This window comes from Rutilus rutilus (genome assembly GCF_951802725.1).
Source record: "Rutilus rutilus genome assembly, chromosome: 25".
In the NCBI taxonomy this organism is placed as follows: Eukaryota; Metazoa; Chordata; class Actinopteri; order Cypriniformes; family Leuciscidae; genus Rutilus; species Rutilus rutilus.
Window position 1 is genome coordinate 10,418,076 of NC_140229.1, and position 142,903 is coordinate 10,560,978.

A 142,903-nucleotide genomic window follows, 5' to 3' on the forward strand; every position below is an offset into this window, starting at 1 on the left:
CTGCATAAGGTTCTGCAAATTCACGTTTGTCTCTTCTTCCAAAAACACAATTTTTGGCACTGTGAGGCAAGTCTAAAAAAAGAACAACACACAGCTGCATAAAATGTGATTAAGACAACCTTGTGAACAAACACTCAAGAGGTGGAGTACATTTGTGTTTATTTTTGCGTTTTACCGTGGCAGTGCTGGAAGAATGCTCCAGTTTCCATCATAATCTGACAGCTGGTGCAGGAGCACAGCATATGGTGAACTCTGCAATACAGCAAACATTTTATGCACAATATTAGTCATTAACTCAATGCATTCTGACTGACAGCTGATATTAATTTAAACCACATAATTAAAACTTACCCTTGTGTGGTTCAAAACCCGTACAACCTTTGTTCATCTTCGGAACATAAATTCAGACATGTTTGATGGAATTCGAGAGCTGTCTGAGCTCTCTGAGCTTTCTGAGTCTCCTAAGCTGATCATGTCGTAAACACAGTGCAGTGCGTCCGGTTTGTACGTCAGAATGCCGGCTCAGTATTGACCCGCTTCTGCTCATGTGAACAGCGCCGGCCAATAATTAGCCGGCGTGCTGACGTAGAAACCAGACGCACCGCACCTACATGATCAGCGTAGGAGACTGACACGGAAGAGAAGAAATTGTTGAATAAAGTCGTTATTTTATACACACAAAAAGTATTCTCATCACTTCGACGCTTCATTACATTAAGGTTGAACCATTGTAGTCACATGGACTATTTTAACAATGTCTTTACTACCTTTCTGGGCCTTGAAAGTTGCAATGTTCAGAAACCTCGGATTTCATAAAAAAATATCTTAATTTGTGTTCCGAAGATGAACGAAGGTCTTACGGATTTGGAACGACATGAGGGTGAGTAATTAATGACAGAAATGTCATTTTTGGGTGAACTAACCCTTTAAGGAACAAGGCATGTCCTCATGCAGGTACTCAGTGACAGAATTACCATTGAAAGCTGCCAGGTAACTGAAATAGATCCATGTAAAATTGATATGCATGAATTCACAGTCAATCCAATTTTAAAGGAATACATCATGCAAAAATTAACATTCTGTAGAAATGGAAAAACAAATGGTTTGGAATTACATTGAGATGATAAATCGTGATTTTTATTTTTAAAATCCTTCCTTTAAATGTAAACCTCATGTAAACCAGATTGCTGCAGTTCTACAATTGCAATTTTAAAATATTAAAATATTAAATTTAAATATGTAATATTTAAATATTTAACATTTTAAATATTATGTTTAAATAAAAAAATCGTATGAACCAGATGTGCTTAGAAAACTGAAACAGTAGCTTGTTTAGATGAAGCATGCATGCGATAGCAGAGAGTTTGTGGTTATTCTGAATGTGCTGGAAAATTCAGCAGATGGAAGATCAAGAAGACAACATTTGTGAGAGTGTGGACAAAGGACGTTTAGATTTATTGACAGAAGAAAATGAAACACTCCACATGACTCACAGTTTTAAAATCATCCATTTTGTTCTGTTATAGGAAAGCTTCCAAACTTGTATCTTTAATGTTCCATTTTCAGACTAGGCTGTTAACTCCCTCTGACAAATCAGTTAGCATGCACAAAAACAATAACAACCTGTTTTTTAAAGCACATTGTAATTCTTGACAATTTTCTAATTACATGGTATGAAAAGTTAAGTGTGTCATTTCCGCAGTCCTAGCGTAACCAAAGGAATAATGCAAACATAATGGCTTTCATTCACTAATAATGCCAAATTATTCCAGGGCGTTTTTTATGACCTCACTCTTTTCTTGCTCTTGTCTGAGAGCATGCACAGCAAGATCTTCACATAAAGCAAATTGTGCCATTATCAAAACCAGTTAAAACCTAAATAAAGAATTTTTGAATGATGCATTATTTAAAAACAGGTTTCCTGAGCAATTTTTAGCGGCTCAAGTTTTTTTTAAAGGGAAATCAACCAACAGATCGGTCACTTATAGCTGTCTGTCAAAATGAAGGTGCGATAGGAGAAAGTATTTTAACATCAAATTACACACACAACCATAAGCATATAAGAACTTTGTTAAAGTTTAAATCTACTTCCTTGGGGTCTGAGTTAATGAAAAACACCCAAATGTCATTGTAAATATATTTATTTTGTGTATGGGAACATACACTGTAGATGATGCCTTACATTTTTAAGTACAATCAACTTGGATGTTTCATTTCAACTTAAATTATATTAAACTGACTTAAACAATGAGTTGAATCTTGTATAACTTTTAAAGAAAAGTTTACATATAATTTTATAAAATATATTTGTTTACAGTGTAGTGAACCTTTGAAGGCTTCCTGACTGCTGCACTTTTGAAGGAGGGACAAAAGTAGCAAACTGCCCAAACTTGAGTGCCAGTTATACAGGCAATAGTGAGGAACTGGATGATGATTATGACAAAGAAATCCGGCCATCTGAATTCAGGCAGTAAAAATGCTTCTAATGCCAGGTCACAGCCAGTCAGCGGGTCTATCCCTGCCCCAGCACAGCACAGAGTGGTTAATAAGCAAGTGTGCCAGGCAGAGCGATGCTCGGAAAACCTTTTCCAAATGCAGCAGCCTAAGGAGTCCTGCTGATTAGGTCAAGATAACAACTGGAGCGTTCTTTCCTTCCCGCCAGCCCCACTGTGAAAGTGGTCTTCTAATAAGACTGAAAACCATAAGTTTCTCAACTTTCAAAATCAGCCAAAACTCATAAGGAAGATGGGCTCTAGTAAAAGTAAAAAAGAGAAGAGACCTTATTATTTGGAATGACTCACGGAAGGTGAGATTCGATTCAGAAACTTCTGCTTAAGAATTGGGATGCAGAGAATTCAGATAGCTAATTAGCAATGAGAAATTGAATCTTCCAAATATAAAATATGCATCAGCGAGAAACTGAAGATAAAAGTAAGAGGCTGGGAAACAGATGGCATGATGAAATAAAGAAAAAAAACCTCACCTGAGAAAATGAAATGCATCATCAAAATTCTAGGCTCTCCACAACATGCTCATGTTCAACATGCACTTTTTGCCAAACTTGTAGCAACAATATATAATGTTCTTTCTAGGAAAAAGACATCTGTCATGAGTCATTTTCAAATGGTAGTTGTTGTGGTAAAACACTAGTCACAAAACTGAAAGAACTTCATCTGTTCTTGGCAACACATGCAAATTTACCTCAATGTTTGGAGCAGCCATATTAGGCTATATTTATTATTATAATGGTACAAGTATAAAGCATCTATCTACTGTATCTATCATCGCCTATTAATTCTAATTCAAAATGCATTACAACCCTATACTGAATATTATAGTCATACGGACATAGACAAACCCTTTTTCATTTTAAGCAAGGCTTTGTTAAGCCAACATTCAATCTTTGTCTTGTTTTAGTAATAATTCATTACATTTACATAGTACTTTTCTCTGCACTCAAAGTGCTTTACTTAGTAGGGGGGAATGTCCTCAACCACCACCAATGTGCAGCACCCACCTGGATGATGTGACGGCAGCCATATTGCGCCAGAACGCCCACCACACACCAGCTTACTGGTGGAGAGGAGACAGAGTGATGAAGCCAATCAGTATATGAGGATGATTAGGAGGCCATGATGGACAGAGGCCAATGGGCAAATTTGGCCAGGATGCCGGGGTTACTCCCCTACTCTTTCGAAGGAAGATTTTTTATGACCACAGAGAGTCAGGACCTCGGTTTAACATCTCATCCGGAGGACAGAGCTTTTTGACAGTATAGTGTCCCCGACACTATACAGGGGCGTCAGGTCCCACACAGACCCTGCTGGCCTCACTAACACCTCTTCCAACAGCAACCTAGTTTTGCCAAACTCAGCGCTGCTTAGCTTCAGTGGGCAACCAGTCTTGGGCTACAGGATGATACACTGTAAAAAAAAATTACATCCCCACGTCAAAAATTTCAAGTGACCGATAACATCTACATTTTTCAATTAGTCTGACGTATTATTTCTCATTGAGCCAATGTTAACAGACTATTGCAACAAGAATTTCACTTGGGCCAATTGAAAAATGTAGATGTTATCGGTCACTTGAAATTTTTGATTTGGGAGGGTTAGAAATGTTTTACAGTGTATGGCTGCATGCAAATAGAAAAAACACCAGCAAATATATCAGTTTGGTTGCCCACTGAAGCTAAGCAGGGCTGAGCCTGGTTAGTACCTGGATGGGAAACCTCCTGGGAAAACTAGGTTGCTGCTGGAAGAGGTGTTAGTGAGGCCAATAGGGGGTGCTCACCCTATGGTCTGTGTGGGTCCTGACGCCCCAGTAAAGTGATGGGGATACTATGCTGTAATAAGCACTGTCCTTCGGATGAGACGTTAAACCGAGGCTCTGACTCTCTGTGGTCATTAAAATTCCCAGGATGTCCTTTGAAAGAGTAGGGGTGTAAAACCGGCATCCTGGTCAAATTTGCCCATTGGCCTTTGTCCATCATGGCCTCCCTATCATCCCCATATATACTCATTGGCTTCATCACTCTGTCTCCTCTCCACCAATAAGCTGGTGTGTGATGGGTGTTCTGGCGCAATATGGCTGCTGTCGTATCATCCAGGTGGGTGCTGCACATTGGTGGCGGTTAAGGAGATTCCCCCTTCTATGTAAAGTGCTTTGAGTGCAGAGAAAAGCACTATATAAATGTAATGAATTATAATTATTATTATTATTATGCATGTGTTTTCTTCAGTTGCAGCGCATGCTGCTCTAAACCATACAATCTGACTTTTCCTAAGACAACAGTGCCATCATGTGGGTGAAATTCAGCATCAGGACATACACATTTATTTGTGCATACAGTCTTCCTTAAAACTACCTGGTTTAGGGTCTGAGCCTGATGCAGAAGTTCTGTTCTTCCTTGATCGGCCCTGTAGGTATAATACAAGTTCCTCTGGCTCTGTATCACAAATACCACATCCTGCAGTTCTTCCATATAAAGAGAAAAAGCAATAGGGAGAGAAATACATGAGCCATAATCTCAAATAATCTGCTTGATATTGCAAGACTCAAGACATAGACAAATATTAATTCCATTATTTATCAGTGGACAGAAAATTAAACAGTTAATGTGAATTTGCTTTCAGCAAGTTCAACATGAATTATTGTCAGCTGTATACCAATATGACTTGTGTATTAAATGGGGATGTGTAAAAAAAAATGGGCTGTAGATCAGCTGTCTGCAAGGCCTGCTGTTATGAGATATGAATGTGCTCTGCTGGACATGGTGGCCCTGAGTTTGAGACAAGAAGTGAATAAACCCTATGATAAATATTTGAAATGTGCACAGTTTATTTTACCATTTTAACTATAATTCCTGCCAAAACTACATAGTTATTTACATGGTAACCTTACCAAAACATTGCTAGTGGATTTGCTGGAAGACAAGAACAGCAATGCATACCTTGTAAATTAAAGTATGCTACGCTATTGATATTATTATTATTATTATTTTTACTGTTTATCTTGAGAGTCAACTTTGGGCACTTCTCAAGATGTAGGGGGAGACCGGGATAGTTGTAACACAGGTTAATTGTAACACTTTCTCCAATCGGGAACAAGTTACAAATCACCTGATCCATACATGCTCGACACAGCAGATTTTAGAGCAGAAAAACTAGTTTTTTTTACTTCATTTATTTATTTTCATTATATTTATTCATTTTATCACTCAATTTATTGTGTTTATTGTGTCTGTGTAGATAATTTACATGCAAGTTGTTAGTGCAAAAAATGTTTTTGTTTGTTAGCTGTAAAGTGAGCTAGTTCATGGCTACAAGACTCTGGGTAAGTTGTAACATCAATGAAGCATGTTACAACCTACCCCAGGTAAATATTTCAGTTTCCTTTGAATTTTAGTAAGCATAATAGCTAAAAGCGGACTCGCCATGCTTAGAGTGAACCCTTGGTATTTCTAGCTGATGTGATCCTAATGATCTGAGTGATCTGTTGGGTTTATATTCAGTGAGCATATCTGCAATGTATTGAGGTCCTAGGCCATTGAATGATTTATATACCGGTAATAATACTTTAAAATCAATCCTAAATCTAACTGGGAGCCAGTGTAAAGACCTGAGGACTGGTGTGATATGTTCATATTTTCTGGTTCTGCTCAGAATCCTGGCGGCATCGATCTGTATGAGCTGCAACTGTCTTATGATCTTTTTGGGAAGGCCAGTGAGTAGTCCATTAATAATCCACCCTGCTGGTGATGAAAGCATGCACAAGTTTCTCTAAGTCTCTAAGAAACAAAGCATCTAATTCTTGCAATATTTTTCAGATGATAGTATGCTGATTTAGTTATTGCTTTGACATGACTACTGAAACTAAGGTCTGACTTTCAGCATCCAGACTCCTCAGCTCCACGCACATCCCGCCTCTTTGCCCATTTTCTGTTATCGGGATTGACGAGCTGCCAAGATGGCGACGGCCGGCTCCGCCCACTTTAGGCTTTAGAAATGCTCTTCAGAAACCTACGGGTGATATCCAAGGGGGTAATCCAGCACCCGGAAAGCGTACTTTCCCTGGGGGCCGCCATTGGTTAGCAAGCCATCACCTGCTGTTAGCATTCCATTGACTCGCATTCATTTTGGCATCACTTTGACAGCGAATAACTTTACATCTGAGGTGTTTAAAGACTCTATTTATCCATTGTTTATTTCTAAAGAAACACGACAATGTATAAAAGGCTCCATTACCTTGTATCTTACGTTATGGCCCTGTAGAAGCAGTTTTTGTAAAAATAGGCTAACGATTGCGTCATAACCACGCGACTCTCTGTTGCACAGTAGAGAAATTACTGTATAGACAGGAGGAGAAGCTCGCAGGCAATCGGGGGGACGTAGAGGCATAAAGTCCGATAAAGTCAAGGGTCCTACACACGCTCTCCGTCTCTGCAAGATTCGGAAGGGAATGATTCAGATTTCTCTAGAGACAGCTACTAGAAGATTACAACTGTCAGACAGGTTGCTCACGTCACATCTACGTCGTCAAGCTCAGTTTGCTCAGTACGCTCAGCCATCAGGAAGCGAGTGCTTCTAATTGACTTCACTTTTCTCTGTTGAAGTCTATGGGGTCGCTGTGTCCATTTCTTATACTGTCTATGGTGATGTCACGGACACTATGTCCATATTTTTTTTTACAGTCTCTGGATTGAAGAGACTGCATTTGGGTCACTCTACCCCCACCCTCTTTTTTTGGTCTCCTGTACAGGGGCACAAGAGGGTGTATAATAGAGTGTTGGGTGGTTAATTTCACTTTTCTAACTTTAGTTAGTGTTTTATGTTGCTGTTTAAACAAACAACATCTGCAAAGTTGTGACTCTAGTTCAAAGCAAAGTGAGATATTTTCTTCTACAGAAATCGCTTTTTAAGGACTATAACAAACGGCTGGTAGGAACTACAAAAGCTTCCTCCCGGGTTAGTGACATCACAAACCCAAATATTTACATAAACCCCGCCCACAGTAATACAAGCAGTGTTGATAAGAGGAAGAGTTGTTGTAGTAGAGCACATTTGTGAGTCTGCTCAAGCTGTCGCATCCGTCTTTTCACATTTATTGCAATACTTAACGTAACACAAATGCAATAGCATGTCACTCTGTAGGCATCTTACAACAGTTCCCACACGAGCGATTTATAGATTATCATGAAAGAATATGCTAAATAATAATCGTTCAATATATATATATATATATATACACATATACATATACATACATAGTATACACACATATATATATATATATATATATATATATATTTATTGATTTATTTAATGATTTATTTATTGATTTAACACCATTAATATGTCCTTTGACTTGGCAAATCAATACAAAACTTACAAAAGTCCTTCAAATTTATCTCCACCATAACAAAAGTACAAAGACATGTCACCAAAAAACTGACATCGCTTTGGGAAAAAAAATGCCTGGTGTGCATGCGAGAGTGCAGTTGAGATGTGGAAATGTGTTCACAGCTCATAAGTTTTCTGTGCACATGAATGTGAAAGAGGTCTGCTTTGTAAATCTAATGTGAAAATGACAGCATTAATAATTTTTAAACCCATGGAATTAAAGACACTTCTAGTTCAATGTCAGGCATATCTGAATCTCTTGTTATAACCAGGTCAGCCATCAAGTATACACTATTGCACAATCTATTACTTTACATAATGCTCCGCTGGTTTACTTTCGTTTTGTGTGTTTGTTTGTTTGTTTGTTTAAATAAATTTTTTTGAGGAAGGAGGCTGGAACTGGTGAACGTTTAACATAAAAACTTAATTCAAAACTAAACAAACACAAAACGAAAGTAAAGCGGCAGCCCCTCATGGACGACTGCCGCATATAAACATAAAAAAACTAAAAAACAAAGTACAGACCTGGCCCTCTCTTATCTATCACTGTCATCACTCCTTTTATTTTTCCAGATCTCATTCCGTGAGACTCGAGGCTGGTGTGGCGTGCAGGTGACACTCTTTAGCAATCGTGCCACCAGCATCGCCCTGCTTGCCACAACTGAAAATCTTCAATTTCAACTCGAAGGCTAAATAACGAGGAATGTTGTCTTTCAATAAAATACTGACGTTTCACTACAGGTTTAAAAGTGAGGCTATTGGAAAAGTGAAGCATTGACCTGAGTGTAATTACAATTTGAGTTTGAATAAAGTAAGAGTTTAAAAATCACTAATATTGTTTGCTCAAATAAGTGCACTATCAAAAAACCCTCCAACCATTCATTAACAGTTTTTGTTGTTTAACTGTAAATGAACATATATCAGTAGTCAAGTCAAGTCAAGTCAAGTATATTTGTATAGCGCTTTTCACAATACAGATTGTATCAAAGCAGCTTCACAGTATTACACAGTACACACATTATTGTGGGCAGTGACAGCTTTGTTTCACAGAAGAATTGTGCATTAAAGGTTGTGGCACAGCTGCTACATGGCACTTGAACTAGAAGCCTGTTGAACGTGCTGCTGTATGTGAACTTGGCTTTCAGTGTCTACTGTCCTGGGGCTTTGTTACCTCAAGATCTATTTGTGTTCTATGTTCTCTGCAAGCTGTGTATGACATGCCAAATAACTCCCCGTGGGGTTAGCAATGTATCTGTTCTGCGTGTTACGGCAAGCATTGTTGATGAGATAATACGGTACTGCATACATATGATTTTATATAATCGAAAAGTTCTCATCCTCAGCGCAGGGTTTTGAGAGCCCCTGAGGCACAGAGCAGAGTTTGCATATGGTAGGGAGTTGGAGACTCCACTTCCACCGCAGGCTCTGGCCTGAACGGGGGCAGCTGGAAGCTGAAGGGCGGCAGCTTTTTCTTTAAAATCTGCCCGATACCCATGGAAGGGAACTTGCTGCGGTGCTGAGGGCTCTCGGGTTCTTCGCTACCCCCGCTGCTGGGAGGGCTACCGCTGGAATCTGAGGAGCTAGACCAGTCTGAAGTGGAAGGACTTTTCTTGGGCTGAGGTTTGACGATGAGAACAGGTGGGCTGGGGATCGTGGCCTTCTTCAAGTATGAGCAATCGTGTTGAAAAGCAGATACATGTCGAGGCGGAGAAAGTGCTCCGTTGGTCAGTTTGTACCATGGTGATGGAGGAGCTTCTTTGCTTGGTTCCTTGCTTGCGAAAGCCGAGGAAGGAGCGCCGAGGGAGGAAGGTGGGCGAACAGGGATGTTGACAGCTTTTGAGGGTTCTTTGGAGCTGTCTTTCTGGGGCGGCTGGGTCTCGGGTGTAGGATGGGCTGGCTGTGGGTTGTTCGGGAACAGGGGGTGGATCTCCAGGTACTCCAGAGTGGAGGACGTGATGCAACCACCACGTCCTGAGTAAACATCTTTAAAACCTCCAGTCACAGCTTTCAGAAGACCTGAAATTGATAAGAGAAAGAGTTTGATTCAGGGCAGATCCAACTCGTGTCTTTATTTGTACAAGCAAATATATTTATAGTACTGTCATGCAGAAAGTCTGATGGCCTAGGGAAAGTCTTTTGTAATTTAGTGCAGGACATTTACATTTTTACATGTTGTTGAACGTTTCCACTGTTTTTGTTCATACAATGAAAGTCAGGCAAAACAGCCTTGGACCTTAACAAACAAGCAGATATTTTGAAAAATTATCTTTTGTGCTCCAGGTTTGGAGTGACGTGAGGGTGAGTGGCTGTATACATTTTCACTTTTGGGTGAACTATCGCCCTAAGTGAAAATTTCAACCAACTGTACGATTCACACATTATACTGAGTTTGTGGAGTTGAAGCATCTTTGAGGCTTGAAATACTTCAATATAGTCACATGACTTGGCAAACAAGCAAGAGAGAGTGTGTGAAATGAAGTCATCTTTAATCTTCAACTTGATCTTTCTGATGATCTTGAACAGCCCTGAAGGTTTTACATTTGTTTGATTTACTGTCAACCTATTTGCCAAGAAATTTTTTTTTAATGATCCCTCAGGCAACAGAGCTTATTCCAAAGCTGCCTTCAACAAAGAGCTATATTAAAAAACAGTTTCATTTGTACCATCGTATATGTTCCATTTGTTCTCATTCTGTCAATTATTGTCACATACATCTAAGTCAGCATCAATTGTGTGCCAGATCACATCTTAACCACATGGTTGGTTCATACATGTCTATAGCCGCTTTCCGACCAAGTATTACAGGAACTTAGTTATAGGAACTGTCCACTTCTAAACAGTTCTAAGAACTACTCTCCCCCAAACTCGGTTTTGCTGTTTGCGTTCGCACTGGCCAAGTGGCCATAGGAACTGGTAGGAGGGGTAAGGGAGTGACGCAAGCACGGCGACTTTTATTTTGACGGAGCGACGGACCTTTATTTTGACGGCGCTGAGAACGCCAGAGCAAACAATGCTCGCATTCTCTGTGTTCATTAGTTAGCGATCTGTGTAACAGTACTGTTTAACATGTTATTAGATAGAATTGTTATAGAAAGTACACAGTATATGAAAAAAAAGTTATTAAAGTCCAACTGAAATCAAAATTGACCCTATTTACTTTGTTAAGCGCATATTACTAGTCTTGTGGTGAACAATTAATCCGTGCAAGTTAATACACAGAAAAAAATTGTTTGCCGTCATAATCTTTAATCAAAGTTTGAAAAGTTACTTCCGGTCTGGAATGGCGTTCCTTCTCTGAGGACGTAGGTTTGACGGCTTGGTTTGGGAAACGCTTAACCACTCCCCTCAAATCGTTAGTCTGTAATGATTGAGAGATGGAGAGGAGGAGCGCTAGAGTAAAACCCTGCCCTCTGGTCAATATTCCTTTTCACTGGGAAATACGTCACAACACTGGAGAAAAGTCATTTGCAACTTCCGGTTCACGCAGACTTTAACCTATGCCGTGTGGTTGATGTCCAGTGTTGCTAGCTGAGCAGAAATACATAATCATGTTTGACTTGGTCCCCTCAAAGTTGCGTTGGATTTTCTCTTCAGCATAAAGGTTTAGAGGCCCATCTATCACTGTTTTCCATGATTAGCCGCTTTCCGACCAAGTAGTTACAGGAACTTAGTTATAGGAACTACTCTCCCCCAAACTCGGTTTTGCTGTTTGCATTCGCACTGGCCAAGTGGCCATAGGAACTGGTAGGAGGGGTAAGGGAGTGACGCAAGCACGGTGACTTTTATTTTGACGGAGCGATGGACCTTTATTTTGACGGCGCTGAGAACGCCAGAGCAAACAATACTCGCATTCTCTGTGTTTATTAGTTAGCGATCTGTCTAACAGTACTGTTTAATATGTTATTGGATAGAACTGTTATAGAAAGTAGACAGTATATGAAAAAAAGGATATTAGCCTATGCCGTGTGGTCGATGTCCAGTGTTGCTAGCTGGGCAGAAATACATAATCATGTTTGGCTTGGTCCCCTCAAAATTGCGTTGGATTTTCTCTTCAGCATAAAGGTTTAGAGACCCATCTATCACTGTTTTCCATGTTTGTATAGTTAGTTTCTGGAGTAAATATATAGGCTATAATCTGTGTGTTTACATTATAGCTGTTTTAAAAATGGCGGGTGCTGGTGTTTTGCGTGCGTTCGGTCATCAGCGTACACTAACGTCACGGGTAGTTCCTATGGTGCTGGTTTAGACCCTACTCTGAGGTAGGACCTAAATTAGTTCCTCCAAATGGAGTTCCTAGAACTAAAATCGTTCCTAGTTCCTGCGGTGCGAACACGCCGACATCCGGCTACTTTAGCCAATAGTTCTAGCAACTGTGAAAAGGTACCTCCGGTCGGAAAGTGGCTTTTGTATCTAGTTTCTGGAGTAAATATATAGGCTATAATCTGTGTGTTTACATAGCTGTTTTAAAAATGGCAGGTGCTGGTGTTTTGCATGCGTTCGGTCATCAGCGTACACTAACGTCACGGGTAGTTCCTATAGTGCTGGTTTAGACCCTACTCTGAAGTAGGAGCTAAATTAGTTCCTCCAAATGGAGTTCCTAGAACTAAAGTCATTCCTAGTCGGCGTGTTCGCACCACAGGAACATACGGGTACTTTAGCCAATAGTTCTAGGAACTGTGAAAAGGTTCCTCCGGTCGGAAAGCGGCTTATGTTTAACTGTGTATACAGTCTAGGCACTTACCAGTTCTTTGCTTCTTCTCCTTGGTGGGGCCTTTGCTCACAGCGAGATTTGGGTGGAACTGGGATCTTCTCAATGTGCTTCCTCCACTGGGTCTGAAACAGCTCGCTCTTTTTCTCTTTCTCCATGTTGTACTGTCTCTCCTGTGAGAAAGAAAGTATGTTAAACACTCAGGAAACACATCTGACAAGGTTCTATGAAGGATAATCGTGTAGATGTTGGTTCCTCAAACTTACCCTGTACTCTTTTGAGAGTCTCTTCATTTTGTTGTTGAGGAGGAAGTACACAGCCAGTGTGTGGCAAGCTTTGTTAGAGAGCACCGCACTCAGCACCTCACTGTGTTTGTAGCCCATTTTCTCAGTCATGTGGAGCAGAACCGTATGGTTGATCTCCTCAGTGTGGATTCTGAGAGTTAAAAGGAGATGTTTTAGGTCACAATGTCATAAAAGGTGTAATAAAGCAATTTAGCTTAAAGCATATTAGATGACTAACCTATTTAAGTAAGGAACTCCAGTGTGAGGGTTGCCCAACTGCAGCCACGAGTCGGTCATCACTTGGTGGATGTTGGGTCTCTTGTCGGGGTCAGGCTCTAACAGTCTCTTCAGCAGATTGACGGCAGCTGTGAACACAGACAGGAAGCAGTGAGGACTTTGTGCAATGCTACTTTAAGTAAACAAGAAAATTATAAGCACATCCTTGGTCAGTCTCTAGGTTTAATTTATTTATTAGGACAAATAAATCATTATTTATCAGGACAAGCATATAATGTTGTGGCATTTATGATTCTCATGATTATGAAATCTATGATTATTAGATTTGTCTTTCATCTCCTGAGATATTTAAAACACCAGTGGACACCAGACCATCCCAATTTTTTTTTCAATTATGCATTCAAAAGCACCATACTGGACTAAAAAATGGTGAATTCTCACAAAGACTACATTCATGCTCAACTTTTGGAGCATGATACCCATTAGAATGTAATTGGTAGGAGTACACAGGCTCATTTTCAGCATGTAATAGTTGCTTGTTCCTGTTTGGATGTGATCTTTGTGGTCATAAATATCTTTTTGAAAATCTGAGATATGCAGTTCTGTAAATACCTGAAGAGATAGATGGAGGTAGAGGGTTCATATCTTTTTCCACGATCCTCTGATGCAGAGCATTCAGGCTAAATGGCTCCACAGTGAATGGTAGGGTACCAGTCAGCATGGCGTACATGTTCACCCCTCTACAATCAAAAACATACATAAAGTCAAATCAAGAATAAAATATGTACTCAATGTGAACTTGAAACATGGTGCTTCACATTTAGCAAACTCACATTGACCAGACATCCACTTTGGGCCCATATTTCTTCCTTGAGAGAAGCTCTGGTGCGGCATATGCTGGGCTCCCACACTGTGTGCTGAAGGGATCAGAGTATCCCAGAATTCCCGCACAGTTACTGAGGCCAAAATCTGTATGGGGAAACAGAGAGAGCGTTGTGTATAAGACAATGTTTATGTGTACTGGCTCATAGAGGGATTGACTCTAAATACCTTCCCACTATGAGGGATGCAAAAGTGTATATGGCTTCCCAACACTAACCCCATCTGTCACACACAATTGGTAAATAAAGGCCATGTGTTTGCCAACAGTCTTCACAGAGAGGTGAGAGGTCGTTCGGTTTTAATGAGATTCTGATTACTCAATCAGTCCACATGCTACAGATGAACACTTTCATGTCACATCACTTTAGGTCAGGGGTCAGGGGTCAGGAACCTTTTTTGACCAAAGAGAAAATGCTTTGTTTTTGTTTTTGGTTAATGCATTTTTATAATTATAAATATATTATATATTATATAATGCATATATTATAATTGGTGTATAAAAGGACATTTAAGTATATTTAAGTATAAAAGGTGTCTGTGATGCGGCAAAAGCGAAAGTACCCGGTGGAATGCTTCAAGATGTCTCTTGGTGCAGCAGAGCACCAGTTTCAATAAAAGTATATGTTACTGTCCAGGCACTTTTTATATACTTTTATAAATTTTCGCTGTTGCTCTAAAATCTTTCTTTTCAGCATTAACACAAACAAGCTTCTGAGTGCAGGAGCTCTAGTTTACCATAGAAACATAAGTGGTTTGCGGTTGATTTCTATCATGATACAGCACTGAACATGCCCTTTTGCCGGTACAACTTGAAATATGTTATGATAAACTTTCCATTACCTTCTGTAGACTGTACAACAAAGGATTTGTAATTGGCTGCTTTTTATGCAGAAAGCTGATAAGGTGGGTCTAATTTTTTATCGATCATTTGTTGGTAAAAGGTGAGAGACCTGGCGGCATGATTTTTGTCAAAGAGCCAGATGTGCCTCACAAGCCATAGGTTCCCAACCGCTGCTTTAGGACTTATTAGTGTGACTTTGTGATGTTAAGTAAACCTATCAGGAGGAGCAAACCTTGCATAATGTAAATCTCAGGCAATGCTTACCGATCAGTTTTATGTTGTCCTGTTCGTCAAGCAGGAGGTTATCAATCTTCAAGTCTCTGTTGAAAATAACTATAAATAAACTATGCCACAATAGTTCTTAAAAAGATTTAACTGCCCATTGTGCTCTAATAAAGACTTACAGAGTTTATACAATTGGTTAGTTTTCAGAATGAATTCAGTTATTGTTGTTCCTTTGGAAAGTCTCATTTAAAGTTTCCTTATCGATGACCTCACACCCTGTGACTTTTTTGTTTTCTCACCTGTGAACAACTCCTGCCCTGTGCAGACGCTCCACTGCCATGACTAGCTGGCGTACGTATTTCTGGGCTTCTCTTTCATCCAGCCCTTTCTTCTCATAAATGTGGTCCATGAGGTTTCCACCAGGGCAGAGCTCCATGATGAGGTAGTAGCTGTTCTCCGTCTCCAGGATGTCCAGCAGTTGGGTGATGTGTGGGTGTCGGATCATCTGCTGAATCTGCCCTTCACGCCGCAAGTTCTTTGTGACATACGAATCCCTTTTGGCCTTTCTCTTGTCAATCACTTTCACCGCCACCTGTGAAGGTTAATAAAAAGGAGAGTTCGTCAAGATAGAAAACACAACAGGACTGTTTATTGGTCTCCTTATGTATGGAATTATTCTAACAGCCCTGAACCGGTGAGGTGAGCCAGACTAAGACAGATGGGACTCTTATTTCACGTTTGTCGGTCTCCTCACAGCCAACAAATAATCCAAATAGTCCTAATAGTCTCTGATTTTCTTTTTGTTTTTTTGTTGTTTGATTAACATTACACTCACTGCTCTTGAATGAATAACTTTTGTAGCTTTATTTGAAAGAATTATTCTGTATTTAATTTATTAATGGAAGACAATCCAGTATTATTTTACGTTTGATTCCTTATTCAATTTCTGTTATTTTCCTCAATAATACTGTTTGACAAAAAATTATTTGTATCTTTATTTTGTTGTATTTATTTGTGCTATTGCTTGTAAATTGTTTGTTTGTTCTTATTTTATTACAGATTTTTTTATTTGTCTTTTTGTGAATTCAATTCAACATTTCAAATCAGGCTTAGCTATCAACATTTCAAATCAATAAGCTACAGTGCAACTCAATAGCCCCATTGTAAAAAACAAATATGAACTGCATTTCTATAAATAATTCTACATGATAAAAAAGGCTCCGCTGGCAAAACCAGCAATGCAAGTTTGAGAGGTGACACCCTGACAAATCTCACGAGAATCACAACTTGCTTTATGGCACAACAACATATGAAGCAGCCTCAATGGAAGACACTAGCATGCATTTCATGGCAGAGTCGACGAAGAAAGCGCGGTCAGAAGAGTGCAGACACGGCTCTGCGTGAGTGGTATTTACAACACGTTAAATACAAGTACTCCACAGCGACTCTAGGGGTCGCTGTTTGAGAAAAACAGACACTGCATAGTGTGCCTTTAAAGACATTTATTTTGATGCTCCTTTGGCTGCGTTCACACTTGTCATTAACATGCGACCTGTATCCGGCTGTTGTCCACATACACATTGAAAAGTGTAAATGCGCTTCTGATCAGAATGTTATCTGATCAGTGAAGATATTTCATTTCACTCACACTGAAAGAGCAAACGACTTTTTTTCTAAGTATGCAAATAGAAGCTTCACCCAATAGAACATAATACAAAGGAAGACAGCAGCCAGTTAAAAAGAAAAACACACCCTACTCATAGAGGAAGTTACATATTCACAGTCAACAAACAATAGATAATAAACATTTACAACTTTGGTGAGAGTTTTATTAAATGGATTCATGTACTATATCAAAACCCTTGCAGTAAAATAATTAACAATGGGCATATTTCTGATAAAATTGTTCTATCTAAAAGAGTGAGGCAAGGCTGCCCCCTTTCAGCTTATTTATTTATTATTTCAATTGAAATGTTGGCCATTAGAATAAGGAATAATGCAAATATTAAGGGATTGGAAGTGAATGGGTTAGAATCCTTTTATGATGCCTCATTTTACATAAAACCGGATGTTGTGTCGTTAGACTCACTTATTACAGAATTGGATTCCTTTGCTTTACTTTCGGGTTTAAAACCAAATTACGATAAATGCTCTATTCTTAGAATTGGATCTTTAAAAAGATCAAATAAATTTTCCTCTATTGTGCCTATTCAATGCTCAGAAGGCCCTGTTAATCTTCTAGGTATACATATACCAGTAGATAAAGAATTCCTTGTAAAGATTCATTTTGAGAAAAAACTCCAAAAAATGAATAAAATTCTTCAGGCTTGGAGAGGCAAATATCTTTCTATATTTGGAAAAGTAACTGTAATTAACTCATTGATACTTTCACAATTTACATACTTACTGCAAGCCTTGCCTTCACCTGATACACTGTTTATGAAAACATATGAAAAGGTTATTTTTAATTTTATTTGGAATGGTAAAACTGACAAAATAAAACGTACATATGTGTATAATACACGTGAAAATGGAGGTTTAGGATTGAAGAGGCTTGCAACACTTGATATGGCCTTAAAAGGTGCTTGGATCCAACGATTATACAATAACCAACACTGGTTTTCATCTAAATTATTCATAGCTCAATGTGGTGCATCATCAATAGCCAAACTTTATCCTTTTTTTCAACTAGATCAAGAATCAGGAGTAACTTTGAATCATTTTTTCCCTGATCTCTCCCTTTTTTTTCAGAAATTGTTTGTCTGTGTGGTTTTGCTTTCAGTTTTCTACACCAGATAACATATTAGAGATTAAACAGCAGATATTGTGGCTAAACTCAAATATTTGCATAGATAAAAAACCTGAGTATTTTTAGATAATAATGTACTTTTTGTAAATGACTTACTGAATGATAAAAGAGATTTTTTTAGCTATGAATCCTTTACTTCAATATATGGAGACTTTTGTTCAAAATTACGGTATCTGCAGTTGATATCAGCAATTTCCCCAGCTTGGAAAACAATATTAATTGACTCAAATACACACCTAGGCGTTTGCCGTCCGGCAATAAAAAACTATAAATGGTTGGGACATAGAAAAGTTAATTTTGATATGTATACTTTCTTTGTATCATTTAAAAATACAGCAATTTCTCCATATTATTTTCATGATTACTGGAAGAGTATGTTTGATACTCCGCTTCCTTGGTTAAATATTTTTAAGAATTTGTACAAATCATCTTGTTCAACATATTTATGGGCCTTTCAAGTTAATTTTTTTTACAAGATTCTACCAACAAAGAAAATGTTACAAATCTGGAGAATAACTGAGGATAATAATTGCAGATATTGTGGAGAAGAAGAGGAAGACATTTTACATTTGTTCTGGTATTGTCCAGATGTAGCTCGTTTTTGGCACAAGGTGGCAGCTTGGTTATATGAGCAAGGACTTATCTTACTAATGTCACCAATATATATAATTTGGGGTGTGCTTGAAGAAGAAAACATGTTGTTAAATACCATTGTGCTTCTTGGTAAATATTTTATTTTCAAAAGAGAGAAACATATTAAATTAGAATTATTTGTTATGTTCCTAAAGCATTATTATTTATTGACTAAGAATATGATAAAAGATAAAAGCAGGCCACAATCAGATAGTTGGCAAAAATTTTTGATCTTTTCTGTTTTTGGTTGTCATAGAGTTAATTTTTAGTGTAAATGTGAAAAAAAAATTTGTCATTGTATTGTTTACTCAATAAAAACGAAATATTTTTCGTTTATCTACAGCTCAGATCTAGAAGTGAAATAAAGTAGACCAATATATATATTTTTAATGATTCCAAGTCCAACCCGATCACACTAAATGCGTCTCTATAGCACGCACTGTCTTTATAGCCTAAATAACAAGTACAATAGAGAATTCAACTCGTGGTGTATACCACTGACTACACTGAGGGGGGTTTGACCAAAACAATTTAGACAGATGTTATTTCTCTTTTTAACTTTACATTTTCACTGGAAATAACAAATAGCCTACAACAGCATTTAGCCTAAGTCATGGTTTTGGCTGGGTTTTGACCAATTTCTATTTTGTTATTTCTCTTTCAAACAAGTTTCGTGCTTAGAGAATTATATAAACAAATAAATAAACAAATTACTTATAAACTATTATTATGCCATTTTCAAAGTGTTCACAAATCTCACCTTCTCGCCGGTGGTCTCATGAAGCCCCTCTCGCACTTTGGCAAACGCCCCCTCTCCGAGCTTCCTCCCGATCAGATAATTCCCAACTTTTTTCGTGCAATAAAAGTTTCGGAGGATGTCAGCTGGAGGACCGTTGCTTAGAGACGAAGACTGGATGTTTTCTGTGGCTACGGGAGCCTTAGCTTTCATCCCAAAAATCCTCCCGCCGTCCGTACCCATGTCTGTTCCTGCATCGGGCATCCCTGCGCCTGATGAACCAAACCCGGTGTCCTCTGAATCTACTGCTACTGCTTACTAAGAGCTCTATGAGAATGAGACATCTGAATTCCTGTCCCTTATACTAACCCGACACACGCGCCACCCAGGGGCGGATCTAGAAATTTGCTTATAAGGTGGCAAAGTGTGGCAACACCAAAGCAAGTTCAAATGCGTAGTTTTTTGGGATTTATGGCCTGACGTACATAATTGTGTGTTCACAAATAGGCCTACAAAGTAGCCTAATCATCTTTATTGTTATATACTGTTATTGTTAAATAACAAAATTTCATTTTTGATTTCATCGAGGTAGCCTACTCTATGAAAAACATCAACAGATTCTAAATGTTTCTACACTTGTATCTCTAAAGAAGATGAGCCTTTTTTATTAATATTACATAGGCTGCTTGTTAAAGAGCAACAAAAACTTTTGAATTTTCTAACGTTAGAAAGAAATTAGATGGGAATGTCTGTGTGGTCACCCAGAACACCCTACCAACCACATACTCTAGCAACACCCCAGCAAGAGCCCAGCAACCACCCAGAATATCCTAGCAACCACCCCGGACATAGGCCGATCTATCCTGACCTAGATGGCCAATCTATGTTTTTTTAAAAAGAATTTAAGTTGACTTTAAGACAAGTCAGTATAAATTTGTCTTTAAAACTTTTCAATCTAATTATTACAGTTCTTCTTGATTGCTAACACAGTTCATGAAACTATTCACCATTTTCTCACAATTATCTCAAAACTTTACACCAACTTGCACAAACCTCAAAATATAAACCTCAAACTTCCAGGTCAAAATAAAATACTCATTCTCTTCTGTCAAAATCAAACTTTGACCTCATGACGCACAAAACGTAACAAATACACTGATTACTTTCCTGCCCAGTGAACATATATAGTAACCATCCACACGACTAATTACAGGTGTGTCAAGAGCACAAATAACAAAATCTTTTAGTGGTCATGAAAATGTATTTAGATTGAGCATGATGCATTCGTCTCATATGACACTGCTTTCCACAGAAGTGCAGAAACAAAACCTCCAATAGTGTAGCTCAAAACAGGATTTGCCAGTCCATTCTTGCTAATATGCAAATTGCATGCATAGGTTCTAAGGAAAAACAACTTTTTCATTCGTTTGCATGCCTCAACATTCCTTGCAGCTATGAGGAAAACAACTGTGACCTCTTTTGAAGTTACACCACAAGGAGTTTAGAAATTTAGATTGCTGTTGTTCGTTTAATGTGCATTTTCTCGTTGAAATAGCTTAAAATGATTCGTTTTTTCATTTAAAGTAAAAGTTTTATATTTATGGTTGAATCAATTTTTTTTACATGGATACAATATAAATTGGCAGCGGGATATTAAACTGAATTTATTTATTTGATCAAAGCATTTTTATTAGATTAAGCATGATTTGCACATGCGCATTGTTGAGTTGGAGATCCCGCTCTCTGACCTGACCTGACCTGTTTAAATAAAGGATAAAAAAAAAAAAAAAAAGTGCGTCACAGTTGAACTGTCTGTGAAGAACACGCACACAATCTGTTGAGCGGCGGCCGTGACTGTTCACTTCAACAGACCCCTCCAGCCAGGCTGCGACACAGAAGAACTACGAGCAACATTGATACTGGCAGAGGTGGGTAATCCAGGGGTCAAAGAGTAAAAGTCCTGCCATATGTTTATTCCACCCATAAACTCAGTCAGCAGATTTCACTAATTAATTCTCTCTCCTGTCTGAATTAGCAAATCCAGGTGATTGGAACAAAATACTGAGGAGGACTTTTACTTTCTGAATCTGGACTTTACACCTCTGCATAGCAATGCCACATGTCAGCCAAGAGCAAAGACATAAACCAGAACTGGACCTTATCGTAGCCCAAAAATCTGTGTATATTAAATATGGAGTTCAGCCACAATTTCAGCCACAGCCTCAGATGAAACAGAGGAGGATTAAACAACTCCAAAAACAGCATTACCAGCTTCACTTACTACTAACCAGACTGACTTTATTTCTGTCAGACGTCTACAAAAGTATTTATTGAGAATGAACAGGTTTTTAACTCTAATGTGTTTCATTTGAAGTCACCATAACAGTGATTAGTGTTTCCATTAGTTGGACTCTTAACTCTTATTATATCTTTTGTCTTTTTTGACTGCTGTGACTGTGTTTGTTAAACACATTTGCAGCAGCAAAGAAAGCTAAAGTGAATTGAGATCAGGTGATTATTGTTACCTGTTGATAATTATCATGAAATAGACTGATTCACTGAGGTATTTTAATCTAACAATTATGTTGTCACATTTGTGATTGTCACCATTGTTGAGATTCATACGCTGATTTTTTATATCTGTGTATGTCACCATAGGCCAATTTTTTTTAATTCATGTTTGTTAAAAGATTTAAACCAATTGTTATATTGCTGGATCTCATGCTGCAGTAACACAGGGTTTGTGATGTGAATATATTAGTGGAACAACATAATTGTTAGATTATAAAAAACCTCAGTGAATCAGTCTATTTCATGATGATTATAAAACCATCAACAGGTAACCATCATCACCTGATCTCATTTCACTTTAGCTTTTTGCAAATGTGTTTGACACACACACTGTCACAAAAGCCAAAAAAGACAAAATATATAATAAGAGTTAAGAGCCCAACTAATGGAAACACTGATCACTGTTATGGTGACACTAGTGATTCAATCAAGTGACTGATACTTGAAGCCACCAACTTTGTGGGCTCAGAATTTTGTTTGAGCTATTACATATAAATTAGTTGTATTTAAATGTAGAGCTTACAGCTCTGCAAACTCTGTCATGTCATAGGAGTTCCACTGTTCACTGTCTGAGGGGCAGTTACAGGATTTGTCTCTGGTGTTCAGCTGAAATAGACTTTTCATCATCATATACATTTGAAATAGGTATACAATACTGTCATAACATTTAATTGTAGGCTATTTTAGAATGTTTTATGGTGAAATGTGTTCTGTCAGGACAAACCTTCCTAATTTAATATTACTACTAATGTGATGTCATCAAGTGATGATTTGATTAATTTGTAACAAATTTGTGGGCTCAAAGTATTTTTGTGTGAAGCAGACTGTTAATCTTCATACATTTGAAACAGATGTTAAATATTGTCAGTTTATTGAACAATACATATAAATGTGTTGTGTTCTGAGTATAGTCATTGTGCCGCATGCATCAAAAGTGGTTGCATGGATTTAAACTTTTCAGGTTAAACTAAATTAAATGATTTACTTTGAGTCAATGTCAAATATTTTGTGTGATTGATTACTTCAATTTTTTTAAGTTGATCCAAGGTTTTTATTTTTTCAGTGTATATTGTAGGCCAATAAACATCTATTTCAAATATTTTGACACTATTTGCACCACTTCAGTTTTTAAGTTTATTTTGGTTTCTTGTGACTTTAAAGTTTCAGATTCACACACACATAAAAATATTGACTATAATGCCCTACTGGCTGGCTTGCCACTAACTGTACACTGTACTGTAACATTTACTATTTTTACCTTACCTTATCCACTTCTTACACCAGGTAATGAACCAGAAGCTTAGGTTTACTACAGAGGGCAAGTATTTATAAGGCACATATGGTGCCTTTGGTGTGAGAGACCCGGCTTTTGCTTTTGGCTTTGGTGTGAGAGACCCGGGTTCGAATCCACTGTGAGACACCAATGTGTCCCTGAGCAAGACACTTAACCCCTAGTTGCTCCAGAGGCGTGCGACCTCTGACATATATAGCAATTGTAAGTCGCTTTGGATAAAAGCGTCAGCTAAATGAATAAATGTACATATAAACACAGACAATGACTAGAAAATGTACCAATTTATATTTTGTTTGAAAGACTGATTGAATGTGGATTAAATAAAATTACAATAACAATGAAATAAAAATAAAAGCACAAATGAATGATTTGTTCTCAGTGTGTTATTTTCAGCTCTAATGTTATTTGAATTATCTATACTTACATTCTAATTGAATAGTTTATAGTTTGTAGATATTTCATTGTATTAACTTGCAGTTCAATCATTTAAATTAGAGCTTTTGCTAATCCTTTGGATTTTGGTTTGTTTTAGCATTATTATATTATTTAACTCTGAAATGGAAATACCAAACCAAATTAAAACATCAAAAATATGAAAGAGGGGAAAAAAGAAAAAGAAAATTCAATATCACAGTAACTCCTCAAACAATATAACAGCTCAATAAACATCTCAATCTGAACGTGTCACACTCTGTGTTTAGTTATTTTAATTATTTTCCCCTTTATTGTTATTTAAAATTACACAATGACTTCGATTACACATTTTGTTGCATCTTTTCAGCGTTTTTGGTGAAATTATATTCTTTTTTTTCCCAGTCAGTTCAATTCTGACCTGTGTTACATTTACTTGGTATCAGATCAATACCAAATGTGCAGTATTGCCCACCTCTAATAATCCAGCTGGTGAGGAACGCCCTCTGGTGGTCAGCAGCGGTATATCATGATTACGTCTTCTTTTGTAGCGTTGATCGTTTGGGGGGGAAAGTTTTTTTTTTCTTTTTCTCAATCGCTTTGTTGCATTTCTCAGATTACAACTGAACTTCTCAAAACCACTTGTTCAACCTCCATCTAGTCACTTGTGCACATCATAAAAGGAATTTCTCATTATTTTGAACACATTGCATACATTATCAATTGCTTATGTCATGTTGATCAAAATACATTATACTGGTTCCCTGTTGAATATCCTTACCCCTTGAAACATCTTGGTATTAGTTCTATGCATTAAATACAAAATGGTTGAGCTACTGTAGTTGTCATAAACTGGCAAGCATATTTTCTACACATTTCTATTAGACTTTTTTTTTCCTGAATTGATGAATTGCGGAGGTGAATTTTGAATTTCACTCATAAAGGGAAATGTAAAGGGCTACATCAACCAATGTTCTCTAAAATTGCTCAGATGTGCATGTCATGAACCTTCATTTGGCAAGCATATAGACAGAGCACAACACAATGTTACTACAACTACTGTACAAATCCATATTACGGCAAGAAACACTCAGTTAAGCAAAGAGTAAAGACAGTCATTATGAAGGTGAGAATGAGAAAGTAAAATTCCCTGTTATTGGGGAACATGACCTTTGAATGAATGAGAGAGAGAGAGAGAGAGAGTCATACTTGTCCTACGCATTATTACCAATAGAGAGCGCAATAGACCTACTCACCTTCATTTCTCTGTACATCGCTCGCCTCATGACCGCATGGTAATGTAAACAAGCTGCCGGCTAGCTGGGGTGTGGTGACGCAATATTATTAAAAAGCCAGCCTTCCATTGTTGTGAAGATCTATTAATCATGTCAGGGTAGTCATCGCTAAAAAGATTACACTTTAATGAACGAATGAACACCAAGGCATTCATTTACAAAACACAATGTGTGTAAGATACAATATGATTAATGGAATTTAGGGTTAATTGAAATAATTAAAACGACATTGGTGGTCTTTCGATTATCATTTTGTAGGATATACAGTTTTTTTGTTTCAACGATAGGCTAATATTAAAATGGAAACAAATGAAACAACGTAGGTAGGCTACACTTGTCATATTTGTTCATCATTTATAGAGCAAGACTGGCCTATGACTGTCCGCATTTACAATATTGCTACCATTTAAAATACTTGAAGTGTTGAAATAGACATTACAGAAAACAAATGAGGTGAGGTAATCTAGAAATACATACATTTAAGGGAAAGTGAAAGAAACTGGCATGGTAAAACTAAAGGTAAATGAATTTATGTAGCTAGCTATAACATGTGCTAAATATAAAGTAAAATGTTTATATAATAAAATAAGTGCAATTATATCTGATGAGGTGAATTGCATTAGCAAATTAGTTAAATAAAATAAAATCAATGCTCCACATCATATGCATGACATCACGGCATAAAACGTGTTTGTGTGCATAAGCATGTCCGTCTCATTTGAATGAATAATCAATAGATAATTTAGTCGCGACCAATAGGTCATCCAAAAGCGATCTACGTAAACCATCACTGGGGAAAGCTGATAGAAATCAGGAATCACTGCGAATCTGACCCCTCAGCAACATGCTCTTTGTTGTCTAGGTAAGCATGGGTGAGAGGCGGGGTTCATTTTACAACTCAGAAGAGGGCGGAGCCTCTGATCCCGACGCAGCAGCTGATTGGATTAGATTTTAACCCAGTGACTGAGAAGAGATTTGCTAGCAAATAAGAAACGCCCCCACCCCGAGCCGGGAAACTAACTTCAAATAACAAATATGAGAGACTCGGCAGCCAGACATTCACTTAATTCTCACTCAGATACAGAGAGGTGCTGGAATCTTTTTAGCTTTGTCATTCGGAACAGTCCGTAAGTAAATGAGACGTTTTGATAATTTGATTTAGATTAGGGTCGAGTGGCTGTAATCATTATTCCATGACGAATGCAATTGTTACGTAAACCTATTACAATCTTACAGTTTGCGTATTGACTGGCAGCTGAACCGAACAGGTGGCGCGTGTGTCAGGTTCCGCTAAGCGTTTAGTATTAGGGACAGGGATTCAGATGTCTCATTCTCATAGAGCTCTTAGTAAGCAGTAGCAGTAGATTCAGAGGACACCGGGTTTCGTTCCACAGGCGCAGGGATGCCCGATGCAGGAACAGACATGGGTACGGACAGCGGGAGGATTTTTGGGATGAAAGCTAAGGCTCCCGTAGCCACAGAAAACACCCATCCTTCGTCTCTAAGCAACGGTCCTCCAGCTGACATCCTCCGAAACTTTTACCACACGAAAAGAGTTGGGAATTATCTGATCGGGAGGAAGCTGGGAGAGGGGTCGTTCGCCAAAGTGCGAGAGGGGCTTCATGCGACCACCGGCGAGAAGGTGAGAAGATTTGAAGAATTGTTAGCTCACTTGCACCTAAAATGACACTGAAAAAATGTCATAATAAGAGAAACATAATAAACCATCAAGTCAATATAAATTGGTCAAAATCCAGCCAAATCATGACTTACATGCTGTTGTATTTGTTATTTTCTAGCGATTGTTCATTGTCTACATGAAAATTGCTCACTGAAAAACTGTTGAGAATCCAGCCAAGACCTGACTAGAATGATGTTGCATTTGTTATTAACTACATTTAGTTGATCCGTTTGTCTGAATATGAGAGAAATAACATGTCTAAATTGTTTTGGTCAAACCCCCCTCAGTGTCAATGGTAGTCAGTGGCAGTCTATGGACCACGAGTTGAATTCTCGTTGAATTAGTTATTTAGTGATTTATTTTAAAACAAATGTCTTCCATCAATGTGAATATAAAGCTTAAAGCTGAATTCTATTTCAAAAGTACCCAGAAATCAGTTTGTGTTGGCTCCTTGGGGAAGAACAGCAGAAACATCATCCCCTGATCATCAGGTTGAGTTGAGATGTTTCTCACTGGTCTCATGTTCCCCTTCATACAGATTAAATTGGGTAACAGAGGCAATCCTTGAGCCTGTTTGCATTCAGGTGTCTGTATTAATCTCAGATTACCCTAAAGAAAGTGTGCAGCCCTTCATAATGAATGGAGAAATATTTCTTATATATATATATAAATATTTATAACACATTCAGCAGAATGTATATTCAGTATTTTACTCAGTTAGACATGATATCTGGTTTCTAGGGCGTGTTTTATGACAGTATATATTAATTATTGTTTGTTGACTGTGAATGTCACTTCCTCTATAAGTAGGATGTGTTTTTTCTTTTTAACTGGCTGCTGTCTTCCTTTGTAAAATGTTCTGGGTGAAGCTTCTATTTGCATACTTAGAAAAAAAAAAAGAAGTAGTTTGCCCTTCCAGGGAGTGACCTGAAATACCTTCTTAGCATATCAGAGATTTGTTCAGTCCTCTTATGCTGTTGCTGTGGGAAGGAGAAGAGGTCTGTCCCGGGCGATGATGCAAACGCTAGCAATCACAAAGAGAAGCGAGGCTGCCTCGTGCTCCTCTTGTCTCCTGCTTTGCTCTCGTTCTCTGACATCACCTAGAAAAACAGACAGGGTGGGGCGGGGCTCACGGTTGGTGGGCAATAGCACATGCTTCCCCCATGTCTGTTGTGAGCATATCTAACCCACTTTCACCCTCGCCGCCTTTGTCTGCCTGAGAGAAAAACAACATGTTAGTCTAAGGCTCCGGGGGTCCCCCTGCCACCCCCCTTTAACCAATCGACCTTATCAACAATGCTGGCAAAACACGACGGTTAAGATCCAGTAATGTCGGATTAGCATTTTGGGGATTGTTTAGAAATGGAACTTTCCCCCTTTTTCCTCAGATCCTCCTTTAAAATGCTCCTCAGTTGGAGAAATTGGTCTAATTATCTGCTCAAATGGCCATGTTTGATCGGTTTGCTCAACAGTCTATTTTTGTACCTAATGATTTGTGGTGGCACAGCAAGTCACCCCTTCAACCCTCATCGGGTCACGCTCTGGGGCTCTTTCAAGGGTGGAACCAATAGCGCCAGGCTATTGTTACAGCACACAGAGGGACATTTTACCCAGGACAAAGAAATCTTGTTTGATAAAGAACAAAGACTCCCACCTCCCTCCCTCCCTCCCACCTTAATTGAGAAAAACCCCATCAAAATGAACAAATAAGCTAATTCACTTCCATGTATATATGCATGCTACATTACATTGTCCGTGAACGTGTTTTTGAGGGGGCAGAGATTTTTTTAACCCAATGTTTATAAAGCATTAGTGGTTCACAGCATGCTGGTGACAAATGGGTGGCATTAACAGGCCATTTGGACATTCTTCATTCAACTGGAGGTGCTTTAACGACTACAAATCGGTCATTTGTCCTTATCCCTCCCCCACCGAGTCCTTCACAGGAACTCGGGTCAAACATTCAACCCTGGAGACGTGAGGAGACCGACAAATGTGAAATAAGAGTCCCATCTGTCTTAGTCTGGCTCACCTCACCTGTTCAGGGCTGTTAGAATAATTCCATACATAAGGAGACCAATAAACAGTCCTGTTGTGTTTTCTATCTTGACGAAATCTCCTTTTTATTAACCTTCACAGGTGGCGGTGAAAGTGATTGACAAGAGAAAGGCCAAAAAGGATTCGTATGTCACAAAGAACTTGCGGCGTGAAGGGCAGATTCAGCAGATGATCCGACACCCGCACATCACCCAACTGCTGGACATCCTGGAGACGGAGAACAGCTACTACCTCGTCATGGAGCTCTGCCCTGGTGGAAACCTCATGAACCACATTTATGAGAAGAAAAGGCTGGATGAAAGAGAAGCCCAGAAATACGTACGCCAGCTAGTCATGGCAGTGGAACATCTGCACAGGGCAGGAGTTGTTCACAGGTGAGAAACAAAAAGTCACAGGGTGTGAGGTCATCGATAAGGAAACTTTAAATGAGACTTTCCAAAGTAATAAACATTAGTGAATTAATTCTGAAAACTAAGAAACCATGTGTAGACACTCTGTAATGTATATAAGTCTATTTTAGAGCACAATAAGCAGTAAAAATCAATTCAAAGACTATAGTGGCTTAGTTTGTTTATAGTTCAGACGGTTGATGAAAGTTGTTTGAATCACTTTTTTATTTTCAACAGAGACTTGAAGATTGAAAACCTCCTCCTTGATGAACAGGACAACATAAAACTGATCGGTAAGCATTGTCTGAGATTTACATTATGCAGTATTTTCTCCTGACAGGCCTACTCAAAGAACGTCACAAAGTCACATTAAGTCCTAATGACCTAAAGTGATGTGACATGAAAGTGTTCATCTTTAGCATGTGGTGAAGACTGATTGAGTAATCAGTATCTCATTAAAACCGAACGACCTCTCACCTCTCTGTGAAGACTGTTGGCAAACACATGGCCTTTATTTAGCAGTTGTGTGTGACAGATGGGGTTAGTGTTGGGAAACCATATACACTTTTGCATTCCTCCTAGTGGGAAGGTATTTAGAGTCAATCCCTCTATGAGCCAGTACACATAAACATTGTCTTATACACAACGCTCTCTCTGTTTCCCCATACAGATTTTGGCCTCAGTAACTGTGCGGGAATTCTGGGATACTCTGATCCCTTCAGCACACAGTGTGGCAGCCCAGCATATGCCGCACCAGAGCTTCTCTCAAGGAAGAAATATGGGCCCAAAGTGGATGTCTGGTCAATGTGAGTTTGCTAAATGTGAAGCACCATGTTTCAAGTTCACATTGAGTACATCTTTTTTTCTGGATTTGACTTTATGTATGTTTTTGATTTGTAGAGGGGTGAACATGTACGCCATGCTGACTGGTACCCTACCATTCACTGTGGAGCCATTTAGCCTGAAAGCTCTGCATCAGAGGATGGTGGACAAAGATATGAACCCTCTACCTCCATCTATCTCTTCAGGTATTTACAGAACTGCATATCTGAGATTTTCAAAAAGATATTTATGACCACAAAGATCACATCCAAACAAGAACAAGCAACTATTATAATTAGCCTGAAAATTAGCCTGTGTACTCCTACCAATTACGTTCTAATGGGTATCATGCTCCAAAAGTTGAGCATGAATGCAGTCTTTGTGAGACTTCACCGTTTTTTAGTCCAGTATGGTGCTTTTGAATGCTTAATTGAAAAAAAATAGGGATGGTCTGGTGTCCACTGGTGTTTTAAATATCTCAGGAGATGAAAGACAAATCTGAAACATCTAGTTTTCTGACTTATGTCAGATAGAAAAACATTCCTGAGTGTCAACACCATTGCATGTGTAATCTTTTTATTTTTATGAAATCATTATATAGGTCATCATTTAGATACTTATTAGTTTTTATGTCATCATATTGAGGTTTTACAAAAGTGGTTGCGCATTTACTTTTCCATTTACCATTGTGCAATTCTCCTTTAACTTTGTTTTTTATTTGACTATTACACATGGTTAATTTTAATGGCAACAAACACATACTCAAAAGAACACAGAGTCAAAATTCTCAGTGAAAAGCCGTCAGCTCGTAAACACTGTTTACTGCAAATATGCCAGACAAGTAGAGGCTTATTTTTCAACCACAGGAAAAAACGGTTTTATTCTCAAGAAGAAATGATAGGATCTGCTTTATTCAAAAAATGTTATACTATCTGTAAAGACGTAAGGTATTTCCATAGTATGTAGTTTAGCAGTCGTCTTATTATAGAAAAGAATACTGTAACAAGGTTTAATAGTTCAGGGAAGAAGGAGTTGGGAACCAGCGAATGTTCAACGTTCAACCACAGGAAAAAAATGTTTTATTCTCTAGAAGAAATGATAGAATCTTTTTTTTTATACGGCGAAAAAAAATGTATACTGTCTGTAAACCTTCTAAAGATGTACGATTTTTCCATAGTATGTAGTTAAGTAGTCATCTTACCATTGATTAGAATATAATAGAATACAATAATAGAATCTATAGAATCTAATAATAGAATCTAATAGAATCTCTTGAAAATGATGATACTGCCAACATTGCGGTTAATCACATTCTGTGGACTTTTCCATTGCATTACACTTACGTGAGCATTCTCAACAACAGGTGATTCATTCACTACTAAATCTGTAACAGGATATATTACAACAGGATGATGCAGTGTTGAAATGAGATTAGCCTCATTATGTAAGACCATAATTTAGCATCTCAAGGACGCAAGGCTGTGCAGTCATCCCTTGACTAATGCTAGATGTAGGAGAATCATAATGGCCACAACATTATATATTTGTCCAAATAAATAATTAATTAAATTAAACCTAGAGACTGACCAAGGATGTGCTTATAATTTTCTTGTTTACTTAAAGTAGCATTGCACAAAGTCCTCACTGCTTCCTGTCTGTGTTCACAGCTGCCGTCAATCTGCTGAAGAGACTGTTAGAGCCTGACCCCGACAAGAGACCCAACATCCACCAAGTGATGACCGACTCGTGGCTGCAGTTGGGCAACCCTCACACTGGAGTTCCTTACTTAAATAGGTTAGTCATCTAATATGCTTTAAGCTAAATTGCTTTATTACACCTTTTATGACATTGTGACCTAAAACATCTCCTTTTAACTCTCAGAATCCACATTGAGGAGATCAACCATACGGTTCTGCTCCACATGACTGAGAAAATGGGCTACAAACACAGTGAGGTGCTGAGTGCGGTGCTCACTAACAAAGCTTGCCACACACTGGCTGTGTACTTCCTCCTCAACAACAAAATGAAGAGACTCTCAAAAGAGTACAGGGTAAGTTTGAGGAACCAACATCTACACGATCATCCTTCATAGAACCTTGTCAGATGTGTTTCCTGAGTGTTTAACGTACTTTCTTTCTCACAGGAGAAACAGTACAACATGGAGAAAGAGAAAAAGAGCGAGCTGTTTCAGACCCAGTGGAGGAAGCACATTGAGAAGATCACGATTCCACCCAAACAGACACCTGTCTATCTCGCTGTGAGCAAAGGCCCCACCAAGGAGAAGAAACAAAGAACTGGTAAGTGCCTAGACTATATACACAGTTAAACATAGACATGTATGAACCAACCATGTGGTTAAGACGTGATCTGGCACACAATTGATGCTGACTTAGATGTATGTGACAATAATTGACAGAATGAGAACAAATGGTACATATACAATGGTACAAATGAAACAGTTTTTTAATATAGCTCTTTGTTGAAGAGGGATAATTCCATTTTTTTTACTTGGCAAATAGGTTGACAGTAAATCAAACAAATGTAAAACCTTCAGGGCTTTTCAAGATCACCAGAAAGATCAAGTTGAAGATTGAAGATGACTTCATTAGGCACATACAAATGTATAGAAAACCTGTTTCACACACTCTCTCTTGCTTGTTTGCCAAGTCATGTGACTATATTGAAGTATTTCAAGCCTCAAAGATGCTTCAACTCCACAAACTCAGTATAATGTGTGAATCGTACAGTTGGCTGAAATTTTCGCTCAGTTGAAATGGTTGAAACGTTCAACAACATCTTTTCTTAGTTTAAAATGTAAATGTCCAGCACTAAATTAAAAAAGACTTTCCCTAGGCCATCAGACTTTCTGCATGACAGTACTATAAAGATATTTGTTATAGTTAGATCTGCTCTGAATCAAACTCTTTCTCCTATCAATTTCAGGTCTTCTGAAAGCTGTGACTGGAGGTTTTAAAGATGTTTACTCAGGACGTGGTGGTTGCATCACGTCCTCCTCTCTGGAGTACCTGGAGATCCACCCCCTGTTCCCAAACAACCCGCAGCCGGCCCATCCTACACCCGAGACCCAGCCGCCCCAGAAAGACAGCTCCAAAGAACCCTCAAAAGCTGTCAACATCCCTGTTCGCCCACCTTCCTCCCTCGGCGCTCATTCCTGGGCTTCCGCAAGCAAGGAACCAAGCAAAGAAGCTCCTCCATCACCATGGTACAAACTGACCAACGGAGCACTTTCTCCGCCTCGACATGTATCTGCTTTTCAACCCGATAGCTCATACTTGAAGAAGGCCACGATCCCCAGCCCACCTGTTCTCATCGTCAAACCTCAGCCCAAGAAAAGTCCTCCCACTTCAGACTGGTCTAGCTCCTCAGATTCCAGCGGTAGCCCTCCCAGCAGCGGGGGTAGCGAAGAACCCGACAGCCCTCAGCACCGCAGCAAGTTTCCTTCCATGGGTATCGGGCAGATTTTAAAGAAAAAGCTGCCGCCCTTCAGCTTCCAGCTGCCCCCGTTCAGGCCAGAGCCTGCGGTGGAAGTGGAGTCTCCAACTCCCTACCATATGCAAACTCTGCTCTGTGCCTCAGGGGCTCTCAAAACCCTGTGCTGAGGATGAGAACTTTTCGATTATATAAAATCATATGTATGCAGTACCGTATTATCTCATCAACAATGCTTGCCGTAACACGCAGAACAGATACATTGCTAACCCCAACGGGGAGTTATTTGGCATGTCATACACAGCTTGCAGAGAACATATAGAACACAAATAGATCTTGAGGTAACAAAGCCCCAGGACAGTAGACACTGAAAGCCAAGTTCACATACAGCAGCACGTTCAACAGGCTTCTAGTTCAAGTGCCATGTAGCAGCTGTGCCACAACCTTTAACGCACAATTCTTCTTTGAAACAAAGCTGTCACTGCCCACAATAATGTGTGTACTGATATATGTTCATGTATAGTAAAACAACAAAGACTGTTAATGAATGGTTGAAGGGTTTTTTGATAGTGCGCTTATTTGAGCAAACAATATTAGTGATTTTTAAGCTCTTACTTTATTCAACCTCAAATTGTAATTGCACTCAGGTCAATGCTTCACTTTTTTAATAGCCTCACTTTTAAACCTGTAGTGAAATGTCAATAATTCATTGGAAGACAACATTCCTAGTTTTTCCAATGTTGGACAACATTCCAACATTCCATTCCTCCTGTAGGGGATTGCTGGCATTTTGTATAGCCTTAAATATCTTGCATTCAGCCATTGGGCTGTAATGGAAGATTTTCAGAATTATTTGAACTCTTCGTGTATAAGATTCATTTTATCTGCAGAGCATCATGTGAAGTAATAGATTGTGCAATAGTGTGTATATATTTAATAGCTGACCTGGTTATAACCAGGGGGTTGTTTTCTCTCCATTGAACGAAAGAGATTCAAATCTGCCTGTACATAGAACTCAAGTGTCTTTAATTCCATGCGTTTAAAAATGATTCATGCTGTCTTTTTCACATTAGATTTACAAAGCAGACCTCTTTCACAGTCTTCACGTGCACAGAAGACTTATGAGCTGTGAACACATTTTCTGATCTCAACTACACTTTTGCATGCTCACCAGGATTTAAAAAAAAAAGTGATGTCAGTTTTTTGGTGACACGTCTTTGTACTTTTGTTACGGTGAAGATAAATTTGAAGGTCTTTTGCAAGTTTTGTATTGATTTGCTTTTTTGCCAAGTTAAAGGAGATTTTTTTAACACTGTAAAAAAGATTTTAAATATTTATATTTAAAGATTATTATTTGTGTTCTGAATTTTCTATTTTAATGCAGCATGTATTGTTTTTTTTTGACACAAATAAATGCACAATACTTAAATTTCAGAGTTGTGTATTTTTTGTTCACATAAAATGGCTCTAAATAAAACTACAATGTTTGATGGTAGTTAAAAGAGTTTGTCACAGAAACTAAATTTTAACAGTCATTTACAGAGAAACAGGTGACCTGGTGTAACTCTATACGCTTTTCCCACGAGAACCCAGCAATAACCATTAAATGAGTGACAGCTGAAAGACCCTGTGTCAGATAATCCAGTCAGCTGTACCCTCACATGCACAAACACTCATATTATACACCCTCTTGTGTCGCTGTACAGGGGGGGGGTTGACACACAGACACAAACACTCTAGCCCAGATAAGTCTGTGCAGCTAAGCTGATAAAAGCTTAAGGACAAAAGAGGCTGCAAAGTATATTAAAGCAAAACTCTTTGTTTGCAAAGGACGACACTCACTGAAAATCCTTTAGCGAAAAGTGGTGAAAACAAGCTATGATTAAAAAACATCTGATTCAGAGTAATTCACAACAACAACATGAGCTGAGGATAAATTGGCTGCGAGATATAGTGATATAGAACAACATTAAAACCAAACGCCTGACTTTAAACGATCATCCGCTTTTACCTAATTGTTTTAGCTCTGTAACTTACTTAAAAGCATCCAACCAGACCTTACAAAGAAATGCTGAGATAATTCCATGGGACAGTGATGACATAAAATAGAATTACGAAGCTACATCAGGACATTCCATGGTAGTGAATGATTACCACATTCATCATGTAGCTTGGAATCAATGGTCACCGTTGTGTTTCCCAGTAAATGTCCAATAAAACATTATAGTAGCGTTAATGTAACTTTTGTAAGATTTGACCAGGTTACTACTTTTATGGCTTTGGTAGAGGAATATTTGTGTTTTATACAAATTAAGCTCAATTGACAGAATTTTAGCAAAATAATTTGACAAATGCCTCACTGTAACCCAGATTTTTGGTTCTTTTTTTTTCTTAAAGGATCATAATGTTTATGATTATCACCATTACGCCTTACATGCTGTTGATTGGGCTTAACATGTGTTGAACCCAGAATATACAGATACAGAAATACAGAATATTTGACTGTATTTACCTATTTTAACTAGTAAGTGCTGATTGACTGATTCAGCGATATAAATGTAAACAGGAATACCAGTCAGGAAGCACTTGATGTCAGCAGAACAGAAATGAGTCTTCCATTAAGAACATGGTGTCTGAGTTTAACACAAGAATAGAAGGGCTCCACAAATGTCGAATTAACCTGCTGACATCATAACCTGAGCTAAAGGAAGGATAAATAATAAATCCCGGATATCCTTTAGTGTCATCAATATTAACCTACCGGGGCATGTTAATACGGCATTGTCACAATTTAAAACTCTGTGTCCAGGGTGTGCAAATCCCTATTTACTGTTTGTTACATGGCAAAGGCCATCATTAGACTCGAAGTCAAATAAAGGACCTCTTGCTGTACTTAGACCTCTCAATCTCTCAATCTGTTCTGGCTTAGACTCTGATTGAGACTAATCCTGTTTTCAAATGTTTGTTTTTTTATCAGCTGAGGAGCATTTTCTTTGTGTCTGAAAAAACAGACAATTAATACCATCCTCACAGACCCAGTATAAAAAGTGGAGACAGGGGCTTTTCAGGGTAGGTTTATTTTTGAACATTAATATTTTGAGGGAAATGTTGTCACACTGCACGGAGTTGCAGTTTTTAGTTTTATTGTTAAGTCGTAACAATAAAACAATTACACTATCTTAAAATTTCCAGCTAAATTTATTTATAAGACATTTACAAAACTTTAAAACAGTGTAATGTAAAAAAAAAAAAAAAAAAATTAATAAGCCTGTATTCAATAAATAACCTTATAAAACTCATATGATAAATTGCACCAATCTGATATTCATGAAAATACCCTTGTCCAGAGAACAAGCTACCTTCAGTGTGGTTTTATGGTCTTTAGCTGTTTAATCAACAACTATTAAAAAAACAGTTATATTAGAATTTTGGTTTAGATGACAGAAATCACCAAATTATTTTAATTTAAAAGCGTTTTAAACTAGATGTACACATTTGGCCTATTAAATAAAATTTACAACAACATTTTTAACAACCTCATTCTGTTGTGTTACTTCAGGAAGTTTGAAAATATGTGACACAGCAAGATTCTTTTCATCATAATTGCAAGGAATTTTGAGGCGAATACACGCAAATGAAAGGGAAACTGTTTCATAGAACCTATTCATGCAATTTACATATTAGCAAGAATGGACTGGCAAATCCCGTTTTGAGCTATATTGGAGGGTTTGTCTCTGCACTCCTTGTGTCGATTGCTTCATGGGGTTATTTGCAATGAAGTAACCTTCGTTTAATCAGACTGTCTACATTATTGATTACCACCCCACCAGTCCTCCAGGACAAAGTAAGTGTGTGTGTGTGTGTGTGTGTGTGTGTGTGTGTGTGTGTGTGTGTGTGTGTGTGTGTGTGTGTGTGTGTGTGTGTGTGTGTGTGTGTGTGTGTGTGTGTGTGTGTTTATGTCTGGACACTTAGATGAAGGTGGATGGGGTGGGTAAGATCATACTGAAAGTGCAGCGCATCAGCACTCCAGTTCAAGTGAGATGCACTGAGATTGCAGCTAGCATCCATTAATCAAAATGACAGCGGCTGGCGGAGCAGGTGAAAAAAATTAGGCTATGGGAGAAAAATACTTGAATTTAAAATTCAGTACAGCAGAACAGAGACAACATCACAGTTCAGTCATGTTTTGTTCATGAACAAATCCGTGTTTTTAAGTCTTTGAAATAAATCACATACATTCTGGTTCATATATTTTTTGTTTATTAATGTCATTTTGAGGCTTTCCTTCGAAAATTCATTATACAACAAGTAAATGGCTTCCTAGAGCATGTTGTGGAGAATTTCATTATTTTGACCGACCGAAGGAGTTGTTTGAGATTCAATGCAGCACTTAGACATTTAATTCGTGAACGAGTGAGGCATTTCATTTTGAAGTTTGTTTCGTGAGATTTGTTGTCACGCATATTTTAATAAAAGACAGTAAGACATGTTTAACCATGAACGATTTGAGTTGTTGTGATGGAATCAGTGGTTCGGAACACAGGATTACAAAAGGACACTGAAGAAAACTGGAAGAAAACTGGAAGAAAACGATGAGCAAATCTGATATATTACAACACAGAAGCGCTGCCCAGTTATACTACGTGAAAAAACTTGAGGCCCAGAGAGAAGGAAATGAATAGTGGAATAAAGTCGTTATTTTAGTTTTTTAGCGCACAAAAAGTACTCTCGTCGCTTTATAAACTTAAGATTGAGCCACTGTAGTCACTTGGACTATATTAACGATGTCTTTAATACATTTTCTGGGCCAGCAAGTTATAAAGCCTTAGAAGCCTATGGAGAAGTGAGCCAGCTCTCAGATTTAATCAAAAATATCTTAATTTGTGTTCCGAAGATGAACGAAGGTCTTACGGGGTTGGAACAACATGAGGGTGAGTAATTACTGACAGAATTTTCATTTTTGGGTGAACTAACCCTTTAAGTCTTTCCCTGCCATTGCCGGGAACATTCCATCATTATGAGACAACACTTCCCTGCCATTGATGTCATTTTTGAGACCGGGATAGCTGCAGGTGAGTAATAGGCTTGCCGAAATGAGGTGTCCCTAAAGGTGAATTGCTACAACAGAAATGGTGAGTTATGCATATAACTACTCTTCCCAGAAGGACGGTAACGAGGTACAACACATATGGGAAGACATGCCTGAAAGGCCAATGATGACACATGACGATATGGGCGGGGTGCCCACAGCATATAAATGTAGTCGCATGCGTCATTCCCTTTGTTCAGTCCAGCTCTTCAACAAGCCTCCGACTGCGCGGGGCAGAGGTGTTGTACCTTGTTTCCCTCCTTATGGGAACAGTAGTTATTTGCATAGCTCAACGTTCAAATTCAGCCGGTTCACTCGGTACAACACATGACTATGGGACATATATTCATGCCCTGCAAAGTTGCTGAACTACTTTCTTACTCTGAGTCAGAGACTTTACAGGACAGGCAGCTCAAAGGAGACCGCACTCCTGACATGACTTTAGGCGTATATGCCATGTTCGGGGCCGTCACTTCACTTCCAACCACCACCTTGGAGGAGCCGTGATCTGCCTGCTTGAAAAAAATATATCATCAGAGCATTCCTCGCCCACATCCAGAGAGACAGAAACCTTCCCCCGACAGTCAAAGTTCTGCTTTCAGGGGCAGCCATGGGAACCTTGTTGGGAACACTACACCGACACTAAAATTCAATTAAACATTGTATAAATTTTTAAATATTGCTGATTACTTACAAAGCACTAAATGGTTTAGCTCCGCAATACTTGAGCGAGCTCTTAACACATCATAGTCCTTCACGTCTATTGCGATCTCAAAATTCCGGCCAGTTGATAAAACCTAGAATATCAAAATCGACTGCTGGTGGTAGATCCTTTTCCTATTTAGCACCAAAACTTTGGAACATTCTTCCTAACACTGTCCTCACTCTGTCAGTTCATCTAGACTAAAAACACATCTATTTGACATAGCATACACATAACACATTATAGACTTCTATAATTCAATGTTAGGATGCATAGATTAGGTCAGCCGGAACCGGGAACTCTTCCCATAAATCCTGATGTACTTGTTACATCATAAGAAAGAATGGCATCTACGGTAATATTAGTCTCTCTGTTTATCCCGAGGTTTACCGCAGTCCGCCGGATCCAGGCCGTATCCAGATCTGATGAAGGACCTGCACCTGGACACGACGACAAAGCATTCCTGAAGTGTCAACTAGTCTCTCCCCTGTGAAGGCCTCTTTCCCTTCCCTTTACCTCTGTACAGATAAAACGTTGTCGGGATAATTCCAGTTCACGTGGCTACGTGGAAGCGATAAAAATTCTGTTTTATAAATTTTAAAGTCCACATGAATTCAAAATTGACCATATTTACTTTGTTTGCCTAAATTGTTAGTTTTGTGGTGAACAATTCATCCGTGCAAGTCAATCCACACAAAAATTTTTTTTGGCTTTGTAATCTTTAATCAAAATCTGAAAATGCCCCTCCCCTCTGCATTGGAGGACCTTCCCTGATGACGTATGTTTGGGAAACGCTTAACCACTCCCCTCAAAGTCCCCTCAGTTAGTCTGCTATGAGCGAGAGATGGAGAGGAGGAGCGCTAAAGTGAAACCCTGCCCTCTGTTCAATATACCTTTTCACTGGGAAATACGTCACAACACTGGAGAAAAGTCGTTTGCAACTTCCGGTTCACGCGGACTTTAAGGCCAGACAAGTAGTTTGTTGAGGGTTGGTTTGTAAAGAAGGACTACAAGCCTGCGCACATATATATTCAAGGGCGCATACTCATAGACTAAACACGTAATATGCATGTGCACACCATCAGCGTTCTCACAGGTTCACGTTTTTAAAGTTTGCGCAGAGAGAACTTAAGGGTTTTCTGTTAGAACGGTGTCGTGTTAGCGGCCCCTAAGTTAATAACTAATGATCGTTGGGACGGAAGTGAATCAATCAAAACTAACTTTAGCTGGACAATAACTTTGTTCTAGAGCTAATATAAAGCCAAAACAATCTCTGTTACTTTAATTTCCTATTATCACTGTAAAGCTGCTTTGAAACAATTTATGTTCTTAAAAGCGCTATATAAATGAAGGTGACTTAAAGGGGTGGTATAATGCCCTTTTCACAAGATGTAAAATAAGTATTTGATGTCCCCAGAGTGTGTATGTGAAGTTTTAGCTCAAAATACCCCACAGATATATTTACATAGCATGTTAAAATTGTCCATTTTTGAGGGTGAGCAAAAACGCACCGTTTTGTGTCTGTTCCTTTAAATGCAAAGGAGCTGCTGCTCCCAGCACAGGGGGCGGAGCTACAACAGCTTGCATTCACAGACATGCACTGAAAATGTAAAAAAAAAAAAAAAAGTAGCCTTTTATGTTCAAACCGAATTCAGACAAAGATATATAGTGACATGTAGAATGCAACAGGACGTTTCTGAATGGTTAGTTGGTGAATTTACCTATGTGTAGTTATCTTCTTGTCATTGATTAGCATATTCTGTCTTGATAATCTATAAATCATGTTCCGAGGGCAGGGTTTATGTAAATTTTAGGGTTGGTGATGTCACTAACCCGGGAGGAATGTCGTGTAGTCTCTACCAGCCGTTTGTTGTAGTCCTTAAAAAGCTATTTCTTTAAAAGCAAATATCTCCCGTTGCTTTGAACTTTGAGTAGTGTAACTTTGCAGATGTTGTTTATGCTCAAACAGCAACATTACACACTAACTAAAGTTAGAAAAGTGAAATCATAATCAACCACATATTGACATTCCTCGGCCTCCATACAATCGTTCCAACTCTCCATGGCCCCCATAAACGGCGATCGCCACATCTGGATCAGCACCTGAAGACAGGAGCGGACCGTCCGTGTCTAGCCACTGCCCCACTGAGCATGTGCTACACACCGCTCGAGTGCAGAATGATAGAGCTGCCGGCAGTGCACACATGCCTCTGGGTTGGAGAAATCCAGCCTAGTGTGGACAATTCCAAACACACCCGGCATGCTCATGATGAGTATACCATAAACACCCACAACAAGGTTCTGATATTTCTCATAAAATAGTATATTAACCATTTGTTAGCTGTGCTAAACTCGAGCTAAAAACTTCTCTTTTATGCCTTTTTCTTCAACAAGAGTCACCACCATGGGTTTTCTTGTGAATGTGGCATATTTGGACATTTTGTTTGAGAAAAGCTTATTAGCACTTCGTTAGCGAAGCTAAACTTGTGCTAAAAGCTTTCTCTTTTCTGCATTAGTTTCGACAAGAATTACAACCGTGGGCTTTCCTTCTTGCAAAAATGTGGCATGATGGTGTTCTAGCAGCACAGTGAAGAGCTGAAGAACAAGGGGAATGACGCATACAACTGCATTTATATGCTGTGGGCAGGTAACTCCACCCATGTCGTCATGCATCATTGGCCTTTCAGGCGTGAATAAAGGTGTCTTCAGCAAATGGCACAAGAGCACGATATCCCAGTCATGTGCTGTACTGAGTGAACCGACTGAATGGGAACACAAAACCCTAGCCCACACCCTTTCACGACCAATGATAAACACCTTTCACCACACCGCAACCTTTCATCATGCCCGTCAATCCAACCTGCAGATACCCACACTAGGAATTTTCCGGCTTTCCATGTGTTCACGGTTATACCGTAGGGCTATTACGAATGCAAAGAATGCATGAATCCCTTTAGAAAATGAACCATGGTTTTACTGCAAAAACACACACACACACACACAAATAACATAGTTAGTTAAACCATGGTAACCACAAATTAATCATGGTTTTGCTACACTAACCACCAGTTTAACCATGGCATTTGTAGTAAAACTGTGGTTATAAAAATGGTAATCCACAAAAAAACATGGTTACTACTTTTACTATAATAAAACCATGGTTAATTTCCATAAGGGATAAAACGTTGTGTGTGTGTGTATTGTTTAAAAGCAAAGGCTCTGTTCTTTCTTTTCTTTTAATAAATTGCATGTTCAGATATTCATACACCAAAATGCGTGCTTAACATAATTAGGTTCGTTATCGTTCTTGAATTTGCACGGGCCTTTACTGAGATGAACCCCCATGAACTACTACAACTAAAAAGGATATAGGCTACATGTAGAGTGATGTTGTTTCCCTCTACTGGACACAAACAATAAAAATGATGCAATAATACAATGTCCTATAAGCGTGTTTTACCTCTTGTTCCTATTTTTAACACTACTGGATAAACAGGCAGAACGGAGGAGGAGTTCAAAGGCACAAGAATGAAGAAGTCTCTGCGGGCGCGGAAGATGGAGACAACGCCCCTGCGAACGACTGACGCGCAACGTCATCAGACTGACAGACCGCCTCGCAAGCTGGTTGGCTGTCCGGCAAATAAGGAAACGACGGATGAGATGGCAACAGGCTCTAACGACAGCATGTGCGCTTTGTTTCCATAGCAGCATGTCCCTTAGATACAGCTCTCTGGTTGGTCCGAGGCGCGCGGGTTTTCTCTCAGCCGCTGTTGTTATGCTACCCCAGGATTCGGGATTGGGGGCGCGCACCTTCAGGGGTCTCTAGCAGTCTTTTTCCCGCCTCTTGGTGGAGTGTGTTGCTAGGCACATTAGACAGGAACTGTAAACAAAAAAATGGCTTAAGCCCCCCTGCCCCCCTCCTTCCTCATGCACTATCCACTTGTTATTGAACCAGTTTTCCAGAGGGTTGGAGCAGGGATGTTTTGATACAAAAGATGAAATATCAAAAACAAACAAGTGGAGGGGGAAAAAACAACACGTGTGATGCTTTACCATTATATTTACGGTGCAGTCTCACCCTGTGCATCACATGACAACAACAACACAAGGATCACTTCTGACAAAATATAAGCTGGTGACAAACACATGCTTTCCATTAATAATTCTCTAACATACAGTACAGCAAAATTTAAAGAACAATAAAATGTTGTTGTTACATCTAATATATGCATGTATCTATATCCAAGGATATTGTTTAGAATGTGTTTTATGACATTAATAAAAGGTAGGGCACTACAGATGTGTGTGTGTCACTTGCAAACAACTGTATAGTAAATGCATTACAGTCAGACAAAATTATCTTACACTAAAGAGTCCAAAATTCTCATTCATGACAGACATGAGGGATTATTATCCTCAGTCATAAAACAACAGCTCACGTCATTTTTCAGAACTGCACTGGAGGTTAGTTTCAATCTCCAGTAGGCGTTGTCCTATTATCACAGCGAGGGATTTTATCTGCAAGGTATATTTGAAAATGACAGGGGCATAAGGACATGACTATAGAATTTTGTACAATAAAATTAAATTAATTAATAAAAACACATAATTGCCAGAACACAATGTACCAGTACATATCTGAAAAAAATACTAAAACATATTTTCACACTATGCTGAAGACATTTCATCATCACCCATCTTATAAATCTTATCAGAGGTTTTCATTTGATTTATTTGACAAACACATAGACATGGAAAAATTAATTAAAACATTCAAATATCTCAAACAGACTGTCCCTTCTAGATCAAATTCTTTAACAGCTCCTAATATCTATTGTTTGCCGGACTCAGTGACCAAACAAAGAGCTCTGGCATCACCACAAGAGCGCCATCTGCTGTTTACTTAAAGAAGCTAAAAAGAAGCAGATATTCTTATTCTTTTTCTACATATTTATATCTCTTCTTTGAACCCCCATCCCTCCCCATACTAAAGCACATTATTATTAGAGATATATTAGTTTGAATTTATTTATATTATCTAATGTTTTAATAACAATTAATATGATTTGTTTTTTTCTTTCTGTCATATTCTATACGCACTCAATATTGGCATTCATCTCTACATTTGTAGTGCAAAAGAAATTGCTTATTTTTAAACAGAGAGAGAGAGAGACAAGACTTACATCGGTTTACATCATACTCATATAGATCAATAATTTAAACGGTCTCTAGGTGAACTACTTTACCTCTGTCATCTGCTGCTCCACAGTGTTCTGGTACTCCAGGGTCACTGGTCTGTCTTGTCTGTCTAATTCTGGCATCTGCTGGCCTGGACTGCCCACTACATAGCTATAGAGAAACAATCATGTCCTCAATGAGAATTATGAGTTATGGTAAACATGCAAAAATCCAAAAAGACCCAAGATAAACAGCACACAAGCTTGTGCACAATAGGCTACTTACCTTTCAATATTTTCAACGTTAAAGCAGAAAAGGGATCTCTTGAAATCAAGCTTTCTTGGGGTTGATATGTACATGATTCCTAATTCTGCACAACACCCACGGCAGGTGAGATTAACAACGAGGCTAAACGTGAGAGACAATTTAACAGAGACATTGATTTCATGTTTTGGTGGTTAGGGTGGGAAAAATACATCTATGACATATACTGTATAAAAACAAATATCTCACCATCCAAGCTCCTTTTTGGTACCAGAAACAAAGGGCTCTTTCCCTATGACAATATTGTCAGTGATACCTGAAATTCAAGGTGCAAAAATCAAGACATTGCATGTACTAAAAACATTACTGTCACAATCCCTTCATGTGTTGCTTAGTCCGTTTTCAGTACATGCCCATGTGTATAATTACAATTTCAGCTAAGTAACTTTTGTTGTTTATCCAGAATTGTTTTATGCTATTTTAACAAATTAATAGTTAGATGTGATCATTATCAAATCAAAAAATATCATTAACCACCATTCAAAAGTTTGAGGTCTCTGACATTGAGGTCTACATTTATTTGATCAGAAATGCAGTAAAAAGGTAACTGTTAAAAATTACTACACTTTACATACAATAACTGTTTTGTACTTTAACATTTTAAAACGTATTTTATTCCTGTGATGGCTAAGCTGGATTTTCAGCATCATTACTCCAGAAATCATTCAAATAAGCAGATTTGGTGCTCAAGTAACATTCCTTACTATTATCAATGTTGAAAACAGTTGTGTTGCTTAATTTGCAAACTGTGATACATACATTCAGGATTCTATGATGAACAGAATATTCAAAATAACTTATAAACGTATCTACGGACGTGATGACATACTGACATCAAACTTATGAAAGGCAGTGTATAGCAACCCAAGACATAACAGGTTATAACCAGGTTAACAACTTAACTCAACTTAACATACAACAGCAATAAAAACGTAATAATCTTTTACGTTTAAGCATGATTTGGTTCTGCTCGTCATCACAGCCTGCCCAGGATAGACTGTCTCCGATGGGAAACTTGCATTTGCCGCACATAAACACTGCTGGACCGTCGATTTCGCCATCTTCCTCCACTCTGCTGCTGCTGTCAGCGGCACTCTCGCAAACAGAGAATGTTTTATAGCTACAATCGTCCGGGACTTTAATTTTCCCAGCCATGTTATTTTCAACACTAGTAAAATGTTTTCAAACGTCCGCGGGCAGCTGTACTTCTGCTGATTTGCAGTGAGCGCATATGAGAAGATAAGAGCGCTCTGCCCTCTGCTGCAACGGAGTAACACTTTCACTTCATTCTCAACGCGAGATTCGTACAATAGCAGCCAGACGACCCTTCTCGGTTCGTATGGTTTTACTAGAATATTATAAACATGACCAATACTCAGGCAATCAATTATTAAAAAACACACACACAAATATGAATAAACATTTTCTTGTAAAACCATCTTTTAAACTAGGCTATATGTAGACTTTATAAAGGCTCAGGGGTCCCAAAAGTTTAGCTTCAAAGACAGTCGGTTCAATAATTATATGAAATATTATTGATTGTAAAGGCAGTTTAAATCAGATTGGTTACAATACTGTTGGCAGTGTCTCAACTCCTACAGCACTGCCAATTTTAGGCATTCACCGCCACGCCCCGTTCAAACGTCCTATTCCTCATCCTCCTCAAAAATCACTTTCTGAATGTCAAGAAGTCTCTTGTTACTATTTGTAGTCTTGCTAAAGACCATAAAATCATCAATATTCGAATACATAATGCGAATGTCGCTGTTTTCAGGCACAACTGACTTGTTGCGCACTTGTTATTTCCCATAGGCTGCAACACATTGACTGCGTCGCTTTGAAATGTTTTCTTTTTGCCTTATATCTTCTGACTTCTTTTTAGATTGAAACGATTCCGAGGAGTTTGCTTTCTTAGACTTTGGCGTGAAAGGAGTGGGATGTCAAAGTCGTGATATGAGAATAATATACTTTAGCGGGGTGAGATCCCTGGCAGGTGAGAGAGAGACGGGAATTCCTGACAGCCTTTCTTTCACCAGCACGCGCTTGAATGCACGCGGCTTGATGCAGAAATAATTGAAGAATTTGAACATGATCGCAGCGCTGCACCCAAGAAGCTGCCGTGCACCTGGGCTGTGTGTTCAAATACTTTACAGTGTTCTCATACTGTGGACTAAAGAAATGGACGGACTCTCGGATTTCTCAAGTGAGTCAATATGATGATGAACTGTAAGACTAAAAAATATTTATGAGTGCAATATTCAATAACAATCATAATGGAAAACGAATATATACAAATAATTTGTATTCATTTAGTTAAATTGATATTTTTATTAAGTATACGGTCTAAAATAAATACTCGTATGGATCAATGCCAAATCCTCCGTGATGGTTTCATCAATGTTTGACATTTTTTATAACATTTCTAAAAATATTTTTTCTTTAATGGCACTAAAATGGCATAAATAAATCATAAGCTACCCAATAATTTAATTATTTAATAAACTTTTATAATACCTTTTATTAATTTAAAAACTTTCATAAATATGCATAAGTAATATGTATGTGAATACTGGACAATCACACCACCTATAGACACTTTTGATGTGAAGTCTCACAAAAAAATGACTTTAATTTTGAAAACAAAAAGTAGTTCATTGTAGAAGAGGTGTATCCAAATAATATTTTGCATGTTCTTTGAATCGCATTCATAATGTATGTATGTATATATATATACTGGACAATTACTCCATATTAATTGCACTGATAATGTATTTTTAATGAACTTATTAGATTCATATATATAGTATATACTGGACAATTACACCATCTATAGACACTTTTGATATGAAGCCTCACAAAAAATAAAAATAGAAGAGGTGAAATAATATTTAGCATGTTTTCTAAATCGCGTTCATAATGTATTTTTAATGAACTTATTAGTTTCTCCCTCCCAAACCCCTTTCATTAGATTATCTGTTTAGGATCATCAACAGTCAATCAGCTCAAGCCTGTGATGGAGATCTCCTGCTCCTCGGGTGTCCACGACACTCCACCATAACTATTCAGTCTGCATTTTATGGACAGAGTGAAACCCTTCCCGGGATCGTGCCAGGAATGAGATGCCAGTGGCGTAATCACAGCTGTTCTGCTACCACAGCGCTGCAGGTGAGGAGCCTGAGCCTTGCTTTCAGGAAAATAGACCTTTAATTGTGCATCCACTAAAGTCATTTTAGTACCTTTTAAATAGTCCCACTGAGACTAGACTTCTGTGGCAGATCTTTTTCACTTCTGGCTCAGAAAATATAATGTGTTTTCCAGAGTCAGGACAAGGCTATACTACATTTTCCCTGCCTTTTGTATAACACACAGTCGATGGTCTTTGATTATCCCTCTCTATTAGAAAGTGCTCTCTGAATGCCAGGGTCATAGAGATTGCCAGTTCCTGGTTAATCATCAAGTCTTTGGCAGAGATCCTTGTCCTGGAACCCCTAAATTCCTCTATGTATCATACAGGTGTAAACCTAGTAAGTATTTCCTTCTTTAAAGCCTTAATTCATTATTTCTTCCTCAAATATTTACTCCTCTAATAAATTTTGCCTTACAGCAGAGCACAAGAAGAAAGTAACATGTGAGGGAGATCGACTTCAACTGCACTGCAAGTATCCAAAAGTTCTGAATATCTACTCTGCTGTTTATGGTAGACCGCTGGAGGAGAAAGACTTGTGCCCAGCCGAGGAACGAGAACCTCCACCATTTGGTACGTTTTTAGGTTGAAGTCAGATTTATATTTAATATTACATAGATTTAATGGTAACATTTGGCTGTGGGTTAAATCAGTGGTTATCAACTGGCTTGCAGGCAGAACCTGATTTCACCAAGAGCAACATCTTTGTTGATCCTGGAACAAAATTCCAATCATCCAATCAGATTTGAGTTTGCCCAGTTTAGACTCTTTTTCAGCACACTTAAAAACCTCTATTGCCAAAGTGCGATTCATCTTGCTCTATTTGTTTACCAGTAACGCATGCTGATGACGTGTTATTCTTCTATACCAACTTACGTCACAGCCTACGATTCAATTGGTGTCATCATCGTACAGTTTTATTAGATCCATGTCGTACAGTGTGATTTGTTCTTATAGGATTGCCGAAATCGCACTGTCTGTAGTAGTCATAACTCGGCAAAATCAGGGCGTGTATGTCCCAAAACAACGTAGAATGCAAATAATATAATACTAACATGCTCAAATAACGCATAGCTGGGATAACAGAATAAATAGACACATTTTTGCATTGTTGAATATGAGTCCATTCAGTCTATTTATAATAAAGTTCTTAATTGTGATTTTTGTGGTTTGTACTGTATAATAAGCCCTTTTTTTCTTCTTTATTTTGGCAGAATGTCTTTTTCATGGAGCTGGTGATGTGGTATCCAAAATCTGCTATGGCAAACAAAGGTGTTTTTTTACTGTAGACCAGGAACATTTCAAAGACCCCTGCCCTCCTGGAACAAAAAAGTATATCACCGTCCTTTATGCATGCGGTATGAACGCTCTTAATATCCATCAGAATCTTCCTAAAGCAAAACCTATTTGAGTGTGTTCTTGAAATGTCTTGACATTTTTTTAATTACAGTTACTGCATGACATGCTATCTTCATGGCATGGCAGATTTTAAATAAGTTTCCCATTGGTTGAGAGCGTGGGAAAAGACTAACATACGGCCTTTGTCTCATCTCAGTTTGCTGATTAACCCGTCTGTTTTCTTCCCGTCCTTAAATTACAACGAAGACAAAAGTTGTTTGGGAATAAAAATAGGGAATGAGCCTGGCATTTTGTAGCTCTCAGGGGTTTCCTGTGTAAGACTTCCTGTGATTGCTTTGAATGCCAGGCTTTTGTTACTGATTGAAGGCAGAATCAGTTCACAGGAAAAGTAAAGATTACTCATCATCGTCGTATTGAAAGATCCTGGGAGATACCGACTGGGAGTTGGAAGTTGTTAACTTGTACTGTGCCTTTTTTCAGTTCCACAAAGTTTACTCAAGGAGGCTGATCCCGGAAGTTTCCAAACTACCTCAGTTCCTAACCAGAGCACCAAAAAAGGTGACAGTACACCATACAGTTCACTTTATATAGAACTGTGCAGTGGAGGTAAATAAACAATTAAACTGTCTTATTTTGTTGTTATTCGTAGAGGAACAGCCAGTCATAAGAAGTTCAAAGTTTCCAGAGAACAGGATTATTGTCAGCAATTCTTTAATGGCATATTTCTACATTACAGGTAAACCCAAATATATAAAATGTCTTAAATTGAACATGTTTTATGGTCCCTTCCCAGTCAACATAAAGCAGCACAAAAAGAGGGAATATATTTTTTTAATAAAAATCCCATTAAAATGAATGTTTATTTATATAAAATTCTGTAATAAAATAAAAAATTATATCATTATTTACTCACCTTCATGTAATTCAAACCTCTATGCTATAAGTTCCCCCATGCAATACAGATTAGAACTTTTAAGAATCTTCATGTATCATTTCATTGAACTGTTTATGAACTGTTATACTGAAAATTGTATTTTTTATGTTCCTTTGAAAAAAATAACTGCATACGCATGAATGACATTTTTTTTTTGTCAACTATTCTACATGAGTACTTTTCTCTTGCTCAGAGCATTCGGAGATGGCAGGACTACTCTTCACGTCAAGTGTTTGCGTGGGCCTTCTGATTGTTCTAATAGCTGTTTCAACAAAGCTAACCTGCAGTAGACATCTAAATACACCTAGAACATTTAGGAAGAAGAGTGGAACAACCAATCTGGAAGAGGAAGTGCCAATGAACCAGGATAATGATGAGGAAGAAGACGAGGATGAGAAAGGGTCACTGATGGACAGTTCTAACCTGGCAGAGATAGACAGGAAGGTGTATTGCTGGGAAGATGTGACGTACACCACAGAGGCAGCAGAGCTGATGGAGAGAATTGAACGCAGAGAGCTTGTGATTCAGGAAATCAGGATGAACGCATACCTCAATGGAAACACGTGCATCCTGCAGTCATACATGCCAGCTATTACACAGAATGTGCAGTAGCTGTAATTTCAACCAAATGGGAGTTCACTTTTTGAATGTTTTCTGTTACCAAAACACTGCAATGAAAGGTGAAGTGTGTAATTTCTGCAACACTTTTGCTAATCAGAACTGCCAAAACTGTCTTCAAACAGGTTTCCTGAACACTCCCCTCATCTCCTATTAGACAGCCAAACAAATGGCCCCGCCCCAAACTCACATTATTTGTTGAGCTAATGTTGCTGTTGTTGGGCAGCTCAAATAAGTGAAGAAAATATCAAATTTTAAACGGGAATGTCTTTAAAAACATCGCCAGGTGCCTTACTAAAAAAAAAAAAAAAAAAAAAAAGATCTGGCACAGAGTTTATTTATATAAAAGTAGCTGTTAAATAATATATGTGGTATTGAATGTAAATGCAAATTAAGATGGCAAAACATTTTTAATTAAAAGTGTATTATATTTAAATGTACAATAAAAAAAAAAAAGAATTAACACAAACAGAATGTTCTTTTATTACACAACATCACACTCAACTTTCCTCTAACCTCTTTCTAGTGAAACCACATCTCCCGATACTGTAACCTCTCTTTTGCCAGGAGGAAAATAATATGTTCAGTAACTCCTTCTCAACGCTCTCCAAATGAACTCTGTGGTACCACAGCAATCCTGAGTGCTGCTCAGAAACATCCTGTCTTTAAACTGCATCAAGTTTCAATTGAGCAATTGCCAGAGGCACAGACAAAGAAAGGAAAGGTGTTGCATCCTTTTGCCAATGAATTAGTACAGGGAAATATTGTCTCATGCTTGCATTACACACACATTTACATACAGACATTAATTAAAGGATTAGTTCAATTCAGAATTAAAATTTCCTGATAATTTACTCATCTCCACGTCATACAAGACATTAATGTCTTTCTTTCTTCAGAGGAAAAGGTTTTTCAGGAAAACATTCCAGGATTTTTCTCCACATAGTGGACTTCAACAGGAACCAGCGGGTGGAAGTTCCAAATTGCAGCTTCAAAGGGCTCTACACGATCCCTGCTGAGGATAAAGAGTTATCTAGAGAAACGATCTGTAATTTTCAAAAAAACAAAAAACATTTATATACTTTTTAACCACAAGCTCGTCTTGCACTAGCTGTGATGCGCCACGCATTACGTAATCACGAAAGGTCACGCGTGACGTAGGCGGAAGTACAGACCTAGTGTTTGCAAAGCAAACGTGCAAACGGCTTTTACAAATAAAATTAATAAATAAAAGGTAAAACAACGATGTCTGACGATTTTGAAGTTGGAGGAGAAAAGTGTTTCGCCCTACCCTACATTTTCCGCCTACGTCAGGTTACCACCTGACCTTTCCAATGTGATTACGTAATGCGTTAAGTCGTGGACTTGCATTTGTGGTTAAAAAGTAATGAAATGACTGATCGTTTGGCTAGATAAGACCCTTATTCCGCAGCTGGGATCATGTAGAGCCTGCACTGAAACTGCAATTTGGACCTTCAACCCGTTGGTTCCTGTTGAAGTCCACTATATGGAGAAAAATCCTGGAATGTTTTCCTCGAAAACCTTAATTTCTTTTCGACTGAAGAAAGAAAGACATGAACATCCTGGATGACATGGCGGTGAGTAAATTATCAGGAAATTTTAATTCTGAAGTGAACTACTCCTTTAAAACCTTTCATATGTAATGAAGGCATCAAATTGCATAAAAACGGCTGTAGAAGAGTTTAAGGTCTCTTATGTGCCAAACAGTTATTGTAGAAAAGCTGTGATTTTCTCTGTTAATTTATCTTGGGCCCCACTTGATATTTGTGAGTCCCTGGAACTGTCTTTTAAGGGCCTGTCTATCCGACCAACTGGACTGAAGGTGTGTGTCGTCATCTACCTCTTCTAGTTTCTAGAGCAAAACAGACAAAACAATGATGAATGCTCAACAATAATATATAAAATACGTACGCACACACAATACAATATATAATGAGGATATAAAATAAAGACAAAAGAATTAGAAGCTTCACTCACTTTCAGTTCTTCCTGCCTCTTGTAATAGTGCAGCATCATCTGTTTTTGTTCATCTTCACCTACTAGAGGTTCTCGCGCTGGCGCCCCCTGGCCTCTCTATAATGAAAACGTAAAGATGGTGATCAGTTTTCATTTCATTTAATGGAAAACCATGGCCAAATTGAATTATATTGCAGATATGTTCAAACACCAGGGGCCGGTTGCATCAATTAGTTAGTTATAATATTTTTTCTTTAAGACTTTTCATACATTTTTTAAGCCAGATACATAAAATCTAGATTGATCTAATTTGATACAGAATTACAGAAGACTGATTACCCCTAACTAACTGCTAGTTGGTCATACTAGTTCTTAAAACACAGTCTTAACATGTTTATGCAACTGGCCCCAGATCAAGGTCACAAAAAAATGACTAAAATTCACACCGAACACTTACTTTCTGAATTTTCACTATAATTTTCGTTTTCTCATTTTTCCCAACATAATCTTGCAGCTTTTTGCCCCTCTGCAGTTCTTTAGATGCCCACCACAGCTGAGCATCTTCATCTGGGATCACTTGTAATGAGGCCTGCAGTGGAAAGCCTTCATATCAGTATTAAGTTACAGCTTTTGTTATGTTCACCAAACAACTAAATAAAATTACATTAGTCTGTTTTATTTATGAAGTTAAAATGCTAATCCTGCAATGTGCATGTAAGTTATTTAAGAGGAACATTCCACCCAAAGATTAAAAGTTTTAATTTCAATCATCATTTACTCACCCTCATGTCGTTTCAAACCTATATGACTTTCTTTCTTTTTCAGAACACAAAAGAAGATGTTTTGAAGAATGTTGGGTACCACACAACATTGAAGCCCATTGACTTCCATTGAATGGGCAAAAAAACACTGAAACATCTTCTTTTTTATTCCATAAAAGAAAGTCATACAGGTGTGTTATAACACAAGGGTAAGTAAATTACTTCATTTTAAATTTGGAAAATCTCATACCTGTGTTCCAGTAAGATCCTCTTGATTTTCAAACTCCATCCTAATTGGATCGTGTGGAGGCAGTCCCATTGGGTAAACTATCATCACAGCTCCTCGCAACTGGTCTAGAGCCTCTTTGACCATATCCATGGTAACACAGACATTTGCTCTTACTTGTTTCTATAGACAGAAGAAAATACATATATATAAACATACATAGTTATTACAATAATATCAGAAGGGTAAACAATGTATTGAGGTTTAGAAGTATTCTATATTAAAAACAGCTTCATACGTTTGAGATTAAAGCCTTGGCTTCCTCCATTGTTTTCCTTAAAACATCTTTCATCTTCTCATTTGGAGCTAAATGGAAAAGCAGAGTACAGTTATAGCAATTAATGAGGCAATTCAAACTTAAACTTTAAATGTGACATGATGACTACCATGTCCATTTCGACGTCCAATCTCATCCTTCTTAAACTCAGCACCACCGCTGGGAATGCAGCGGTCTTCCCATTCATCCTTTAGTTTGAGCTCCATGATCTGATCATCGGCCAGGCCCTGCATATTTGGTGGAAGAGAGATCCCATGATCTGCCAGCTCTGGAATTTCTATGGAGATACAAATGAAAAGTGTCATGGTTGTGCATTTTTACACTTGTGAGTACTTGACTTCTATCATTTGCTAACTTGTAACTGCCACTGACAAAATACATGCATTTTTAAAACCATTTATGTATGAACTTGTCAATCAAGAACATAAATTGGCTAAACCCAAGGAATATGAGGCATTTTTACTGTTTTCACCACAAACTCATTGTCATACCAGAGCAGATCCTGTCCACTTTTAATCTTCCATTGTAGACCGCGCTAATCTGCTGGGACAGTGTCTCAATAGAGACATCCACTGTAGTATTGAAGAGAAACTGACTCTCATCTCCTCGTTTGACGTGCAGCTGAACCATCTCTTACTTGCTGAATCAGTCCTGTGCAGGAAAATTATAAATCTGAGATTTGAAGGTAAAGGATATATAAAACCACAGGACGACAAGAGAGACGTTTGAGATGTCGCGCAACTCGTGGCTCACTGTGTTTGTGTGTGTTGCCATGGCACCCATAACATCGCTTTTCGAGAAAATTCTAGCACGTCGCAGAAAATATGATTTTGAGGCATGACATTAATAATACAAGTAACAGAATATAAATCGACAAATAATGATTTTAAACTCATTTCCACTATCAAAATAATCAAAATATACTTACTCTTGATTCAGTGCACCAACAGGCAGCAGCCTTTCACTGTCTATGGCAGCAACGATACTATTTCCACAGGAAGTGGCTAATTCAAAATAAAAGTCTCTTTAAACGCTTAACGTTATGCCAGAGAATGTCTAATATGGCGAGAAGTTTCACTCTCACTACACTTCCGGCTTCTGAACTGGTTGCAGTTCCACTCTGATTCCATATGAGGGCGCTCACAGGACGAGTGCAGAATGAATGGAGGTCAATGGCGGTATACCCCTCAAAATCCACTTTTCTCAGGATATAATTTTTTGTCTAGTAATTTGAATGTTGTATTCGAAAGGAGATGCAAAGAAATTACACATTGCTGGGTGTTAGATTTTTTAGAGTCACTTATTTGCTTTAAAAAAGTCTTTCAAAATGTCAATGACGTCAGAATGCTGACGTCATTAGCAGAATGCTAGCGTGTTATGGGCAACAACAACTCAACCTGTAAGAAATCAAAACGACAAAAGTACTCGTTCATTCAACTTTCGACCTAAAACCCATGTTGAACTTGCAAAATCTACAATCACATCTGAGATTTCTCAATGGCAATCGGGTGAAAGAGACAAATTTAGCCATCTAGCCCCATTGACTCCCATTCATTTTGCACTCATGGCGAGCGCCCCCAGTGGAACTCTGGGGGTACTACAACCAAAATTCGGTACAATAGGGCTTAATAGGGAGTGGACAGGCTCTCCGTAGACGGGCTCTGGTTATGCTTCACCAAGGAGTCAGACAGGTTCACTCGTTTCTAGTTTCATACAAAGTAGTTTACTTAATTATTTTAACACGAATTTTAGTTTTCAATAATACCACATACTCATGCGCATTCACTTATATAATATACATGCGTGATAAATATTACATAAAAGAGGTAGAAGATACCAGATCAAGTTACTCACTGGTTACAGTAAGGGTTTATGATTTATTATAATTTATATATATTTTTTATAATAATCTACATTTTATAATTTATTTATGATTATATCATTTACATTTATGATTTATTGCATATAATAAAACCATGCTGCTAAAACACAACAACGTTAATTTGTCTAATTAATTTAGACGCGTAAAAGATTTAGCTGTTGTTTATTATAATCAGACAAATTCAGGTATTTGAGCCTTGAAAGGGACTTTGTTTGAGCTCTTTATCAGAGTATATTTTCATACACCAAAAGTTAATTTATTTTAAGTGAGTGATTATGTAAGACAGGCAGGTAAAATACGCATAAGACTTATGTATACTTTAGAGAGCCATGTTGATGATTGGTGGATAGAGGGACAATGGGGTGTGTCGCAGCAGGAATATTCACGTGTTGGTCAGCCTGGGACTCTCACACTAGGCGAATGTCTAGAGCAGTGTGACATTTATCTTCACAGAAGACATAGAAAGGTTATGATTTTAACAGGAGAGATGAAACACAGTAATAGTGTCCCAGCTTTTGTCAGCAAACTTTGGGCACTTGTAGAGGCTGAGTCAACGAACGAATTGATCTGCTGGAGCCAAGTGAGTGTTTTATGCAGAATTTAACTTCTGTTTATTAGATAATTGTTATTTAGTGGTTCTTTATTTACAGTATTACATGTCTTGTATATATCGTAATACAAGCAACAAACAGTACAAATAATATTAACTCTTCAGAATATAAATTTCACAATAATAATAAACTCTTCAGAATTTCTTGTTATTCATTTAACATTGCCCAGTAGACGTTTATTCTGATGTAATCAGGTGCCATTTAGTAATACGCTGTCTGACCTAGTTTACAAAACAGATCCACGTGTACTGTGCTGATGTCGGTGGAGGGAGCTCGCTATTGGTCCACTGTCCCGTCCAATCGCTGCGCATTATATTATTAGAACTTGCGAACTAAAGTTGCCTGCAAGAATGAGTTTGGATTGGAACAGCGCGCTCTGAACCGATGCATCATGTGACAGATTTTGGAACGTCATGTTTCCGCCCCCAAAATAGAACGTTCATCATAAACATCCATCAACAAAAAAAGAAAAATTCTGCCTGAGACTAGAAGTGACTAGAAATTAGAAATGTTTCTAAGTAGAACCTTTAATAAACACCATTTAAATTATTTAATATTTTTGTTGTGGATTTTGAATAATGCAAAGTAGTGAATTGAAAGTTTTAAAGTGTGATATGTTTTATTATTACATTACATATTATGACTTTTTTAATATCAGTTGTATATGTATGCAAATATGACTTTATTTTCCTTGTTTTTATTAACAGAAGCACCTATATATTATATATAACCACCATAACAATTAAGTACATTATGCTGAATAAATCAATAATTAATATGTTCTATATCAATGATTATTTATTAAAATTATTTATTTATTAATGTTATCAATATTACAGATAGTTACAAAGTATTGTTTTACTAACATTTAACTAATCTGAATTGTTTTTCTTCAAGCAGGCATTTGTAACAAAAACTAGTGCTTGCACATTTGAGTGCACATACTAGTGCCTGCCTTATTCGATTGTGAGTTTTTATATGTTAAAGAAAACATGAGCTGTGCAAAACATTTCAGGTTAAAATAAGTAAACTGTAATGGAATTCAGAAAGCAAACTGATAATAGAAACCTGCGTTATGTTGATGAGTGCAAGTGCCCTTCAAGCACAAAATAGTGTTTCCTGCGAGACCAGAATAGGCTCTTCTTTAGAAATAGTTTAACAGATATAACAAACCACATCCGCCTGTTTCCTGTCTGTTAGGATGGCTGCAGTTTTCTTGTCCAGGATGAGCAACGGTTTAGCAGGGAAGTCCTGCCCCTTTACTTCAAACATAGCAACATGACCAGCTTTGTGCGCCAGCTTAACATGTGTGGGTGTTCAGCTAATGATGATAAGATATACAATGATAATATATGTATAAATTTAGCATGATAGATGATACTGTATGTGTCTGACCTCCACATACAGATGGCTTCCACAAAGTGGTACATGTAGACGCTGGCTTGCCAAAAGCTGACGGGCAGGTAAATTGTGTTGAGTTTCAGCACGAGGACTTCCAGAGAGCTCAACCCCATCTGTTGGGCCTCATCCGCAGGAAGGTGAAGCCGATAAACCTTATCATACTTGTGCAGTACTCAAACTGCAGTGATATATCTGCAAAGCAGTTGTTATCCATCACATTCTCTCATGCTAAGTAAGATACATTTGTGTTGTATATGTGATTTCATGACTAGGTGTCAGTTAGCCGTGGAGTTGAAGAGGGAGGGCAGATATCTCAGGTACTCGTTCAGGTTAGTCATGTCAAAGGCTGGCAAGACTCCTCAGACCTCAAACTCATGGCTTTGTGCAGGTGAGCCTTCCTCCAAGACAAGTACACTATTCATCAGTGTAAACCTACAGTAAACTTCAGCCCTGTTTGTTTTACTTAATATATTTTAAAATGTAATTTATTCCAATAAGGGCAAAGTAGAAATTATTCAAAAATGCTGCTTTGGTGCTCAAGAAACATTTCATCTTATTATCAAAGTTGAAAATAGCTTAATATTTTAGCGGAAACCCAGTTCACTTCACATTTTTCAGGATTTTTGGATGAATAGAAAGTTCAAAAGAACAGCATTCATTTGTAATAGAAATCTTTTGTAACATTATAACTGTCACTTTTGGTCAATTTAATGCATCCTTGCTATACTTGATTCTCTACCATGACTAAAAAGAGCCATTTTCTTTTAACCATTTATCCGTTCCTGAAGGGATAACGAGAGTTTGTGGAGAGAACTGGACTTGTTAAGACAGAACTATCAGCAGCAGCACAAAATCATACGCAAGGTACAATTTATATATATATATATATATACATAAATTACACTATACACAACTGATCCTTATTTCACTTCTTTTCAGATTATAAAGTTCATCCTCAACAGCGTCCAATCAAATGGGATCAAAGGTTGCAAAAGGAGACTGTAAGTTTTGCTTAAAGCACACAAAATACTTTTAGTCAGTGAGAAATGCTGTCTGCTCTTTTAGTTCTCACTCGCATCACATTTCCATTCAAACAGCCCTATGATCGACAATTCTGTCGAATTTCAGTCAGCACCGAAATACGCCCGTTCCTTCAGTGTTAATCACACCCAAAGCACTTCCTCCCTCCAAGAAATGCCTTCGTTGCAAGAGGTACCTGCTAAAATCTTAGTTTGACCTACTTGTGGTAAATTATTCCATGTTTAACATATGAATTATGAAGTCACGTCATCAGACACAATGCTGTTTAGTTAGAAAAGTAGCTCGATTTCTGTCACATTGAAAGGAAGTGACACCACTTTGGGTTTCTGGGCAGCTGGATGTGTCACCTGCTGACGTGTACTCAAATGGTACGATCATCTCTGACATCGCCAACCTGCTGGATCAAACACCTGAGCCTATCAAGTAAGACAGCAGCAGTCCACCTGTAGTCATAATCCTCTACACAGGAGTCATGTTTTGTATAATTATAATCTTTTGAGGTTTTTAAACATTCTTCTTTAATGTGTAAAAAAGAAAATGAAAGTATTTTTCAGAGAGTCACGGTTTCTTTCCTGGTTTCGTTGCTTTTTCTGTTTTACAGAGAAGATGAGACAGAAAGCCTTCCTGTAACTCTCCAACCATTCTTATCCCCCGCCTCCCCGACTCTGCCCTCCGTGGAGCTGGCGTTGTCTTTGCTGGATGACCCGACTGTCCAGGAGTTTGAGGAAATACCCTCGGAAAGGTTCATGCCCGTCATTTATTTGATCATTTGTAACTCATCCCTGTTCTATCAATAACTCTGTACAATACTTCATTGGGCTGCACAGTTTGGGGGAAAGTCTAATTGTGATTTTTATGATCAAAATTGTGAATGTGATTTTCCATGTTTGTTGCCACAAAAAAAAAAAAGTATATATCAAGATGACAATAAAATAAATATATTAAACAAAATAAGAAATATTACTAGACTATTTCACTCTAAAAATAGTATTTAAGAAAAATAGTATAATAAAATAAGTACAACCGTAAAATTATAATACTAATATTTGTGTCTTAATCTATTTTCAAATGTTAAAGTAACACTATGTAACTTTTCAACCTTCATAATATATTTCCAAAACGCTTGTGATGGTACATCGACTTAAAATAGGTTGAATGACGCGTCTGCCATAGCCTGATGGGGTTTGTATAGTTTTTAATCGTACTTTTAAACTTCGGGGTTCGGGTAGTAACACCCGCGCACAAAAAGAACTACAAAATTCGACTGCTTTACGGCATAGGCTACCTCACTTCCCCCAACACGTCCTCACATGCTGTTGGACTTGTAAGTATATTGTTTATACTGTATATCACTCGGACAAGCTTTTTACTCGTTGGTGTGAGCTAAAAAGCACCTGGCGTTCTTGTTGATGGATTAGTAGACATCTTCGGAGGCTAGCTGTGCTTGTTCAATGTCCGACGATTTGTAACGCGTTGTGTTTATTCCCCAATCGAACTCGTGTAACTGTCTGTCACACGTTTTACCGTCCACAGCATTACTTGATAGACAAAAATAGGACAAGAATGAGCATCAAACAGAAACAATCCGCTTACGGTGTGTTCGAGGCGCACATACAATACAGACTGTGACGAGTCAGTTAAACAGGGCGCGCGCAGCTCTTAAAGGGGACACACCTTATTGCCACTCGTTACAGCTTCTATCCGACTGAACAGGGACCGGTATACAGGGGCATCAGGCTCAGGATCAGTGAGTGAAGAGACTGCTGCGTGAGTGGTATTTACGACAGTAACGTTAAATACAAGTAGTCCACAGCGACTCTAGGGGTCGTTGTTTGACCAAAACGGAAATCCTACATAATGGGGCTTTAAACCACTGAGCTTTTAATTTTGAGTTGGGGTTAAAGCTTGTCTTTTGCTGGCAACAGGTTTATAAATGCTTCTGGTGAAACGCAGCAAATCTATTTATTTTAAATCAATTTGATAATCGAACCAAGCCACATCATGTTGACTTTAATTCGATTAAACGTTCAGCTCTAATACTTCACTCCCCCTCTTCTCTTGAGAGCAGAATTGATGTGTCTGATCCACTGGAGCTTATTGACTCCAGTTTAGCAGCGATCCGCTCCTGCTCTCCACCTTCACCAGACCTGGACAATTTCAGCAAGGTCTGGCTTGCAACATCAGGTTATTACAAGAGCACAGTGCTTGAGTTATACGTAGTTAACATATCTGATGTGTCTGATTTCTTGTTCATGTTAGATCCTTAGTCCTGGCTGCCATGTTTCTGCTGTTAAAGACTCTATCACAGAAACCAAGATCAAACAGAGAGGCCAGAATGAAGATGACACGCTACCTCAAACCGACACAGGTACACATATACTCCCACGCTTCCCTCTCACACCGTCCTAGTCCCACACATGAATTTCCTGCACAAAACCACATGAACTCAGAACTTACACTATTTTTTTTATATATATTGTTTTTGTGCAGTTATGCAGCAGAGAAGCCTGCAAGAAAATGCAGACTCGGAGCAGGAGCACTATGACGGTGAAGATATTTTACAATCTCTGCTGCAGATGGCGCAGGAAGCGTCCAGCTTCTCCTTCAGTAACACTACACTGCCCTTAGAGCTCTCTTTTGTCATTTAAAGCTCTACTGCATGGGCCATTTGATATTGTGATATGGTGGTTGATAGAGAAAAGTGCTATCTGAAACGGCCCAGTTGAGAGTTGATAGTGCTGTCATTTGATTAAGGGGCCTGTGTCATTTTGATATTTATCAATGGTAAATTTTATAAATAATGTACATTTTCTCTCATGTTCTGTTTTTATCCATCAGTGAACTGTAACATGGTAGTACTTCTATACAATCTTGTTGACTCAAGATTGATTTCACAATAACTTTTAGTCTAATTCCATGTAGGGGAATGCAGTAGAGCAAAATGACAGAAAGCACTCTGAATCTTCTCTGAATGTTTTAAAAAGTCTGTAAATGGGGGGATTTTTTTTTGCTGGTTTAAAGGCAGTATTTGTGTTGGAAGGTTGCCATGATGAGAATTCGATTTCTAAATCAGTACATTTACATTTATAAATCCCCCTTTTTTTTGGCACATAGAACTAATCTTGTACGCAAGTTACTCGATATTGATGTACCATATAAAAATATGTACAATAAAACAATCAAAATGTATCATAGCATCTCTTACATATGATGCAAAAATATAATTGATTATCAGTTTCTTCAGAACAGTAAATTTCCCCACTGAAATAAAGATATGGTAGCCAATTGTATGATAGCACAGAAGTGCAAAGTTTGTTTACAATATGAATTGTGATGTGAAACTTTTATTTTGTTGTACTTGATTGTTATATACAATGTCTACATGTAACTAAAGGTCAGAATATATATTTACTCCTTATACATGTTAGTATTGCTTACTTTAGGTTTTTGATAACAGTGTGTTTTTATGTAAAAGTGAACTGTAATAAAAAATAAAATAACCTATTCTAATTCCTATTTCTTCTAAATCCTAATCTAATTACTATTTTCTTTTATACACAAATTTAGCATTCAGTTCTTTTCATAACAGGTAGTGAGCAAAAAAGTGGTTTCTGGTGAACAGGAAATAGATATGTCAACCCCCAAAGGGCAGATACATTTAGAGCAGAACAAGGAAGATTGAAACAGACACAAAACGTGTTATGTAAACATGTCCAAGATGATATTACTAGTAGTCAGTCTTTTCCTTGGAAATATTCCTTCGTTCGTATTTTCAGAATCATCTGAACCGAGTGAGTATGGTATAACTGCTATTTTGAAAATAAAATTTTCTTTTTTTTTCTTTATTGATTAGATTTGACATTATGTTGCCTTTACAAAACATATAACAAAAAGTATTTTTTGGGTTTACTATTTTTAAGGTTTACCAAAGTAATAGGAGTAGGAGAGTACGTCGTCTTTTTATTAATTTCCTCCCCATTTTGTGGTTTTATATACAAAATTTAAAACTACGGAAGTAGTGTGATTGTACAGCATTTAAGATGTTAAAATATAGTATGTTAACATATATAGGGCCTAAAAAGTCTGGCCACAGAATTTATTTCATCAGAAGAGGTGACCATTCAGTACTACTCAGGAAACTGTGAAGTTCTTCAGCAACCTGTCGCTGAGAAGTTGACAAAATGTTCAGACGAATGCTTTCCAAAATGTCTGATCTGCCATGATGTGTACACGCAACATGAGCTTACAACCTTTTCGGTTTGGTTTTTTATACAAATTACTGTATTAAAATAGTCTTAAGGATTCTTATGCAAGACATATGAGTTTACCTTTAATCAGTAAGATTGAATAAAATAGTGTTTTTGACAACAACAAAAAAACATACTTCCTGTATGTAACCGTGTCTGTCTGGTCCTCTGGGGCCTCATTTATAACCGTTGCGTATGCACAAAACAGGCCCTGAAAGAGGCGTACGCCACATCATGTATCCTTGTCAAAACAAGCATCAGCTATCAATATCAAAATTATTTAGCATTTCCAATTTATGTATTAAATTATTATTAGTATTTTTTTTTTATGATTATTATTATTATTAGGGAAGGCCTATAGGCTACTTTTATTATTAAACTGGGCTATTATAATTAATTTGCCACGGAATAATTTCATAGCGCATCACCGCATAACCAACGCGCTGTGAGGATAATAAAATATTACATAGAAGCTTCCTCCTTATTGAAAATTGTCTAAAACATTTAGGTCGATTACAATGAATTATAGGCATATAATTAATTATTAACAGTCTATAATATGTCCGAACACTGCAATAATTAGTCATCAATGAAAATTAAAAACAGCTTTATTTCAAAAACATTGTTTAACAAATTAATAAAAGAGGCACGGGTGTAGATACATCGCAGGTGGCTTGGAAGATGTGGGTAATGGTTAATCCAACAGTAATTTGTTGCTAGTTTGAACTACAGAACTTAAAGAAGCCGTATGTAAGATTGTGGCCAAAACTGGTACTGCAATCACTTTCAAATTACTGTAGAGCGGTGGGGTTTTTTTTCTTTCTTTTTTTCTTTTTTCGCGCAGGCGCAGTGAGGGAAAAACACTGAGTTTAGGGCAATCGGTTCGTAGCTTTGCTTCAACTGTGCGATATAGTCACGAGGAGCGACCAAAATTTCTTACATGCCTGAAATTAATCCAACCATCCGATTGCCGGTCGGGAGAGGTTAATCGCCTCTCATTTACCCTACACTGCACGAATACTGCACGACAAAGCTGAAAATCGGCCCGACCCGAAAAAGAGTCGCACGACTCGACGCACGACAGAATTCGGCTCAAAATCGGACGAAAATCGCACAGTGTATGCCCGCCAATTCTACATTGTTACAATGTTGCGAGCACGTAGACAGCGAGTTGCCATAGCAGAAATGCAACGTGTCACAGACATTGCCACAACGTAAATGTGTTTGCTGGGTAAGATGCGTAATTATTCAAACATAACCTACAAGTTCATTGTCTAATGTGACATTTATTTGAACATCTTCTGGTCAGGTATGACAAATATTTAACTTTATGTCAAAAGTATGAAGCCAAAATGACTTTAAAGCTGCATTCAGTAACTTCGGGATTTCTTCGCTGTATTCTCGCTTTTTGCTCGCAGGTTTCTCTCTAGAGCTCCCCCCACAGCTTCGGAATAGATATTTGACAACACTGTTGTAAAAACTCGTTGGCTATTCTCAGACACCACAGGCTAGCAGATCAACGACATCAAAGCAGATGGGATATTCTTTAAAACGTCTTCTTCATTCGGGTTCGAACAGCGTGAGGGAGCGCAATAATGACGGCATTTTAGCAGATTTCTTTTGGCCGTAAAGCAATTGTTTACATCGCGAGACCTGATATCACGCGAGACTTCGCCGCCGCCCCAAAGTTGCAAGTGCGTATTTTCCGCTCACGGGCACCAGGGGGGTGCGAAACGACCACCATTCAACCCGAAATAAGTAATATAACCATTCCAATGACTCCAAAGCTGTTCAGTTAAGGTAAAAAAAAGTTACTTAGTTCACCTTTAATGATGAGTAATTGATTTCAGCACTCCTTGAACAGGCAGCGATTTAAGCGCGTAGCCTACTTGTTGCACATTAATGTTTTTTCCTTTTTTTTTGGAAACGTACAGAGAAAAAAGTTGGGTTGACCTCAATATCCAACTTCAGACTGACGTCAACATCCGACCTTGGACAGACATTGAATTTTGGTTGGAAATGAAAGTTGGGTTGACATCAGAAGCCATCGTCAGATAATACATTCAGTTATTATTATTATTACTATTATTACAACTTTCATTTCCAACCAAAATCTGTCTGTCCGACGTTGGATGTTGACGTCAGTCTGACGTCGGGTTCTGACGTCAACCCAACTTTCATTTCCAACCAAAATCCAATGTCGGACAGACAGATTTTGGTTGGAAATGAAAGATGTAATAATAGTAATAGTAATAATAATAATAACTGAATGTGCGCATGTGTGCACAATCTTTCGCTGACTCGGATTTATAAAGGGAATTTTGCGCAGGTTCTGGCGTACGCACGGTTTTATAAGTCTGATGCCTTGTCCAAATACCCAAACTTAAGGTCTTGGCCACTTGAGAGCGCGTGTACACGACAGGAAGTAAGTGCGCAAGACTGCCCCATGTTTTAAAAATGCCAAAGTGCAGTGCCCTTAATGCACACCAAACCCACAATTTGGAGCGGTATTTGAGGCTAAGTGTATCCCATCATGCATTATGTCCGGGACCTCATGTGCCTCGAAATCGCGAGATGTCGAGGAAAACATTCCACTGTAATTTAAATTAATACTGTTTTTATCACTTAATTAGAAGCACCACAATTTTAAATTTGTGTCTTCTGTTAGTTACAAAGCGACTACTGAACAGACTGAAATGCAAAGTATTGAAAATATAATAAATAAGATCTCTGTAAACACATGCATTTTTTGCAAGACAATAAGTATGTCCCATCAAGTAATCAAGTCTCTTGCAGTCTTTACGCCTACTTGAACACTTGGGCCAAATAGAGGAAATACGTCATGCAAGTAGACAAGTGGTCAAGTGCAAAGACCGCAAGTGTGGGTACAGTATTTGGACAAGGCATGAATATTTTTTGGTGTACGCCATTTTGGGCTTTCGGGCGAACATACACTTTTAATAAGGATCCAACGCAATGAGACCCCTGAAGCTGAGCATCCATATGGACAAACAATATGCATTACAAACTGTACTTTTTTTTTTGAAAATTTGTTTTGAGTTTGTAAATAAATTAAGGTTCTACAAAGTATACCCAAGGTGCATTTACTATACTGTTTCTCTCATCTTTATCCAGAAATATACTGCCTTGTCGTAAATCTGGACTATGTTAACTGCACATGGAGTGAGACTGGGCTCAAGCACAATTACAGTTTCAAGAGCAAGTGCGTATGTTGAACAAAATAGAAAAAACTGTAATTTTGGATGAAAATATCAAGACAAACAATTTTCTTTTGATTTCTCTTAGGTTTTCACATCAAGAAATTCTGAATTGTTCAACATATCACAAGATTAATGGTGTTAATGTGGGCTGCATGTTTCCCTACAAAAAAGCACAAAGGTTTAATTTGTTGAAAACATGGCTGTACAGTGACAGTGGCAGTTTGGTGACAGAGCAGAACCATTCTCTGAAAGAATATGGTATGAAAAGTTATTCGTATTTCTTACAACTTGACAACAACTGTATGGCAATAACTGGTTGATGGACTGATACGTTATACTGTGTTACTAATCAGTGAAGCTTAACCCTCCGTTCAACCTGTCTGTGGTGGAGAGAAAAGATGCTGAACTGTGGCTCTACTGGAATGTCACGAATGATGAAAGCTGTATTGAGAGTGAAGTTCGTCACAGGACAAATAACAATGACTGGAAGGTATAAAATTAGTATTATAAAAATTCATTCTGATTGGATGAGCTACATTTGAAGTATGTGCACACTGAATATTTATTTAATACAGCTTCTCACTGCTTATTAATTTATTATGATATTCAGACAAACAGCAAGATAGTGATTTGATATTGCCTTTATGCAACTGTTAAATAAACAAATAAAATGAATAAAAAATAAATTATTATTGTTATGCATTTCACCTTATGGTTGTCTGATAACCAGACACAAAACGTGGCACAGTTAACAACTTCTCTCTTTCCAGAACCCCCGTGCGAGCAGCAGGACCTCCTTCATTTTGACTTTTCCCTCCAAAAAACGGTATGAGTTCCAGGTCAGGGCTCGAATCTCATCATTCTGCGGAGAGTCTAAGTTTTGGAGCGACTGGAGTGAGTCTGTGTACTGGGGATCTTTAAAGACCAACGACACAGGTACCTACGCAGGACAAACTTATCACATCTTATCTCTAGTCACTCACTGATCCATTCTTTACATAGAACAGTGGGCGTGACACGACAGATCAGTTTATCACAATCACAGCCAATCAAAACAGTTCTCTCTGCTTTCGCACGCTCTCACACTCGCAACGCACCGCAGCGCACATGTATCTTGTCATTTTCGTATTTTCTGTTATGCTTCACCGGATTGGATGCTTTTTATGGATTTATTTACATGTTAGAACCTATCATAAATTCTTCACTTCAGATAATTAATATACTTGAGGATGCGATTTCAGGGTTTATTCGTTAAAGACGGGAGTCTCTCACTGTTTCCCTATGGCAGAGAGTACCAATACCCACACTTGCAGTCATTGCACTCAACCACTTGTCTACTTACATGATGTATTTCTTGTGTTTGGCCCAAGAAAGTGTCAAAATGGGCTTTAAGAACTTGACTACCCGATGGGGCACGTTCACACTTGGCATGTTTGGTTCGATTAAAAAAAAAAACCCTGGTGTGTGCATTTAATTTGAATGAGTGTGAACCCTTATGCGAACCCTGTTGCGAAACAAAAGACGGGAGTTTTTCCGCAGTAGTTTCAATTTAGATATTTTTAGGTCAAACCGTTCTTGTCTGTCAGTCATATAATGCAGGTCTATGGTCACTCGCTCAAAACACAAGCACAGAGTCCAAATTAAAACAATTCCCCATCGTCCAAATGAAACAATTCCCCATCATACACTTTCGACACTTTGAAATTAATTTTTGATATGTTTTAGCTTACCTCAAGGGCATCCAAGATGTAGGTGTCTTTGTTTCCGCAGTAGTTTCAATTTTGATATTTTTAGGTCAAACCGTTCTTGTCTGTCAGTCATATAATGCAGGTCGATGGTCACTGTCTCAAAACACAAGCACAGAGTCCAAATTAAAACAATTCCCCACGTCCAAATGAAACAATTCCCCATCATAAGTACACATTGATGGCCTAAGACACGAAACGAGCGGTTTGTGTGAGAAAACGAACAGTATTTATATCGTTGTTATCTCTTGAAAACAGCACACGTCCAAATGATCTGACGGCGCGGGCGGGTATAGATACGAAACCGTAGCCAAGGCGACATCTATGTATATATACATAGATGTCGCCTTGGCTACGGTTTCGTTCCAATGAACTGCCGTAGCGAAGGCGACATCTAGTGTATACATCTATACCCGCCAGCGGGCGGGTATAGATATATACACTAGATGTCGCTTGGCTACGGTTTCGTTCCAATGAACTGCAGTAGCGAAGGCGACATCTAGTGTATACATCTATACCCGCCAGCGGGCGGGTATAGATATATACACTAGATGTCGCTTGGCTACGGTTTCGTTCCAATGAACTGCAGTAGCCAAGGCGACATCTATGTATATATCTATACCCGCCCGCGCCATCAGATCATTTGGACGTGTGCTGTTTTCAAGAGATAACAACGATATAAATACTGTTCGTTTTCTCACACAAACCGCTCGTTTCGTGTCTTAGGCCATCAATGTGTACTTATGATGGGGAATTGTTTCATTTGGACGATGGGGAATTGTTTTAATTTGGACTCTGTGCTTGTGTTTTGAGCGAGTGACCATAGACCTGCATTATATGACTGACAGACAAGAACGGTTTGACCTAAAAATATCTAAATTGAAACTACTGCGGAAACAAAGACACCTACATCTTGGATGCCCTTGAGGTAAGCTAAAACATATCAAAAATTAATTTCAAAGTGAACTATCCCTTTAAGTGCATTTTTACCGTACTAAAGCATAAAAATATCATAATATGTTTGCAGAGATTTAGGAAATATGCTAAGTTGAAAACAATAATGAAAAGTGCAGCAGTGGCTTTAATGGCAACTCTTTTCCCAGAGAGTCTGGCTCCTGTGTCTGTGACGGCACTGGTGCTGTATACAGTGGGAGCCACAATAATACTCGTCATACTCTCCTGCTTGCTGGTCCGTAGTGAGAGGTAAGAATACATTTTTTTTGTCCATTAACTCCTTTACATTAATTTTAAACATTTTAGTTTAATCATTTTCAACAATAAAAGTCCATAAGTGTTTTATTTACTCTAATCTAATGTTTAATGTTCCTTAGATTAAGAATAATTTTAATACCAGTGGTACCAAATGCAGGACGAAATGTAAGCAAATACCTTGCATCCCTTTTTGACAATGATGGCAATATAGAGGTAAGCAGTTTTTAGTTTTTTAGTCATGTACCTTGAATTTGTTTTTTAATTCATAGAGGGGAATGTGGGAATGTATCTTTTTTTTCACACAGAAATGGCTGTCCATGCCTAAAGATCTGGAGAACGGCTTCAAACCCAATTTCACAGAGCGTGCCTGTCCTGTGCGCGAGTACAGAATGATGTCCCAGTCCAGCAGTGACAGTGAAAGCATCCTCTCAAACCCAACAGACCTGTCGTCAGATTACCAATGCATGCATAGCTATTCATCAGCCTCCACCATACCTGGACCTGCTGAACCCCTACCAACCCAGGACCCATCTCCAGTGGATAACCCAGTCTAGGTATCTGTCTTAATCTGACGGAGGCAATTCAGGTCAAGAGTTTAGAAATAAGTGTTATGAAATTAGAATTTTGATTGATGAAAAGTAGAACATTAACAGGTGAAAAAAAATTTGTTAAATAATTATGAAATCCAGTATTGGCATTTTGCACACATTTTGTTTTAAAAAAATCAACTCAGAGTCAAGTTACATATCAAAACAATGAATGATACACGTATGAATGTTTTAATTTCTTATGTTCTTTTGTTTAAGCAGGATAATGTAGTGTTTGTCATTTAAATTGTATTTTTTTTTATAAAGATGCCGTTCGTTTTCTCCATTTTAGTAGTCATGTAAGCTCTTTTCATGTGTTTTTTCCCCAGATTGTTTGCTCTTGTTCAGTTTTTTATTCACTTGTGTGTTCCTCGACATGTTATGTCCGCTGTTTTCGACATGAGATTTCTGTAGTTACAGGTAGGAAGCCTAGTAAAAGATTAGTCTACTAACATTTTTGTTAAAGCAATGAGCTTTGTATCATAGTGTAAGATGTGTCTGATAAGAGATATATTTGGAAGAAAGAAGTAAATTCTAGTGTATGATTGGTGTACTGGTGGGAAAAGCCCTTCACCTTCCAAACCATGATTTAGAGTGCTTAATAGTTATTTGTGATTCATGCTGCTGCCAATTGGAAATGTAGTTGCAGTTTCATTTCAAATAGTTTTATTTTAACTACAACTGTTTTTCATGTATCTCTTTGAAGTCTTAAAAAAGGCATTTGAAATCTTAAAATTAAACAATGTTGGTAGCACCTGTATGTTGCTGAAATGTATATTAGCTGAATGTTTTCATCAGGATTTTTGCATTTGTAGCATGTTGCTCATCAGTAGTACTGAACAACATGTTTTTGGATGTTTAACATTTACAATGTATGTGAACTTGCAATTTTAAGATTTAAGATGCGTAGATGTTTGTACACATTATGTTTAAAGAATGTAATGCTTTTAAAATCACTGAATAAAAACAGCTAAACTACAGTTTATCACAATGTTTGTGATGATTATTTACACATTTGGATTAAATGATTATTCTTATTTAAATTTTCACAGTCATTTCTGATGCTCGAGCTGATGTTGAAGTGGGATGCTTATGCTCATAGCTGCAAGAACATTAAATACAATTCATATTTATGAAACAAAAGGTACTATTAGTTACTTGGTTAAAACTTAAAGGAGCCGTATGTAAGAAATGTATTTCAATTAATCATAAAATGGCCCTGATATGTCACTAGACATTAAGAAATCATGTTCATTTCAAATACTTATATCACGGACAACAGTAGTCCAGCCAGGATATTGTCATTTAAAAGTGAAGTTGCAGCCCTCAACTGATGTTGATGTTGTCATCTTGTGTTTTGGCCTGAAGCGCCACCCTCCACCTATCTACCAATCACGAAGTCATAGTGTTTCGGCATCCGGGTTGCCAGCTCAGCTAGTTACCACAGCTACGTTCCTGCTGGATCCTGCAGCCTATCTGGCAACCTCAAGTCAGGGGGAAGGGGGAGGGGATACACCGCTCTACAGTAATTTGAAAGTGATTGCAGTACCAGTTTTGGCCACAATCTTACATACGGCTCCTTTAATGTGACACGCACTAAAGAATGAGATAGGTCTTAGCAACATGAACATTTTAAATAAGATTCTTAAAAACTACCAAAAATGTACTATGAATAAATAGCATGTATTTTGAGAGTATAACAGTACTGTGCATGTCTACAACATAATTTATAATTATAAATGTCCATAAAACATGGTTTGTCACATAACAGTTAGTTACAAAACTAGGTACAAAACAGAATTGCATTTATCCAAGCTAAGGCCGACTCACACTGCACGGACAGACGCAAACCAATGCCGACAGTCACCAGATTACAGCACGTCACTTCCCAAGGCATTCTAAATCAGATTCAGCATGTTCAATCTGCTAAAACAAGCTCAGACAGACGTCAACAGACTCTGACTCAGTAACACACTGATCCAACAAAACCAATGTGTGTCATCAACGCAATGTGAATTAGCCTTAATGGTTACTTTTCTGAAATGAGGCATCCCTGATGACATAATATGTGGCCGACAAATGTGACCTCTAGAAGATGCAGCCTTTGTAATGTGACAGCGATTAATGCGTCTTAAATTGCATACTCAAAATATGTACTTCTTTTGAACAAGTAATTACTTTGCGACCGTTAAATATGTTTGTTCTATAATATAATGTATTCCAGACATACTACATTAATTATGTTGTCACTGTCATGTGATGTATACCAGCCTTAGTTGAGTCGCTTCACTGACATTCACAAATCCTCTCCCATATTTGCCTACTATATAGTACTAAGTATACATAGCCATTGAGGACATAGTGGAGTGATAGCAGTGGAAAGTCCCAGTGCTCAACCTAGACTTATCAGATTCGTGGCAATCTGTTAGATTGTCATCTTATTGACACAAAACGTGACACAGTTAACTTCCTTTTCTCTCCCTAGAATATCACAACATTCTCATCCAGATTGCCTTTCCCTCCAAAAAAACGGTATGAGTTCCAGGTCAGGGCTCGAATCTCATCATCCTATATGGAGAAACTAAGTTTTGGAGCGACTGGAGTGAGTCTGTGTACTGGGGATCTTTAAAGGCCAACACTGACACAGGTATACCAACGCAGGATGAACTTATCACATCTTTATATGCCTTACTGACTAATAATTTATTCCTCGCCATGTTATGTTCGCTGTTTTCCACAGGAAATGTGAGATTTCTGTAGATTTGTTGGAAGAAAGCCAAACAGATTAGTCTACTAACATTTTTGTCGAAGCAATGAGCTTTGAATCATAGTGCAAGATGTTATCTGTGCTAACACATGTATTTCAGCAGAAAGAAGTCAATTCTAGAGTATGATTTGTGTACTGGTGGGAAAATCCCATCACTTACCAACCCATGTATTATCTGATTATTTAGCTGAGTGCTATTTGTGATTCATGCTACTGCCAGTAGTTGCATTTACAGTGCTGGTCAGAATTATTTGCCCCCTTGGTAAATATGATCAAAGATGTCTGTAAAAAATAAATCTGCTTTGTTAATCCTTTTGATATTTTATAAAAACAAATTAGCAAAAATCTAACCTTTTATTGAAGTAAAAGAATTGAAAGTGGGGGGGAAAATCACATTATGAAATAAATATACGTTGGGATCCAAAATACGTTGGGATCAATTATTTGCCCCCTTGTATAACTTAAATGTATTGTTTCTCTTGGGAAAAGTTTTTTTTTTTTTTTTTAAAGGCATCTGAAATCTTAAAATTAAACAATGTCTGTATGTTACTGAAATATATTTGCTGTGAATGTTTTAATCTAGATTTTATTTTTGTATTTGTAGCGTCTGCTCATCTGTAGCAACTGATAAAATAAATTACAATTAGAATGTAATTCTATAAACATGTTTTTTTACGATTTAAATATGATTAGAAGTTTGTACACAAATATGTTGCTTAAAGAATGCGATGATTTTGTAATCACTGAATAAAAACATTAAATGTATCAATGTCTATGATGATTATTTACACATTTCAATATAACAGTCAATTCTGACTTTCGAGCTGATCTTGGAAGTGAGATGCTTATCATCAAATACAATAACAGTGTGGTACTGTGTATGTGATACACACTATTGTGATCTGGTATTGTGCATGTCTACAACATAATTTCAAAGTATAATTTTACATAAAGCATGTAAACATTCATGTGAAAAAGAAAAGACACCCTATTCAATTCTGTGGTTTTATGTATCAGGAATAATCAAATAAATAATAAATAAAATAATTTGGTCCTTGGCAGGGCTTATAGGTAAATACAACCTCAGATGAACAACAACACATGACATATTACACCGTGTCATTATTTATTTAACAAAAACCAGGCCGAAATGGAGAAGCCACTGGTGACAAACTAAGTACACTCTTACTGCTTCCATAGGAATTAAGAGGGTGAGTAGCAGTCAGGCACTGCTAATCAAATGCCTTTGATGAATTGATCATCAGCGAGCGTGATCACCTCTATAACAGCAGAAGTTTGGGCAGTTTGCTGGTCCTGAAGCCTTCAGGTGTGTGTTAACACAATGCCAATGAGGAAAGACATCAGCAATGATCTTAGAGCAGCAACTGTTTGATGTCCAACATTCTACAGTGAGGAGAATTATTCACAAGTGGAAATCATTCAAGACAGTTGCCGATCTTCGTCTCAGTAAATTCATCCCAAGGTCAGACCGTGCAATGCAACAGGACAATGATCCCAAGCACACAACAGAATGCATGAAAAAGAAAAGAATTAAAGTGTTGCAATGGCCCAGTCAAAGTCCAGACCTCAACCCAACTGAACTATTGTGGCGGGACCTTAAGAGAGCTGTGTAAACAAATGCCCACAAACCTCAAAGAACTGAGTTAAGCAACGTTGTAAAGGCCAGAATCTATATTTATTCTTTGTGTGTATATATATATATATTAAAACTATTTTTCAGATGCCGATTCACTTGTACATAAAAACTCACATATTGAGTTTAAGTTTAAAACCTAAAATTATATATATATATATATATATATATATATATATATATATATATATATATATATATACAGTGAGGAAAATAAGTATTTGAACACCCTGCTATTTTGCAAGTTCTCCCACTTGGAAATCATGGAGGGGTCTGAAATTGTCATCGTAGGTGCATGTCCACTGTGAGAGACATAATCTAAAAAAAAAATCCAGAAATCACAATGTATGATTTTTTAACCATTTATTTGTATGATACAGCTGCAAATAAGTATTTGAACACCTGTCTATCAGCTAGAATTCTGACCCTCAAAGACCTGTTAGTCTGCCTTTAAAATGTCCACCTCCACTCCATTTATTATCCTAAATTAGATGCACCTGTTTGAGGTCGTTAGCTGCATAAACGACACCTGTCCACCCCATACAATCAGTAAGAATCCAACTACTAACATGGCCAAGACCAAAGAGCTGTCCAAAGACACTAGAGACAAAATTGTACACCTCCACAAGGCTGGAAAGGGCTACGGGGAAACTGCCAAGCAGCTTGGTGAAAAAAGGTCCACTGTTGGAGCAATCATTAGAAAATGGAAGAAGCTAAACATGACTGTCAATCTCCCTCGGACTGGGGCTCCATGCAAGATCTCACCTCGTGGGGTCTCAATGATCCTAAGAAAGGTGAGAAATCAGCCCAGAACTACACGGGAGGAGCTGGTCAATGACCTGAAAAGAGCTGGGACCACCGTTTCCAAGGTTACTGTTGGTAATACACTAAGACGTCATGGTTTGAAATCATGCATGGCACGGAAGGTTCCCCTGCTTAAACCAGCACATGTCAAGGCCCGTCTTAAGTTTGCCAATGACCATTTGGATGATCCAGAGGAGTCATGGGAGAAAGTCATGTGGTCAGATGAGACCAAAATAGAACTTTTTGGTCATAATTCCACTAAACGTGTTTGGAGGAAGAAGATTGATGAGTACCATCCCAAGAACACCATCCCTACTGTGAAGCATGGGGGTGGTAGCATCATGCTTTGGGGGTGTTTTTCTGCACATGGGACAGGGCGACTGCACTGTATTAAGGAGAGGATGACCGGGGCCATGTATTGCGAGATTTTGGGGAACAACCTCCTTCCCTCAGTTAGAGCATTGAAGATGGGTCGAGGCTGGGTCTTCCAACATGACAATGACCCGAAGCACACAGCCAGGATAACCAAGGAGTGGCTCTGTAAGAAGCATATCAAGGTTCTGGCGTGGCCTAGCCAGTCTCCAGACCTAAACCCAATAGAGAATCTTTGGAGGGAGCTCAAACTCCGTGTTTCTCAGCGACAGCCCAGAAACCTGACTGATCTAGAGAAGATCTGTGTGGAGGAGTGGGCCAAAATCCCTCCTGCAGTGTGTGCAAACCTGGTGAAAAACTACAGGAAACGTTTGACCTCTGTAATTGCAAACAAAGGCTACTGTACCAAATATTAACATTGATTTTCTCAGGTGTTCAAATACTTATTTGCAGCTGTATCATACAAATAAATAGTTAAAAAATCATACATTGTGATTTCTGGATTTTTTTTTTTGATTATGTCTCTCAAAGTGGACATGCACCTACGATGACAATTTCAGACCCCTCCATGATTTCTAAGTGGGAGAACTTGCAGAATAGCAGGGTGTTCAAATACTTATTTTCCTCACTGTATGTAATATATACTAATATTGTCTTGCTTATTTTAGGTTTTAAACTCAATATGTGAGTTTTATGTACAAGTGAATCGACAAAATAGTGTGTAAAAATAGATGCAAATTAAAAACAAATTTAGCATTCAGTTCTTTTCAGGCGGTGAGCAAAGGAGTGGCTTCTTCAGAAACAGGAAATCTCACATATACGTCAGCACAAAAAGAACAGATACGTGTAGAGCAGAACAAGGAAGATTGAAACAGAAACAAAACAAGTGAGTTATGTAAAACATGTCCAAGATGATATTACTATTTGTCAGCCTTTGCCTTGGGAATATTCCTTCATTTACATTTTCAGCATCATCCGAACCGAGTGAGTATCATATAACTATTTTGAAAATAAAATGTTTTTTTTTTTTTTTCATTATTATTAGATTTGACATTATGTTGACTTTACAAAATATATAATACCAAGTAAGGTTTACAAAAGTAAATTCTGAGCAGAGATGGGCTCAGATGGGCTACTTTTTGATACATCAAAAAGTATTTAATTACAAATACATACTCATCAAATGTATTTAAATACAATACAAAATACTGCTGAGAAAAAAGTATTTAATTAAAAGACAAGTAATTTGTATGAAAAAAGGAGGGGTAGAGGAGCGCTTCCTGGACTCCAAAGTTTGGTTAAGATAGAGGTGCTCTTTGGATGGGAAACTAAATGCCAAAAATCAAAAAGAACTCCAAGGCACTCTTAACTGAAAAAGTTAAAAAGCCTTTATTATTATGGCTTGGTCAAATTAACCTTCTAAAAAACTCCAACGCGTTTCGGCTACATGCCTTCTTCTGGGAGTTAAACAAGTAATTTGTAATTTGAAAATACAAAAAACAAAATGTACAGTCTTTTGTAGTGTGAGAGTAAGTGTGGAGTTAGATACATGTAAGAGTATAGAATATCGGAATCATCATTTAGTGCAGAAGATCCGCTTTTAACGTGTTGCCACATACCGTCATAATAAAAGATAATTACGCCTATAACACTATATTTGTATTATATTATACAAAAACTAGTAAACGCTACTGTGAGGGTGTTTCTAATACCGTGGCTGTGACAAAGTTGACATCTTTCGTCTGACTGCCATTATCAATCTATCTCTATTTTTTTTTTTTTACTCTTTTTGAAAGTTGTGAAAACGCTGTTGTGGCGTTTTTTTTTTTTTTTTTTTTTGCTATTTGAGCAAATGGGAACACAAAGCATGTATTTAATGTAGTCTCTCATTCACTGCTATAGAAGTTTACCCAACTATGATGCCTTCCAAATCTGAGAAACCCAGAAATGTGAACAGGGTCAATAGGATGTGTGATGTGTCACATCACGTGATTTTCTTGCCAAAAACTGTGATAGGCAATTTGGTTGTTTTTTATTACTATGGTCCTAGGGATAGTTCACCCAAAAATGAAAATTAGCCCATGATTCACTCACCCTCAAGCAATCCTTGGTGTATGTGACTTTCTTCTTTCAGAAGAATACAATCAGAGTTATATCAAAAAATGTCCTGGCTCTTCCAAGCTTTATAATGGCAGTGATAATTATATCTATCCATCATTAAAGTGCTCCACAGGCTCTGTCAGGGTTAATAAAGGCCTTCTGAAGTGAAGCGATGTGTTAGTGTAAGAAAAATATCTATATTTAAAACTTTATTAACTAAGATAACTAGCTTCCAGCAGACGACAATACACAAGTCGACTTGCGCCACAAAAGTAACACTTGACGATGTATGGCGTAGGATGTAGGAGTTGCGTAAGCTTCAACGCCTCTCTCAGTTCAAACAAACAGGGCAGGGCAACAAACTCAAGCTCCTCCCACATTTCTCTTTAAAAATGGTTGTTTTAGGCTTCTAATTCATGACTGGTGTATTGTTTTGCTCTATCCGCTGCGCTTCCGCATTCGTCATTACGTCGTGCACATAGGTCGTGCATCAGGTCACCGTAAATCGATGCGTACGGCCGTCTGCCGTATTTTAGTCGATAAAGTTTTAAATGTGGATATTTTTCTTACACGAACGCATCGCTTCGCTTCAGAAGGCCTTTATTAACCCCCGCAGAGCCGTGTGGAGCACTTTTATGATGGATACATGTGCTTTGATGGACTTCAAAACTTAAACGGCTATTCACTCCCATTATAAAGCTTGTAAGAGCCAGTATATTTTTAATTATAACTCAGATTGTATACGTCTGAAGGAAGAATGCCATATACACCTAGGATGGCTTCAGGGTGAGTAAATCATTGGGTGATTTTCCTTTTTGGGTGAACTATCCCTTTAACCCCGGTGATGAAAGTTAATATATGCGAAATAAAATGATATATTTAAAAAAGTCTTTTAGTATTTTAAATTCAAATTACAGTCTCTCTAAGTATTTAATTACAAATTACATTTCATTTATTTTTGTTAAGGAAAATACAAATTACAAAATACTCTAAAGTAATTAAATACGTACTGCCCATCTCTGATTCACGTACGTTGTCTTTTTATTCATTTCTTCCCCATTTTGTGGTTTTATTTGCATTTTAAAACTACGGAAGTAGTGTGGTTGTACAACATTTAAGATGTTAAAGTGTAATATGTTAACATATAGAGGGCCACAGAGATTATTTCCAAAATGTCTGATTTGCCATGATGTGTATATTTAACATGAGCTTTTCTGTTTAGTTTTTTATACAAATAACTCAATTAAAATATTCTAAGAATTCTTGTGTAAGTCAATGATTTTATACTTTCAATTTGAATCAATATTATTTAATAAAATTGTGTTTTTGACTAAACAATTTACATATTTCCTGTAGGCTATGTATACGTGTCTGTCTTGCTGAGTGAGCGTCCTCTACTGAGTTTGTAAATAAATTAAGCTTCTACAAAGTACACCCAAGGTGCATTTACTATACTGTTTCTCTCATCTTTACCCAGAAATAAACTGCCTTGTCGTAAATCTGGACTATGTTAACTGCACATGGAGTGAGACTGGGCTCAAGCACAATTACAGTTTCAAGAGCAAGTGCGTATGTTGAACAAAATAGAAAATAGAAAAAATAGTAATTTTGGATGAAAATATCAAGACAAACAATTTTCTTTTGATTTCTCTTAGGTTTTCACATCAAGAAATTCTGAATTGTTCAACATATCACAAGATTAACGGTGTTAATGTGGGCTGCATGTTTCCCTGCAAAAAAAAACAAAGGTTTAATTTGTTGAAAACATGGCTGTACAGTGACAGTGGCAGTTTGGTGACAGAGCAGAACCATTCTCTGAAAGAATATGGTATGAAAAGTTATTCGTATTTCTTACAACTTGACAACAGCTGTATGGCAATAACTGGTTGATGGACTGATACGTTATACTGTGTTACTAATCAGTGAAGCTTAACCCTCCGTTCAACCTGTCTATGGTGGAGAGAAAAGATGCTGAACTGTGGCTCTACTGGAATGTCACGAATGATAAAAGCTGTATTGAGAGTGAAGTTCGTCACAGGACAAATAACACTGACTGGAAGGTATAAAATTACTATTATAAAAAAACTAAATTAATTCTGATTGCTTGAGCTACATTCGAAGCACGTGCTGTGCACATAGGGTTATTTATTTAATACAGCCTCTCATAGCTTATGAATTTACGAGAAGCTCGAGCTGATATGTTGATATGATATGTTCTTTAAAGCAACTATTAAATAAACAAATAAACTGAATAAAAATAAATTATCATTGCTATATCCCACCTTGTGACACAAAACGCGGCACAGTTAACAAATTCTCTCTCTCCAGTACCACAGTGAGAGCAACTGGACCTCCTTCATTTTGCCTTTTCCCTCCAAAAAACGGTATGAGTTCCAGGTCAGGGCTCGAATCTCATCATTCTGCGGAGAGTCTAAGTTTTGGAGCGACTGGAGTGAGTCTGTGTACTGGGGATCTTTAACCCTTAATGGTACGGTGTTGCCATATGGCAACAATTAATTACTACTCATGTCCTTGTTATTCAGAAAAAATACAATAGTTGAAAACAATAATGAAAAGTGCAGCAGTGGCTTTAATGGCAACTCTTTTCCCAGAGAGTCTGGCTCCTGTGTCTGTGACGGCACTGGTGCTGTATACAGTGGGAGCCACAATAATACTCGTCATACTCTCCTGCTTGCTGGTCCGTAGTGAGAGGTAAGAATACATTTTTTTTGTCCATTAACTCCTTTACATTAATTTTAAACATTTTAGTTTAATAATTTTCAACAATAAAAGTCCATAAGTGTTTTATTTACTCTAATCTAATGTTTAATGTTCCTTAGATTAAGAATAATTTTAATACCAGTGGTACCAAATGCAGGACGAAATGTAAGCAAATACCTTGCATCCCTTTTTGACAATGATGGCAATATAGAGGTAAGCAGTTTTTAGTTTTTTAGTCATGTACCTTAAATTTGTTTTTTAATTCATAGAGGGGAATGTGGGAATGTATCTTTTTTTTCACACAGAAATGGCTGTCCATGCCTAAAGATCTGGAGAACGGCTTCGAACCCAATTTCACAGAGGATGCCTGTCCTGTGCGCGAGTACAGAATGGTGTCCCAGTCCAGCAGTGACAGTGAAAGCATCCTCTCAAACCCAACAGACCTGTCGTCAGATTGCCAATGCATGCATAGCTATTCATCAGCCTCCACCATACCTGGACCTGCTGAACCCCTACCAACCCAGGACCCATCTCCAGTGGATAACCCAGTCTAGGTATCTGTCTTAATCTGACGGAGGCAATTCAGTTTAAGAGTTTAGAAATAAGAATTTTGATTGATGAAAAGCAGAACATTAACAGGTGAAAAATTTTTTTTCAGGTTATATAATGATAAAATCCAGTTTTGGTATTTTGCACACATTTTGTTTAAAAAAAAATCCAGTTAGAGTGTCACGATTTGGTTATGTTTCATGTCTGTCATGTGATCCCCTGTTCAAGTCATGTGATCATTCCATGTGTTCCCTTGTCTGATGTGTCATGTTGTCATTGTTCACAGGTGTCCCTTGTCTTGTCATTAGTCTTGTGTGTATTTAAGCCCTCATGTTTGCTATGTGTCTTGGTCAAGTTTTCTGTAAAGTGTTTCACTGTAACCATGGTTGGTAAGTGTCTTGTCAGTGTTCATGCTTTTGTTTTATGTTTGTAAATAAACTGCACTTGGGTTCTCTACAACACAAAGAAAACTTGACCAAGACACATGGCAAACATGAGGGCTTAAATACAAGGCTAATGACAAGACAAGGGACACCTGTGAACAACGAACCAATGACAACATGACACATCAGACAAGGGAACACATGGCAGGATCACATGACAGACATGAAACAGAACCAAATCGTGACAGAGTCAAGTTACATATCCAAACAAGGAATGATAAATGCTTGAATGTTTTTATATTTTATTTCTTATGTTCTTTTGTTTAAGCAGAATAATCATAGTAAAGAATAATAGTTGCTGAAATGTATATTGCCGTGTTGATCATCAGTAGTATTGAGTTGTTTGTACACAAATATTATGCTTAAAGAATGTAATGCTTTTGCAATCATTGCACAAAACAGCTAAACTATCAATGTCTGTGATGATTATTTATACATTTGGATTAAATTATTCTTTTTATTTCATTTTTCACAGTCAATTCTGATATTCGAGCTGATGTTATGCTCATAACTGCAAGAACATTAAATACAATTCATATTTATGAAACAAAAGGTACTTTTAGGTACTTGGTTAAAACTTAATGTGACGCACTAAAGAATCATTAGAATAGGTCTTAGCAACATGAACATTTTAAATGATTAGAAACTAACCAAAAACGTACTATCCATAAATAGCATGCATTTCTTTTTCTACAACATAATTTCTAAGTATAAATGTACATAAATCATGGCTTGTCGCATAACATCATAATAGTTTTGTTAGTTTAAAAAACTAGGTACAAAACAGAATTGCATTTATCCAAGCTGGTCTTCATATTGTTTTCTAAAGCAGTCTCCAGCAGGGAAGAAATCCCAGCATCTCTCTTGGTACATCTTCCACACATATGATTCCTGTCAAACACACACGCATATCCTATATGTTTGAATAACTCTTCATTATTGTTATGGTGAGGTGTGAACATTGTGACATGTCTCACCTGCCCAGTGTGCTCCGTTTCATCCTTGTTGATTAAGTACATCAGGAAGAACCTAGTCAAGAGAGAAACATTAGTTCTGTTTGTCTGGAAATGGAGAGACTGTATAACATCAGAAAGGTGCCATAAAACTGAATTGCTCACATGTAATTGGCCAGGTTGTGTTCTTCAAGCGTATGGGTCTCAAAGCCATGTGGAGTTGTATCAAAATAATCACTCCCAATACCACATATAAAGCATTTGGTCTGAAGAAGCAATGCAATGTGTAAAATCAGACAGACAGCTAAGTATATAAACACTTATGTATTTTTTTATTGGACAGTAATGATCTCAGTACCTCCATATCTTCTTTTACTTGCTCTTGTTGGTCTCTCAGCTCCCCAAAAGCATCAATGATCAGACCTGTGCAGACAAACACGCATTGGCAGTGAACTGCAGTGCAGTGTTTTCAATCAGATCCAGAAAATGAAATTTCATAGCCAGCCATAAATCTCCAAAACGTAAGATTTAATGTGGTATAATTGCTAGGATGTTACACAAGTTGAAAAGCAAGACAAGTCTCACCTTGAATGATGGCCAGCAGGATGACGATGACAAAAAAGAAAAAAGTGATGTCGAAGACCACACGATAGAGTTCATACTCGTCCCCTGCTGGGTCCTCAATCTCGTCTCCTATACCTCCACCTGCCCGAACACCCACATACATGTGGAACAGATAACACTGCCAAGAGAAAGAGAGATAGATTTGTTGGATTATACAGCATGTGTTTGGTTAGCGAAGAATTGGAGAAAAAAAGTGAACAACCCATAACAATTTTTTTTTAAGTACTATACATTATTGTAGAAAGAGAATAAAGGACAATTTGATTGTATAATGAAGTGACCCACCGTCATCATGTCGTCACACTTCATGTCCGGCTCATCCTCGTCCTCGCTCTTATTGTAGAACTTCCTGAAGAAGTTGAAGGCCACCACAGTGTAAAGGTACACAACCACAGCCAGCAAACCCACCGTCATCATCAGCTAAAAACAATCCAACAGAGTCAACCGGTGCATCAGTACTGATTTCCAGAACCAGTTTTGTTTTGTTGTACTGACTGTACCTGTTTTCCATTGTGTGTGACGGAGGAAAGAATTGTACGCAGGGTCTTGACACCCATTGCAATGTCCAAAAGGTGACAAGCAAAGAAGAAATGGTTGTAATGTCCCAGAAGTGACATCACTGTGTACCACACCAGGTAGAGGAAAGTCTAAAAATAAAGAACACGTTAGTGCACATGACATGAACTTTGCAATCAATCAATAAAATAAAATGTATTAGCTCACAAAAAAGACTTACATTGTCTGTGAACACAACTCCAAACTTCCAGATCTGATACTTGATGTCAATGGCAGTGAGCCTAACAAATAATATGGAAAGAAAATCTAAAACTTGATCTCATATGAAAACATTGCCTTGATCAATGGTTTTAGGGCAGGATGATCTAATTATGAAAAATCTATATTTTTGAGATTCTGTTTGGTGCCACTAGTGGCAAATAATAACACATAACCTAAATGTAATATCTTAGATAAAATGTCACAAACTTATATGCCAGTAGTGATGTATTTTTAATACCATGCAAGCATGGAGTTGTCTGGCTCTTCGTGTTTCTTGTCTGTCTGTTGTTTGCTGACATCCAGCGATGCCAGATCCATACCCAGCAGCTCTGCGATTCGCTCACGTCCATAAATATCTCCGTATTTATCCAGAACCTTACAAAGTAATCAAGAATAATAAAGCTTTGTAAATGCACTCATTTTAAACCAAAACACCAACTAACAGGAAGAATATTGGTTTACCTTTCGCTTAACAAATTTGTCCCAGTAGTTGGTGGGAAAGGAGCTAAAACAATGATAAAGAGTATTAGTTTTTTTTAATAATTATTATTAAAGGACCACAACTGGCTAGGTCTGCTAATGAACACTTATCCTAGCGCATTATGGAAACATTAATTAGGGACCACATACCAGATGTACAAAACAACTTTGAGCTCAAAACATAATCTAGGCTAAATTCCGTTTTAGTCTACATGTCCGTTTTCAGATATATCTTGTAAGAAACAGGATGTCTCCACACTTACGGTGTATTTAGCACCAATCTATCCCACTGGCCTTTGATGTCATCATCCTCTGGCTGTTCAGTGATGTAAAGACCATCAAACTCCAGCTTTCTCGCCAGCTCTTTCTCTCTCCTAAAAATTACCAGTGGAATCTAACAGACCATGACATCATGATCACTCATTGATAGCACAAATAAATAAGAATATTCGTGTACATATTCAAGATCAGATTTAAATAAAAACCAAAAATCAAAACTGATAATCATATAAGTTCAGGCACCCAAATATGAAACTAGTGGTTAAAACCTTAAGGCAGTTGTATCCAATGATGGTTATGAAAGCGATGACGGTGTGCAGAATGGACAAGCCGGACATAGTGGGCTGCATGTATCCGGTACTCTCTTCCAGAAAAAAATAGACAGGACCTTCCTCAACATCATCATCGCCTCCATCCTCTCTGCCGGAGCCATCAAAGTCCTCCCCAGAGCCTTCAAACAGCCCAGAGCCTTCAAATATGCCTGAGCCTTCAAACATGCCTGAGCCTTCAAACTCATCAGTATTGGGTGGAGTATCAGATACCTGGAGAAATAAAAAGATGGAGCCTTAAAAACTAAAACTAGATTTTATTTTTATATCTACTGTATGCCTATGCGAAAGCAAAATTATTGTGAGGCATGCCATTTTAAAAGGAATTTAAACAAAAGGACATATAAAGGAGACCAGAAATCCAAATGGACCAAAAAATTTTATGGGAAAACAGTGTAAAAATCTAAAATAAGTTTACAACCTTGTAGAAGAGAAGAATGAAGTTCAAGGCAAAGGAGATGAACAAAGCCAGGAAACGAAGGTTGTAGAAGTTACGGGACAAACTGTTCTGTAGATGAACAAAGAAGGACATATCGTTTTTTTATATATTATCGGTACTAGCAACTAGTAAGAAGGCCTTTACAAGGAAATGGCTCAATGAAGATCCCCCATCTGAAATTTTAAATAATGTGTACAATATGGAAACTCTGACCTTTTCATTAAGACAACATAATGATAGAATTTCAGCATATTGGGGGAAATGGTTGAAAAGATTACATCGGTTAACTAAGTGGTTTTTTTTGTTTTATGCCATGAATATATGAAATAGAAGACTGTGTCGGATGTGTAATCCTTAACATAATTTTGTCCTGCAGAATTTGATAAAAATCTAAATACCATGTAATATAAGTTATACCCGCTGACCAGTGTATGTCTATGTATGTGTGTATGTGCTTTCGTATACATATGTACGTGTACACAAGTATATGTGTTTCTAATGCAAGGATAAGTATGAACATTTGTATTGTAGGTGTGTATGTTGTTGGTTTTTTGCCTTGTTCTTTGGAATCTGTTCCCATTTTTCTGTATTAGTTTGGGAAAAATAATATTATATTTTGTCCTACCATGAATTTATTTCTTTGAACATCCAGCTCGTTCCAGAGCTCAAATCCTGCTCCTTTGGCTGATTTCTTCTCCTTTGCTTTAGTGGCTTTCTTAGGTTTTGGTTCTTCTGGTGTGTCAGGCTTGACCTCTGCTTCTTTCTCTGCCTTCTCTCTATTCTCAGTGCTGTTACACAATGGTCATTCAAATTCTAAACACATCTAAAATACCATAAAGAATCAAACACAAACACTACAATGTCTTGTTTTCCCTTCATTGTGGAGTCACTCACTCTGCTTTCTCAGGTTCAGGAGGATGTTCTTCGATAGCAGGAGGTTGCTCAGGTCCTGCTTCTTCTGATTGCTGCAGCATAAATAAACGAGACCAACATCACACATCTTTGTTTAGAACATTGGTGAAGAAACAAGAGGAAATCAGCCAAATGAAAACCCACATACCATTTTCCTCTTCATTAATGGAGTGCCCTCTGGAGTTGGTGGTTCCACGGGGGTCGTGTCACCCATATCTCCAAGTCCACCGGGTGTATCGATACCAGGAATCTTCCCACCATCTTTTTCCTGGATGTCCTCATCCTCTTCCTCTCCCCCTCCTGCTTCCATTGAGTCTGTTATCCCACCAGTATCCTGCTCCTCTCCACCCCTTGGTTCTCCAGGAAGGTCTCCGTGCACCTCATCCTGAGTAGGATCCGGCATGCTTGCCAGTAACTCGGTCACAGTGATGTTCTTAGCCCCTTCAACTAAACCGCCTCCAAAAAGTGTATGCCAGATGAGCAGGAAGAAACCTTTACACACACTGTAAATGAAATGGAGGATGCCCATGAGGATTGTCCACAGGAAGGTAACAAGTCCTACCACAATTTCCTTGATGGTCATCTTTCTGAGCCTACGGTACTGTCTGCGAATATTCCTAAAGGTGAACATGCCCAGGAAATTCATGACGCTTTGGATGAAATCGGCAAAGGCAGAGCTTGATTCTGGCTGGCCCTCCTCACCACCACCCTCTTCATCACCGCCGCCTCCTCCATCTCCTCCTTCAGGTTCCTCCTCTTCATCCTCTTCTCTCTCCTCCTCATCCTGCTCTGAAATCTGTGAAGCAATATTCATCTCGAAGATGGTGTCCTCGCAGAAGTTGACAAAAAGCTCCATCTTCTCTGATTCGCCACCCTCGTTGACCACATCAAATATGAACTGCCGCTTGGACTCTTTGACTTGAGGCATCTCCCACTGTTTACGATTCACCTCACTGATCTCGAAGTAGATTCTCTCAATCTTCCTGCTGGCGCCCATTATCTCAATGCGACCCAAGAATGGGCGGAAATAGTTGAGAACGCTCTCAGCTTGTTCGAGGAAGTTCTGCAACCTGGTATCATGAGGAACGTGTTCAGAAAGGTTGGTTAGCAGCACCGCTATGTTAAATCCGATATCTTTTGCTGGCTCTTGGAACCGATTGGCAAACTCCTCATAATGAATCATCTCATTCTCATCTGCCTCAGAGCAGGACAATAGGAACTGGATCTCTGAAGGTGTGTACTGTTTCTGGCTGTCCATGGCTTTCTGAAAGTCCTTCTTGGATATCAAACCTCTGGGGTCTGTCACATAGTCGCGGAATGCATCAGATGCAACAATGTCCTTCAGCTTGAGGAACATGTCGAAGAATTTAAGGATCATTTCTACATTACTGGAGGATTCCACTAGCATGTCCACCATTTGCCGAGCAATGGTGCCATTTACAACATTACCTGTCAAATACAGAACCATACAGTGTAATCAGATCTAGACTGAATAATGTGAAATTGATGAAAATAAATGCAAGATTGTCTTCATACCCTCCAACAAAGACAATAGCATGACCACCATATCTTTCTGAAGGTCCAACAATTCCTTCAGGAGACCAATCTGACTGGAATCCTAGAAGAAAACAGAATTGACATACTAGCTGCACAATAACATATAATACATGCCAACACCTTGTTCAATATCTAAATGAACAAATTTTATAAAAATGTCTAATTTGTAAAACTAAAGGAACATATAAAATGTAACATTTTTTAATAACAAAATAAAAAAACAACAACAACAAATGTAAACAATTCTTAAACGGAAAATAAAATGTTTTAGCCATAAGGTCTTCATTATTTGTAAGGGTTTAACTTGGTTAACTTTAAGGGTATGGTCAAAGAATAACTAGTTGCATCTTTAAAAGAAACTTTACCTTATCAGATTGGCTGAGGATAATGTAAATTTCTGCAACATTCAAATGCAGGTTATTGCATGCAGCAACAATAACAGGGGTTAATAATTATTAGAAACACTCTATACATACAAGAGATCATGAAAATCATAAAAACTAAAATCAATCAGCACACTAAAGGTAGAATTATAGAATGGGCAAAACACTTTTTTAATAATAAAAATCACGTAAAGCTGAAAACACATGGTTCTTTTGGGTAATGTTAACTGCCTTCCATCCATTTTCTCAGGCTGTTTGACGCACTTTTTTGCATACTTTAGATTTTTATTTATTTATTTTAAGTGAATTTATTAAAATGTTAAATACTTAAGCTAAAATATACAGAAATAAAAAGTATTTGGAATACTTCCAAATTTATATTCTTGGGTTCAAACAACCTGGATTTGGGAATCTGGAACATGAAGGGGGAAAACTCAAATACAATCACTTCAATAGATAAATAGAGTGATACATACTCTTCCCTGTATACGGCGTGTGAAAAACAGTTTAATTAATCAGTAAAGCATTGAGAGCAAACACAATATTACATTCCAACACATTATTGTTTAAAATTGAAAAGGAATGTAACATGTTCTTAACATTAGCAAGTAATATAATCATTAAGAACAGTTCTACATGAGCAACTACTATAGTTTAATTTTCATGCATTTTCTATTAGCCGCTAAAATAATAAATAAGCCATTTTAGTAGAAATTAAATATATTTGCTACTGGTAAAAGTGTGCATATCCACTGACAAGACAGGGAAACTGTGCACTGTCGATTTATGCGCTGAAATACTCTACAAAAACTACTCATATATTAAGTTGAGAAATTACTCGTACAAAAAACACTAAGCCAACTTCCTGTACATGAATGTTTCAGCTATGTGATCTAATGCATTCAGAGAGAATGAACACAAGCCATTTTTACATAACAGAAAAATCTATTTTAGATGGGTTACCTGAGCCAGTTTCATCATCATATGGGCAAACACATGCAGAAAGCCCACCACAGCATCCCACAGGCGACTGTGGGCCAGGGACTGCTGGTTGCCTGTGCAGGGACCCTGAAACAGAAGGATAACCCAAATATATGGCAGCTATATGTGAATTAAGTGTATGATTTTAGGGGAAATGAATGTACTGAGAATCACAGCAAGATTTCTGATTCTGTTAAGGAGACTATTCAGCTTATGCAATCACAAAAGGGTTTGTGCAGCTACATGTAGAGACCAAAATAAATTAATATAGTAAATAAATGGAATAAAAATGTCAATGATCAAAAAATAAACTGCACCTGGATATACTCGGTAAGGCTGTTGAACACCTGTTTGGCCACAGCCATAGCTTTAGAGAAGTTTCTCTTGCCTGGTTCATCTATGATGTCTTTTCCTGAGTAATACCAGTAGAAATCACTGATAGACTCCTGGAGAGAGAAAATAAATTCCCACAAAGCAATATGTGTGCTGAAATCCGAATATAAGCAACATTTTATCGGGTTTTCCAGGGTAAAATGACCTCACCTGTAGTCTAAGCAGGTAATCCACTGTGCAGATAATGACATTGATGGTGGTGGTGCTGCCTGTCTGTGTTCTGAGGTAATTCTGGAAGTCTAAAGTGAAGTAAACTCACAGATGGTTAAACACACAATCTGTACTACAGACAGACATTACATTTCCAAAACCCGTGAAACTTGGCTCTTCAAATTCACACCGTTTTAAAGAGATTTAAAAAAAAAAAAATCACAAGATATAGGTTTGGAACAATATGATGGTGTGTAAAAGACAGAATTTAAAAAAATGGTTGTGGGGCACAAATTGCAATAAATCACTGTACAAATTTTCATATTCACTGCGGTAAAATTGATGTGCAGATTCAGGACCCACCCACCATTATTGTGACCCTCACAGAGGAGCTGTAGAAAGCGGAAGAGGTCACAAGTGAACTCATCATCAGCCATCACCTTCTCACCTAGACGAAGGAAGGAAATGTGTGGGAATACATCACATAAAGGTGAATCTGTCTTTATGACATTCATCACAGGTTTAGTGTAGGAGCAGTCTGATTAGAACTGAGAAGAGAAAGACCGTAAGTGGAAGAAAGTGAGATTAAACAGCTTAGAGAAAGCAAACTGCCTCAAATCTCTCATGTTATGATGTTAGTGCAAACTGCAATATTTTTGTCCTTTTCTGCAAGAGATAAGCAGGAAATTTAGTTATTTTTAGGAGTGTTTCAATCCACTGCCCAGTTCAGTATTAAGTACGCTGACCAAGGTGCACTGAAAAATCCCAGAAAGCACCAATAAAGCTCATAAGCATGAGTTGCTCACTATATTCACTGATGTCCTGTAAAATCATCAGAAATGGAGGACAAACTAATATTTCATAATGGTGCTGTAATTTTTAACAGATATAATAACAATGAGCAAAAAAGATATAACAAATGATACCAAAAAGATCTTAGTCATGGCACAATTTAACTGATCCTTAGGAACTAGGGAGTAGAATGAGACACAGCCTTTTGCATAATCACTAGTTCTTTAACTCCGACTGAACTAAAGCAACAAAATGAGTCACATCACAGAATTACTTTACCCAAATAACACGACACATATACATTAACTATACACATACACAATAATGTACCTATATGAAAACAGATACAAGAACACTGATAATACAATCACATAAACTGTGGCTCAAAAACAAAGGGGGATTAATTACAACATGAAGCCCTAACATAGATGGTACATTAGCATGCGGGACAGACCTACTGCAATCCTAAACCTCAGCTGTGTTTGGGGAGGGAAGGAGGAGGTCATTACATAAAGCTAAATTCATAAAAATCAGTCAGTCAAAGCCTTCAGCATGGAATGATATGTTTACAAATAGCTCCTTTGATAATTTTGTTGCATATAAAATTCACAAAATGTTAAATTGCAATGCTAAACTGCTGTCCACTAACATAGACTACCGTTTTGATGTGAGCAATTATGATTGATTGATTATTGGATTAAATATGACCTCATGGCAGGGGTAAATATAGGAGAGCATATAGGGTAATGTTAGGTGCAAATCGTGAAGCCAAGACAGAGTTATATCAGATTTGGCTCAATTCATAATCAATGGCTTGATTTGGTAAGTTTAAGTTATATGTATTTGTTAGGAATAAAACACTCAACTTAAGAATTTTAGTGTGGTCATATGAAGGTTAAGACCCTTTTCGATAGAAACAAAGCTAATGCTTATAAATACACGAAAGGAAAGGTCATTAATGCAAAAACCAACATAATGAATAAAAACATTTTTGTCTGTTACACTGAATGACTAAAATGCAGCATAATTTATTGTATAATTTAATTTATAGATTAGACACAATGCAGAGTTCTAGAGTTACAGTAGATCTGTTTCAACACTCAAGGGAAGAAAGAAAAACACTTCAGTCACATTCTGTCAGTGTGAATGAATAAGTCAGATACACCTTCTGCGATCTGTACTTGTGATGTGACTGACAGTTGTTTTTACAAATCCTTGAGTGATAAGATTCATATATATACACTTAAACGTATATATATTCTTCAAAAAACCAAAAAAACTAAGTTTCAAACAAAACTGATTTCAAAGATATAAAGGGACAGAGAAGAGTGACAGGAAGAGAGAAATGAAAAGAAGAGGGACAGAGGCATTATTTACCCCGTTCTAGCTTCATGTCTGAGGCCCGTGAAGGAAAGGAGGAATGAAAAGAGATGGAGGACAAAAGTATAGTCATGGAAAAAGAGGGACGGTGAGTTGAGGGCAAACAGACGACATGGAGTGAAAAGGGAATTAATTATGGCCAATTTCATAATCTGTGTTTATTGACATCATATTAGACTAGATTATTACATCTGGAGACAAATGGAGTATATGACAAAATGATTACAATTAATTTATTCAACTGATAAATTTTGTCAACAAAAATGAAGAGCATTTCCATGTTAGAATGACCAAACATGTATGATTACAGATGGATGATTGTAATTTTAGCAAGACTGTCTACATGTTTATGGATTGTTATATAGTTACTCTATACTTTCAAATTACATTTGATAGGACTATGATCTTCAGAGCTTTCTGTATTGAACTCAAATCTTCCTTTTGACCGTTTATTTGGTATTTATCTTGATGAAAAAAGATTCTAGATTATTAACGTTACTTACTTGTTCCCTCCTCTGACACCATACCTAGACCCTCTGCTTTATTCTGCCTCTCAAAAGCGTTCAGGTCCAAAACACTGCAAAAGATGCCCAAACACTGATTTAATGAATCTTTTAACTAGTGTGTGAATGTGAGATGACAACAGCCTCCAGTTAAAATATACCTGCAGGTCTGCATTAGAGCCTGGACACTGAGGAAGAAACCCACATCTTTCTTGTCTTTCAGATAGTCCAGCATTTTCTGCAAGCAAAGAGTCAATCCTGTTACAGCTGAACATTAGTGCAGGGTCTAATTCACTGTCTTGTCTCCATGCAGACTCTTAACTAACCTGTTGGACCTCACAGTTCCCGCCATTTAGAATAGAAATACCAAGTTTTAAGGTGGAAGAGACCATGCACCCTGTCTCACCTGTAAAAAAAAAATAAATAAAAAAATAAGTGTTTTTAGGATGACATGTAGAACAATGAATGGAAAGTTCAAGCTTAAAAAAAAAAAAAAAAAAAAAAAAGACTTGAAAAGATCCAATAGTGTTTGTGTGTGTGTGTGTGTGTGTGTGTGTTAAGCCCCTTTCACACAGCGCATTGAACCCGGGAAATTGCCGGCAAATTGCCGGAACGCCTTCTGTGTGAACGCAAACACGACCCGGGATTGATGCCGGGTTGGGGACCTAGTAACATTGCCGTGTTCAGTCCCGGAAAGCGCGCTGTGTGAACAAAAGCCGTAATAATGCCGTGTCGCAGTGATGACGCTGAAGCGCGGGATCGTTCGCCAGCTGTGAAGCGGTACGTAATGCGCAAGTTTATGATCGAATCAGAGAAATAAATGCACAAGTGTGGTTTCTCGAGAGAGAAATCGCAGCTCATAAGCAAACTGAAGACGCTGCTGAGACATTACAAGTCACATCGATGTCACACCCGGGACATACACGGGTTGTGTGTGAACGCGCTCTCTGATTCCGGAAAATCACTGGCAGTGTGAATGAACCAAAATCAAACGAACCCGGGTCAAATCCCGGGTCACTTTATCCGTGTATTTTCCGGAATCTCTGTGTGAAAGGGGCTTAAGGGTGACCATGTACCCTTGCAGGCACTAATCATCTGTAGGACCATCTCAGCAGCCCCTCGGTTGTGTAGACGGGCCTGCTGGTAGAGGAGTCTTTGCTTTTCCATCTCTTTTTCCTGTAGGGTTAAACATGGAAAAAATTAACTGCCTGAAAGCCTTTAATGTGTCCTATTTCTCACAAACCATTCTTTCTGCTCAATCTCACTGCTCCACTACAGCAATTGAACTACAGAAACCATAACTAACCATAAAAGTAAAATCATCTTTCTTTATAAGCGATAATGATTATTTTTCAATCTTGATCAGATGCTACTTGTCATTCAAAAGTCTTATTTGTGTGCTTTTCAAGATTCTGTTATGAAAATGTTGTTCATTATGTCTGTGGGCGTCAGACAATGATATATAGAGTGACAATTAAAGTCACTTGCAGTTTCATGTGTTGTGTAAAGAAAATTAATTGGGTATTTCTAATTTAGAAACTGGTATTTCTGTGAAGACGACAAAGGACAGCAGCGAGCATGTAAATTTATTGTCATCATCAACTCAAAACAATGAGTACTGTCATTGTAGGAAAAACGTCAGTGAGCCGTAGTTGCGGTCTCGTTAGTGGAAGTTTGTGGACAAAAAAGGTTGATTGTCTATTGTCGATAGTATAAGATGTATGATCAAGATTACGTAATTTGCATGTAGTTTTTCACCACAAATTCTGCTGTTAAACATGATTGTTTCAAAACTAAGTTGCAATAATGTGGGCTAACAACATCACCCGAAGTCTCGTAACTCACAGTAAGGCTGTCTTTAAAGGTTTAAAGGTCTCTATATGGAAATTGATTTAAGTTGTAAATCTTTTTACTTTTGGAACCCAACTGTTGCACTTCTATAAGCTGTGCTTCATACATGAATACACTATTGATAATTGACAACGGATCTTTTTTGTTCACAAATTTTGCTAACGTGTTCTCACCTTAACTGAAAACTTGTAAAACCTAGACATCTTGTCTAACAGCATGCTCGCATGTATGTCTAAATATTTTATAAAACAAAGTGGATATATTTTAGTTAAAATGCGATTATAATTGTGTTAAGGCGAGATTGGGTGATTGTGAGTGCTTCACATTTATAAAAGATTTGGGCCCCGCTGATTGTTCTTTTTATATTAAAAAACTCTGTTCTCTTTCACTCATGTTCATTTAGCATGCTCCCAATCAACCCCACCATCATCATTAGTTATGGGATAGTCATACTAATTTCCCACGTTTGTCTATCAGAGCAAACGTTGGACTACAGTAAACTCTCCTGATGGCTTTGCATCTCACAGAGAAACAAAGAGCCATACAGGTGTTACTCATCTACAGCTCTGTCTCCTGTTGGGAAGTGACCGATACACAAAATATACATAACCCTTAGCCCACGTAACCAAACATCATACAACTTATTTTGAAATAAAAGGGAATTGTAATTAAATGCAATTATTTTAAATTGTAGATATTCGAACAAATACAATTCCATAATGTTATCATTGAAATGATAATAAAAGCAAGCTTTTTATCACAAAAATAAAAGGTAGTGCAAAGTGAAAATTTTGAAAGCAAATACAAAAGCTGGCTTACTTACAGAAGCTTGCTTTTCCAAAAATGAACTGAATCATAAAATGTATAATTAAAAAATGACTGCATGCATAATATACCCCCCTCCCAAACCTCCCACCCCACCCATGCCACCCCCCTCCCATGTAAGCCTGGCCTAAACACCCAAAAGTGTGTGCATTTCTTCTTACCATGTCTTTACATAAACGCTCAGCCTGAGTGTGTATATGTGTATGGCGCATACAATCCACTTCATCATAGGTGTTCCTGTGTGTTTGTTCCTCTGTGAGTGTGTGTAGACTAGGAGACTGCTCTGGCTTTAACTGTAGTCTGTGTGTCAGTATACTATGTCAGTATGGGGGGGAAACATTAATTAGTCATTTTCACATAATTAGTGTATGTAAATTAAAGTAAATTAAGGTAAGAAATAGAATAGAAAGCATAAATATGACATAAGCCATCATTAGTGATAACTGTGAAACACCATATATTAGTAAAATGCATGTTCACTTGACACCTCACTCATAAAGCTCACGGCAAGAAAACAATAAATCATCCAACATATCATTAAAAAGCAACCATTAGGATATTGTTTCTTTTGAACTTTTAAAGCTGCAACAGGTGAAATTTCACACTGAAATCTCTCTGAAGTCAACAATCCAGGAAATGTATAATTATATAATTGAAAATGTAAGAATTAACTAAAATAATATAAATCACAAAAAAATTATAATTGTATAATATATAACTCCTATTTTGTTGATTTCTTTATGAAATTCACCCTTGTATGTTCATAACTGAATGGTACAACAAAAAGAATAAAAAAACATTTCCTTAAGCCCAAACTACTAAACACTTAATAATAATGATGTTTTGGTACAAACTGTAAAATATATTTGTCAAGTAAATGTATTCACTTCAGATAAGTTTTTATGCATTTGTGTTTAGTTGGTGGCTCAAAGCTATGTCAACTGTAAAATAAAAAAAAACACCTTTAAAAATGTTTTGCAGATGCTGCAGTGTGATGATGTTATTAATACATTAATAATGAGTCAGATGGAGAGACAGAGAGAGATCAGAGAGCACAGGCCAGTCAGAGAAACATAAGATGTGATGTGAATGAATGGATGGATGGATGGATGGATGATACAGTGGTTGGTTTGGATGTCACTCTACCGCTTCTGTGTCTTCCCCGTCCCCAGCCCCCGGACTCCCCCTACCATCTCTGTCTGTCGCACCTCAAAGGGCATCTCCTCCTCTCCACCCTCCTCCTCCTCTCCCCCCTCATCCTCTTCACCGATGTGGCAACTCTAAATTCAACAGAGATGAACAAAGAATATTACATAGTGTGAGAGCCTATAAATTAATGGCTTTATAAATGTATAAAAGTAACAGTAAAGTAATATGTATACATTTGGTGTTAACGGTTTACCATAAGACAAAAGGGTCTCACCTTAGCCATGATATCAGCATATGCCATGTATAAGTAATCTATATCCAATTTACTGTGACAGAGCAGAAGCAGGGACAAGGAGATAAATAACAACGATTCAAAGACAACCACAGATGTAAAAAGGTCTACATTGTTTGAAATGATAATTGATCCTTGAATATCTTTCTTTGTATATACACTCACCTAAAGGATTATTAGGAACACCATACTAATACTGTGTTTGACCCCCTTTCGCTTCAGAACTGCCTTAATTCTACGTGGCATTGATTCAACAAGGTGCTGAAAGCATTCTTTAGAAATGTTGGCCCATATTGATAGGATAGCATCTTGCAGTTGATGGAGATTTGTGGGATGCACATTCAGGGCACGAAGCTCCCGTTCCACCACATCCCAAAGATGCTCTATTGGGTTGAGATCTGGTGACTGTGGGGGCCATTTTAGTACAGTGAACTCATTGTCATGTTCAAGAAACCAGTTTGAAATGATTCAAGCTTTGTGACATGGTGCATTATCCTGCTGGAAGTAGCCATCAGAGGATGGGTACATGGTGGTCATAAAGGGATGGACATGGTCAGAAACAATGCTCAGGTAGGCCGTGGCATTTAAACGATGCCCAATTGGCACTAAGGGGCCTAAAGTGTGCCAAGAAAACATCCCCCACACCATTACGCCACCACCACCAGCCTGCACAGTGGTAACAAGGCATGATGGATCCATGTTCTCATTCTGTTTACGCCAAATTCTGACTCTACCATCTGAATGTCTCAACAGAAATCGAGACTCATCAGACCAGGCAACATTTTTCCAGTCTTCAACTGTCCAATTTTGGTGAGCTTGTGCAAATTGTAGCCTCTTTTTCCTATTTGTAGTGGAGATGAGTGGTACCCGGTGGGGTCTTCTGCTGTTGTAGCCCATGCGCCTCAAGGTTGTGCGTGTTGTGGCTTCACAAATGCTTTGCTGCATACCTCGGTTGTAACGAGTGGTTATTTCAGTCAAAGTTGCTCTTCTATCAGCTTGAATCAGTCAGCCCATTCTCCTCTGACCTCTAGCATCAACAAGGCATTTTCGCCCACAGGACTGCCGCATACTGGATGTTTTTCCCTTTTCACACCATTCTTTGTAAACCCTAGAAATGGTTGTGCGTGAATTGAACAGGTGTTCCTAATAATCCTTTAGGTGAGTGTATATATATATATAGAGAGAGAGAGATTTTTGTATAATCAGACTGACATTATCCAGTACTTATATATTGCTTTTATAGGTGATTACATTACATTGACAAAAACCATGTGAACAACGTGAATAGCTTGAGCTGTCTGTATAACAGTCAGTGGTTATGGCCATGTGATCATTTCTTTTTGCACCAGGAGCCAATTGTGTCATTCACTAACAAGTAGTGTGACGGGATCTCACCTCTTCTCAGTGAGGGCAGTGCGACTAAAATGAAGGATGAGCTGATGAAGAGGGTCTGGCTTTGTCTCCTTTTCCTCTTCCTCCTCTTCTTCCTCCTCCATTGCTTTCTACATCGGTGAGAACAAAAACTATATCATGTGGATTACATCACAAAAAATTGCTAAAATGCATGTGTGAGCACATACAGACAGGTCATCAATCATTCTGTCCTCAAAGGAATATCCTTCGGTGTGGATCCAGTTCCGCTTGTACCCATCTAGGAACATGTTAGATGCTCTATGGCTGAAAGAGAGATGGTAAACGTCTGTCTCCAATCCTGTTACCCCCTTTTCTCATCACTTTATTCATTCAGTCGGAAACCGACTGACTCTCGTATGATAGTGTTTTGTCTTACCTGGGCAAGTTGTAAAGGGGAGTCATCCTGAAACAGGCCACCACCGCTCTACGTCGTTGCTTCGACAGCAGTTTGTGCCAAACCATTTTTTTGGACTTGAAAGGATGCTCTGTCTGAAGATGGAACAAAAGACATAGAGAAAAAAGAGAAAAAACAACTATACTGCAAGAACATACATTTTTATTTATTTTTTTATCTGATTTTAAACCGCATTTAAATTTGACTATTATTAATGCATTGCTGTTCAGGCAACAAACTGGCGAATTTGACTGGGATACTGAAGTATAGTGGCAGTGTGGGTGAGTGGTCATCAAAATGTGATTTATTTGAGTTGCACTAGGATTTTCAAACCTTTAAATTCAAACTCACCACTTCAATATGGTAGAGGACCGCAGAGACCTCCTGAACCCGCTTCACCACTTTCTCTGGAGCATCTGCATCTTCTGCCTTTCCTGCCATTTCCTTATACAGTGCCATCTGCCAGCGCATTGACGGGTTATCGACCTGAGAAGAGAGAGATAGCATTCGGATTCCTGCAAAAACACTTTAACATCAACACCAACACAAACATGCAGACATACACTTACCTTGCCCTGGAGGTGCAGGTTATTTTGCAAGAACTCTCTCACCTCCTCATCTGTGTCTTTCTATGGGTCAACAACACAACAGACTGGCTGAGTTTACCTTTTTTGCTGACCAACCTAAGTGAAACTTTATAACAGCATCTAGGCTTGTGAGATAGATAGGGAGACAGACAGATATACGGTGATCACACTACCAAAGAATAGCGTGTCTTGGCCAGGTTAATGAGCTCCTGGTCTGCAGGAGAGCACATGTTAAGTCCAATGGGAAGCATTTTCTTCAGGGATGCTACAATGAGGGACGTTTGAACAGAGTATCGATCTCCACGTCTCTTTTTCTTGGTACGCTCCACATCCGAGCCACCAGCCTGAGATGAAAGCAACATTCAAAGCATGACAACTGATATAGACATCATGAAATAACTTTCAGTGAGACCTTATGGCATCTTATGAAAAGATTTTCATATTGAATGATGTGCTAACAAAGTCTGTTGACCAAAAAAATGGAAGTCCAACTCAAGATTTTACATTCATTTCATTGAGCAAAATACAAAGCTTCCTGTTCCCTAACAAGGACCTAGACTGCTAAACAGAACAATCCATCCTTACTTGAAGACATTATTTCAGTCATTAGGTTTTATCTTTAAGTTAGGACTTCTTTAGAGAACAGTCCTTGGAAAGGAGTCATTCTGATTAATAGGGTGATTAAGAGGGAAGGGAGGGTAAATGTTCAGGGTTGCTTTTCATCAGAATAGACAACAACATTGGGGCTTAGTGGGGAAGACAAGGCATATTTGGTCTGAAGCTAAAATCTCAATTCTAATCTTAACAGAGGTGACAACATTAAAAAGGGGGAAATTCATTCAACTGAAACGTCATCTTAGCGTAGACACATAATAAAAGCAGGCACTATAGATGGGCTGGTACTATAACGTGTCAGTGCAGCTTAATACACTCCATGCATTGAAAAGGTCTGCAAGGACATGCACGGTCATAACAAGCTCAGACTCAGGGGGAGGAAGAGGAACTAAAAAAACACACTGTAAAACTCATTCAGTGGCGTTAATTATAAAACTAAAGGGGATTTAATCGCTTTTGACTCATTTTGGGTTGCCAAAGTTAAGAAGCTCAACCCACAGAGGCAATCATTTCAGTACGCTTGATCACACATGTCCTGTTTGCACCAATTTGCCCCTCCAATCCAGCACTTTCAGAGTTTCAGACATTGGGTCTCATTTAGGAAACATGAGCAAAATAAATTGTATGTAACTGAACTGAATGCAAAGATTAAGTAAGAATGGTTTTAGACAAAAATCATTCTGCTCATGCTTCATGAATGAGAACCATTGTGGGTGAAAGAATATAGTAGGCTATGTCAATCTAATTTGGTGTACTGACCCTGTGGTCTTGGTCTTAACCTTGTAAAGTCGTTGTGAATCATATTTTATGCATCAGGGCAGGCTTTTTATGGCTTATATATATTCTATATTATATAAATTCTGATAGCTTGTAATGAATTAAATCTTTATAACAGTATATAGACTACTTGTATAAAATGCATTAAATTATAACTCTACATCTTCCAATAATATGTCTTAGCAAGATGCTGAAAAACCTGTTGTACACAATCTACTTCATGCCCTCTGTTGTCTGATTGATAGTTTATACTTTTTTAAATGCTTAGTTTTATGATCAAAGCTCTGTCATTTTTCATCATAGGGAGCAAAAAATAATGCAATGCAACACAATGATGATTGAGAGATAATAAACGTTCCTCAAAAGTCTGATGCATCATATTTGATACTCACATTTTAACATGACTTATAATGATCTATGGATAATCAATTAAAGTGAAGTTACTTCAGTCCAGTAAGTGTTCATCTTAAAGTATTACTAACAGTGTATAGTTATTATTACATTTACTTTATAAACATATCTAAAGATTTCTTAGCAAGACACATGTACACAATGTGAAGGGGGACGTTTTACTTAAAGGCTTTTAAAAAGTATAAACTATCAATAAGACAACGGAAGCCATGTAGTAAATTGAGTACAACAGGTTTTTCAGCAAAGTTTTGATCACATAGATCATTTAGAGGCCTTAGAAATTTGTGCATCAAATATGATACAGTAGGATTTATAGGGTTAAGACCACCCAGAATCAAATAAACATGGCCTTGGTGTGGGTCTCATAGCTTGGACCGTCACGTCTTGGTCTGGGTCTTAATGGCTCCGTTAGTGGTCTGGATTTGGGTCTTGGGTATCTGATATTGTCTTCAACCCTGGTCTGAATAAAAGAATCAATGTATTATGTTGTGGTTGTTACAGCTGTGGACCACTGTGTTAATGCAACTAACAATTAAAGCCAAGTTTTACAGGTTACGTTAGTCCTTAAGTATGTAAGTGTAATTCCCTTTTCCACAATCCCACCTCAATCATTTGTTTTTGATTGCATCAGGGGTCGTGGGCTAAAAGGGGTGGATGGGGAGACAAAAATGGAACATCATGGATGTGTAAGCCATTGGATATAAGTACAGAAACAATTCCAGTTAAGGTGGGATTAAATAGGCACACATTAGAGGATGGACTCTAAATGCCCCCCTTTGTCAAGGAGGATGATGAAATATAAATTAATTGAGGTCAAATTCCATCACATGAATCCAGTTTAGGAAATGAACTGAAGTACAGGTTGAATAGTTTGATGTGTGAATTTCGGCAAATTTCTGAGTCTCAGTTGACTTCCTGAACAGATTAAAAAAATTGACCCCAACCTGCAGCCGTTATACAAAAAGAAAAGGAAGATAAGAGATGTATGAAGATCCCCATCCGAACTACAGTCCAACAGATGCAAACCGCTGTACAGGGTGATGGCACAGGCCTCCAGGGGCTCGGACCCTCTGCGACGGACATGGAATCAAGTGCCATGAGCCTGACTCTACAAAGAGTTCTTTCATCAAACGCCTCGATTCAGACTCCCCCCCTCACACACTGGCAGGACGACAGGCGCCCTTGTGGCCCTTGTGTCCATGGGGATGGGATTTTTCTTGAGACTGAGAGTGCTCAGAATATACCCATTTAACATAATTATTTACATTGTGTTAATATATTCTCCTAAATTCCCATTTTAAGCTGTGTATCCCTCAATAATCTGATCCATAAAGAGCACTAAAGACACCATTTTAGGGAAAAAACACCATTATGCTTTTTATCATGATGCCCATCTACACATGAAACATGTAAAAAAAAAGAGTGTGTTATTCCTATAGACACTAGTCTTGTCAAACAGCTGTGAAGTCACAGTTATGAGTGCCAGTGTGTCGAGGGAGTTGATGAAATGCCTCCCCCCCTAGATGTGAGGTGCCATGCGGTAGCACAGCAGTCGTGCAGACAGAGAAGCTAACCTCAGAGTCCCCGGTCTAGAAACCCACCAGCATCCAGATGAGAAAAAGAGGACAGGGCACAGTCAGAGAGAGAACACCATAAACACTGTCACCTAAATCCTGTAAAACGCACCCGAAAAGCACTTGCACATAATACCAGTAATCACTGGCGTTTTGTGGCAACAAGAATAAACTCAACGTCTTCAAAAAAAAAAACATGAAAGCACTGCACACTTTACCTTTTGATGTGGGGCTTGATGCCAAATCAACCATTGGCTGTTGGTTTATTAACAATTTTAAGTTTTTGAAAATCAGAGTTAATATTGTTAACTAAAACTAATTGACAAAGTTGAATTAAATCTAAATATTAGATGAAAAAAAATTAGAAATGTAGTCCAAAAATTACAAAAACTGAAATCAAAATAAATGAAATGTACTTTTTTTTTTTATTACTAGAACGTAAACTAAAATTAAAATGCAAACTGATCTACTTCAAAATATTATAATGGTATATAAGTAATTCTAAAATAATGCTACTGACAACACAATGCTTAAATCAAATTTTTTTTAATCAAATATCCCCCTCCCCCCTCTCCCACTTCCCCATACAAAAAAACCGAACCTAATCTATAATATAATTATAAAAAATACCAATATATAAATTATATATGTGAACTTGCAGAACAGAAAAACTACTCGGACCACGTGATAATCAAATAATAAGAAATAAATGATCAAATATGAAAGTCTATTTCCCATTTTTTGACAGAAGGGCCTCACCTTGCTCATCTTGCTCTTACTGTCAGCAGTGAGGAAGGACATATTGTTGATTTCATTCATCACCACAAAGTTTTGCTCCTCTCGCTTGAAATTCTGCATAGAGATAAAACCGAGAGAATGAGAAGAGAAGCGAGGTACATAGAATTGTACTGTAGGTTGTTGTGTTCAAATGTCATATGCTGTGGCTTCAATGAATGTGTTTATCATGACTACTGATACTGTGTGTTTTTCTTTTTTTCTTTGAAATAGACATTTGTCTCTTACATGAGATTTGGACCAGAAGATGAAGACCTCGCCCACCATGCGGAACAGTTCCTCGGCATCTGGGTCACGACACGTCAGCCATCTTGCTCTAAAACCCATGTAACATTTAAAATGTCAAGACAACTAAAAACGATGCTATTAAAATAATCTACGAAGGAACCACAAAATACCTGTTGTTATCCACATAGCGGATGAGAAGAGGGTAAAGAGCATACAAGTCTCTACAGAGAACTGCAAATTCATCTCTAATAGTTCCTTCCTCCTCATCCCCCTCAGATTTCCCCTCCATTCGCAGGTGCTCCTCCTCAGCCACTACTTTAGACGTTCGCTTCTTCAGCTTCTCCATGGTGGGAATGAAATGGGATTTGAGCATCTCTGGTTTGGCTCGGCTCACAATGGGCTGTGAGAACACTGGAACGAAACAAGGATATTATGTTGAAGATCAGGTTCAGTGCAAAATACAAGCCTAGACTTGAGAATAACAACTTCTCGTACCCGCAAGCCTCTTCATCCAGGAAGCTTCGTCAATTCCCAAGTTGTTGACCACAATTTTCATGATACTTCCCAGGAGCTGGTTGAGGTGATCGGAGGTGACGTCTGTACAAAGCTTACCCTCCAAATCGGGAAAGTTCTCCACTCCTCTCTCCCACCAGCGGGGTAGGTAGTTACATAGCATGGGCAGGGTGACCTCGATCACATGCGGCATTTCAGTGTAGCGAGCCCCTGATTCAGCCAGGTCTCCAATCTCTTTCAATAATATGTCTAGCTCAGGAATGTCCAAACACAGCTCTTGGACCTGGTTTGGAAGGCCCAGGACTGTAGATAGAAGGAAAAAATGGAATAATAAAAATCAGATACAAATACAGAAACAGATTTATATACAGTACCTTTCAAAAATTTGGTCTCTGTAAGATATTTTAATGTTTTTGAGCAAGTTTCTTATGTTCACCAAGGCATAAAATTTAATTTATTCCTGTGATGGCAAAGCTGAAGTTTCAGCATCATTACTCCAGTCTTTAGGGTCACATGATTCTTCAGAAATCATTCTAATATGCTCATTCGGTGCTCAAGAGTCATTTCCTATTATTATCAATGTTGAAAACAGTTGCACTGCTTAATATTTTTGTGGAAACAGTGATAATATTTTCAGGATTCTTTAAGGAATAGAAAGTTTAAAAGAACAGCATTTATTTGAAATAGAAAATGTTTGTAACATTATAAATGTATTTTATTGAATGGAAGTGTAGCTAAAAAAAGAGATGACTTACTAGCTCTTTCTCTGGGTGTCTTGGTAGTGTAGACTGAAAACGCATTATACTCATTAAGATTGGGCTCCAGGTAGGCCACAGGCATGGCTGCAGCAAGATGAGCAAGACATTCTCCAAGGGCTGGTCTATGCCTAATGCACATAAAAAGGAAAAATATAAAAAACCCAACCCCCACTGTCACATACATTTATACACACATACACACATAAATACAAACCTCTCTGCATGAGGTGTTTTTACTGTACCAAGAGAGTAGATGCTACACATGATTCGGTAGCATGACATCTGCAAATCGTCCACTAACAGAGGCAAGACAGAGAGACGCACAATAATTTAACTACTATATATTAATTTTAAAATTAACATACTCAAAAAAAGGTTCTTACGCATAACATCATCTCCAAATTGGTGCTGAGCGATGTGGTCAAACAGCGAAGTGAGGACAGGGAGCAGAGCTGTTGTGGTGTAGTTAATATTCTGAGACACGCCTTTCACTGGCTGAGAGACAAAAGACACAGATGGACTCGTGCCGTGCAAAAAATAATGCCGGAAATTAACACCTTGTGATATTAGCATTACTAAAGTTGCACCTGATTGCCTTTGGACACTTTGCCAAGTTTGAGGTTTTCCACCATCTTTTCAATGTCATCAGCTGCACTCTCAAAGAACGAACGCAGCCCTGCTTTTACGATCTCAGGCCCGGATTTCATCACAGTTCTGTTAAAGTCAGAGAAATGTAATTTTTTTTTACAAAACAGGGGTGTCAAACTCAGTTCCTGAAGGGCCACTATCCAGCAGAGTTTAGCTCCAATCCTAATTAAACACACCTGAACCAGCTATTCAAGAGCTGTGTTCGAAATCAGCCCCTATACCCTCATTCACTATTCCCTACACTAATATAGTCCACTTGAAGGAGTGAATGAAAACGAGTGACGGAATTAGGAAACTGAGTGCGCTGGAAGGGCTGCCACTTTAGCATAGTTTGTGCTTGCTGTTTAATAATCATTTGAAACTAAACAAACTGGCAGCTCCAGCAGTAATGAAAACATTTATCTTGAACTCGATCATGGAAATTAAAATGTATAAACCTTAATTAAACAAAATAATAATTGATTAAAAAGGAATTTATACCTGTATGATATTACTCTGTAGCCACATAGGACCAGTGGTTGATGATTGATGATTGAGCTGCAGGTGCCATCTTCGACCCTCACAGTGCATTATGGGTATTCTCTAGCTGTTGAGCGTACATTGGTTGTACACTCTGTATTGCGGTGCATGCACTGTGGGATTGAACGAGTGCACTTGATTACATCCACTATGGTTTTGGACACCACAAAAATGGCTGTCCCCTCAAACGGTGCCCTAATTAAGGGTATGGGGGTGATTTCGGACACAGCCAAGGTCTTTAGGATTACTATAAACTTCCAGGCAGGTGTTTTAAAGCTGGTTGGAGCTACACTCTGGCCCTCCAGGAGTAGAGTTTGACACATTTGAGATACAACATACAACTGTTGTGCTACTGGTCTCTATTCTGATTGACAATTCATTTTAATGACTTACCTGGCATCAAGTGAGCGTGCAAGGATATGAAGGCAGTTGACAATAGCAGGTGCATCCGTACCTATACATCACAAACAGATGGTATTACATCAAGGATAGATATTCAGCTTTTTTAAAAACCATAAACACTGAGGTAAAGCACATTAGATGCTCTACTGAGTTAATAGAGAGAAACACAAAAGAAAGGTAAAACACTCGAAATAAAAGTAATAAGAAAACGGAAAGGAAAAGTGATGGAGGACAGCAGAGGTCATCTTACCAAAGAGAAACACTCTGTGTCGCACCAGGGCAGACATCTTACAGAAGATACTAATACCAAATTAAAGGAAATCAAACAAACATAAGAATGAATGTGAGAGAAAGAGGGAAAAGAAAGCAGCAAGAGCAACAGGGTGAAATTAAAAAAAATATTATGTGAAAGAATCTTGTATTTGACATTAACATCATATCAGACTGTTTAAGTGTCTGTGTGTTGTTACCTTGCAATCATCTCTTTTTCCTTGTTTGAGGCGTGTCCACCACTGCCCAGGATTTTGGCCGGCGTGGACAGGAAGTAGAGGCAGTGGTTTTTAAAATACTGATTTATCAAAGGCAGAAGAATCTGAGGAGGACAGAAATATTTCACACACATTATTTACAGTCCTGATCAAGCGTTAAATGCTAAAAGATTTCTTGGGAGTATAGACCACCTTGGCAAAGAACTTAATCTCTTGTTCGTGCGGCGACTTTTCCACACGGCCACTGCTCACAACTGCCTCTGTAAACACAAATGTCACAGAAAATGTAGTTAATCCCAGTTCATCCACAAATTCATGCAACACAAATGAATGCAGTTTTACCAAGATGTGCTATGAACTCCTGGGCAATGTCCATCCACTTTAGCAGCTTCTGTAGGAAGCCATACGTAAAACGCTTCTCAATAGATGAAATGTCACTTTCCATATCTTTGAGCCCCCTGGACAGAGAGATTTTAGACAATCACAATTATAGCAATTACATTATTTTGGAGTATATATATGGGTTTCAGTGATTACTGTACCTTGTCACAGCATATCCATGGAGCTGCAGAAACTTGAGTAGCTCATATGCTTTCTCCCTATCTCGTGCCTTTTCTTTAGCTGTCAGTGTGTCATAAGGCACAAGCAAAGGGTGTGTCCCTCCACCTAAGTACAAACACATCAAGAGAGATGTCATTTAAAATCATTTAAAAAAGGCTGTTTATTGGTCAGACATTGCAGAGAGGCTAACCTTTTGATTGTAACTCCATTTTCTTCTTGCGGCCCCAGGTGTTATGGTAGTTTTCTGCAAGCTGCTCTGCCATGGACTAGAAAACGCAGTGTGCCGTTAGCCATGGTGCTTTCAATTGTATTGAATTGGTGATGTTGAACTAATTGGGGTTGTGCTGTCTTTCTTTCAATCATTGTGTACCTGTAGCTCTCTGGACAGTGTCATGCCTGAGATGTCAATGGGCTGAGGGCTGTAGCCATGACTGGGGTCATAGGTTGCCTAGGAAAAGAAATTGTAAAAACGCTGCATTTGTGAATTATGATATCATACTCATATTTAGAGTATCAGTAATATATGCAATTTGTTGTTTAATATGTGAAACAAAAGTCACAAAACTTAATTTAGAGTTTTAGATACAGCAGTATTTGGTTAGTATCTCAATAATTTCCACTCTATCCTTTATTATCTCTATCCTCGCTTACCTGTGCAGTCTGTGAGATCTTGCGTGCTGTCTTCTCTGTTTTCTCGTCATCTCCATCTCTGGCTTTGTCCAATGTCCACTCCCAGGCAATCATGGCTTTCATGGACTCTTTAATAGGCCAGCGGTAGATTTCTTTATCCTAATGCAAATATTATTGCATTAAAACATATGATATGAGGCACTTACAAATAACCAAATAGCACTATGGAGTCTGAGAGAGTGAAAATGTAATATATGATGTCTGTTACCTTTTCAGAGAATGTTTTGTAAGGCCTGAGCATGGGATGAGTCTTGGCATTTTCATCCAACACTTCACCAAAAGTCCAGTTGTTTTGGATCTGGTGGATTAAAAGGCACTGGTAAAACTCTTATACAAATAAATAAATAACACACTACCAGCCACCTAGCAAAATGATAGATCGATCGATATATAGTATAATATAATGATATAGATAGATAGATAGAGAGATAGAGAGATAGAAAGAATAATATATACCTTTTCAAAAGCCCATCTGTCATGTGTGTATTCTGCATATCTGTTGATGAAACCATCCAACTTCTCAGGAATGATAGTGCTATAAAAAAGAGAGAATCACAACAGCATAATTAATCAAATATTTGACTTTTTGTCAATTTGATAAATCTCACTAAAAAGAATAATTAAATAAATAAATGTACTTAGTGGTATCAACAGGTTTGGGGTCAAAGTTGCCCTCAGCATCAACAGAAGCCTTTTTCTCTGTTTTGGAGGAGTAGCTGGCGTCCACATAATCGGGAGGAATTGCTCCAGCGATCGCACATATGCAAGGCATGGCAATTTTGAATAGCTCTGCATCAAATTTCTGTTGGTGGACACAAATTAAAAAGCTATTTATTACGTTATTCTAATATATGTTATGTTATGCTATGCTAATACTCTCTCAAACAGCTCAGCAATAGATGGCATATTCCCACCTTGTGAGCCAGAGATTCAAAAATTCCCCAGAAGAGTTTACGAGTGAGATGAAGCTCTTCCTCTGATGATACGCCAAAGTTAGCCCAGCCATTGGGCAAACAATAATATTTCCAACAACGCTCATAATGATTAGTAAGCAGCTGCAAAATAATGACAGACAGATGAGATGACTATAGCAACCAGCTTAAATTCATTGTATTGAATTGTAATGATACAACCCCATACCTTAAGCGGCATTTTAGCATACTCATTCAGAATCGGCACATCAAATACCAGCCGCCTGAGGAGGTGCTGAAGCATGGAAGGACGCAGGTACCTGTAAAACAATAAGCAACCCCAAAATAAATTTTGAATGCATATTTGTTTTATTGGCATTTGTTGTAGTGCACAATTAGTTTTGGGTAGGTTACTCTAAAAAATAAATTAATTAATAGCTACCAATTACATCTTCAACAAGTGTAATTAGAATACTGTACTAATTACTTTACTTTTTAAAGGGAAAAGTAATAAAATTACAGTAATTAATTGCTTAGTAATGAATTACACCCAACACTGCACACAAGTTACCTGCACAAAGACATGAGACATTCCTCGATAACATCTCTCTGAGCTTTGGTAAGAGAGCGTCCTCGGGACAGCCTGTAGATGGTGTGAAGCATAGAGTCGATCATAATGGCGCGGTGGTCCGTCCCGGCGAACAAAGGAGCACATTTAGTGATGAGAGGCAGCACAGCGGAGCACAGGTAACGGTTCAGAGCAAGGGCCATTTCTGTAGTGCTGAACGCAGCCTTAGAGAAAGAAGAGGATAATAATTGTGACGGTACTGCAGATAGTTATGTAAAGAGAAAAGGAAACGATGAAAGCAAGACTTGAACCCGCATTTTCCATGTGAGCACCATTATTTGAATGCGGACACAGACAGCATTTTTGTTAGTGAAGAATGATACAGCAGACATCTTACTGTGTCTAAGGAAGCTGCTGCTCTCATGTCAGGCAGGAAGCCCACTTCTAGTACATGCAACAGGAAGTCCTGGTTGTCGATGCCATAAACTCTGTCCAGGAACAGGACCATTGGTGCTTTATGATCAGGCACGAAACTAGCAGACATCTTTGGTTCAATGATGCTGTTATCTGAAATATAATGGGCGTAGTAAGATAGGAAGTGTGAGAAAAGTAAGGATTCAAGCTTCCATCTACAAACTCTTTACTTGCTACCTTTTCCAAAAGCAGGTATCTGGACTGGCAAGCTGATCACACCAACAAGATCTTCAATGGGCACAAGAGACCTAAGAATGGCCCTGATTCTCAAAGCCTCACCTTTACCAGCCTGGATCAACTATACAAACAGACAGGAAGTGTGAGATGTTCAATCAAGTCAGATCTCATTGAGTACCACTCAAGCAGTTACATAGAGTACAAACACACTTACGTGCATTTCAGGAGCACAGCGACCCAGCAAATCAATAAGAGCTGAGTAAAAGGACATGATGGCATTTCCCAGGTGAACTCTGTTCTCCTCATGCTGCTCCTCACCTCCAAACCTGACACATCATGAACAAGAAACACTCAAAAACCTCTCTACATACCACTGTAAAACCAAGCAGTGACAATTGAGTTAACATGTTATTTCCCCTCTATACTATTCACTTCGCACAAGGTGCTTCTGTGTGTGAAAATGTTAGTGCGTGCGCAGGTTGTTGTTCTGTGTGGGTGGCGGTAATGGTGGATAATGTGAAACTGGTGGAAAATGGTGGAAACACTGATCGAGATAAAATGACTTTAATATACCAGACGGTAATCTAGTACAGAGATGCTTTGCCCTTACATTGGGAAGCGTCTGTCTTTTTTAACAGTGGGTCCATCTCTTGCAGGATCTTCTGAGATCTTAATGGCCTCTTCAATGGCAGCAAGCAGACCATTGCCCCCTTCTCCTCTCAGTGCAGGACCAAAACACTCAGGCCTCCTGATCAGCAGCCGAACCACCACATTAGCATTCTCCTCCACGCTCTCTCCTGAAAACAGAACATTATACAAAACTTTTAATTTAATTTTATATTTTTTTATTATTTATTTTGTTTTATTTTGTCATGTCAACATTATTTGCACTTCGCAATTCGCACACTAACAAACTACATTTTATATATAATACTGTATACTTTTCTTTGTCCAGCTAAACACAATCAATAAATACAAACCATTAACAAACACAGCAAAGCGCAGGAAATCCAGATACTTCTCTCCTCCACATGGATTCCACCCAATATCAGGGTAACCTTTTGATAAGAGCATGGGGCAGCTCTGCAGGCCACAACCAGCCAAATACTTCACCACCTGCACAAACAGAGAGACAAACAGATTTTTGTAGGAGCCAAAAAAACTGGTCACAAAGATTTCCATCTGTACTTTAGGATGACGCACCATCTCCAAGTCTTGCTCTTGGAGAGCCAGAGCAAGTTCATTGTTATCGATACAGGATGCAGCAGCAACATCAAGAGGAGTAGAGCCACGCATTCCTGAAACAGTGATCACTGGTTGGTTGATACAGCACTTAATAATATACATTTATAGCTGAGTTTTAATTTAATTTAATTTTAACTAGGCTAGACATAAATGTACATTCTGGAGATGAAAAGTTATTAAAAAGGAAAGTGGGTTTCTTTAAGAATCAGGCTTTACCCAGCCCAATCCCACTGTTCTGCAGGAGGTAGCCCAGATGATCAAACATTGAACGCTGATTCTGTCTGCTGATACGACAGAAATAACACAGGAAACGACAGCAGTTGGTCACCATTCGAGGGAATCTGATCTCCTGCCCAGAGCAAATGCAAATCAAATTAAATCTTTCAAACCAGTTGATTCTTCAAATGTTTGAACATTGCATAAAAATGTGTTAAAAATATAAACTGTGTACCTTTGAATCGCCACCTCCAAGTACGTTCACCATAACCTCCATGACTGTCTCATGCATTCCCAGAGCTCTCATCAGGTTGGGGTGCTGGTAGAATACCCTGTTGCTCATAATATTTCTGAAAGAGAAACAGAGGGTGGTTGCAACTCTTGGGTGGTGGAAATTTCTCAAACTGGATCTATTGCAGTTGCAATTATTGGTACCATTTAAAGTTAAAGGACTTTTTAAGGGTGCGATCATGCACTCACCCAATACTTTGGATCATCAGCCTCTCCTCTTCTGGCCCCATTTGAACAATGAGCAGGGATCGGATCTGCCCCAGACACTCCAGTAGCTCCATTGTGTCTTGCACAGACACAGCATTGATAGTGTAGGCTTTGGGCAACGCTCGGATCAGCTCACCCAGGGCATCATACTGCCGGTGTAGCAGACTGAACATGAGCCGCACCAGCTCAGGGTTCTGAATGAAAGACTCCTGAGCCCAGTGGATCATGGTGTGGGAGATCAACTCCTGCAGAGTACCTGTGACACAAGAGCAGATGTTCATGTAATTATGGCAGGGGAAAACAAGATGGGACACGGAAGTCTAAAATGTAGTAAAAAACTCAATCTTTTACTGGGTTTTTTGTCTTCTTCAGGTTCAGGCTCTGCCTCCGGCTTCTTGCGTAAGCTCCTAACTTTCTCTACCAGTCTCAAGAGGCGCCCACGGAGAGAGGTGTCAACCACCTCTTCTTGCTCCTCCTCTTCAATATGCACACCTATGACAGAGAAGGAGAATCCATATGACTCCTTACATTATGTTTGAGAACAGTGAATCCTAAGATGTACCTAGTCTTGCTAAGGTAGGAAAAAATGCATATGGAAACAGGAGTGACATGCTAACAGGAATAAACATGGACTGTAATGGTACTGGTCTTCGTATTAAACAGTGACAGTATGTTCTTTGAAAAGATTTCCATTTGCACGGTTAAACCGACCACAGTGACCCAAAAGGTCATGGTGAAATGTCATCAGGCCATTCCGGACATCCTCAGGAACGGGGCTATCTTCATCCTCTGGACAATTCTTAAAGTTCATCAACATGTTCACCTGAATATACAGAGTTTATGTAATTTTAGCTTTTTCTTACAAAAAAGAATATATATATATATATATATATATATATATATATATATACACACACACACACACACACACACGTATAGTGGCTGTACAGCACCTGTTCCTGTGGAGGGGACCGGAATTCGCGAGTCTTGCGGGCTGTTTCTGCAGCACTCATCGTAAAGGCCTGCATGAGCTCATTATATCGCTGTCTCTGATTGGTCTGCACCTGGTTGACAAACCTGTCTGAGAAAGCTATGATGGCTTCCACTCTGTGACGCAGCTCACAGTCACAGAAATATTGCAGGAGAGTACACATCTAAGGATGAGGAAGACAAAAAGTGAGACAAAAAGTAAAAAAGCAAGACAAAAACCCAGTACTTTTAATCAGCAGTACTTCACCTGAAGTTTAACAGACTCAGGAAGCTTCATGTGCAGCAGTCCCTCTCCCACATCCTCCTCTTCCTTCACTTCTGCCTCAGCTGCAGCAGTTTCTTTCTCAGCTTCTCCATCTGTTGCTTTCTCTCTGTCCGTTTTTTCCGCAGCATGTTCGTCCTCCTTCCCTTCTTTTCCCGCCTGCTCATATTCCTCTTCCTCCTCAGGTTCAAGCTCATCCTCCTCAAGATCTTCTTCCTCATCCTCTCCCATGCCTTCATCCAATAGCTCTCCCTCATTTTTATTTTCTATTTGTTCCGCTTTCTCTTTTACCTCTATTCCTTCCTCTTTGCTGACCAGTTGTTTAGCATCTAAAATTTTGGCAGCCTCCAGTTCTTCAGCCTGGCTCTCTCCATCACTGAAGACGGATGGTTCGATCAGCTTCAGGATGTGCTTAACGTCGTTGTCATCAAACACGCCCATTATGAGCAGGGTGCTGATGAGCTTCAGGATGGGCACGAAGTGGAACTCAACGCTGCCCCCTACGGGATCCCGCATGGCCTGTCCACCATCCTGAACGGCTTCAGTAAGCATGTTGAGGGCATGGTCCTTAAGCATCTAAAGTACAGAAGGAGAAGAGTCAACAACAGAGAAATTAAAATGTCAACTTTGTGGCAGTTTTCACAAACAATCAGTGTTATTTTAGTATCATTGAGATCCTATTATAGTTTTTATTCAGATTTTGAATAATTTTTTATATTTATATTTTCTTTTTTTCAGTTTTCAAATGTAATTAAAGTTTTGTTAATTTTGTCATTTTCATTAGTTATTTTTTATTTCATTTTAGTTTACATTTTTTAGTACATCAAGTTAAACTAAATAAAAATAAGAAATGCTGCCTTGGCAACAAGCTAAAAAAAAGTTTAGATTTTTTATACTTTATTTTGTTCCAGTTAAAATTTATTTCATTTCACACAGCAAAATTAGTTTTTGATGATTTTAGTTTTAGTTCTTGTTTTAGTAAACTATAATAACCCTGGCTTCTGTCTCATTTCTTCCACCTACCTGTAGAGGCAAGATGGGGCTGAGAGTGTAGAGGTCTGCATTAGTGCCCACAAACCCAGTTGGGGCAAAGTGAAGTTTGGGGCGCAGGCAGGTGGTGAGCCCGACCCCAGGTAGCGCATGGGCCTTCTCAGCGTCTGAATAGAGGGTGATGCTACGTGTCTCGTCCGTCATGGGCACAATGAACTCCTTATTGGTCATGAGACGGTTGCGCTTGGCAGACTCCAGGTGCATGGAGATGAGCAGGTCGTAGTATCCGCTGCGGATGGGGCCGGGCAGGTAGGTGTTCTCGATGGCGTAAAAGAGCTGCGATTCGTCCACATGGCTGCAGAGGGCGTGTGCGACGCGGTTGTTGCCCAGTGCGCAGACAGAACCATACAGTTTCAGAGTGTGGTAATGAAATTTCATCAGGTCGGTGCGTTCCGACAGTTCCAGGATGTCAATGCACCTGGAAAAGAAAGTGATATCAAATTCTGCCACTTGTTTAATCCATTAAATTTTTTATTGTACACTGAATTCATTTATTTCAAAGGATCAAGGAAAGTTTTTCAAATTTCTAATGAAATAAGCGGGTAATATTTGCATACTAATGTAATACCTGCTTTCTTCTGGAATGTGCAGCGCCATCATAACGAGAGGTTCCATGCATTGCACCTTCCAGCCCTGCCTCTCACTCACACGGCCAGTTTCAGGGTCCAGAAAGTGATTAGGCATCCGGCTCCATATGACTGGTGTCAACATCTGGACATCTAGCCTGGGAGGACACTGAGGGACCGGGTTCTTATGGTCGCTGCGGAACATGGCCGCAGAGATGGGCATAATGTTCTGGATAAAGTGTTGTAAAAGAAGAATATGAATAAAGAACATTTTATGTCACAAAAAAAGGAGGCAACTTTAGCACTAGGATAGTGACCTTTAGTTTGCCGAGTTCCACCTGTATCATGTTCTGGCTAGATGGCAAACAAAACACAGCAGGGAAGAGCTTAGTGTTAGGTTCCACCTGAAACACAGAGAAACAGCTTAATTTCACATTAAACAGACATAAATTATGGTGATTAAGTATTTTTAATTTCCTTTAGGAAGTCAGATGTTTTAAATAATGGAATTAATGAGTTTTCTATCATAATAATACATAGTAATTTAATGACAAACAGAATTATTTTATTTAGGAGTTTACATAGTTGGTAATATGTGCTACATAAAAATATATAATACATACATATTATATATTTATTATATATTATTGTGTTTTGACATTTTGATTGTTTCTTGGTTGTTATATTGCTTAGGTCCTGTAAATAAGTGCTGCAAAACAGCTATTAGCTAGAAGCATATATATATAAACTCAGCAAAAAAAGAAATTTTCCCCTTTTCAGGATATTTGAAATAAATTTAGTAAAATCCAAATAAGCTTTACAGATCTTTATTGGAAAAAGGGTTTAAACAATGTTTTCCATGCTTGTTCAATGAGCCATAAACAATTATTGCACATGCATCTTTAGATGCTAAGAATTTACAGGGGGTAGATAATTAAGGGTAAGTTACAATAACTTGTAAAGAGACACTAAAGATACCTTTCTACTGACACTAAAAAAAAAAAAAAAACAGAAGAAAGATGCCCAGGGTCCATGATCACCTGTGGGAACATGCTATAGTCCTGCTGCAGGAGGCATGAGGACTGCAGATGTGAAAAGAGCAATAAACTGCAGTGTCCGTAATGTAAGATGCCTAAGAGAGTGTTACAGGGAGAAGTTCTTTGGTGGAAGAGTGGAGTAATATTTCACAGAAAGAACTGCTGCAGTCCATGAGGATGAGATGCACTGTAGTACTTAAAGCAGCTGGTGCCCCACCAGATACTGGCTGCTACTTTTGATATTGACCCTCATTATTCCATTCCTGTTTGTCAAATGTCTGTAAAAACTTAGTTGTTGACTTTTTTAACTTTTTATGTTTATACAGATATTTACAAGTTAAGACATTTGATTGAAATAAAAGCAGTTGAAAGTGAGAGGACATTTCATTTTTGCTGAGTTTATAAAGCATCTGCTGCTCAATACTGTCTAGTAATCTTATTCTGTACTACACTACTAACCATCTAGGAGCACCCTAGCTATGTGTTAAAAATCACTGCAACCAGGGGTTAAATTGGGATTTATTATGTGGGGGGGCTCTCCCTAGGGGGGTCCGGGGGTATGCCCCCCCGGGAATTTTTTTTGAAAAATAAACTATTAAATGGCATTTTCTGGAGAGTTTTGTGCAAAGAAATGGAGAAATTGAGTCTTACATGACATGTGAAAAACTGCAAGGTTAAGAGCATATTTGCATTGTTGTAGTATCAACAGGTATTAGGACATTTAGCATTTACATTACTGTTAATCAGCAGTGGTGGAAGTAACGAAATACAAATACTAAGTTTCTGTAGGCCTACTTTACTTAAGTAGAATCAATAGTGCATACTTTTGACTTTACTTCGTTACATTTTGCAGCAATTATTATACTTTCTACTCCACTACATTTCTACAACGTTTCGTTACATTTTCTGATCAGTTTTTCCCCTGCCAAAACAGGGATTGAAATTTTTTTCCTGTTTTCGGTGCTGATGCGGTGGTGACGCGTTCATGTAACATGTGAGGGCGGCGCTGCCAATAAAGCACCTAAAAGCTGTCACAAAGAACCGGTAAAAGTAATGATTAATATGTAAAATATAGCAAGGAGACATTTTAATTGTTTATTAATAAACAAGAGTTTTCTGTGTCAGTGCCCTGCATAGATGAAGTTGACGATGCAATCTTCGCAGTAGTAAACTCGCCAGAGAGAAATGCACATTTCATACGGATTAGGCTACTCAAGCAGCGGTCTGTTTTCTTTCGTTTTGAATTGTTCTGTTTAAAAGAAGACCTTCCAAGCTTTCTATAGATATATTTATCAGGTCTGTCAGGCAAGTATAGCTCCCTTATACGCTGAGTTTCGGTTCATTTATGAGACGAGAGTCCAGTTCACTCGCCGGCGCGTCCGTGTCGTGATTATCTATTGTCTATATCTACTATTTTTACTTCTTGTTTATTACAGACAATTGTTTGATGAAACATAAAATTAAGATAGGCTACAATTAATACAAAACGAAATTCATTTTAAAGAAAGGCTTTGTGCTTTCTGTTTGAGGTCTCAGTGAAAGTTTTAAACAGTCAGTGCCGCTTTCAGAGCGGTCCCGTCCGTAACATTGTTTTTTCCTCATAAATGCGAACATGAAAAATAAAATAAAATGAATATGTTATGGTCTGTGAAGAGCCAACCCTTCTTCATCCGGTGGGTAGTATTACTTTGGTTTGCAGTGTAATTCACAGAATTACAAAAACATATTTTGCCACCTAAAAGTTAAAGATTTTTTGTGTCACGTCCACGGCATGTGTAGCCTATTTCCCTCATATTAAATATAAAACGCTTGATTACACACTGTATTACCTTGTTATGATAGTGACCCACAATGTGCCAAACATTTTTCCTTACCTTGTCATTCAAGGCCAGGGCACTTTTTGTACAACCAACGTTGTGCTGAACTTGACAAAACTGATCTGTTGCTGCAGCGGCGGTCAGCAGCTCGGTTTTTTTTTTTTTTTTTTTTTTTTAATACAGTAGAAGGTTCTGGAACTTGCGCGCTTCCACATCCCGCGCAACCACGGATCTCCCAGGAACATTCATTATTGCTGCGTACATTTATCCATGTTGGAGTTCTGAGTAGTAGTTTATCTGTAGATGCGCATGGCATGCGCGAGCGGTGCACGATCATGGTCGACTGACAACGAGATTAAGCAGCTGAACAAGAGTACGGCCGTGTTCCGATTGTTCTCATCTCAGCTCCGCCGAGACAAAATAGACATGCCATTTCAAAATCGTTCATTTATAATCAGAAATATGTTTTCAAAAGCGTCACTTTCATCAAATTTTATGTGACATAATTTCCAGTAGGCAACTGACTGCAAACGAGCAGGCTTATGTGCCGGGGCTGAGCCCCGGAGAGCCCCGGCCCAATTTAACCACTGACTGCAACCATGTAGTCATTGCACCCTGGTAAACAAACACACCACACTATTTACTTTTTCCAGTCACATTTTCAAATCAGAAAATGTAAAAAATCTACTGCAAACTTACCTAGTTCCTTATGTACTGTTCAGTTACAGGAAATAAATGAAACCTAAATCACTCTGGCCACTTTAACTTACCTGGTAGAAAGCATGGATCTCTTTGCCATTGGCTGTAAAGGTCATCAGTCCTGTGTCCAGGTCCACCAAGCAGCCAATCACAAAGTCCTCCTGGCTGATGCGTGTTTGCTGCGAGCTGCTAAATTCTCCTCCCCACACCATGTAGCAGTTGCTGCGTTTTACACTGAGGAAAGCCGAAAAAGAGACAGTGTTGTGCTGAAACATGTAAAGTAACCTCCAGCATGATTTATTAGGGGGAATTTCAGGATATAAAATGGCTAAAGTTAAGCCTGCTTCCTTACTAGTCATATTCTGGCGAAAAATGCACTGAAATATGTAGCAGTATGAAGCTATATACTAAAGTTACCTCAAGTTAAGTTACCTGTCATGAATGTTGCCTTTATCATCCCCAACCGTAACAGTTACATTTCTGACTTTACAAAGATCAAAGTGTGGATCGTACAGGTGGTAGTCAGGAGTGACCCAGCCTGCCCATACTCCACTGGGCTCCTGTCCAGCAAATACTCGGACTGAATAATAATACTGTTGGGATGAAAAGAAGGATTTTCTTTACAGGACAACATTTTCATGCATCAACACATTATTTAGATGAAATTCCGCTTACACGGATATTTAGTAAGGGAAAAATTGTAAAAGTTTCATCCATACGGTAGTTGTGTTTGAGATAATATCAGCATCGTCTCGATCATCTGGGACAACATCCTCCATCAGACGAGGCACCGTTGGAACCACCGGTGGTGGGGTGAATGCTGCCTTCTTCGCCTTGGAAAAAAACCTGGAAATCACAGATATTTTGTCATTTCTGAATCAGAAGACAAGATTACAGATACAATGTTGCATCTATCTTCTCTCACCCTCTCTTTTTGCTCTTCTCTGTGGTGGTGTCCTTCTCATTTTCACCCTCTTTGCTGCCAGGAAGCTCTTTAGGGACTGATGGCTCTTTTTCTTTCTCATCTTGCTCCTTACGAGTAGCTGATTTCTTCAGAAGCTCAAACTCAGATTCGGGGTCCACCTCAAGAGCTTCATCCTCAGGGATAGTGAGGGTTCGGGTGAGGGGTGAAGCTCCCACTGGCACTTTGAAGGTTTCGTGAAATTCTATGGGCATGCTGAGTCTAAAGAACAGAAGGTCCGTGTTGGCATTCTGAGATCCATATGTCCTATGAGTCAGTTTCAGACAGGGGGCGCTATCAACTGTTCCATCCACACGGCACACCTATTGAAGCAATCAACAAAAAAGAGGCCTGAGAGTTTATTGATATTTTGAATTAGCTTTTATTTTTATATTTTCAGTTTTCATTTAAATTTGAGTACATTTGGTAATGTGCTTTTTTCATTTTTATTCTATTTTTTTATATTTCTATTAATTTATTTTGGTAACACTTTATTTTAAGGTGACAGTTACACATTACTACATGTACTTACTGTAGTAATAACAGTAAATTATGCAACTAGCTCTAAGCCAAACCCTAACCCTAACTCTAAGCACATGTAAAGTAGTTAATTAATATTACTCCGTACTTATTTGAGTAAGTACAATGAAACTAGGTCACCATAAAATAAAGTTATTTTAGTACTAGGATTTTACTTATTTATTTACTTAGTAGCCAAGGCAGATTAGCATGCATTTATAAGGGTTTTTCAGTGTGTTTTTACCTCAATATGAGGGTGGTCCATTGGTACAGGCACAAACTGGGGCAAGCTTTTGCTGAACCACATGGTAATATCTCTTTTCATGTTGATGGCGAAGGGCTCGAAACCTTCCTGCAGGCCACAGATTGTGAAGTAACGCAGGCTGCTCACATTCTGCCCAAGGTTGATACGGCCCACCTGGGACAGCCCCAGACTGCATACAGGGATGAAGCCTGGTCCGGAGAACAGACATATTATTAAATGTCACAGCCAATTAACATCTCAATATCATTCCTCTTCGTGACTCTCACCTTCTCCGATCTCAATGTCTTTGAAGGCCATCTCAGATCCAGAGTCACTGATGAGCATCTCTCCATTCAGAGTAAACATGATGTTCTGCTCTGGCAGGTCGATCATGCAGCCCACAACGTCACCAGACTGCCACTGCCGGCCAAATGGCTCATTCCCTATGTGCCAACGCTGAGCCTAAGGGTAAAAATCAGGAAATTATATTATACAGTACTGTTTTGATAAAATAAATAATTCGTTTAAAAAAAGAGATTTTACTCAACATAAAAATGATTTTAAAAAAATGAACATTTATAATGTTACAAAAGATTTCAAATAGATTTCAGAAATTTTTATGCTAAGCAAAACTAATACTTGTCAATCTTCTAATGTAATGTAAAGACCATAGTCTAAGTTTGTGCATAAGCATAATCTATCTATTATCTAAGCATAATGCAATAATGTGCAATAATGTTTGTGGAGGGTTTCCAAAAAGAAGCCATTAAGGCTAATTCATGTTTATTAACATAAAGTTTCAGTACCTTGAACCCATTGAAGACATAGGCTAGATCATCTGATCCCAGCTCTCTGTCTGCATGGACGTTTGGTCTTGCCCACCCAACTCTCATCTCTCCTACTGTTACCGCCTCAAACTCAAAGTACCATTTCCCCTGGGTCATCGCGTAGGATTTCTCTGCCCTGAACACGCGGATCTTATCACTCCGACCACTGCCATTCCCATGTCCACCTGGAATAAATGGTCACAGAGGTTTAGGTGAGTATAAGTTTACAAATACAAAACTCATTGGATGACTTTAAGTTCCCTTTGTAGTAGAATTCTTCAGGAGTGATATGAAGAGGTTGATTTGGTGCATGATTAGATGGACACTCACTGCTTTCCTGGTCAGGTGGCTCAATATTGTAGCCATAGCCAATCAGAGTTCGCACAGCAGCACATACACTGTCACGATTGGTCTTTTTCGTCTTTTCATCCAGGAGAATGTATGGCACAAGACGGGGGTTGCGCTTGTTCACAATGTCCTAAAAAAATATATAATCAGAAGAAAATTAAGCAAACTCAACAGAAAGAACAGAAGCTAAAATGGTAATCTCATAGAATCTTCTAAATTTAGATATAATTTTTATTAATATTGTATATTGTGATATTTTCACAATATCAGACTCGTAAAGGATGAGCCATGCTCTAGAAAGCATTTTTGCTCTTCCTTATTTTTGTAATTTATTGTTGTTGTTTTTATTTTGTTCCTACTAAAAAGTGACAAAGTGTACACCTACAGTACCTGAACAATGCTGTAAGTCCAGCCTTGGCGGACACGGTCTCGAGCCCAGACATTGTGTCCATTTTCAGCCAGCCTTTCCACAAGTGTGTTCTGATTTGGTGTCAGCTTCACATAGTTGAGGTCCAGAGGAGCAGGTTTGTATCCATTACTTTGCATATACCTAAGAATTAAACAGAAACTAGTTTAAGTTTAGCCATCATTGTTTTGCTTTTTCTCTCTACCATTGTCATTAAAATATCTATTATATCAGTACCTGTTGTTGTTAGCATACACTACGAATGTTGGGAGTAATGCATTACAAGTAATGCAAGTTACGTAATCAGATTACTTTTTTCACGTAACTAGTAATGCATTACTTTTAAATGTACAAAAAAAGTCTGAGTTACTTTGTCAAATAAGTAATGCAAGTTACTTTGTTTTCCCATATATTGACAGCTCTTCTGTCCACATGTTGAGAGAAATTGTAAGTAAGCAAAGGCATTGTGCGAGTTGTGTAAACAATTGAAAGGTAAACTAACACTATTGTACCTTTGTAATTGAATTAAAACTACTTTATTAGTGTTAAATGATTAGTGGTGGTTATTGAGATATTCCGTAATACTGACGTTTTAGGAAGTTTGATCTTCTTCAAGTTCTCCTCTGCTTTCTCGTCTCCCATGCCTACGTGACAACCTAAGGCCAGAAGAGTCCTGTAGACAGAATCCAGAGAACCAGGGGTTAACTAACCACACAGCAACAAACATATAAAAGCTCAGTATTTCACTTACTTCAGTGTCTCTCCGGACATTGCCAAGTTGTAGTTCTTCTCAGGCTCCGGGAGGCTTTGGAAGTCCACTAGACAAGGATGCAGCTTCTTGTTGTCATCACGAAACTGAAAGAGTGGGGACAGCAGACAGACAGTATTGAGTATAAAGTGAAAAATGTTAATTGTGCATTTAGTATTTTAAAATAATCATATCCTTCAATTATACTTCATATTCATAGACTCACTGGTCCATAAGTCCAGCCCTGCTCAATTCGAGTAACGGCCCACAGCTCGTGGCTGTTCTCAGCCAGTTTCTCTCTGATACGCTCTAGGTGAGGAGGAAGAACAATCTGCGGAAATAATTTAGATGGCAAAATCAATACAGCAGGTCACTTTATTTACACAGACCTTTAATTGTATTTTCTGAAATCCTACCTGCACAGTGTCCACTGGGCAGGGAGTGAAAGCAGTGTGGGAGAGAGATTGGGTCGGCCCCAGAAGGTTCCTGACATCATTGAAGTCATGCTTGTACTCTTTAATGGGCTCAATCCGCAGCCTATCTCTGGGCAGAACTGCCTCATAGCATGGGGCATAACCTGGAGGAGGGAGGAATTTGAAGTCTCCATGCCGCCCGCCAAGGAGAAACCGAACTCTGTGAAGTGGAATGCATTTTTGAATTTGTCCTATTAGATTTTACATGTAATTTGTTGAAAAATCAGCTCTTACTTGATCCCAGCAGAGAAGCTGACCGCAGGGAAAAACAGACCGTCGAGATTGAAGTTCTCGAACATGCCTTGAACGGGATGTCCGTTAACACGGAAGGAGATGCTGGGCACGCTCAGATCCAAACAGCAGCTCACCACATCCTCAGCCGCAAGAATGTGTTGATTGGGTGACGTCACCTGACGTGGTACGCGACCTGATGAAAGCATAATGCTATAGATGTGCTCAATGAAATATCAATGTGCTGGAATAGATAGAGGAAGGTAATCCTAACCTGTCCACAGTTGTAGCCCATCAAAGCCGTACGAGTAAAGATCATCTCCAACTCCATTGCTCCCCCATCCCTCTCCTCCTCCGGGGTAGGGGCTGTAGCCCTCCGTCAAAGCCCAGCCAACACGAAGGTGACACGCCTGAGCGGTCAGGAATGACTCCACGTGGTCTACGATCAACTCATAGTACCACTTCTTATATTGTGTAGAGCCTTCACACGTGCCCAGAAAAATGTTGGGTCTCATACTGCAAAACATCAAACATGAGTCCAAACAAATGCCTCTACAGATAACTTTTATATGTAATTTGGGTTGTACTGAGTCAGACCTGGTGACATAACTGATGATGTTGGTCTGCAGGAGGAGATCACGGCCCGGAAGCAGATTCTCAGTGATCAGATTCTGATTGGACCTCACGGCAACACCGTTACAAACACATAGAGAGCAGAGTACATCTAGAACCTACAAAGAAAAGCCACAACAGAGCATGTGGTCAGATACGATTGAAGACACAGTAAAGAAAAGCTTTAACCTAGAATGCGAAAAGATATCAACCTTGTGATTGCGTCCATGTTTGTCCAGAAGCGCGATGATAGATTTGATGTGGTTCTCCTGGATGATGTTAAGCACCTCAGGGCTTTCAATAAGGATACAATACAGCACCTCCAGAATGCCTGAAAATTAAACATATGCACATATACACTACCGTTCAAAAGCTTGGGGTTAGTAAGGATTGTTTTCTAAGAAATTGTATTATTTACTCAGTAAGGACACATTAAATTGATCAAAAGCAACAGTGAAGACATTAATATTGTTAAAAAGATTTCTATTTCAAATAAATGCTTTATATTCATCAAACAATCCTTAATCACGGTTTCCACTGATCAGTCAACTGGTTTCAACTTTGATAAGAAGAAATGTTTCTTGAGCAGCAAATCAGCATATTAGAATGATTTCTGAAGGATCATGTGACACTGAAGACTGGAATAATGATGCTGCAAATTCAGCCTTGCCATCACTGGAATAAATATAGTAAAGTATTTTATATTGTAATAATATTTATTATTATTACAATATAATAATAGGCTGCTAGGATTACATTTTAAATGCTCTATTACTTTTTTTTTACCCGTTTCTTATTTACCTGTGACTAAATCCATGTAAGTTCAACCACTAATTGTCTGTTCATTTTTTTTTACGACAAAGGTTCTTAAATTAATCTCAGAGGCATCTATGTGGACCTACCTGAGGATGCCTCTAAACGATCCAGTTTGCTGACAAGCCAGTCAAGATTATCACAGAACAAAGCACAGTTTGCCCTGTTTCCTCTAATCAGAGATGCTATAAAAGAAAAAAATGACAAGGGCATTACATTTTCCAAAAAACACTGAAAACGTAAATCATTAAGCGCACCAGTGTGGTTAAGATTAGTCTGTATTACATGATTCAATCATGAGTAAACACAGCCATACCCAGCAGCTCATAAAATAAGTTGACGATCTCTTTCCAGGAATCAGCTGCATCTTCCCCAGCAAATTCTGAGAAGTGGGCCGAAGTGTTGTAGAAATTCAGCCGATCAACACAGTCCAATACGAGAGTGATCATGCCCTAATCAACATTGACATTGGTAATTATGTTTGAATGTTTTTGTAAAAGTTATACGCAGTGAATGTAAAGACAATATTTTTTCATTAGTATAAATCAAATTTGGTTTATCTGTATTTGCGTGTATTTTTGCGAGCATGTCTAACCTCCTCTTGAAATAGATTCTGACGGTTCCTTAAAGAGCGCAGTTTGGTCTGCTTCTCTTCATGTTCCAGCTCCTCGTCAGGAGGGCGGAAATAGAAGATGAGATCCTGCAAGGACAGAACAATAGAATCTAGAGGCAGAGATGGAGACGGACCTGGAGATTTACTTTTCCCACTCAGAGAGTCCAGACCCCTGTAAGACAACACAAATCAACAAAAAATAAATAATTTACCCGTACCCTGATATTTACCCTTGATAAAACAACAAAACTTTTTATTAAACCAGTGTTAATGGTGCTAAGATGACTATATGGTCTCAATGTCTGATTAGGCTTTTTTTCTGTTTTGATAGGCTGGTTTAAGATTTTTCCAAGAATCCTTAAAGATTACAATTTGTTGCAATTTTAGACCAGCTGTATGTGGGCGTACTTAATGAACTGAGTGAAGAGTCCCGCAGTGCTGTAGATCATCCTAGCAGCCTGGGATTCTGCTGTTTGAGAGCGGGCCACAGTCAGAGCATCGTCCATGTGACCCTCCTGATGCAGTATTGCCTAATGAAAAGAAATGCACATATTAGAATTGATCGAATTTGTGAATTCTGCAGTTTTAGGTCTGCTTAGGTCTGTGAATTTACACAACTGTTCAAAGGTTTGGGCTATGTAAGATTTTTTTTTTTATGTTTTTGAGTATAAAGTCTCTTATACTCACCCAGATCAAAAATACATTAAAACAGTAATAATGTGAAATATTATTACAATTCAAATAACTTTTTATTTTAATATATTTTCGAATGTAACTTATTCATGTGACGGCGAAGCTGCCTTTTCAGAAATTATTCTAATATGCTGATTTGAAGCTCAAGAAACATTTCGTGCTATTAAAAATGTTACAAAGTTGTGCTGCTTAATATGTTTTTGTGGAAACAGTGATACAATTTTTTGATGATTATTTTATGAATATAAAGTTCAAAAGAACAGAATTTATTTGAAATAGGAATTTTTTGTAACAATGTAAATGTTTTTACCGCCACCTTTACTCAGTTTAATGCATCCTTGCTAAACAAAAGCATTCGTTTATTTTTAATCAAACAATACAGACCCCACATTTTTGAACAGTAGTGTACATGAGGTTAAAACTCATACCTTTCTCTTCAGTGGCCCCAGTCGAGCAGACTTGGCATCCACTGAGGCATATGTGAGCCACAGGCTAGTAGAGACATGCTGCACGAAGCACATGGACTCTCCGTACTTGATCTCTGGGATCCCCATTCCTTCCACGTCACGTTTCTGAGCCACCTCTGTCTTCTCCTACTCAATCAAATGACATCAAAACATTTTCAAAAGAGCAACCTCCCAGAGAGTATGTTATAAAGCTGAGAGCATTATTCAGACCTTAGAAGCACGAAAGCAGAAAGCAGAGTTCTTCGTATTCGCCTTTTCTGGGTCCACAATCAGGAGTCCTTTCTCTTCATCCAGGCACAGATACCTGCCTGTTGTGATGTGACGCACCCTGAAGGACTGACCCCACTTCATGTGGCTACCACTCCACCTGCGTACAATGAGATTGAACATCAGCTCTAAAGGAGAAAAACATTCTTTTTGCTTGTTAAGGATCTGCTGTATAAAAATAGCACCAACCCAATGCGAAGAGGTTCCAGTCTCCAGAGAGATCTGGCGTGGCTGCACACAGCTCCACCTTCATAGTGTGCATTTCTGAAATTTCATGCAAAATACGAACAGATTGATTGTGGTGTAGATTAGCTGTTTGTGCATGTTTACATACAGTGGCATGTGGCTGTGTATCTCACCGTCTCTGGTCGTCGCCCTGGTCTGCAGCAGGAATTGTTAAACACTCATCCATGTGCCCGTGGAAAAGACGCAGAACATGCCCTCCAGTCAGATACCCTGAACCAAGGAAACATCACAAAATTATGTATTACGTTTGTTATAAAGGCACTTTTAAAATTGGTCTACAATGCATATTGATATTGGTTGTATAATGCATATTGGTTTAACTGGGAAAAATAAGGAAATGAACACATAAATATTAGTAATGTAATTTTACAGTTGTAATTTTTATTCTTATTTTGTTTTTATTTAGTCATTTTTATATTTTTTACTTCATCAGAATGGTACGAAATTTGGTAAAGGTTTTGGCACTTGCTACAATTCATACTATATATATATATATAACAAAACAAAAAAGCAATTCGATTTTTTTTTTTTTTTTTTAGTCTTGCAGCCCTAAAGCATTTAAAATGTCCCAAGTTGTGTCCCAACAAAATGTGGAATTTAAGAAAGCTTGTACTTTAAGCTTACCCTCTGCCAGCTCACAGCCAGAACAGACTGGGTTCATGTTCCAAAGGGTCTGCATGAAAGAAGCGTCCACCATGAGGTCTCCGCTGGCATAGGACAGGTGCTGTTGATGGGACAGATGTTTCAAGTGAAACTGTAAGGCTCCATCTACAAGAGATTGTGTTGACTATATAGAGATGGGCCTTACCAGATATCTCTCAGAGGACACACTGACCAGGATGAGATCATCGCCCACCCTGACCTTCTCACCTTCTGACCTCTGCTTGGATGCAGGGTGAATGGTCCACCAACATGCCTCACCTGGAGGGAGATTTTCTTAAATTCAGATTTCCCTTTTGTATATTTGCAAGCACTCAGTATATTTGAGATAACAATCCCCTAGAAATCAAACACCTGTCGAGTCCTCCTGCAAGCCCACGTCAAAGGCCAGCTTGTCTGTGAGTGACCTTGATGTTGTCAAACAGCTAAGGTACTGCATCATGCAAAGAGATGGCAATCAATAAAAACAGAGGGAATAAATTATTATTTCGCTAAAGTACATTTTCTCTTAAAATACTCATCCAGGGATGGCCTGTACGTGTATATTAAAATTTGACCCACCATGCTAGAGTGAGTGTGTCTGAGAAGGATAGCATGGCCATACAACAACGTGCGGTGGCCTCCTCCTTGTGAAGACTAGAAAGAAGGTGGAAAAACATGACCAGATACAATTCAAGGGACAAATCTATATAGATATGTTTTTTTGTCACAGCAATAACTGAAAGATTAACACAGAATTGCGTTAGGTGAGTAAAGACTATGAGAGGACAAAAAATGTGCTTTTCACTGTCTCTGACATTAGTGATTAATGACTTCTGGCCTGCCTTTTGTCAGAGATAGTGACAAGGCGGCTATAATCTGAGGTAGAAACACAGCAATAAGAATAAGCTAAATTCGAGGAACATTTCGAGGCAAAAATGGAAACCTACCCATTTGTCCAAATCGACTGCCTATAGTATGCAAAAGAGAAAACAAGGTAAAGAGGACAAGAAATGTTCATGCATTTCATGGTTGTTCGGGCACAACAAGTAATTGAATTTGAATTGAGTTGGTTTGATATAGGATAGGTTAGTTCACCCAAAAACCAAATTTATGTCATCATTTAATACTCACCGTAATGTTGTTCCAATTTAATTTTTACATTTTTACATCTCATTTTAAGAGTGACTCTCACCCCATTCCTGATGTATGTGCTCTGAACAAACCTCATTAAGATCATTTGTGTTAGCCAGCATTTCCTGAAGGGCCCGCACAGACAAGGACTGCTCCAGGATAAAGCAGCATATGGCCAGATCAGGAGGAACATTCTAGAATGACAACAACAACAAAAAGTGTACAGAACACTGGGATTCCAAACCATTATTTCATAAATTCAGAATGACATGTAAGAAAAGCATATACCTGGGCATTGGATGTAGTTTCCAGAAAGCACAAGCGATTCCCAAAACCCTCACAGGACAGACAGAGTTTGATCTGCTCCTTCAGGATAGTAGCTGTGCACTGTAGAACCACCTGGTCATCCTACAAAGAAAATAAATGTCAAGATGTCAGTTTTTTTTTTTTAAAGAAGACTAAACATTTCAGAATAGTTAAAGGGTTAATTCACACAAAAATACAAATTCTGTTGTCATTTACTCAACCTAGTAGAAGTCATTCTAGCCCTATTTATTTCTGCAGAACACAAAAAACATTTTGATAAAATGTTGGTAACCCAACCAGTTTGATGCTCTTTGGCTTCTATTGTATTGACAAAAAACAAACACTGAGACATTTCTCAATATATATACAGTGCTATGCATAAGTTTAGACACCCATGCTAAAGTTTACTAAAAAGAGGAATAAAAAAATCATCTTTTGGAAATTGAACTTAATGCCTTAATTTAAAAAATTAGGAAAAACCCAACCTTTAAGGACACCAATTTTCTTTGTGAATGAATAATGTATCGTAAATAAATAAATGTTCTTCCTTAAAATACAGGGTGCATAAGTTTGGACACCCCTATGTTAAATTCCCATAGAGGCAGGCAGATTTTTATTTTTAAGTATTTTTTTTTTTTTGGATACTATGCATCCTGATAAAGTTCCCTTGGCCTTTGGAATTAAAATAGCCCCACATCATCACATAGCATTCACCATACCTAGAGATTGGCATGGGGTACTTTCCATAAGATCATCTCTCAATGCAAATCAAACTAGCTATTAGGCTAACTGAAATAAAACCATGCCAATCTCTAGGTATGGTGAAGGCTATGTGATGATGTGGGGCTATTTTAATTCCAAAGGCCAAGGGAACTTTATCAGGATGCATAGTATCCTGGATCCATGAAGTAACTGGCCTTTAAAAATAAAAATCTGCCTGCCTCTATGGGAATTTAACATAGGGGTGTCCAAACTTATGCACCCTGTATTTTAAGGAAGAACATTTATTTATTTACGATACATTATTCATTCACAAAGAAAATTGGTGTCCTTAAAGGTTGGATTTTTCCTAATTTTTTAAATTAAGGCATTAAGTTTAGTTTCCAAAAGATGATTTTTTTATTCCTCTTTTTAGTCAACTTTAGTATGGGTGTCTAAACTTATGCATAGCACTGTATATATTTTTTTTTTGCTCCACAGGAAGAAACAAACTCATACAGGTTTGGAACGACATGAGGGTGAGTAAATGATGACAGATTTTACATTTTTGGGTAACTATTTTAGCATTAGACAAAAAGCTATCAAAATTGAAATGTCATTTAATTTATCCAGTGACTGAGTACTTTTCGGGGCACAATCTCACGCAACCTTATGATAAACAAAGACAATATTTTGACGATACATCATCTGACATAGAGAGTACTAGTAATCTCAATCTTTGTTCTACTGGAATCACAGAAATCCAATTAGATATATTGCATATTGCCACTTTCTGAAATACTGCTTTAGACAAGTCATTGATGTTTTCTTTGTAACAACATGCCCATAGCACACATTGCTGCTACATAACTTGGTATTTGTAACCTTGATCAAGGCAGCAAGCACTTAATCCTGAATGTGGCTCAGGTTACAGCCAAAACACTTGTGAGGAGGCTTAGATGAGGCCTGTCTGAGAAGATTGCTTTATGTATTAAATATTTTCAAGTTCTAAGAGAAGCAAAGTTATTTGATAGGTTATATGAAATGATACATGCGTGTAGTAGTGCTTCTAATTCTATGTACAACACCACCCTCTGTTACTCTATTGTCATACAAGTTGACCTCAAAAAGACTTGATTTAATAGATAACCTCATTACTGTTCCTTTGATTCAGTTCAATATATGTTGTATGAATATACAATGTTTATGTAAAATTGTCAGCATTTTATATTAAAGATGAAGCCTGCCTTTATAGACAAATTGGGCCAGGTCATGTCCTTGACAAGCTAGTCTGCATGACAGTGTATTAAGCATGTAAGTGTGTCATCTGCTGAGATATTCCAGGGTTGGTATGTAACCCAGTGGGCCGTGGAAAACCCATGTCTACACCGACACATTCTGCTAGCAACCTGAGACACAGCGCTTCTGTTATAACAATATAGTCATTGTGAGATCGCAATTATAACATTTGCATTTAATAAATGGCAGAATACGTTTTTATAATATATGAGAGGGAAATGCAACAAGCATTAATTTGATTTACAATCATCCCATTAAAATATTTAAACTTGTTGTTGGAAATGCATACTGTTCAACAGTTAAGTTTTTTTAAAGACATAAAAGTTACCATCAAAAATCAAAATTGGCTTTCTTTTTTTTTTGGAATGCTACCGTATTATAAATTGTTTATTCGTAAATTCATGTTCTCTCATAATCTTTCATCAAAATAACTTCCCTTCCCACTTGCACCATCATCTATTCTCTTCTCTGATGATGTCATTATTTACTGCGGCGATGACAACCTGTCACTCACATGACATCACAGAAATAAGCAAATCACAGCGATCCAACAATCCAATCAATTCCTGATGGACAAAATCATGTTCCGCCCAACACTTTTTCTTGTTCGAGAAGCCGTTTCACTTAGCCGACAGCAAGGAAACATGAAATTGGTCAAAAGTGACAGTAAAGACTTTTACATTGTTACAAAAGATTTCTATTTCAAAGAATCCTGAAAAAATGTATCACGGTTTCCACAAATATATTAAATAGCACAACTGTTTTCAACATTGATAATATAGGAAATGTTTCTAAAGCACTACATCAGAAAATTAGAATGATTTCTGAAGGATCATGTGACACTGAAGTCTGGAGTAATGATGCTGAATATTCAGCTTTACCATCACCAGAAATAAATTATATTTTAAGTTATTATACTATTTCACAATATTACTGTTTTTACTGTATTTCTGATTAAATAAATACATGATGAGCAATAGAGATATAAAAAAAGTGCTTGTATAAAAGGAATGTGTAAATTTTAAAATGTGCAAAATTTCAGATTTTCACATTTTTTTTTAAATCTAATTTTTATTTTTGCCATACACAATCACATAGACCTGCTGTGTGACAAATACAATTTTAGAAGTATACTATTCAATGGGTGTATTAATATGAGGTCATAAAACTGCATAAATGAAATTTGAAGATTGTTTTAAATGGTCTTCAAATAGTTTTAGCATGTCGTCGCTTACTGTTTGAAACAATAACGCAATTAGTTTCACAAGAATTCATTTAATTATTTTTTTTAGTCAGCTTTCTCCCCTACTTGTCCCGGCCTCCTCCTCTATCCCTCTATTTCAGGCTGTGGCACCTGCTACATGCAATTTTCTTGGAGCCAGAGTCACACAAAAGAAACAGTGGAACTGTAAATCACTGAATGACTGTTCATTTGGGACGATGACTGTCTGACTTCTTGTTTCACAAATCACAGAATGTATCAAGAAACTGCATCAAAAATACCTTTCCATAAAACACTTTGCAATGAAGAATGATCCAAAATGATGCATTCTGTGACGTCTCGTAAACAGCATTAAAAGGATTTCACAAGCTGGACCACTTCATCTACTTTTCTTTCATTATCTAGTCACTCATCATGAGTGTTCATGAAATGTTTCTGTTAATCAAACTCTTAATATGTGCTGAAAAGCTCTAGAGACCGTCATAAAAATAGGGGGACATGGAATAGACTTTTTAAATAGACTGTAACAAACAGGTGTTGGTTCATGACGGGCCAGAATGCTGCTAATCCCATCTCTGTATATAGACTCAGAGCTCATAGACAGCAGCATCACAAACAACAGTACAAAACAGCACTAGTTGTCTTGATCTATGCTTCTGCATTGGTTGAACTCCATACTGTTAAAAACTTCCACTGCATCCACTTCCGTTTGAGCACATATTAGAAGGACCAACACAGCCAGGTCAGGCATTTACAACACTAAGGTCAAGCATATAGACTCATAAACATACACTACAGCAGTACTGGGCTTCACTCGCACATCTTAAATTCACAGATCTTTGTATATTTGGTCTAGATTTATATCTTGGTCTTGGCAGTATGTAGTCGTCATGCTTCTGTGCACAGTGCCAAGAGTAAAGTCATGTTTCAAACAGTGACAATCCAACCTCTGCACTGCACTATGTATAAATAGACAACAATGGCAGCAAATCCACACACCTGGTCATGTCACTCCACATTCATCCAAAAACATTCATGAAAACTGAGTGAGAAAGCTGTCAACTTTAACATTGACCATATACAATGTGCATTTAAGAATTCACACACCTTTCAAACAATCAATTTCCATGACTTCTCCATTCATTAAAACATTGTAATTTTTTTTTTCATATTTCTAATGCACATATCTATACATTCATTTTTCATCTATCTATACATGCATTTTTTAACTAATCGGAGGTAAGGTATTCTCAATATAACTCACTGTTCGTAAGAACTGGATTTCCTCTTCTCCCTCTGCTGCTTCTGCCATGGTTCAGGAGATTTACAGGTACAAGCAGGAAAAGTGAGTGCCCTCTTTCCTTCTTCCCAGCTGGGACAGATCCCAGCTTTAGCTTCCCCCACTTCTCTTTCACTTCGGACCACAGGCTGCCTGTGCGTGTGGAAGAACTGAGACTCCAGCTCTGGTGAATGCTGTTCACAGAGAGCTCCACTTTCTGTAGCGTCCTCTCGCTGCTCCACATCAAAGAGGAGGAGCACCAACTTCATAAAACTAACATTATCACTCTCTGTTGGGCTTGGCTAAAGGATATTAACAATCTTTTTATAATAATTCAAACTGGTTTAATGAGTGAAACTATTGTACCTTTATTTTAAAACTTGGTTCCTTTCCCTTTAATCTGGATTTGTTCCTTGGATATTTAAAGCAAATAAATGAATAAATAATTTCACTCTAAAAAAAGAAATATTCCAAGTCACCAAAAAGTATTCTCAAACTTAGATTGTAAAAAGAAAAAGGTAACCTGTACTGAAATGCAGTTGCAATGGAACTGAATTGGGCAACTGTTGGCCAATAGACTTTTATTGCAATTGCATGTTTTGCTTTTACAAACTTAATCACACATTTCTTGGATCAACAGCATGCCACAGACACTGTTTTAGCTTACATTTATTTAAGCAGAAAGATATATTTTTAAACATTTCCCAAATCTCCCAAAACCCCCAACCAAAATCTTCCTTACGTAACATGGTATAGAACCAAAATCAGTTGCTGAAAGGGATAGTTCACCCAAAAATGAACATTTTGTCATTTACTCACCCTCCTGTTGTTCTAAACCTGTTTGAGGAGTTTCTTAAGAAGAGATTTTAAAAAATGCTGGTAACCAGACAGTTTTCCTACTATGAAAGTCAATGGGGTCCATCAACTGTCTGGTTACCAACATTCTTAAAAATATCTTGTGTTCAATAGAAAAAAGAAACTCAACTTGAGGGTAAGTAATGACATTTTAACTTGCAAATGGATTTTGTCACAGGTCCTTATATGGATGAAAATTAAATGAGCAGACCTACAAAAAAGTGAACTATTAAAACAGATTTTATTAAGAACAAAGAAAATTTGTGACAGTTCACAAACATAAACAAATAAAACCATTGTTGCATAAATAATAGTTTAATGATTACACAAACCATATTCAGATCCCAGTCGTTGGGAAATGATATTGAACTAATAAAAATTAAAGAACTAAATGATTAAAGTGGTAATGGGTTCCAAGTAGACATGCGCACCTCATGTGATGGCCAGCGGGGAGAGTCTCTGTAGCGCCTTTTAGTGGTCGGATGCCTAAACTGAAAGGTTGGAGAGGAAAGACCACCAGGCAACCCGTTACTTGTGTCATCTTCAAAAATCACACCATCTCGTGACAAAGAAGCAAAAGGTGGAAACTCAAATGGAGGACTGGCATTCAGCCATGAGGGGGTTTCCTTGTCGCTTTCGTGCAGAGGAGAGACTTGATCCGTTCTGAAGTCTTCGACTGAACTTGAGTCTTCAAAGAGATTCAATGGCACCATCTGCTGGAAGAACATTGGAGATGCAAGATCAGGTGTAAGAGGAACATTTGAATCTTCACGATCGTCTTCCTCATGACCACCAATGTAACACTTCTGATCCAACAGTTTATGAAGATCAAGCTCCTTGACATTCTGCTCTGTTTGCTTGCACAGGAACAGACATTCAGTTTTCTTCATTGCAGGCAAATTCGGATCTTGATTTGGGTTTCCCAACGAGCTCAGAGAATCCACATCATTTGTTGTCTGATTTTGGAGGGAATTTTGTGACCTCTTGCACATCTCTCGATGATGTAAATCATTAATCGGTTCTTGATCGACCGACTCCACACCTGAATCAGGGCTAGCGTCGCACATTCTTATGAAAGCCTGATTTGCTGGGGGAGATCCCACAGGGCTCTGCTCTGGTGGTCTCTCAGAAACGCCATCATGACTGATGGAGCGGCCAAATCGGCGTGCCCCCTGCCGCCGAAGACGCGTGGCTCCCCTCTGAAGGGATTCCTGCGGTTTCTCCCGGAAATGAGGTGGCGCTCGAGATGTCCGGAGCAGCAAGGTCAAAGCACTAAAACCTCTAAGTCGCTCAGCCACGGACAAACGCTGATGGGGTCTTTTGAAACCAAGAGTTGAGTCTGTCACCTTGTCTTGTTTATAATTCTTTTCTGTTTTAATGCTTCCTTTTGTCTCTTGCACTTCATTGATACCCACCTTCTTCTCTGTGGTTACATTCTCTTGCTCATTTGAAAGGGTCAGACTCGCAAACATCGGCCAGACACTGTTATCAATCTCAGCTTCAGCTCTACCAACTTCCTTTTCCAAAACAGGGATCTCATCAGTACACAACTCCAGCATCACCTCAGGTAGGCTTATGGATCTACGAGGACGAGATCGGTTCTTAGAGCGGTTCTTATCCTTTTTGGACTCTTTACGTGGCTGCTTCACCTCTGGCTCATTCTTTACCTCTGTGCTTGCATTAATTTGAGACCCTTGATTTTGAGTAACAGATTGTATTACCTCACATTCTCCTAACCGCTCAAAGTCTTCAACTTCAAGTACAGTCCAGCATTCATCGTCACAGGGTTCTTCACTGTCCTGTCTCTGCATGAAAGATGCTTCAGATCCCATTTTTAGACAGTCATCAGGGCTTTCAGCAAAACTGCAGTTGAGAAGATCCAGGCCATCGTCCACCTCATTCCCAACAACAACTGCATGATTAAATTAAACGTTAACAATTTATTTATTTATTTTTTTACATAAGAAAATATGAAAAGAGTTAAAGTATACAATAATGTCAATGATAGTGATGAACTGGCCAGATTTTTATTGAATCAGTAAATATTGTGTAAGAAACAGACTGACATGTAACTTTTACTCTGTAGTCCACAAATCAAATTCATGTACAAGTTGATCCAAATGATAATCAAAAATCAGTCAAATAAATTAATAAAAACTCATCCAAACCTGCTTCTGGTTCATCAATGACAATAAGAGGTATCCTTGGAGACATATCATCATTTATAAGTGGTGAATCACTTTTACAGTCAAGCTGTTCTTGGTGTTCTTCTGAACACTTTTCAGGGTCTTTATGTGTTGGTGTCACTGAAAGCTAAAAATATGAGCAGAATGAAAAAAAATATAACAAAAAAAAAGTAAAAACTACTAAAAGCTGGTTAAAAAAAAAAAACATACTTGGTTACTGTTGTTTCCACTGGACACAGTAAAAAATCGGAGAGATCTTTTTCTCCGATGCACCTTTTCTTCTTGTGTTGGAGGCCTGAAACCCCCAAAACATACACAGATAAGCCTAACTGCTACTCTTTGTAGATTAAATATCATCCCCAAATTAGAATTACAGAGTAGAGTGCAGTCATGATACAGTACCTAAGCAATTTCCGCTGCTCTCTCGTGTGGCTTCTCTTCTTGGTGGTGATGATAGTATCTTCTTTACTACACTTTTCCTTCAGGGGACTATGACTGCTTACAGATTCTAACAGATTTTTGCAAAGCAACTTTGGGGTATCAATATTCTACAACAATCATGAGATAAGATGGTAAAATACACACATAAATAGACTGACCTTCTGGCTGAGTGATAGTTGTCGACCTGTCCTCTCTTAGGTCATGCAGAGACCGCCTGAACAATAGTAAACACACAAGCTAAGAAACATCTGGGATGAACATCTTTTGCGAAGTAGTCTATGAAGTCATCTGACAACCAGACAAAATGGATATTTATGTATCAGATAAGCCAAAAATTTACCTTTTCTTCACAGATCCTTCAAGTTCAGGAAGTGATTCCTCGGTGGCTTTACGTTTGACTGTAACTGGTGATTGAGGAGTGGGGCTTTTTGAGAGAGGAGTCACTATAAAGATCAAAGAAGCATTTTTTTTTTTTTACTTTTGCAGTTTAAGAGAATAACTAATAGGAAAGCACTTACCATGCAAAAATATAGTGGCTCACCTGACGTGACATCTAAGACTATTGGAGGTCCAGTGGGTGTACGACATGGCTTCAGTTTGGAAAAAGCATCTACGAATATTTCTGAAACAACATTTTGATAAAAATGTACATTATCATTAAAACGGAGAGAAAGATATGCTAGGAAAAAATTGTGTGCCCATAACATAAATCATTATATACTTATATTCTTCAGAAATGTATTCCTAATTCCTTTATTCTGATATACTGATTTGGCCCTCGGGAACCATTTCTTATTATTATCAATGTTGAAACAGTTGTACTGCTTAATATTTTTGTGAAAGCCGTGACTTTTTTCAGGATTCTTTTATTAATATAATTTTTTTCATGTTTTTTCATAATTTTTAATATTATATTGCAAAATCAAAGATGACACCATATATTTAGGATTGGTGGGGACCTTATAAAATAACTTTAAAAAAATACAGAATACTGGGGGGGACATGACCACCTTAATTGTCTGTGGTGGTTATGGCAGTATGAAACCAACAATTGAAGAAACTTTCTTTAACAGAAGATGACAGGTGCAATAGATGTTCGCTATCCCCAGCAGATCATTCTTAAACATTTTATACCTTTCCTAAATTGTATCCATTCTGGTCTTCTTTTTTTGTTGCATTGTCAAAGGCTCTTAATGTTTCTGTGAAACCCTGCCCAATAATTGCTATTTTTGGTGTACTCCCTATTGATGGCTTGCGCCATGCTAAAATTATTGCTTTTACTTCATTGGTAGCCAGAAGAATATTGTTACATTGGACATCCTCATGCCCCCCTCCGAAATTGTCCTGGTTAAAGGACTTAATGTCCTTTTTTACACCTGGAAAAAATTAAACACTCCATTATAGACTCTGTTAACTCATTTTATAAAATGTGGAACCAGGTCCTTTCCTTTTTTGAGACTGTACCTTCATTGGAGATTTGATTTCCTTGTCATGTTTTCCATGTATGCCATGCATATTTGTCATTTAAGAATCTGCTCAATAAAAATATACATACAAAACAAAAAATCTCACCACCAACACTTCGTCTTCGTTGTCGTCTCAGACTTCTGTAAACACTGAGTCCTGTCCTCTTACTAAACATAGCGCCACCTTCAGGAGAGGGTGTCTCTGTTCCCCCTGTTGCTTTTAAAGCCTCCAGCATACATGATGGAACAACACCTGATAGACAAAGTTCACACACAAGTACAAGCTCAGTTTACTCCAAATAATGGACCCAAATTGCTGCACCCAGCAAAGGGCAGGTTAACCAATCGCTCATTCAAATCTCCTACATCTTTACCAATACGTTCTGCATGAAGAATGAGTGATTTGATCACTGATGTCTGCTGGTCTAAATGTTTCTCGGTGTCCAGAGTGAGTTTGCAAGGTTGACACTGAAGCAGGTTAGGAGCAATAACAACAGCCAGGCTACTCGCATCCATTCTATTCTCACTGCATCTGATCAAAGACATGAACATAAGGAAAATATGATCAAAAATGAGCTTGTGTATTGTCTGTACATCTATGCAAAGTGTTTTTAGCATGCTGACAATTACCACAGACAATTTCAATTTAAGATTAAATATTGAAGAAAAATAAGAGACTATTCCTTTAAAATTTGCACAGATCCAAGGAAAATAAGACTCAAATTGATATTCAGCAAAGTAAGCTGCAATCAAATGTAAAACCTCTCTGCAGTTTGACGCAGAAAGGTGCAGAGGAATCTGAGTGCACGAGCGTGGGATGAAGGTAACAGAGCTGTAATGAGCAGAGTTGTTCTGTTTCTCGCTCCCTCCTGGTCATGTGTCATCTCAAGCCCCTGGGCCTGAATCAGAGGGATCTGGAGGTCTGTAGGGATGAGAGGAGATGGCAGCTCACGCAGGAACTGCTTGATGAGAGAGGCGACGTCACAAGGCTGCAGGAGGTCTGCGTGCGGGGGAAGGAAGACTGGCTTTCCCTGCTCCAAATCTGCCTATGAAATAAAAGCATTTGTTGTTACCTTTTCTTGCAGATCATTTTAAACATTTGTCAAAAGAGCTATTTGTATTTTAGATGTGCAACCAGATGTGCGTTTTAGATGTGCGTTAACCAGTCAAAAGTTGTATGTATTTGAAAGAAGGCTCTTATTCTCAACAAGGCTGCATGTATTTAATCAAAAATACAGTAAAAACAGCAATTTTGTGAAATATGACTACAATGAAAAACGATTGTTTTTAACAAGCAGCCATTACTTAAAGGTATAGCGGAGGATTTTCCCGAATTTTAGAAAAGAACCGCCCTCTCCACTTTTTGAAAAAATGCACATGCGCAACACTCTACCTGCTCCCGAGAGGGAACGCCTATTAAACGTGTGCACGAGAGAGCATGCACGAGCTAATCATAGCTTACATTAACTTTTACTAGCAGTGATTTTAAATGGATTTCTCCAAATAGCATGCCACACTTTACCTGTCAAGTAGAAACGTCCCGACTGAGGCATCAGTGGGAAGCCTAACCTGTGTTTTGAGCGCACGCCATCGTGTGAATCGTGTGCACGAGCACGTACGACGGCCTTACGTAAACATATCACCAGAATGATTGACACTTAGGAGGACCAATAGTCTTGATGATCCACCCGGAAAAAGAAAATCCTCCGCTATACCTTTAAGTCTTCAGTGTCATATTATCCTTCAGAAATTATTCTAATTAATGTAAATAAATTCAGCCTCGGTAAGCATGAACATTTTAAATATAATCTTATTTATTACAAACTTTATACCAGTATTGTAAAACTAGTGGGGGGAAAAACACACATGTAAAGGTCAAAACGGGTACCTGAATAAAATGATTGCCATCCATCAAAACACAAAATAGGCTAACTGTATAAATTTAACACGCACAACTACATAGGCAAAGTGGTAAGATATAACCTGTTAATGCCATTGTGATATGATATATGACAGATTTGAAGGAATTTACCCTTAGAGCTCGGATACGACTCAGGGATCCGGTCTTCCTGAAAAGACCTTCTGTATCAAGATGTTGTGACAGATATCCACAGGCCTCCACCAAGAACCTGAAAACCAGCATCTCATGTGGCATACAAACGCAGGCTTCTGTTTCTCAATCACTGTCATGCTGCTCTCGATTTAAAAACTCAATTTTATTTTTGATTATCTGAATTTTAAAACAAAAAAGAGATGCTGATAAACATACTGAGGTAACGTTACTGTACCGCCCATGTCAGAGAGTTGATGTTGAGGGAGCAAATGCATGTCACGTCCAAAAGCAAAGCGTTGTGACGAGCTCTCCTGAGAGACAAATTCAACGTAAATAATACAATATTTTAAGCAACAAATAATTGCACGTGTTTTTTTTGTTTTTTGTTTTTTTTACCTGACTAAAAGTTTGTTGACAGTTGGAATCTCCATTCAGAAAGTTCTTCCAGTTTTTCACGCGGATACCGACAGCTTTGAGCGCGTGAATGATCGCCACCACGCGCAAACGCTCCTCTGTTAAACCAGACATTATTTGACGGTCTGAACACCACAGAAACGTTCTGTCGAGATTCAGAATGTTTTGTTTAATTGGGTGTTATTTACTTGCACATTAAAGTCATGGAAACGGCAAATTTGGCTAATTAGTACGGCGGTGGATATGGAGACGACGTTTTCGTATGAACCGCCTGAAATGATTGGTGGCAGGTCGTTTCCGCTCATCTGCGCGTATGCAAATGAGCTAACCTTATTCAAATAAGCCAATGTGAGAAAATATATATATTTTTTAAATAATATTTTTACTGGAATTGACTAATGTGTTTCCTTTTATTATTATTAAATTAAAAATAAAATAAATCCAGCCTGTTGAATATTTTTACTACCTTTTCTGCCGGTAAACGGAGGGTAATTTTTTTCTTTAATCAAAAGTGAGAAAACTGTACAAATATTTTAATACACACACACAGAAAACAAATTGTTTTATTGGTTGTTACTTAACCCTTTGAAAATATTACAATATAAACATTAAACAATCTAATAATATATTCAAAAATGTGCATTTTTCAAAAGTAATATTTTTATTTTTAAATATCTCCTAATGTGATCAACATCTCGTTGGTTGGTAATTGTCAAGTGATTTTTTATAATATATTTATGCATGTAACTACATACATTAAAGATTTTAGCATTTTTAAAAGAAATTACCCATTTAAAGTCATTTTAGGGGAAAACATTTATCAGCAATATGATTGAAGCACCATATATAAAACGAAAGGTTTCTATCCATTATAAAATACTGTTTTCAATGGGAGAACAATGCCATTTTAAGACCAAGGCCTTTGTAAGACACCAACTAATGCTACTGTAATTGGAAAAGGTGAAATAAAACTGGATATATTTATATATACTATAAAACTGGATGTCTGAGGTTTTCAGAAAGTTGGGTAGTTAAGCTTGCAAAATATTGTGGGGGAGGAAATCCTTTCAAATCATCATTCATGCAGGCAGTACCCCCTTCTCAAATAAAACAAATCTGGAGCAGACTTGAAACTATCATAAATAGATCTTAAAAAAAAAAATATATATATATATATATATATATTAAAAATACACATACTGAGAACTGATAAGAATGTAAAAAAAAAAAAGTACTTTGAAATGCAACACAAGTCGCTTTGGATAAAGCGTCTGCCAAATGCATAAATGTAAATATATGCGTGTGTGTAGGGAATATAAAATCTATTACATCATTAAGCTTCATTTAAATAAATCCAAACCACTATTCATTTGAATAAGCACATGGGAGACTTGAATGTGAAAGTGGATCCTTGATTAAAAATAACAATAACACTGACAGTAGGTTTACTCAGAGCCATTTCTGTTTATGTAAAACTCATTCACATTGATTTATGAGTCACTCAAATTGCATCTGTTTATAACCAAAAAAAAAACCCAAAAAACACAAGAACACAAGTCAATAATATAATCTCATAGCAAAATAGCAATATTTTGAATAGAGTGAACTAAAATACAAGGACGTATACAGTTGGTAAACAAACCGTTTTATTGATGGCTGGATATTACTGTTTTAATCAGCACAAAGACTGTCTGCATCTTTGAAAATGATGAAAATACATGTTTGGGAAACCCTGTTGACGTACAATGACTCAGCTTTATAAATAAAGGACATTTCACAGGTAGCGTGCCATAAGCACAGATCACTTCATGTTTGAAACAAAATCTTCTCCTTTCTTGATGGAGCCCTTCAGTTCATCTATGGCTTCGGCTACCAGCTTCTCCTCAAACGCAGAGATCTTGCCAAGGCCAAGGTTCTTTTCAATGCCGTTTTTCTGAGAAAAGGAAGAGAAATTAATAAAAAAAAAAGTTAGTAAACAAAAAGACAAAAACATAAAGCCTGTTTAACCAGGTGGTTGTTGTCCCTGTGACCTTGTATGATCTGAACATAAGATGAAGTAACATCTAAAGAGGATCTAGCTAGATTTACCCCAAGCAGGAGAGGTGTAGAGAAGTATTTGCACTCCGTTTCCTCAGATCTCACAAATGCACATTCAACAACACCCTCCTTTCCATTCATGGCGTCAAGAAGGGAGAATGTGAACCTGGCTCCAGCGTAGGCCATGGACAGAGTGGCA

General features: G+C 38.1%; 11 protein-coding genes across 13 annotated transcripts in view; 5 read left to right on the forward strand and 6 right to left on the reverse strand.

Annotated features, from left to right (window-relative positions):
• Positions 1–8,840: 8,840 nt before the first annotated feature.
• On the reverse strand, positions 8,841–19,560 carry LOC311284638 (hormonally up-regulated neu tumor-associated kinase homolog A-like). Its single transcript, XM_084399799.1, is given in 10 exon segments — positions 8,841–9,917; positions 12,643–12,689; positions 12,691–12,782; positions 12,876–13,044; positions 13,132–13,258; positions 13,743–13,870; positions 13,964–14,099; positions 15,118–15,173; positions 15,378–15,670; positions 19,281–19,560. Coding segments are annotated over 10 exon segments (1,965 nt in total). The 5' UTR covers positions 19,521–19,560; the 3' UTR covers positions 8,841–9,240.
• A 6,278-nt stretch (positions 19,561–25,838) lies between these two features.
• Positions 25,839–34,653, forward strand: hunk (hormonally up-regulated Neu-associated kinase). Its single transcript, XM_084401298.1, has 9 exons — positions 25,839–26,469; positions 28,648–28,940; positions 29,193–29,248; positions 29,626–29,761; positions 29,856–29,983; positions 31,445–31,571; positions 31,659–31,827; positions 31,921–32,074; positions 32,721–34,653. Exons 1-9 carry the CDS (start codon positions 26,230–26,232, stop codon positions 33,395–33,397), a joined length of 1,980 nt encoding a protein of 659 aa, XP_084257424.1. The 5' UTR covers positions 25,839–26,229; the 3' UTR covers positions 33,398–34,653.
• Positions 34,654–43,062: 8,409 nt separating this feature from the next.
• Positions 43,063–45,768, reverse strand: mis18a (MIS18 kinetochore protein A). The gene is made up of 5 exons (XM_084400464.1): positions 45,469–45,768; positions 44,711–44,777; positions 44,483–44,605; positions 44,266–44,368; positions 43,063–43,537 (listed from the first exon to the last, which is right to left on the reverse strand). Exons 1-5 carry the CDS (start codon positions 45,674–45,676, stop codon positions 43,460–43,462), a joined length of 579 nt encoding a protein of 192 aa, XP_084256590.1. The 5' UTR covers positions 45,677–45,768; the 3' UTR covers positions 43,063–43,459.
• A 12-nt stretch (positions 45,769–45,780) lies between these two features.
• Positions 45,781–50,912, forward strand: eva1c (eva-1 homolog C (C. elegans)). 3 transcript variants are annotated; one of them, XM_084400466.1, is made up of 9 exons: positions 45,781–45,854; positions 46,404–46,724; positions 47,490–47,686; positions 47,922–48,045; positions 48,126–48,278; positions 48,920–49,063; positions 49,545–49,622; positions 49,714–49,800; positions 50,192–50,912. In XM_084400466.1, exons 2-9 carry the CDS (start codon positions 46,610–46,612, stop codon positions 50,608–50,610), a joined length of 1,317 nt encoding a protein of 438 aa, XP_084256592.1. In that variant the 5' UTR covers positions 45,781–45,854; positions 46,404–46,609; the 3' UTR covers positions 50,611–50,912. The 3 variants fall into 3 exon arrangements, with proteins under 3 accessions (XP_084256592.1, XP_084256593.1, XP_084256594.1); XM_084400467.1 differs by having other exon boundaries at positions 45,789–45,854; positions 46,558–46,724; XM_084400468.1 differs by lacking the exon at positions 45,781–45,854 and having other exon boundaries at positions 46,095–46,724; positions 47,503–47,686.
• Positions 50,913–51,077: 165 nt separating this feature from the next.
• Positions 51,078–54,928, reverse strand: cfap298 (cilia and flagella associated protein 298). Its single transcript, XM_084400474.1, has 8 exons — positions 54,846–54,928; positions 54,409–54,568; positions 54,027–54,194; positions 53,879–53,946; positions 53,605–53,763; positions 53,051–53,182; positions 52,615–52,710; positions 51,078–52,489 (listed from the first exon to the last, which is right to left on the reverse strand). Exons 2-8 carry the CDS (start codon positions 54,545–54,547, stop codon positions 52,379–52,381), a joined length of 873 nt encoding a protein of 290 aa, XP_084256600.1. The 5' UTR covers positions 54,548–54,568; positions 54,846–54,928; the 3' UTR covers positions 51,078–52,378.
• A 1,166-nt stretch (positions 54,929–56,094) lies between these two features.
• LOC311285053 (heat shock factor protein) lies at positions 56,095–62,368 on the forward strand. Its single transcript, XM_084400465.1, has 12 exons — positions 56,095–56,379; positions 57,611–57,719; positions 57,818–57,948; positions 58,084–58,199; positions 58,600–58,675; positions 58,751–58,812; positions 58,909–59,023; positions 59,187–59,275; positions 59,454–59,594; positions 60,921–61,017; positions 61,112–61,220; positions 61,343–62,368. The coding sequence occupies exons 1-12, from the start codon at positions 56,110–56,112 to the stop codon at positions 61,498–61,500; spliced, it is 1,473 nt and encodes a 490-aa protein (XP_084256591.1). The 5' UTR covers positions 56,095–56,109; the 3' UTR covers positions 61,501–62,368.
• Positions 62,369–62,472: 104 nt separating this feature from the next.
• On the forward strand, positions 62,473–70,844 carry LOC311284670 (cytokine receptor common subunit gamma-like). Its single transcript, XM_084399841.1, has 8 exons — positions 62,473–62,643; positions 66,235–66,322; positions 66,406–66,578; positions 66,674–66,810; positions 67,091–67,256; positions 69,169–69,268; positions 69,397–69,490; positions 69,583–70,844. Exons 1-8 carry the CDS (start codon positions 62,562–62,564, stop codon positions 69,829–69,831), a joined length of 1,089 nt encoding a protein of 362 aa, XP_084255967.1. The 5' UTR covers positions 62,473–62,561; the 3' UTR covers positions 69,832–70,844.
• Positions 70,845–76,293: 5,449 nt separating this feature from the next.
• LOC311284671 (cytokine receptor common subunit gamma-like) lies at positions 76,294–81,739 on the forward strand. Its single transcript, XM_084399842.1, has 8 exons — positions 76,294–76,445; positions 79,039–79,126; positions 79,217–79,389; positions 79,485–79,621; positions 79,890–80,049; positions 80,174–80,273; positions 80,402–80,495; positions 80,588–81,739. The coding sequence occupies exons 1-8, from the start codon at positions 76,364–76,366 to the stop codon at positions 80,834–80,836; spliced, it is 1,083 nt and encodes a 360-aa protein (XP_084255968.1). The 5' UTR covers positions 76,294–76,363; the 3' UTR covers positions 80,837–81,739.
• Positions 81,740–82,026: 287 nt separating this feature from the next.
• ryr1a (ryanodine receptor 1a (skeletal)) lies at positions 82,027–133,497 on the reverse strand. Its single transcript, XM_084399840.1, has 107 exons — positions 133,238–133,497; positions 128,736–128,855; positions 128,540–128,641; positions 128,264–128,284; positions 127,896–127,970; positions 127,689–127,767; positions 127,483–127,595; positions 127,299–127,398; positions 126,788–126,884; positions 126,618–126,692; positions 126,372–126,528; positions 126,123–126,287; positions 125,410–125,531; positions 124,984–125,173; positions 124,705–124,840; positions 124,478–124,573; positions 123,788–123,906; positions 123,561–123,694; positions 123,238–123,479; positions 122,967–123,159; positions 122,676–122,892; positions 122,486–122,590; positions 122,263–122,366; positions 122,101–122,184; positions 121,496–121,655; positions 121,088–121,235; positions 120,737–120,942; positions 120,218–120,392; positions 119,931–120,139; positions 119,132–119,490; positions 118,926–119,052; positions 118,639–118,799; positions 118,278–118,440; positions 114,971–115,057; positions 114,656–114,882; positions 114,061–114,505; positions 113,023–113,613; positions 112,739–112,939; positions 112,497–112,608; positions 112,137–112,277; positions 111,768–112,041; positions 111,523–111,637; positions 111,288–111,420; positions 111,030–111,124; positions 110,807–110,942; positions 110,437–110,623; positions 110,041–110,152; positions 109,827–109,947; positions 109,573–109,742; positions 109,179–109,399; positions 108,837–108,927; positions 108,611–108,751; positions 108,335–108,498; positions 108,153–108,231; positions 107,905–107,994; positions 107,658–107,795; positions 107,377–107,454; positions 107,197–107,272; positions 106,988–107,111; positions 106,788–106,903; positions 106,638–106,705; positions 106,428–106,549; positions 106,208–106,257; positions 105,949–106,009; positions 104,976–105,102; positions 104,772–104,883; positions 104,603–104,684; positions 104,386–104,516; positions 103,613–103,933; positions 103,288–103,528; positions 103,118–103,205; positions 102,854–102,946; positions 102,095–102,109; positions 98,891–99,061; positions 98,700–98,759; positions 98,482–98,616; positions 98,113–98,225; positions 97,904–98,000; positions 97,719–97,825; positions 96,306–96,357; positions 96,091–96,162; positions 93,283–93,382; positions 92,533–92,612; positions 92,368–92,444; positions 92,207–92,280; positions 91,701–91,718; positions 89,899–89,979; positions 89,532–89,620; positions 89,306–89,434; positions 88,971–89,075; positions 87,604–87,685; positions 86,216–87,516; positions 86,050–86,120; positions 85,781–85,943; positions 85,138–85,224; positions 84,657–84,929; positions 84,372–84,502; positions 84,091–84,133; positions 83,867–84,003; positions 83,588–83,648; positions 83,352–83,498; positions 83,137–83,271; positions 82,813–82,969; positions 82,586–82,650; positions 82,393–82,493; positions 82,252–82,303; positions 82,027–82,165 (listed from the first exon to the last, which is right to left on the reverse strand). Exons 1-107 carry the CDS (start codon positions 133,283–133,285, stop codon positions 82,070–82,072), a joined length of 15,240 nt encoding a protein of 5,079 aa, XP_084255966.1. The 5' UTR covers positions 133,286–133,497; the 3' UTR covers positions 82,027–82,069.
• An 833-nt stretch (positions 133,498–134,330) lies between these two features.
• On the reverse strand, positions 134,331–140,980 carry LOC311285648 (uncharacterized protein). The gene is made up of 13 exons (XM_084401392.1): positions 140,650–140,980; positions 140,470–140,564; positions 140,233–140,329; positions 138,963–139,246; positions 138,575–138,732; positions 138,307–138,453; positions 137,276–137,356; positions 137,075–137,177; positions 136,893–136,948; positions 136,696–136,801; positions 136,504–136,588; positions 136,276–136,420; positions 134,331–136,019 (listed from the first exon to the last, which is right to left on the reverse strand). The coding sequence occupies exons 1-13, from the start codon at positions 140,779–140,781 to the stop codon at positions 134,503–134,505; spliced, it is 3,006 nt and encodes a 1,001-aa protein (XP_084257518.1). The 5' UTR covers positions 140,782–140,980; the 3' UTR covers positions 134,331–134,502.
• A 1,311-nt stretch (positions 140,981–142,291) lies between these two features.
• Positions 142,292–142,903, reverse strand: part of mdh2 (malate dehydrogenase 2, NAD (mitochondrial)) — a 5,081-nt gene continuing 4,469 nt past the window's right edge. Inside the window, exons 8-9 of the mRNA XM_084399752.1 lie at positions 142,756–142,903; positions 142,292–142,600 (exon numbers count right to left, since the gene is read on the reverse strand). The exon at positions 142,756–142,903 is cut by the window's right edge and continues 4 nt beyond it. Coding sequence (XP_084255878.1) covers positions 142,469–142,600; positions 142,756–142,903 — 280 coding nt within the window. The 3' untranslated portion in view covers positions 142,292–142,468. The remainder of the gene's footprint in view (positions 142,601–142,755) is intronic.

Bases quoted from the DNA above. Each gene is read 5' to 3' on its own strand.
- hunk (XM_084401298.1), top strand. From the start codon at position 26,230: ATGCCCGATGCAGGAACAGACATGGGTACGGACAGCGGGAGGATTTTT. The intron at 31,828-31,920 runs GTAAGTTTGAGG...TCTTTCTCACAG, and splicing joins GACTCTCAAAAGAGTACAGG to GAGAAACAGTACAACATGGA. The intron at 32,075-32,720 runs GTAAGTGCCTAG...TATCAATTTCAG, and splicing joins GGAGAAGAAACAAAGAACTG to GTCTTCTGAAAGCTGTGACT.
- mis18a (XM_084400464.1), bottom strand. From the start codon at position 45,676: ATGGCTGGGAAAATTAAAGTCCCGGACGATTGTAGCTATAAAACATTC. The intron at 44,606-44,710 runs GTGAGATATTTG...TCTCACGTTTAG, and splicing joins ACCAAAAAGGAGCTTGGATG to CCTCGTTGTTAATCTCACCT. The intron at 44,369-44,482 runs GTAAGTAGCCTA...GTTTCTCTATAG, and splicing joins AACGTTGAAAATATTGAAAG to CTATGTAGTGGGCAGTCCAG.
- eva1c (XM_084400466.1), top strand. From the start codon at position 46,610: ATGATCGCAGCGCTGCACCCAAGAAGCTGCCGTGCACCTGGGCTGTGT. The intron at 48,279-48,919 runs GTACGTTTTTAG...TTATTTTGGCAG, and splicing joins ACGAGAACCTCCACCATTTG to AATGTCTTTTTCATGGAGCT. The intron at 49,801-50,191 runs GTAAACCCAAAT...TCTCTTGCTCAG, and splicing joins GGCATATTTCTACATTACAG to AGCATTCGGAGATGGCAGGA.
- cfap298 (XM_084400474.1), bottom strand. From the start codon at position 54,547: ATGGTTCAGCTGCACGTCAAACGAGGAGATGAGAGTCAGTTTCTCTTC. The intron at 53,764-53,878 runs GTATGAAGCTGT...TTCTGTCTATAG, and splicing joins CCAAGGCTTTAATCTCAAAC to AAACAAGTAAGAGCAAATGT. The intron at 53,183-53,604 runs GTATGAGATTTT...TTTCCACTGCAG, and splicing joins AGGATCTTACTGGAACACAG to GCCTCATTACAAGTGATCCC.
- LOC311285053 (XM_084400465.1), top strand. From the start codon at position 56,110: ATGTATACTTTAGAGAGCCATGTTGATGATTGGTGGATAGAGGGACAA. The intron at 56,380-57,610 runs GTGAGTGTTTTA...CCTGTCTGTTAG, and splicing joins AATTGATCTGCTGGAGCCAA to GATGGCTGCAGTTTTCTTGT. The intron at 59,276-59,453 runs GTAAGACAGCAG...TCTGTTTTACAG, and splicing joins CAAACACCTGAGCCTATCAA to AGAAGATGAGACAGAAAGCC.
- LOC311284670 (XM_084399841.1), top strand. From the start codon at position 62,562: ATGTCCAAGATGATATTACTAGTAGTCAGTCTTTTCCTTGGAAATATT. The intron at 66,323-66,405 runs GTGCGTATGTTG...GATTTCTCTTAG, and splicing joins AATTACAGTTTCAAGAGCAA to GTTTTCACATCAAGAAATTC. The intron at 67,257-69,168 runs GTACCTACGCAG...CTCTTTTCCCAG, and splicing joins TTTAAAGACCAACGACACAG to AGAGTCTGGCTCCTGTGTCT.
- LOC311284671 (XM_084399842.1), top strand. From the start codon at position 76,364: ATGTCCAAGATGATATTACTATTTGTCAGCCTTTGCCTTGGGAATATT. The intron at 79,622-79,889 runs GTATAAAATTAC...CTCTCTCTCCAG, and splicing joins CAAATAACACTGACTGGAAG to TACCACAGTGAGAGCAACTG. The intron at 80,496-80,587 runs GTAAGCAGTTTT...TTTTTCACACAG, and splicing joins ACAATGATGGCAATATAGAG to AAATGGCTGTCCATGCCTAA.
- ryr1a (XM_084399840.1), bottom strand. From the start codon at position 133,285: ATGGCAGAAGCAGCAGAGGGAGAAGAGGAAATCCAGTTCTTACGAACA. The intron at 104,685-104,771 runs GTAAGAACCTTT...TGCCTCTGTTAG, and splicing joins ATTTGGAGATGATGTTATGC to TGGACGATTTGCAGATGTCA. The intron at 82,166-82,251 runs GTGAGACATGTC...TGTGTTTGACAG, and splicing joins AAACGGAGCACACTGGGCAG to GAATCATATGTGTGGAAGAT.
- LOC311285648 (XM_084401392.1), bottom strand. From the start codon at position 140,781: ATGTCTGGTTTAACAGAGGAGCGTTTGCGCGTGGTGGCGATCATTCAC. The intron at 138,454-138,574 runs GTAAAGATGTAG...TTTGTCTATCAG, and splicing joins TCTTCATGCAGAACGTATTG to GTGTTGTTCCATCATGTATG. The intron at 137,178-137,275 runs GTGAGCCACTAT...TGATCTTTATAG, and splicing joins AGTCTTAGATGTCACGTCAG to TGACTCCTCTCTCAAAAAGC.